The 144,179-nt window shown below is 45.6% G+C and overlaps 1 long non-coding RNA gene across 1 annotated transcript; it reads right to left on the reverse strand.

Annotated features, from left to right (window-relative positions):
• Positions 1–47,670: 47,670 nt before the first annotated feature.
• Positions 47,671–104,227, reverse strand: LOC138525555 (uncharacterized). Its single transcript, XR_011283353.1, has 2 exons — positions 104,007–104,227; positions 47,671–48,019 (listed from the first exon to the last, which is right to left on the reverse strand). It is a non-coding gene; the product is annotated as an uncharacterized lncRNA (long non-coding RNA).
• Positions 104,228–144,179: the final 39,952 nt, after the last annotated feature.

Raw genomic sequence — 144,179 nt, forward strand, 5'->3', positions numbered from 1 at the left:
CCATGCTGCCCAGCTTCCAGGGCCCGGCTCAGGGCGGACATTCTGTATATGAAACTGTCATGGGTGGAGCCAGGGTAGTTTGCATAGACAGAGGTGATGATTCCCTTTGCATCACATACCACCTGTACATTGATGGAATGCCAGTGCTTGCGGTTTCAGTAGATTTGCTCAATGGCCCTAGGTGGACGTAGGGCCACATTGGTGCAATCTATGGCACCGAGCACTTTGGGGAAGTGTGCCACCCTGAAAAAATCCAGGACAACGGCCTGCCTTTCTGCGGGTGTTCTGGGCATGTATATGTGCCTGCGGACTGAGGGGCGCGCTGTCATGATTGCCAGTACCTGGTGTAGGCAGCGTGACTGCGTGGCCTGTGAGACCCCCCCCACTATGGCAGTGGTCCGCTGAAATGACCCAGTGGCCAAAAAATGCAGGACATTGAGCAGCTTCTCCAAGGGGCTCAATGCTTGGGAGCAAAGGGTGGGGGATGTGAGGTCATCTTCCCACTCCCTGACCAGGTCTAGGATGATATGGGGTGGAAACCTATACCTGCCATAGACCTGGTCATCAGGCATCCCAAAAAGGCTTGTCCGTGGTGCGAAAATGCGTGTCTATGGCTATTCTCTTCCTCCTGCAGTGTCCCACGATCAGTGCTGCGACAAATGGGGCATTCATCATAGCTGTATATACGCGTTTGTTGTTTGCGCGCACTTTTATGCTGTGCGCGGGGACGCCTCCGCCTGCCTTCGTGTGGGCGGACGTGTTGACGCCTGTGCACGTCTTTTGCCGTGCGCGGGTTTCCCGTATTCGGATACGTGGTAAGACTGTAGGTCCGAGTGTCATCGCGTGTGATCGGAGGGGAGTGAGCGTACACGCGATTGGCCTGGGTACGTGTGTTTCGGGGTGCGCGGGAAGTTCCACACGCAATTAGCCTGGGTACGTGTGTTCCCGGGTGCCGGGAACTTTCACACGCGATTGGTGGAAATCCACGTGTGTTCTGTCATCACGTGCAATGAGGGAAACACCCGCGCGCGTCACGTCACAGACGCGCTCACGCGCTAAGGGCCTTTGGTCCAATGAAATCGCATATGCGTGCTGCCGTGCATACGCGCTAAGGGCCTTTCCTCGTATTACAGGCAGACGTGCAGTTTTCCACGCGCGCTTACGCGCATGGGCCTTTTCCTCGTATTACATGCGGACGTGCATTTTTTCGCGTGCTGAAATGCCCATGCACGTCTGTACACGTCACGTCACAGGGGCGCTTGCGCTTGAGGGGCCTTCTGTCCAATGAAAATGCGTATGCGTGCAGACGCGCTTACGCGCTAAGGGCCTTTCCTCGAATCACACGCTGACGTGCAGATTGTTCACGTGCCAAATCACTCCGTATCAAGCTGGCCACGCTTAAGCACACGGAAGACCACGCTCCTGCCCAGAAGGCCGAACTACTGCCCCCCAGAGCCCCGAGCACACTCCCACCTGCCATCTGCTGCTGCCTGACTGCCTGCTGCCCACGTGCACTGCCATTTGCTGCCTGCACATCAGCCAGGGGTGCTGTTGCTGTGACCACCCCTGCTGGAACCGAAGACTCCCCACTGGGATTCCATCGCTCCACAGCCCAGCCCCAGGACCCAGTTGCCCACCCACTCCTGCCTCTGGGGTTGTCATGTCGGGGAAAACACCATCTGAGACCACTGACAACCCCCAGCCAGAGAGGCAGAGGGGCACCAGCTTCAGTGCCACCGAAGTTGGTGTCCTGGTGGAGCAAGTCCTGGGGCAGTATGATGCCCTCTTCGGAAGTTCCCGCGCCGACAAGGAAGGACGGACTCGGATCTGGATTGACATCGTGACTGCCATCAACGCGGAGGGGGTGGCAGTCCGCGACTTACAACATATCAAGAAGCGCTGGGAGGACATCAGGTCCAGGACCCTGAACAAGGCCCGGCGCCTCTTGAAGGCAGCGGATGCCAAGGGGCGCCGGGGCCACTTGTCGGAAGAACAGATGAGGGTCCTGGAACGCATATCCCCAGCGCTCCACGTCCAGGTCCTTGAGAAGCAGACCCGTCTGGAGTCGAGCGGTGAGTGTACATGCATCCTGATTGTGAGCAGTGCGTGTGGTGATTATTCAGTAGTGTGCAGGTTGCACATCTGTTTGTATGGGGTCGAGTATGTGTGGGGGTGTACAGGGCCGTGGGGCTGACACATGCGAGGGCTGGAATGTGTGAGACACGGATGGTGCTTGTGTGTGTAGGCTTGCATGCCAAATGCAGTTGTGTGGGAACACATGTTTGGATGAATGTGTATGTAAGTAGACATGTCCGTGATGTCACGCATGTATGTTGTTTTCGGCTGCATGTATCAGCACTGTGTACATGTGCATGTGTGTGTATTTAACAAGGGTGCAACAGCGGTATGTGGAAGCCTGATTGGCAGATGTGACATGGATGCCCGTCTGAACACTGCGACACTTGGCAGAGGTGTACACATGCATGCAAGTGTGGTGGTGTGTGTACATGTGTGGTGCACTTCCTGTGTTGCATGTGATGTCTGGCTCACCTTTGGCTGCTCATGCTGTTGTATGTGTATGGATGGTGGTGGCAGTTGCGATATGGCTGTGGTATGGCTCATGTGTGTGAGTTGTAATGACATGTGTGTTGGGGATTGTGATGACATGTCTGAGGTTTGCCAATGCCACTCATGTACAACTGTCATGTGTGTATGTGTCCATTGTACAGTGCCCTGATGCCGTGTTTTGTTTCTCCCTGTCTGCAGCGTCAACTGATGAAGAGGGCGGAGAAGGTGCTGTGGAGCACAGAGGCGGGGATCCCACCGCCAGCCGGAGACGCAAGGCCCGGCTCCCCTCCCATGTTGTGATCTCGTCGGGGAGTGAGGAGTCCGGTGCCGCGTCCCAGGCCGCAGCTGCCGGGGGGAGGTCCAAGAGGCGGAGGTTGGAGTTGGACTCCTCGGCAGCAGAAGGGGCAGCTGGGACCCCACAGGGCCCAACAGGGGAAGATGGCACGGAGTCATCCAGGTTGGTGGGGGGTTTGGTGGAGGAGGAGGCCGTGCAAGCACCAGAGACGGGGTCTGGAGGTGGGGATCCCACTGGTGCTAGTGGTGCAGTGCAGGACCAGGGAAAGGAGGCAGCACAGGCCGCCGCGGAGGTGCCTGTGTGCAATCCTGTCCCTGATCCTGTCCCTGCATCATCTTGCACCAGCAGGGATGCCTACATCCAGACCCGTTTTCAGGCAGGGGATGAGCTCACGTCAACTGGCCTTCCTCTGCCTGCGGACGTGGCTATCCGGGTCCTGGTTGAGCCTGTCCTGGCTGGTGTGGCGTTGCGTCAACGGGCCATGCGAGGTGACCTGCAGTCTTTTCATGAGGAGACTGCACGTCATCTCAAATGGCTCGTTGACCACGTCAGCCTGCTGGGACAGGTCACCCAGGCCGGATTCCTCCGTCTGATGGGGCTTGCTACGACCCCCTCCTCAACTGGACCCCCTACGCGCCAGTCGTCCGCCGTGCCATCTTCCCACCCATCAGTCACCTGGGTGCCCTGTGGAGCTGCCTCTGACGGTGCGGCCAGGCTGGTGGAGGAGGCATCCCTGCCACAGTCGGGAGTCGGACGTCCAGCAGGGGTGGCCACATCTACGACTGCACCCCAGCCGGCAGCGGATGTGCAGGCAGCAGGAGGCAGTGCACGGGCAGAGGCACAGCAGCAGCAGCAACGTGGTGGGAGCCATGAAGGCTCGGGGCCTTCAACATCGGAGGGGCAGGCATCGGCCGGAGGGCAGGAGGACCCAGGACAGAGAGTGTCTTCCGTGTGGCAGCGGTTGGGCCACGCCATAGATGCGGAGCGGCAGCGGGCGGAAGAGGCACGGCTCACAATGGTCAGGGTGGAGAACTCCATGCGGAGGGCCCTGAGGCGGGCCGAGTGCCTAGAGGCAATCCGCAGGGGTTTGGAGGTAGAGACGTCGACGGCCCTGCGGACCCTCGGGGCCATGGAGGAGGAGTTTGATGATGCCCTGGCCCGGGACATCCACAAGTGAGCCGTGAAACTAGCCCGCTGCCCTTGTACATAGTTATGTAGGTAGTGTTAGGTTTCATTTTTGTTTTGATTTTATTTGGACCTTTCGGACATTGGCCACATTTTTGTATATAGTTTATTTTATTAGTTAGTGTAGTTAGATAGGTTTCCTTTCTTTTGTTGGGATAATGGACCCTGGCTTGTACCCATGTATATAGTTCACTGTTGGATTGTATTTTTTTTTCACATTTTAACCATGGAGCAATGGCTTTCTTTTTTATTTCCCATTGGATTTTGTTTTGTGGACATTGACTTTGGACAACATTACTTTGGAATTTTATTTTTGGTTTTGCTTTTTTTCACGGACATGCTTCTTTTAATTTTTGTACATTCACATTTCTGTTTCTTCATTTTTTATTCTATTTATGTTTCCTTTAATACATATTTTTTTTGGTGAACTTCAATGTGTGGTATCTCATTGGTTTCATGCATTTCATGATATGTGTTTTGAGATTCACTGACACCCATTGGGTGTATGTGAGGGAAATGTGTTTGTTTCGGAACTTGCAATTGGTGTTCTGTGATATAATTGCAAATTATGAGTGGGTGGATGCAATACTCGGGAGGGTGTTTTGCATTTAGAGGCCGACCATAGGGACCAGGGATCTAGATTGTGATGACATGTTGGCTGGGGAACATGAGTTGCACATGGGTGGGGGCCTGCTGGCAGGTGCCCCACAGTGCTGGGGGGTGGGGGTGGTGGGGAACATGAGTTGGACATGGGTGGGGGCCTGCTGGCAGGTGCCCCACAGTGCTGGGGGGTGGGGGTGGTGGGGAACATGAGTTGGACATGGGTGGGGGCCTCCTGGCAGGTGCCCCACAGTGCTGGGTGGTGGGGGTGGTGGGAGACATGGGTGGGGGCCTGGTGGAGGCTGCCCCTGGTGGCTGGGGGGGTGGTGGTGCTGGGAGACATGGGTGGGGGCCTGGTGGAGGCTGCCCCTGCACTGCTGGGGGCGTGGGGGTGGTGGGAGACATGGGTGGGGGCCTGGTGGAGGCTGCCCCTGGTGGCTGGGGGGTGGGGGTGCTGGGAGACATGGGTGGGGGCCTGGTGGAGGCTGCTCCTGCACTGCTAGATGGTGGGGGTGGTGGGAGACATGGGTGGGGGCCTGGTGGAGGCTGTCCTTGGTGGCTGGGGGGTGGGGGTGGTGGGGAACATGAGTTGGACATGGGTGGGGGCCTGCTGGCAGGTGCCCCACAGTGCTGGGGGGTGGGGGTGGTGGGAGACATGGGTGGGGGCCTGGTGGAGGCTGCCCCTGGTGGCTGGGAGGTGGGGGTGCTGGGAGACATGGGTGGGGGCCTGGTGGAGGCTGCCCCTGGTGACTGGGGGTGGGGTGCTGGGAGACATGGGTGGGGGCCTGGTGGAGGCTTCCCCTGCACTGCTGGGGGGTGGGGGTGGTGGGAGACATGGGTGGGGGCCTGGTGGTGGGTGCCCCTGGTGGCTGGGGGGTGGGGGTGCTGGGAGACATGGGTGGGGGCCTGGTGAAGGCTGCTCCTGCACTGCTGGGGGGTGGGGGTGGTGTGAGACATGGGTGGGGGCCTGGTGGAGGCTGCCCCTGGTGGCTGGGGGGTGGGGGTGGTGGGGAACATGAGTTGCACATGGGTGGGGGCCTGCTGGCAGGTGCCCCACAGTGCTGGGGGGTGGGGGTGGTGGGAGACATGGGTGGGGGCCTGGTGGAGGCTACCCCTGGTGGCTGGGGGGTGGGGGTGCTGGGAGACATGGGTGGGGGCCTGGTGGAGGCTGCCCCTGGTGACTGGGGGGTGGAGGTGGTGGGAGACATTGGTGGGGGCCTGGTGGAGGCTTCCCCTGCACTGCTGGGGGGTGGGGGTGGTGGGATACATGGGTGGGGGCCTGGTGGAGGCTGCCCCTGGTGGCTGGGGGGCGGGGGTGCTGGGAGACATGGGTGGGGGCCTGGTGGAGGCTGCCCCTGGTGACTGGGGGGTGGGGGTGGTGGGAGACATGTGTGGGGGCCTGGTGGAGGCTGCCCCACAGTGCTGGGGGGTGGGGGTGGTGGGAGACATGGGTGGGGGCCTGGTGGAGGCTGCCCCTGGTGGCTGGGGGGTGGGGGTGGTGGGGAACATGAGTTGGACATGGGTGGGGGCCTGCTGGCAGGTGCCCCACAGTGCTGGGGGGTGGGGGTGCTGGGAGACAAGGGTGGGGGCCTGGTGGAGGGTGTCCCTGCACTGCTGGGGGGTGGGGGTGCTGGGAGACATGGGTGGGGGCCTGGTGGAGGCTGCCCCTGGTGGCTGGGGGGTGGGGGTGGTGGGAGACATGGGTGGGGGCCTGGTGGGGGATGCCCCTGGGGGGTGGGGGTGGTGGGAGACATTGGTGGGGGCCTGGTGGAGGCTGCCCCTGCACTGCTGGGGGGTGGGGGTGGTGGGAGACATGGGTGGGGGCCTGGTGGTGGGTGCCCCTGGTGGCTGGGGGGTGGGGGTGCTGGGAGACATGGGTGGGGGCCTGGTGGAGGCTGCTCCTGCACTGCTGGGGGGTGGGGGTGGTGGGAGACATGGGTGGGGGCCTGGTGGAGGCTGCCCCTGGTGGCTGGGGGGTGGGGGTGCTGGGAGACATGGGTGGGGGCCTGGTGGTGGGTGCCCCTGCACTGCTGGGGGTGGGGGGGTGGGAGACATGGGTGGGGGCCTGGTGGAGGCTGCCCCTGGTGGCTGGGGGGTGGGGGTGCTGGGAGACATGGGTGGGGGCCTGGTGGAGGCTGCCCCTGCACTGCTGGGGGGTGGGGGTGGTGGGAGACATGGGTGGGGGCCTGGTGGAGGCTGCCCCTGGTGGCTGGGGGGTGGGGGTGGTGGGAGACATGGGTGGGGGCCTGGTGGAGGCTTCCCCTGCACTGCTGGGGGGTGGGGATGGTGGGAGACATGGGTGGGGGCCTGGTGGAGGCTGCCCCTGGTGGCTGGGGGGTGGGGGTGCTGGGAGACATGGGTGGGGGCCTGGTGGAGGCTGCCCCTGGTGACTGGGGGGTGGGGGTGGTGGGAGACAATGGTGGGGGCCTGGTGGAGGCTGCCCCTGGTGGCTGGGGGGTGGGGGTGCTGGGAGACATGGATGGGGGCCTGGTGGTGGGTGCCCCTGGTGGCTGGGGGTGGGGGTGGTGGGAGACATGGGTGGGGGCCTGGTGGAGGCTGCCCCTGGTGACTGGGGGGTGGGGGTGCTGGGAGACATGGGTGGGGGCCTGGTGGAGGCTGCCCCTGGTGGCTGGGGGTGGGGGTGCTGGGAGACATGGGTGGGGGACTGGTGGTGGGTGCCCCTGCACTGCTGGGGGGTGGGGGTGGTGGGAGACATGGGTGGGGGCCTGGTGGAGGGTGCCCCTGGTGGCTGGGGGTGCAGGGGGACATGCGTTGGTGGACAGTGGTGCAAGTTGACAGGTGGGTTGGCTGGTGGGCATGGCCATGGTGGATGGGGCGCCTGCAGGACATGTGCTGGGTAGGCCCCTGTGGTGTGAGCTACCTGCAGGGGCCGTGGAGGGTGTAGAGGGAACACCTGGGAGGACCCACACGTGCAATTCACGTGTGCTGCTCCCCGCGCACCCCTGTAATACACGTACCCTGATGATATCGCGAGTGGAACTTCCCGCGCACCCCTGTAATACACGTACCCTGATGGAATTGCGTGTGGAACTTCCCGCGCACCCCTGGAATACACGTACCCTGCTGATGTTGCGTGGGATACTTCCCCAGACCCCGAAATACACGTACCCTGATGAGATCGCGTGTGTGACTTCCCGCGCACCCCAGAAATACACGTACCCCGCTCAATCGCGTGTGTAACTTCCCGCGCACCCCCGAAATACACGTACCCCGCTCAATCGCGTGTATAACTTCCCGCGCACCCCCGAAATACACGTACCCCGCTCAATCGCGTGTGTAACTTCCCGCGCACCCCCGAAATACACGTACCCCGCTCAATCGCGTGTGTAACTTCCCGCGCACCCCCGAAATACACGTACCCCGCTCAATCGCGTGTGTAACTTCCCACGCACCCCCGAAATACACGTACCTCGCTCAATCGCGTGTGTAACTTCCCGCGCACCCCCGAAATACACGTACCCCGCTGAATCGCGTGTGTAACTTCCCGCGCACCCCCGAAATACACGTACCCCGCTCAATCGCGTATTTAACTTCCCGCGCACCCCCGAAATACACGTACCCCGCTCAATCGCGTGTGTAACTTCCCGCGCACCCCCGAAATACACGTACCCCGCTCAATCGCGTATGTAACTTCCCGCGCGCCCCCGAAATACACGTACCCCGCTCGATCGCGTGTGTTGCTTCCCGCGCACCCCCGCAATACACGTGCCCCGCTCGCACAGGCCCAATTGCTGTATGTTGCCACTTTTGTGATGCGCGGGGACTCTACCGCCTGCCTTCGTGTGGCGGACGTGTTTCAGCTTGTGCGTGCCTTTGGCTGTGCGTTGCTTTGCCCTATTCGATTCCATGAATACGTGTGGTTCGAGTGCGGGTGAGCGTTCCGTCTGCTTCCCTGCAGTACATCCCCAGTTACGCCCTTATTTTCGCGCGTTGTTCCCCATTCCGCGCGTTACGCCCCGTGTCCCGCCCACTTTCTGGTGTATGCGCCGAGGTTGTGCGCTTTCACTGTGCGCGTCGCGCACGCCTTTCGGGATGTTGCAGTGACTTGTGCGCCATGCACGGGTTTGGCCACATCCCGAGGTGAACACGCGCAGGGACTTCCATGAATCGCACGCGTGCGCGTGCTCCTGTTTTTTTCCGCTTGCGCCTGCTTGCGCCTTCTTGCGCCTGCTTGCGCGAAGATTTTCGGCGCACGTTTGTTCCATGAATCGGCCCCTTAATGTGTTGTCAGGATTGTTTGCTGCATTTCTGTGAAGTACTAACATTTGCAAACACAAAGGGTCTGTACTGTGTAAGTAAATGTTGTCAACAATTGGTGGTAATTGAAATAGAATATTCATTGCTACATTTGCATAGCAACTTACACCAACTATATTTGAGAATTTAAATGGTCCAGGTAGTTCTGTATCTAACTACTTTTTTTGGAGTTTGTCTTCCTTCTTTAAAGAAGTACCTGGTTTACTTTCTCTAATTGATTCTTTTTTGTTTGTGGTACTTGATGAAGTATTAGTTTCTTTTACTCCCTTTGGAGGATTTGCAGTGACGTCCTGTTGCATTTCTGTTTGATTTAGTTTTCTTTTACAACGTTTTAGTTTTTGTGGAACAGAATATGTGTTTAGATGGGGAGTGTATAGTGAGCGAAGTCTATTATATTCTAAAATGCAAGGAATATCAGCGTTTACTTTACTTGCATCAAAGTTGATTAGAAATAGACCGTTAAGTGTACGTAAGCGTGATAGTGCTACGTAGCTCATGCCTTCTTTAAAGACTGTGTTACCAATATCTATCATTGCTTTGTCTAGGGTAAGACCTTGTGATTTATGAATCGTGACTGCATATGCAAGAGTTAGAGAAAATTGTTCTCTGCGTACATACATATCTTTGAAGAGAAGGAATCTAGTTGTTGAGCGTCCTATCCGTTTTACTTCTGAAAGTTTGTCAAAGAGTATATTGACAAACTGAATTTTGTTGTCACGTGGGTATGTTTGAAAGCCAACAACTGTACCCAGTGCTCCATTAACTAGTCCTTGGTCCACGTCAAGGTTACGTTTAAGCATTACTCTGCAATTTAAGGATAATTTTAACATCTTTTCTAAGCCTGCTGTGTTTGAGATTGATTTTTCTAAATTATTTAGTCTTGTTGTGGCTTGGTCACACATGGGTAGTGTCATACCATGTACATCTAGTTTGTCTGTGGCGCTAATTTCCATTATTGGTTGCATTTCTTTACTTAACATTATTTCATTGAATTTGAGTCAGCTTGCAAGAGTTGGCATTAAGGCCATACAATTGACATTTTGGTGGGCTAATTGTTCCATAACATCTGTAGCACATGCATTATCGCCATAAAGTGCATCAATGTGCCGGGTTTTCAATATTGCTTCTGCTTCTTTAGAAAGTATACCAACTCTCAAACTTTTTAAAATGTTGGCATAAGTTAGATCTGCAGATTGGCACATGTTTTTTGTTAATTCTCTGTATTGGAAATGTTGCCAAAGGTTGACATTTCCAATGCTGCCAACAGTTTTACGGCAAAGTTTGTGCCCTAATGTTTTAAAAATAGGTTCACCTTTTACTGGTGTTAATTGAAGCAGATCTCCAAAAACAAAAATGTGTTTTCCTGCAAAGAGCTCTTCATAGTCTGTTTTGAGTACTTCTTGTAATCTGAGGTGAATCAAAGCTAACATCGGGTTGGAGACCATGCTCACTTCATCTATTAGTAGCATTTTCATTTGTTTCAATACTCTGCGTAATTCCATTGCAGCTTCGGCAGAAAGTTTGTAATAGTCTAATTTGTTCTGGTGTTCTACTGGTAATAGTAGTAATCGGTGGAATGTAACACCACCTATGTTGTAGGCAGCTAAACATGTGGGGGCAGTGACAACAGCTGACAGTTTGTTGTTTGTCAATTGTTGAAGGAACTTACTAATGATTTTGATTAGGAATGTTTTGCCAGAACCAGCTTCACCACTGACGTACAGTAGTATAGGTTTATAATTATGGCAGGAACCGTCTTTATTTTCATGTTTTACACCATGTGCAATTTGTTTTGTTACTTCTTGAAAAATGCTACTTTGCTCAGTGTTTAGTTTTGATTGTAGTATAGTTAAGTCTTCCTTATCTTCATACTGACACATGGTGTTTTCTACTTCTATCATAGCTAATTCTGCCTCATTTGTTATTAGTGGTTCTCCCAGTGGTTCTTGGCTTCCTGTTACAGAAGGTTGACTACTGTCAGGAGTATCCTTATCTAGTTGGGCTTGGAGTTCTTCTTCATGTTGCTGTTCATTGTGCAACATTGTTTTGTACTGTGTAAAGTTTACATCAGTTATAGTTCTTTCATTTGCTTTGAAAGCATCCTCATATGAGTCATAGTTATCTAGTAATTGTTCTTCTTTTCTCCATGGTTTGAAGAGTTGTAGCAGGGACATGTAATATACTTCTTTATGTTGAGGAGTCTTCAATGACAATTTGATATGATTAATTAAATTTGGTTTAGTGAGTTTAACTAAGCTGCCTTCACAGTCTGTCACTCTATATTTACCTTTTTTTTCATCAGGTTTCATATTATTTTTGTATGTGTAGTTTTGGGCTATTTGGTATAGACACATGTTTTCCAAAGTATTACTTCTGTTTGGGTAGTATGTGTCCAATAAATTGTTTTTTAAATTGTCTTGGCTGTTGGGATCATGTTTGGCTATTGTTTCTATATCTTCATATGATTTTAGAACTCTTTTTCTAGATTTAGCTGGACCAAGACTTAGCCATACTATATTTTCAGATTTACCATACAATGAAGTACCAGTTAAACGATCAGCTGCTTCATAAGATCCACATTCTCTATGGGTGAGCATTTTTATGCCCAAGCTGTATAATTTCTGAGATACTGTTTTATCTGATGACAGATCATTCCAGAGGTCTTGGAGCTCTGTCTTTTCTGCTTTAGCTAAGTATGCTGTGACATATCGTGCAACTGCAGTAGAATTGTCTGCAATGTACTGCACATCTATGTTTGCATTCCATAAGTGGGCAATGATTGTATTATAATCATTGATATATTTTTCTTCTTCTTTTCTTTATGTAATATGTATTTTTAGGTGACTTACCTTTAACACTATGTCTAACTGAAGACATGAGGTTGTTTACTTGACCTGTATTTGTAACTGGTCTAGGGAAACCAAATCGGCATTTGGTGTAGTATTTGCCTTTGTTTTTGTATTTGCGACGACAATATTTTCCACATTTGTGTCTTTGAAATTGTAAAATTTGTGCATGAAGATCACTATTTGTGGCTTCTGATGGAATTTCACAAGTGACATATTTTTCAATAAACTGTAAAACAGTGGCATCACTGTCTTAACCAAATTTAGGAGCATCTTTAATCCATAAAAGCATGTGGATATGTGCTGCTCCTCTGGCTTGGTATTCTTTTCTCCAAAAGAAGTGTTGCACTTCTCCAAGGGGAGGAACAGTTTTATTACAAATAAAATGTAGCATAGCAATGAAGCAACATTCTCCAGGTGTTAGAATATCTATGTTTGTTTTGTTTTTATTTCATATGCGTAGGAAATCATGTAAATCTTCCCATGCATATTCTGCACAACTTAATGTAACAAACCAAGTGGGTGGGCCAAGGTTTCTGATCATACAACGTACATCTCCATGACGTCGAAACCAGTACTCTTTAGTACCACGCATATTTGCTAATAGATTTGTAATATTTGATTGTAAAACCTCATCCTTTTGTTGCACTTTCTCTAATAATTGTGTAGCTGTCATATTTTGAAAGTGTGATCCTGATTTTAATATGTGTGCAACTCCGTAACATAAAGTTGCTAGTTCACTTTCAAAGAGTAGGTGGAATATGTATTCCACATTTTGTCTAAATCTGGGATCTTCAGAATACATCCGTAATGAGCGGTATTCTGAAGCTGATATTTTAATAGGTCTATCATCATACCTTCCTCCTTTGCCAGTAGGAAAGAGTAGAGGAAAAGCACGTGCTTCTATACTTTTTTCCCATATACTGATTGGCGATCCTTTTGTTTGACGCATTTGGTAAATTTCCAGTACATCTTGTACGGTGTCATTAGAGTGCAAAGGATGAATTGAATAATGGTCTAAAGTATTTGATATTGTAGCAGGATCTATTAGCTCAAATTGACCAGCTTCTTGTGTTTCTTGAATTATTTCAGTTGTATCTTTCAAGTTTTCTTCAATATTAATTTCTTTGTAATATTCATTATTCTCTTTAAGATATTGGAAGGCTTGTCTAACTTTATATAAATCTACCAGCTGTTGCCATATTTTTTTGTCTTTTGTAGGTACTCCATTTACTAATATAATTAAAGATTGCTGCATTTGACGTTGCACTCATAGAGTATGCACATTTTCTTTTAGATTTAATGGTAAATAAACTACTTTTCCACGAATGCCTTTTACCAATTCAGAGGGAGCTAATTTTGCTGTTTTTGGTTGAAGGCGTATTATTGCTTGAAATGGGTGTACTGTTTGAATTATGATGCTCTCATATAAATTAAGTTGTTGCAGAGGTTTTGGTACTGGGTATAATTCCAAATTATTTGTGATAGAACGTGAAGGAGTTTGGTTGTTGTCAAGTTTTGTAGTGCAATAACTGCAAAGTATTAAGGGCTCAGTTATTTCATATTTGTTTTCTGCTACAAGGTAGAGAGCTAATTCAAACCATTTAGAATCTTCATTGTCTTCTATTTTGTATGATAGGTCCACAGTTTTTGTGTTACTTTTATAAAAAATTCTACGGCAACATACACATACATGGTTTGGTACTTCAGCTGATGTACTTTTAAATTTTAGTATTTCTTTTTTGTATGTGTTTAGCAAAAGGTTGCCATGTGTAGAATTGTTGCTTAATTGGTTTAAAGCTATTTCATTCTGTAAATGGCTTTCACTTCCAAAATATTTTTTCTGGATATAGTGAATTTCTTCAAGTAGGTCTTTTGCTGTACCATGTAGAAGGATGTTATTTAACTTTGCTAGTGCTAAAGCAGGACTTTTAGCATAGTACAGTTTATAGACTAGATTTCTTATAGTTGAATGATGTGTTGATATCCTTTTGATATCATGGAAAGTGGTTTTACAAGTAGGTCCTGTAATGCAGGCCAATGAATGTCCTTGTAGTCCCGTGTACTTGCGCACTGGACAGGTATCCATATTTTGCAGTAGTTTAGTTTTGATTTTGTCTTTGCTTTTTACATATTTATTGAGGAATTGGCGTAAAGACTTGAAAAATTGTTTGGGAATGTTACACATTGACGTGCATGGCCATTTGTACACTAGACGTTCTGATTCAGTTGAATGGAGGGGTAATTCTAAGTTTTCAGGGCATATTTTTGTAAGGAGTACTTCTTGTTCCATTATGGTATTATTCACCTTTTCATAACCTCGACCACTGCTATGTATGGCAATTGTATTTGTTTGCTTTTGTTTGTACGCTTCTTCATTAAAGTATGGTTCTGTGCTCGCAGTGTTATTCCATTCACCTCTGCATATACTTAAGAAGTTCTTTCTGTTGACATTTTGTTTATTGAGAAGTCTTTTTTGTAATTTAGTTATTAGTTTTGTTAGTGGTTTCATTTTGTTTAACACTAAAATAAATAACTTGCTTTTGAGAAGAATTGCACTGTCTATCAACGCTTCTAAGATTAATTTCCTACGATAGGTTTTAAGCTTTGAACCTGATTTCTCTCCTGTTTTTATAAGATTTTGAAGGACTTTGTGACGGTATATTTTGGTTAAAATACTTTTCTTGGTATGCTTACTTTGCACTATATTAAAATTTGAAGAAGTAGTTTTATCTGTACTGATAGCTGATTTTCTGTTAATTGTTTTTTGGTTTGTTTTACATTTTGATAGAGGAAGAGAAGTTGTTGTACTTGAAACTTCTTGTGTTTCACTAAAAGATTGTATTAGCTGTTTTGTTTCAACTTTTTTTTACAAATTCTGCTAGAGATGGATGCTTATGTTGGACACCTTTATTTTCATTTGCTCTACTTTTGCGTTGCTTTCTACGGACTTGACTTTTGGTAGGCATTCTTTAGGGTCTGTTGAAAAAAATAAAGAAGATATGGGTTGGGGTGTTCTGGAATGTATGTGTGCTGTGTGCATGAGTGTTTGAGTAAGATGATAAAGATGTATGTAATGGTGTGTGATTGTGCATTGGGAACTAAAACTAGTAGGGATAGGTATTCTTGAATTTATGTGTTACTAAACTGGGGTTCAGATGACAAAAAAAAAGTAAGCTAGTGGTGTGGAAAAGTACAAATAGTAAATCTAATGTATACAATTAAAACAGTTGTTTGTTCTATAATATGAAAATTGTAGTGGTTCAGTTGGGTAATTTGTGTGTCCAAAAATAGAAATTTGTGGGCCATTCTGGCTGTAAATCGCTGTTTAAGACATGGAAATTTTTGGACAAAATGGTACAAAATCTCTATTTTTAGAAACCGAAATAGCTCGTATTAACGTTATAGTATATTTGATTAATAATACAAATATTATGGTGATATTTTACTTACTTTTTTTTTAAATTAACAGGTAACTTCTTAGTTTTTCTTTCTTCTTCGAATTCAGCTGCTTCTTTTCAGGAAACTGGTCTTCACTGCAATTGTAAAAGCTTCAAATTAGTAACTTTGTTTGTATATAGCACTGTTTTTAATTTAGATATTGATTTTTTTAATTGAAATCCTCAGTGCCTTCTGTAAAACCATTAAACTAATTCATTTACATAAGATACATTGCATCAGTTCAGTACATATGATATGTTCTTAATGAACAAATTGTATTGAATGACTAACTGTAGCAAAAAAAATATCTTTACTATGTCTTGTGAAATTTATAATATATTAGTGAATACCACTATTTCTGTAAGTAAACTGTTCTAGGTAATAGCGCCTCAATGTCATGTCTAATTTAAAGTAATTAAGTAAATAAATAAATAAAAACAAAAAATATGAAATTGTATAAGTATTTTTATAAAGGTTTAAACATAGATTGTGTTTGCATGCAATTTTGTTTGAATATATGTAGTCTATATATTTCATTTAAAAAATGTTAGTTTAACATGATTTGAGTGTGTGTGTATAATGAAAGTAAATAGTATAAAGGTTTATAAGTGATAGTTGATTTCAGGAAATTGAAAAAAGTACAGTAAATTCATTTTACAGATTTTACAAGGTAAAAGTCTGTTTGAAAATCTGTTCATCTACTATACAGAAAATATGCATACCTGAAGTTTGTGTTCATGCGTATGGATATGCATGGAGCTGCAAGTAGAAATCTTGAAGACTTGTACAGTATTTCTGGTAGATGCTGCTTGCTAATGATATGACACTTGTACTCAGAGAGATTCAGAGTACATTTGCAGTGCTGATCTATGATGATGCAGTTAGATGTAGAGGTCTTAAATATGATTGGTGCATGGTCATGTGATTTTTGAGGTACATCCAATGAGGGAATGGCAGAGAGAGTGTAGTGGAAATGGTAGAAGGGCTGTTCATGTTACGATATGTCCGCGGACATGGCAGTAGTTCGCGGACATCGGGAGTTACATCCGGGGATTTTTGGGTTCAGAAGTCATGCAAATGAGAAACAGCACTGAAAGGGATTGGTCAGGAAAGTTTGGTGGGTGTGTTGTGCCAGGAGAGATTTTCTCAGATACTCTTTTTGCTGAGAGAACAAAAGATAGCTATGGCTGTGTGTTTCAGAAAACAGATTGTTTGGATTTTAGGAGATTCGTGGATACATTGGTTGAAGGTGCATGCAGAAAGCTGTGGAGTAGCTGTAGATCTTGGATTCCCACATGCGGAAGTACACTGGCATGGAGTACGTGGAATGAAGTGGTTGGACTTGCTACCTCTCTGTGCTACTTTGGAGACAGAGCAACATCCAGGCATAATTGTAATTCATTGTGGAAGGAACAGTTTAGGACATGTGACTGGAATTTTTTTGCAATTTGCTATGAAAGAAGGACTTAGGAAGGTTATGGACATGTTTCCTAATTCTCAAGTGATATTTTCACGGATTGTGCAGAGACAAATGTGGCTTCGTTCTTCTTCATTTGGTCCACAAATGGAAAAAGCAAGGCACAATGTTAATAAGGCTGTTTGTGCATTTCTAAGAGATTTTGGCATGTCTTCTTTTCACAATGAAAATATTATATTTTGTAGTACATACATTTTTCGCAGAGATGGAGTCCATCTTACTTATGCTGGCAATCAGATTTTTCTGATAAATGTACAAAATGCATTGCAACCTTTTTTGGAATTACAACGATTTTGAAGTAGATGTTAAGCATTTACAATTTTTGACTTACAAACACCACCCAAAGGCTCTTTTCAGAGCCACTACTTCTTTCCAGAGAAAATTACAATGTTTGTGATGGAGTAGCAACCCAGTTTTTTTAATGTTCGCGAACTGTCCGCGGACTTCTAAAAAATACAAAGAGCCCTGCTTCATTTATTTACACTTCTATTTTTTAACTGGGAAAGGCGGCTCTGAAAAGAGCCTTATTTTTTTTTGATTTTTGTAATTTTGTTTTGTTTTTTGGTTTTTCAGACACGACACACTAGGAGAGGAGGGTAAAGGAGGGTAAAGGGGGGACACCAACCAAAGGGAAAAGAAAGGGCGAGCTGAGAGAGGAAGATGTAGAGTGTGTTTTATTTGGGTAGTGAGCAGGTATTCTCGTGCTCTGAGACGATAGTCTCAAAAGCACTCCGAAGTCGCTCCCCCCTGCAGAGTACTGTGTCACAGTACATACATACAACTGTGACCCTCGAAAGGTAAGGGTCATCAGCATTCTGTATGGCCCGTGAGGCAGCTTGAGAAAGACGCTGTCCCACAGAGGTGGTCCTTGTGGTGACAGGATCAGAAACAGAGGATGAAGTAGAGGAAATCAACCTGCTACGTTCTTCGCACGGTAAAACCCTGCGAATAGCCCCAGAGTGAAATGACCTCAGGTGTCGCTTCATAGTAGTGGTCCCAAAGCTGTACTTACCGTGCTTCCCGCGACTGAGTATCATTTTGCACTCATTGCAGGTAACACGGTTCGCACGAGCCTTAGGAACATTACCATGAATGGTAAATAGCTAGGTGGGGGTGGTGCTGAAGCAGGTGCAGCACAAAGTGGCAGTTCAGCAGCCAAGGATGCCATCTCGATGATGGTGTAGTCTGCAGGTGGCAGCAAAAATCACTGTGTTCTGAAGAATAGCCAGAAACACAATGGGAATAAGCTCTTGGGCGTGGTCTTTTATAGGGGTGCTTGTGCGCGGTTCGCGGACATGCGCACTGTCCGTGGACAGATCGAACACAAAAAAAGAATCGGAAAGTTTCAAAAGGTATATAAAAACTCAAGATTGCTATGTGGGACTTGTGCCATGGTGAGATTTTATTGAAAAATATTATGGATTAACTGAAAATGTACTTTTAAATTGTTCGGGGACACGAACAGTGTCCGCATTTCAGGACACACGATGAGCGTGGGTGCGGTCATATGATCCGTTCGCGAACTAGTCCGTGAAGGAAGCGCCTGTCCGCAGGACACCAAGTGCACGGAGATCGGTTAGCGCATGCGCATTGATGTCCTACGGACACTGTTCGGGTTCTGAAGTAATTAAAAGTGCGTCAGACGTGAAACGAACATTTCAGGACACCGCGTGTGTTCTTAGAACAGTTTAAACTTGGTAGCGAACAGTAAGGACAGATATAGTGTTCTTCAGGACACGTGTAATTTCGTTTATGTACGAACATTTCAGGACACCAATTGTGTTCTTAGAACAGTTTCAATTGGGTAGCGAACAGGTATAGTGTTCTTCAGGACACCTCCATTTTCGTTTACGTACGAACATTTCAGGACACCAATAGCGTTCTTAGAACAGTTTGAACTTGCTAGCAAACAGCACCGGACAGGTATAGTGTTCTTTAGGACACTTTAATTTTTGTTTGTTTACGAACAATTCAGGACACCGCGTGTGTTCCTAGTACAGTTTCATGTGGCTAGCGAACACTACGAACAGTTGTACTGTTGTTCAGGACACATCATTTTCGTTTATTTACGAACATTTCAGGACACCAATTGTGTTCTTAGGACAGTTTTAAGTTGATAGCGAACATTACGGACAGATATAGTGTTCTTTAGAACACTTTAATTTTTGTTTCTTTACGAACATTTCAGGACACCACGTGTGTTCTTAGAACAGTTTCAACTTGCTAGCGAACAGTACGAACAGGTGTGGTGTTCTTCAGGACACCTCCATTTTCGTTTATGTACGAACATTTCAGAACACTCGCACTGTCCGCGGACACTTTTATTGTTTTTTTAAAAAAAACGGAAACTATTCACAATACAATATAAAAATTAAACTTTATTTAACATATATTAATAATTTATGACAGAGAAGGTGAGGCAGAAACAGAAACAAAAACAGGGGAATTTGGGGTTTCAACATGATTGGTATTAGGTGAAGAAGGGATGGAAGTCTCATCAAAACGTTTTGGATTATGGAGAGGGTTTGGGGATAATTGTCTGGGATATGGTGAGGAGGGACAAGTACATGTGGGGCAATGGTACGAGGTTTTTGGTTTGAAATGATTTTCTACAAAAGTTTTTAAATTATTAAAATTAGCCAACAATACATCCATTTTTTCTTCTATATTGTGAAGACTGTTATCCATAACAGGGTTTTCTGAAGTTTTTTCTATTTTGGTATGCTCTGTACAAAAAAATAATATATATGTTAAATGTATATAAAAAAAATAATAAATAAATGGTTTATATTATAAAGTGTTTACCATTAGTTTCACTATCTTGTGACATTTCTTCATGTGGGAAATTGTCCTCTAGCCATTCCAGAGTACTAGACATTTCAGTGAGAAAAAAAAAAGATAATATATTTTTTAATCTAATGCAGAAAGTTTATAAATATATGAGTAAAATGAAGTACACTTACTATTTCTGGTAAGATAAGTCCTATGTATTCAGTGGGTCTGGTCTTGTTCTCAGTTCTGTTGTGTCTGTGAGGTAATTATGTTGGAAGCCAATTTATGTTCTTGTGGTATATTCCATTTCAGAACATATTGTATTTAAATGAATGGTTAGTGTGTTACATATATGGGTTACATTTCTTATGTATTACTATATATAATGTGTTTGTGTGCTGCTTTTTGAATTTGTTAAATGTTCCTGTATTATGATATAACAATCAAACATATCCCACCACCCCCCACCACAGTTTTTAGGTAGTGGTACTGTTCTCCGAACATGTCCGCGAACATTAAATAAGTTCGCGGACATCAAGTTCATAAGAAGAGATCTAGTCAGTTCCATATGACATGTATATAAAGTCAAAGTCATTATTGTTAAGTTGTGCTACTAAAAAACTATGAAATTCAGTGAAAAAACTTTGTTAAAGGGACGTTATGGTTAAGTTGCGCTACTAAAAACCTATGAAATTCAGTGAAAAAAACTTTGTTAAAGGGACGTTATGGTTAAGTTGCGCTACTAAAAACCTATGAAATTCAGTGAAAAAACTTTGTTAAAGGGACGTTATGGTTCCAAGTAAAACCGAAAAACCCTTGAAATTCGACATTTGTGATGTCATCTTTGATGTCCTGGGTGTTAGTCTTAGCAGTGCACGGTGGTGGCGCGAGTTATGGTTGCTTAGCTTACCATAACTGGCAAATTTCAAGGGTTTTTCGGTTTTACTTGGAACCATAACGTCCCTTTAACAAAGTTTTTTCACTGAATTTCATAGGTTTTTAGTAGCGCAACTTAACCATAACATCCCTTTAACAAAGTTGTTTTCACTGAATTTCATAGGTTTTTAGTAGCGCAACTTAACCATAACGTCCCTCTAACAAAGTTGTTTCACTGAATATATATATATATATATATATATCAACTACATTTCTTGTTACTTATCTTCTCAGTGTGTATCATTTCTTTGTATTTGCATGTATGTTCACTTTGTTACTCCAGTCACATTTTAAGTATTCATATATGGTTTCAGTGTGCCCTTGTGTTTTCTCTTCATGATGTCACTTTAAACATGTCAGACTTAACTTATTGTTCTTCTATGTCCAATGGTGTCTTCAGATTTCCTTCTAAAACATTAGTTTGAGGGTACATTCAGTATGGTTCTCTGAGCGCATAACTTCTCTCATATCTTCGGTGTGGTATTGGGATGATACCCAGTGTCAGGCACAATGTCTTCTTGTTGCTTTTCCAATGTGGCGGATGTGAGGGGGTGGGGTCTAATGAGTTATACATCTGCCTCTCTACACTTCTGAGGTCGATAAATGATTACCAACTTCACTTGGGTGATACTGTATGTAAATGTGTTCTCTGTAAAGCGCTATGTAAACAACACATCAATATAATATCACCAGAAACCCATCATGCAGTTCTTAACGCTTAGAAAATGCATTGTTTGAATAGGGCACAAGTGGTGGATGGGGGGCAACAAGCTCATGACAAGATTTTTAAAAAGTCACAGATTGTTGAAAAAACCTACAGCATAGTAAAGGTTCAACATAAAGACTCATAAACCTCTATAAATCACTCTCTTTTTCATAGTACCTTTCAAACCTAGAGAGGATACCAAGTCTTGAATCTACTCTTGAATTTTGTCTTCTTTTCCAACATCTCAGCATCTGCATCTTTGCAATCAACAGGCCCCTGGGCACCCACAGTGTCTTGTATCGATCCATGAGGGGAATCCCTGTGAAGTTGTGAAGTACACTAATCAGAGTGCCTCTGGAGACATACTAACCTAATGCTGGATCCATTCTACAAAGGGTTTCACTCCAGAACTCACACATTCTTACATTTAGTAATTTCAGTTTAAACATTTACGAGGGAATCCAGTACAATCAAAACAGGATTTCATGTTGGATGATTCAGTTTAATGAAAAGAACAGCTACACATCTATCCAATCTCTTCACTGTTATATTCTCCCCTATTTCAAGTTCCCATTTTTCCTGATGCCAGTACCATTTATCCGCAATGTTCATCTCATCATCCTGGCCTCCTAGAAGGTTGGTTTTTGCTATACTTAAAGTATGTGGTATTATTACATCATTTTCATCTCCTATTTGTAAAATTCGACATAACTATTAGTTGGGATCACCTGGTATATTTACTGCTGTGAACAGGGCAAATGATGCATAGGGCAAATAACCCATATTTATCTCATGCAGCACTTTCTAAGTACCCTGCTTTTTATATGCTCCAATGTGTCCCAAATCATAAATAGCTGTTTTTTTTAAACAAGAAGATATTTAAAAAAAACACATTTCTTTACCATTGCTAGGCCCTGCCACTCAGCTGCCCCAACCACCAATAGTATCCCACATTCCCAGTGGCTACAAAATGACTCCTGGCCAGTTCTAGGCAGATTGCATTGTGAAGGTTGCTGATTACATGACTAGGCCCTGCCACTCAGCTGCTCCGCCCACCACATATTTCACCAGCCCCCGTAGGCATCCTCATCATCAGCACCCTCAAGAAAGCATGAACAAAGACAAGAACCTCACTGGTTTGTGCCTGCTCAGGCTTTCTAGGGTGAAGTGCAAGACAGGAGACTCACATATCATCTACAAAATAGTCGCTTAAAACCTACTTGCCAAAAGCCATCACCATGTGTCTCCTCCCTCCACAGCCAATCCCCACGCTCACTAGGGTTGAAATGGACAAGTGCCTTGGGTAGCGCCAGAAAGACATGAAGAAAATCTCATCAGTTACCCCATTACCACATCCAACATCCACGGACCATGCTCACATGCCCCCTCATGCTTATTAATGCTCACTCAGCAATCACCCATATCGCCAAGATCCCCAACTTCATCTCATACAATAACCTTGATGGCCTCTTCATACCGAAACATGGTTTATCCTATTCCCCTATGTTATCAATGCCTTCCTTGCTGCTGGCTACTGTACCAAACATGCCGACTGGCAAGGAAGAGCAGAAGGTGGAGTGGCAACCATCCACAGGAGTGATTGGCCATGCTTCATCATCCTCACCACTAACAAAAACATGTTTGAATCGCTTGCCTGACGGTTCCCTTTATCACACATGGAATACATCACTTTCCACTTCATCTACTGACCTTCATCTACTTCCCTGCCACAGAGACTGCCTCAGTTCTCCTAGACTTATTCAAATACTCAGCTATGAAAACGGTGCACGGTCATGCTCCTCTAAAAACCATCTGCGCTAAGACCAAACCATTCACCTCTTGGTACATCACCAAGCTCGCATTCCAACAATGCTAAATCAGAGCCCTAGAGATAGAGTGGTACAAAAACTGTAACCCCAGAGATCGCCCCATCCTCGTTTTACCAGCCGTGGGATTCTGATCACCTACACCAAAGATGCTTACTACTCCACCACCACTGTGCCAGCCTCTAACAGAAGAAAAGTTATCTTTGGAATAGTAAAGCATTGTACCAAACCCTCACCTGTCCCTGAGGTGCCAGCAACTCAGATAAAATGCAACAAAATAAAGATTTTCTTTCATTGAAAAAAGACAAAATCCAACAGATTATCCAATGAGGTCCCCAGTATTAGCCCAAACATATACTGCAGCATGCTCATTGCCCCTCTGTACAGAATTCTCTGCTCTCTCTCCCCTGGACCTCATTAAAAAGCTCAACTCTCTCAAACATACCTTCTACTCTGATAATATCATCCCTGTCTCCATCATAAAGCAAATGACGGGCCCGACGGTCAACACACTCCTCAGCATAATCAATGCCTACCTAATTAAATGGTCATTCCCAGACACCTTTAAGACTGGTCTCATATTACCTATTTTGAAAAAGAGACCCTACAACCAGACTACCATTCCCACTATTGACCCATTATGAACCTCTGATTTATCAACACATCTTGAAAAATAATTTGCTATTCAACTACTCAAATCAAGCAACTACACCTCCAGGATGAATATCAGTCAGGTTCCGCCCCAAGTGCAGCATTGAGACAGCCAGCAACCGGGTGGTGGATGATGCCCTCCAAATAACATGTATGGGCGACTCATACCTCCTCGTCGTCCATGACCACTCAGCTGCATTCAACATTGTTGACCACCTTATTTGTCCTCCTATTCCTCACTGAAAGGATGGGATACAGTTGTACTCTCCTGAATTGCTTTACCTGCTACCTCTAGGGCAGACACTGAGCCATCCAGATGCAAATGTTGCATTCTAACTGAAGGCCAGCCTCTTGTGCAGTACCCAAAGGTTCCATCCTCTCATCGATCCTCTTTAACCTTTACATATAATGTCTGGGCACCCTTCTCAAAGATCCTGATATAGCCATCCACCAATAAGTGGGCATTACTCAGTTATAATGAGAGAAAAAAGGCCACCGGACATCAGTCATCTCCACAATTACCTAGCCATCATCCACTACTGGAGGTCGATTACCTACTTCAAACTTAATCCCTCTAGTACCAAATTCATCCTCATCGGACAACCTGCTAAACAACAACTTGTCCAACAATGACATGCGACTAAAAGGATTTGATCTACAACTCTTGGATTCAGTAAAATCCTTAGGTTTAAAATCAACAGAAGTCTTTTCCTTCTAGTAAAAGAAAGCCAACAAGGCCCAAACGGCATGGCTCCAAATCTCCACCCTTAGCAAAATGAAACCCTTCATCTCACTGCAGGACTTCCAGACTATAGTGCAGGTCCTTGTGGTCGTGTCCATTGATGGGAGAAACACTCCTCTGATGGGCCTCCCAGCCATACTCCTTGCTCCCCTAAAAGCAGTTCACCACTCTGCAGCATTCCTCCATATGGGTGCTTTTGAAAATTGACCAGATCACCCTGTCCTATGCAAACTACTCTGGATTTCTCTCCAGGCCTGGATACTGTTCAAGAATGCATATATCATCAACCTATATAGATTTCCTGCTGCCTCACAGTGTGTTTGAGGTTTTCCATCATGGCTGCCCAGCCTCCATGTTTGCATGAGGCTGTGTATCTAAAGTGCTTCTCTCCATCGTCTGCAGTTATTGGCTGTTGGCTTTCTTTTCAAGCCATTCGGGGGTCAGCAGGCTGTATCCGGCCCCCCTCTCCATGGCCATGGATTTTCCTGCTTTCTGCCTTCTACATCCTGCGGAGCTTGAGGTCTTCCTGAAGCTCCGACCCTTCCATCTGCTTTAAGTTTCCTGATCTGTTGGGCCCACAGACGCATTGTGTACCAGGTAGGTGCACTGCCATTGTCCCTGCAGCACCAGAAACGAAAAAGAAGCTTTTAAAAAGAAAAACGAAATTTCGGAAAAAAGTAATTTTTTTCACTTGGCAAACCATTTTAATTTCTGAAATTACACTGTGCAAATTGGCAGTGTCTTCTAACCTTCTGCTGCTTTAATTGCACTGACTAATTTCAATGAAATTGATGTTTCCTGCTGCCTCACAGTGTGTTTGAGGTTTTGCATCATGGCTGCCTAGCCTCCTTGTTTGCATGAGGCTGTGTATCTAAAGTGCTTCCTCCATTGTCTGCAGTGATTGGCTGTTGGCTTTGTTTTCAAGCCAATCTGGGGACCGGCAGGCTTCAGCCGGCCCTTGTTTCAAAGGTCTACATTCTAAGGTCCCTGTCAGCTTCTCTGTCTGCTTTACAGGCTGCAATATGAGATTCTGCCACAGCCAAACCCTCATTGTCACTGAGGCTGCTACCCTGGACTATTGGACTGCCATGACTCTCTTACCATATTCTGTTTGGGTTAGTTCCCTCCTTGATTTACCTATACTTCCTTCTCAGAGTGTACTCAACTCTCCCTGTCATGTACTCATTTGAAGCCTTATCTATACTCACCTTTACCATCTGACTACCACTCTACATTCCTTAACTACTTGTCTCCCATTAAACTTTTAAGTCAAACTGAGTCTATTTTTGCTTTTACCTGAAAGTCAGACATGGGTGTATTTTTGCATTTACTTGAAAGTCAAACTGAGTGTGTTTTTGCATTTACTTGAAAGTCAAGCTGAGTGTATTTTAGCATTTACTTGAAAGTCAAACTGAATGTGTTTTTGCATTTACTTGAAAGTCAGACTTGGGTGTATTTTTGCATTTACTTAAAAGTTCAACTTCAGTGTATTTCTGCATCTAACTTTTGGCCATTGATTGTAACCTGCTAGTCCAGTGACTGTTCAATACGGCTTTACTTGCTTACTCCTCCCTCTGCCTCTTCTCTTTTCCACTCATGGCGCTTTCTGTTGCTCCCATCTATTCCAACTGCTTCTCTATCAACTACCCTTCCCTTCTCACTAAGTCTGGAAAAAATAAATTTAAAAAGGATATATTGGCCTCCAACCCTGGACTACCTATCGCTGATACCTATACCAGCGCCTCTTCCAGACAGACCCTCACCGACATCCTCTTTGTTGTTCCTTCGCCAGATCTATGGACCCCCCATATGATCTTTGTGCTTTGTCCTGTCTCCTCCTCTCCCATTAATGGGGGCACTCGCTGGGATGTCCTCATGGCTTCTTTCGACTCCTCCAGAGTCATCCTTAATGTCTACCTAAATGACACTGTCATGGTCCAAGGTCCTCAGGCCAATCACCTCCTCTTCGATATGCGTTTCCCTCGCCTCATCAACTCCCTCTCATCTCCAGCTGTCCCCTCCTCTCCCTCCCTGGCTACCTTGCCCACTTTTTCGTCCTCCTTTGCCACTCTTCAGGCTACCTCCACAACTCTGCAGGGTGTACCTCTGATTTGTACCCCTCCCCGGAAGTTCTTTAAGCCCGGCAACCTTCTTCATCTTGCCACTCTCAACTCTCGCTCTGCTGTCAAACACTCCTCTGACATCTGCCACCTCCTTGAAGAGCTGGACCTTGATGTCCTCGGTCTTATGGAGACATGGTTCACGGCTAGCTCTGTCACAAGCTTTGACACTCTACTCCCAGAGGGCTACAAGATCCTCTCAGCTCCAAGAGCCACTCGACCTGGAGGGGGCATAGCCCTGATCTTTCCTGAGTGGATTCCTGCCACTATCATTCCCATTCAGATTTAGTCCTCTTTTGAATGCCTTGTCTGCAGGATCTCAATCTCTCCTAGCCACTCTCTTACTGTTGCTACTCTCTACCGGCCCCCCTGGGCAAATCACCTCTTTTCTCTCTGAGTGGGCCGACCTCTCCTCCTCCCTCCTGGCCTCAACCACTCAAATCCTCCTCCTTGGTGACCTCAACATACACCTCGATTCTCACTGTCCCTCATCGCTGCTCTTTCGCAACCTCTGCGATTCCCTCTCCCTCTCTATCCTCCCCTCTGGCCCGACGCACTCTGCAGGACACACACTTGATGTCTTGATCTCCCTGGCCTCCCCCTCTCTATTTCTCTGACCACTCCTCTCTCCTGGAGTGACCACTGTCTCCTCTCCTCCCACCTCTCACTCTCTTCCCCCCAAGCCAACCACACCCCAACACTGCCACTTACTTTCTCAGACATCCGACCTATGAAGCGTGTGTCAGCTGAGGCTTTTGCTGCCACCTTCTTTCCCCCTCCTCCTGCTCTGGCTGACTCATACCCCGACACAACCCTGTCCCTTCTCTACTCTTCTATCTCTGATACTCTTGATGCTATTGCCCCTCTCATGAGGATCCGCTTGAAGTCCAAAGCCAAGTGCAATTTCTGGTATGACACTGACCTAGCTACACTTAAACGTAAGTGTAGGGCGGCTGAGAGGAAATGGAGGACTTCTTGCTCATCCTCTGACAAACTGGCCGTTCGCCTGCTCCAAAGGCAATAGCGACTCTCTGTCCACACTAAGAAGAGTGCCCACATTCAAGCCCGTGTCTCTGCGGCATCCGACAACTCGGCCAAACTCTTTAAAATCTGCAAGGAGCTTGCCAACCCTGCAGCAGTCTCCTCCCCTCCTCTTGCCTCCCAGGCTCTCTGCAATGCCCTTGCCTCGCACTTTATCTCTAAAACCCAGGACATCCTGTCCACCCTGCCCTCCCCTCCCCCTCCTATTTCCTCTCAGTCTGTGCTTGCAGACCGCCTTTAACGACCCCCCGTCCTTCTCTTCTTTTCCTAATTTCTCCCCTGATGAGGTTGCTAGACAAGTCCGATCTATGAAAGCCTTGTCAAAACAGGTTAATCCCTGTTCCTCCAAAACCATCAAGGACCACATTGACACCCTCACTCCGGCCCTTGCTGATTTTTGCAACCACTCGTTTGCCTCAGGATCCTTCCCCTCCCCTCTATAGTACTCCCTTGTGCATCCTCTTCTCAAGAAACCCACAGCTGATCCTTCCTGTCCGGCTAACTATCGCCCAATTTCCATTACCCCCTTTCTGGGTAAACTCCTGGAAAAGCAGGCCATCTCTCAGCTTAACCTTCATTCAGATTATGTTGGTTGTCTCCATGACCATCAGTCTGGCTTCAGAGAGGCCAGAAGCACGGAAACTGCTCTCCTCAATATCCGTGAAGATCTGCTCTCCAACCCTGATTCTAACATTCCCTCTGTCCTCATCCTTCTTGATCTCTCTTCTGCCTTCGACACGGTCAAACACACCATTCTGCTCAACCGTCTCCGTGATAACCTGGGTATCACTGATCAGGCTCTGGCCTGGCTGACCTCTTTCCTCTCGGATCGACCGTCCCAGGCCCAACTGGGGTCTTTCCTATCATCTATCTTCCTCTCCACCTGTGGGGTTCCCCAGGGGTCTAACCTCTTACCCTGCTTTTTCAATCAATACCTGGCAACTCTCGCTCACTGCATTGCCATTTTATGCTCAAATTTCCAGTGCTAAGCTGATGACACTCAACTAATTTTCCGGCTGCCCTCAGCCACCTCCTCTCCCTCTCTCATTTCTGACTGCCTAACTGCCATTCAAGATTGGTGTGCCGCCAATGATCTTTGTCTGAATGCCAGCAAGAAGGAGATCCTCCACATCGGCACACCATCTCCATCCTTTTCCCTCACTCTCTGGCCGTATTCCCTTGGCCCTCCTCCTACCCCTACCTGCGAAGCTAAGAACATTGGGGTCATCTTTGACTCCACACTTTCCTTCTCGGCCCATATCTCTGAGGTCTCTAAAAAGTCAATCTTCCTACTGCACTTCCTCAGAGGTATTCTTCATTTCCTCTCCTTCCCTCAGAAGCTCACTGTCACCCAAGCTCTGGTTCTCTCTAGGTTGGACTATTGTAACAGCCTCTTTCTAAATCTTCCTGCCTCTACTATCCGCCCTCTACAACTTATCCAGAACTGGACTGCGAGACTTGTCCTTGGCCTCAAGCCCTAGGATCGTATCTCTCCAGCTCTGAAATCTCTCCATTGGCTCCCAGTGGATGCAAGGATTAAATTCAAATTGTCCACAAGGCTTTCTGGGGCCTGCGTCCAAAATACCTTCAGCTATCCCTCTGCAAATACCTCCCCTCTCGAGCTCTTCGCTCCTCTAGCTCTAACTCCCTCCAGGTCAATCGCTTTTCAAAGAAACGAGCTGGGGGTAGATCTCCATCTCCGGCTGGGGCCTCCCTCTGGAACAGCCTCCCTGCCACTCTATAACTTGAGGCGAACCATCTACGGTTCTGAAAGCACCTCAAAATCTTCCTCTTTGCTTCTGCCTTCGCTCCCCTTCTCCCCTGCTGATCTGCTCTCTCTTGGCACTGTGCACCTGGCCACCCTATGGGCCCAGGTACCTGCTCACCCTGCCACCTTCCTGCACTGCCTCCTGGTCACCCCTTGCACTGGGGACTGTATCTGTACCCATACAGCTCCCCCACCCCATTTTTCTTCTTTTTCGGCACTTATTCAGACTTACCCAGTCTACTGCCTTAAACACAGCACTTGCCACTTGCTGACTGCACTACCACATTTTATTGCCTCCATTTTCTATTTATTTTTATTTATTTTATTTATCTGCGCTCCTCAGCTCCGCACTTTCCACTCTCCCGCTTCCATTCACCTTTTCCCTTTTCCCTTTCCCATGCACTTGCGCGTTCTCAATGTCACTGGGCCTATTAAGATCGTTTTTATGTTGTGCTGTGTTATCCCCTGTTCCCCTGCCTTGCCTAGTCGTGCTCTGAAACACTTGTATGCGAGCGCGATACAAATAAAATATCATATCATATTATATCATACAAAGCATTCAAATTGCCCAATCGGCTTTATTTACAACTCATCCATGAAGAGAGGACCCACAAACAACGATTCTCTTATTATGCACCCTCCCTCTAAAACCAAAAGCCTGTATCAACTTGGAATGCCCCCATAATCCACCAATCATGAAAATCTCTCAAAGCATATCTTTTTCAACAACACCTGACCAAGGACTAATATTGATGGGACTGTGCTACTGTTAAAAGACACTAGCCCAAATGCTGGCTACGCACCCTCAGAACAGCTTCCCACTGCTCACAAGCTAGATCTGTGTTTTAAACAAAAAAAATGAATTAAAATAAAACTACATAAGTAGCATATTCAGTATGAGGCCTGCTTCATCATCGTCTGCTCTGCCAGGGTCACTCTACGAGAGTCAGTCATTGTGTTATCAGGATTTACAGGATTACCTTTTCCTCTCCAACTGTCAGAGTGTAGGCAAGCATGTTATGCAAATTCATAGAGTTTGTTACATTAGAAACAAATCTGACACTGTTGTGGACATGATAACAACAAATGCAACATCATTAGGGGTTGCGTCTTTTTATTCTGAGACAACTAGCATTTAGGTCCTTCACTTCACAACAGGAAGGCCAAATTAGTACTGATCCCCTTGAGGGTGGTGATGGACAACTTGAAATTTATCACAGTGCCTCATATGTCTAACTGGTAAGAATGGTATAATATAAAGCCTAGAATATGTTCTAGAGTCTATAATGGGTCTAGACATTTTCTACTATGGTCAATAGTGGTATATATTGCATGAACGTGAGCAGAGTATCATTTGTTTGGTTGCATCCTAATGATCCTAATCACTACCCATGCAATATCCGCATACTGTCACTCTAAATCAATATTCCTGTGCCCCATGGAAGCATTTAGGACATGTATGCCTGCACAAAACCCTGGATTACTGTTCAGAGCTTGCCTAAACTAGGAATCATGTTGCCAGATATGCATCAATCAAAAGAAAAACATTAGACGATTGGTGAAAAGGAAAGGCAAAGAATGGAGACTGGCTCAAACAGAAAGGGTAAGTTTCACTTCATTGAAACATTCGCCCAGAGCCAGTGAGTGTTTGGGCAGCAGAAACGCAACATTCAAATTAATCGCAGCAAGAAACAGGCCTATCTCAGTTGGTATTGTTTTTCTTCCAAAGTATTCATTTAATTTTATAATTGATAAATGGGCTGTGACCAAATGGAGCCTTAAACACTACATTGTCTTTACTTTTATCATGTATTTCAGCATCATATTGCGTGCAATAGAACAAAAAGGTTGCCTGAGAAAATCTACTAACACAAGTCACATTACCTCAATACAAAATACCACCATCAGCTTCGTAAATAATCACTGCACTCTTTTTGTCTCATTGTCTCAGACTGCAAGACAAACTAAAAATAATATTGCCATAAGAAAGCTATTGCTGTGCCATTTTAAAAGTGAGATGGCATCTCTCAAAGTGATTCCTTTAGTAGTGCAATTTACCAGCATATGACACAACCACGGAACCTCGCTGATGGGAAATTTCCCACATCACAGGAAATAGTCATGCTTGTCAACCCTTGGATAAAGGGTTCAATCAAGCAATGCCCTGCGGCGAGTAAAGTCCCACTTCATTTGTGTTTTACAAACATGACAGTCAGTCCATCTGGCACCATTTTTAATTTTGGCACTCACTCTGCCCACGTGAGAACGGCTGGGAATCTCCACCTATAGCACTTAAGTGGGTGATTGGGACATATTGTTCTTTTTAATGGGACAAAACAGTCTTTTCATCAGCCCAATGTTGTGGATCCAAATGATTCTTGATAATTAGCCGATGCAGGCGTGCAAGAATCTGTCCTCCATTTCACCACTAGGTGATCCATTGTCTTTTCAAAAGGGCTCACACATGTATTTGTTTTATGTATTGTTTTATTTTTTCTTCTATAGCGCCTTACCCAAGGTGCTTTACAAAATTAAAATTGGTACAAAATTTATGAAAGATGACAAAAAAATAACAGGACACAAACAGAATTTTTTTTTAAAAAAACACGACACAAAATGATATGATGGTCCAAAAAACAGTCAGATTCAGAGTCAATTAACATGATATCGTGTTACAAGACACAACCCAGCCATCTCCCAACCAAAAATAAATGTAGGAGGATCAGATATTAAAAAGTCAAAATAGCCAAAATCAACAGACTCACGCAAACAAAAGCATTCTGGGCAATCCAAACACTGACAACGGCCTCCAAGCTCCAGTCCTTTGACCTCCTTTGACATCCTGTGACCACTCCAGCACCAAAAGGAGAGTCAATACCAGCCGCTCACCTTTGAGGATTCATCCAGGCTCCACCAATGACCAGCAGTCAGCCTCCAGCCTCGGTAAGGAGTCAAGTCAGCTACAACCAGCAGCAATGGCTCTGGTTCGACGCCCCCAGCAACACACAGCCAGCTGACACAGCTGCCATAGGTAGTCAAGCCCTCAACAACAGAGCACAAGAACAGCAGGAGACAGTCCCCGATCAATAACCAGCAGCTCCTCACTGCCCAACAACAAGCGAGCAAGAGCACCGGTAGCTCCAGGAGCTCAGATAGCAACAGCGGGCGACGCAGCCCTCTTGATTGCCATGGCCACTTGGAAAACACTGTCAGCCGCCGGACCAAACCGAACTGCCCATGGCTTAGCCTCTCCACTTCGCCACAGCAGCTGCTGTCTGCTGTCCGATGTCCACCAAAATGGCAGACCTGGTCCACCTTGGCAGCCCGAATTGCATGCACTGTCAAAAGGGCAAATGGCTCCTCAAGCTACGGCATCTACCAACACCCACAGCAGCATCCGCCTCAGTCCATGCAGCAGCATCAGTATTGCTAGACAAGAGTTTACAACATTGTTATGGCAAGCAAGGGCATAAGGAATCTATGCATTCTGTGCAACCCACCGATGATCTCATATTAATACCCCCCAATACCCCATTGTTAATCATAACATTTATTTGTGCAAGATAAACACCCATTTGCTTTTTCGGTATTCCACAATCATGTTCTTTTCAGAAGAGAAATAAACATAAAAAAGCACCCATAGAATGCCATCATCACAAAATAAAAAGGAAATACATTTAAATGATAAAGGTTTTTCTTATACTCTAGTTTCGGGATTTAACAAGATATACAATAAGGCCTCCATTACAGGGAATGCTATTTCTTCTCAATAAACACTACTTATAAAGTACACACTGATGCACAATATCAGTAGTTTAGGGGAACTGGTTAAGGCCTGAACATGTCGATTGATTAAGTTACTGGCCAAAAAGTTAATGTAGTTTGTCTATCAGTAAAATCCTTGCCTCTGTCACTGTAAAAAAATATGACACTATTTAATGTTCATCCCCAAAAACGAGTAATGCGTAATTGCTTTGATGATATGTAACACTCTGCCTGCCTGCACGTTAGTACTACTAATAATGATGTGTCTATTTCGGACATTTCCCTCCCACACATGCTCTCCAGCACATGGAAGCAGCATATCCAGATGCGACTTTTCTGCCCATCCCCCTCAGAAACTACCACAAGTACTTTTCTCTGCATTGCACCCCAAACATGCGAGTTGCTTGTTCAATGACCCAGTCTAGTGATCTTTTCTCATGAAAGTCCCTCACCAGCTGGGTCATAATGTATTTAGGGAGGGCGTGAAAGAAGGTATAGATACATTCCCTACTGTCAGTGTGCACCCTCCTGGTGGTTTGCTCAAAGGCACGTTTCAGTTCTTGGACAAATTCTTGTGGGCCTGGTCTTCCCCACATTGAAGGTTGTAGGCTGCCTTGCCGGCCTCTTGAGTGTTTCAATGGATTGAAAAATGCTTTAAGATGGCCGCCCTATAGGTGGACCATCTTGAGTGGTTCTGATCCTCCAGCCCCGGAAAGAGCCTGGAGTATTCAGGTGGAAATTTCCACTTGACATGCTGAATACAGTTTTGAATGTCCTTCAGGTGGAAAGTCTCCATCATTTGCTCAAACAGCTAGAGGTGCTCCCAAACTGAATATTTGGCATTTTTATGGTAGAGCGTGATGACGCTCCTAATAGCCTTGATTTGCTTCAGGGGATCTTTCAGTAAAGCTCTCTTCACTTTGTTGGCCTTTTAGTTCTGGTCACCCTGGTCCACTCATCCTCTGACTCAGAGGCGCTGCTACCTGAGGTGGCTGCCTGATCCTCCAGGCTCTCCCTGATTCTACGAGCTTGGGAATGGCTGGCAGAATGTGGGGGCCTAGTCTCGTGAGACCTGTGGTGCTCAGAAGAGTCTTCTGACTCTCCCTTGCTCCCAGGATTGGCTGAGTACCCCCCCACACCCACTGTCCTAGCTGGGAAGAGGTTTTCAAGATGCTCCTAGTGGGCCTATTTTCATGGAATTCCCCACCAAATTTGACTAACTGATCTCTAGGTAGGTGATATTTCTGAGGATCCAGTTCTCTGATTCTCCCCTCAACATCAGAGAGGCTGTCCCTAATATTTAGGAACCTGTACATAGATGCGCGCCCATCAATTTCTGGGAGGCGTTGATCCATCAGTCCCATATTTCCCACTGTGTTGAAGTCCGCCATCACTGTAGCCCTTGGCTCATATGAGCCAGTGGACATGGAGGTGGCAGTGTCCATGGAACTGAAGGGATTAAAGTCCCTGATGACAGGGTTCCTCAGGTTATGCTCAGGGGTTTCTCTCTCCCATCTTACCTCATCTTTTTCAGCCCCTATTTCCTGATGACATGCCAATATCTGACCTTTTTGCGCCTCTATTAAGGCCTTACTGGCCTCTATGAATTGTTCTTGCATGGCTATCTGTCTATGGAGCCTGTCATTCTTTTCACAGACAGCCTCATTGTCTCTCTGTGCTTCCTGCCTGAATTGGGAGTATTGGGACAATTTTTGCTGCAGGAAACCCACCTCCTGAGTTTGGATCTTACTGGTTTGATTGTTCTTTGCCAGAGCATCCTCAACCCGCCTGGTGTGCTCTAGTAGCTTTTTGTAATCCATTTTGATTTCACCAAGTTCCTGAAGGGCCAGGTGATTTTGTTCTAACTTTGTTTTTAAATGGCTGACTTCCTGGCCTAAGGCGTCCCTTTCCTGACCTGGAGTGTCCTTCTGCTCAGCCAGGTCGCCCCTCTGTTTTTTAAGTGCCCCAGCTTTCTGGTGCTCCTCATCAAACTCTGTTTGGGATTCTGGGTCTTTGATAAGTTATTATTTTCCCCTTTTAAGGATTCTAGGTGGTTTTCTAAGGTGACTGTCTATTCTGCTCATGCTCTGTTAAAAGTTAATTGCTGCGCCAGTTTTTGTTGACTCTGTTTTAAAGAGTCCAACCTTTCCTGACACTCTTTTTGCAGTGTCTGTATCTGGGTGTCTTGCTCTGCATTCTTTTGCAGTAAGAGAGCCAGATCTTCTTGGAGTTTGGCGGCATACTGCCTAGCCTCTGTTTCAGATTCCTTGCTATCCTGAGCCTTTGCTCTGCAGAGTCCAGATTGCTCTTGATTTTCTGCAGTGCTTCCCCTTGCCTCTTTGTGAAGTCTACATGGTCTCCGTACTTTTCCTGTATGACTCCTATGTGGAGGTAAAGGTAGGCCGCTATTTTGGCAATTTTGCATTGCTCTTCTTTTATTTTAGGGGTCATGTACAGCTCACTGAGTGCTTGATGTAATGGACCCTTATCCTGCCAGGTATTATGGTTGATTTCAGTGACTTCTTGTTTTATTCCCTGCAGCCATACCTGTTCGTCCTGTACCAGCCATTCACCCCTGACAAACAATGTATGCAATAGGTGTTCCCTTGCAATATTGATTTCCACTGGGGTCGCCATTCCAGAATTATTAATTTCCTTCTGGCTTATCTCCTTTGAGTATTTCTTTTGATGGGTGCTTATACAGTGTAGCACAGTATGGTACCCCAACAAGGTGTATGTACCCCGTCGCTAGCACGCTGTGTTAGACTGTCATGAGTGGTATGTCTAATTCAGGATCCCGCAACAAGCCCCCAAGCTGTAACTGATTTCAATCCGGCACACACCCTAGTCAAAACCCAGCATGTAGTGCACAACTGAAACCCTTACATATTTTTGTCTATAAGTTCAATATTCTGAACGATATACCACTCATATCACACCCTTCTCCTGAGACCCTCCCGGTCACGCTGAACCAGGAATCAGGCTATCTTGCAAAGGTAAATATTTATTTATGTATTGAAAATGTAATCACAATATGTTTTAATAGATAAACAACAATCACCACTGGGGTGACAGAATACTGAATATTAGCTTTAACACTAGGAATAAGTAATAAGCAAAACAAATACAGCACAGAAATTAATACTTTTGTGTTGGTTCAGATCAGATAGCACTATGGTTAGAGGTTCCCCCTGCAACACCCCTCAAACCCCAATGGGCAATGCAAAGAGATGGGAGGAGAGAGCAGGTATTCAGGAATAGCACACATCAAACAGAACATCAGTCCCACCTTCCCCCCATAAAACACAAGAGAAAAACGGAAATGACTTTTCAGTTGTCAGATTGGCTTTTACAATTGTCTTTAGAATTGACTGGGTAAAAACACCAAATGTGGTCAAAAATACTTAGATTGTTCTAAATTCTTATGGAAGCCACTTTGAATAGGTGCAAACCATCACAAGCAATGATTTAGTCAGCAGAAAACATTTGAAATCTTAAGGTCCAAGTCGGGAGCAGTTTAAAGCTATTTTACACGTGTAAACCTTTCAGATTTTTAAAATCGCAGCAAACTTTTAATTGTGCGATATTCGCGATAACGAGAGAATCGCACTGATTTGCAGTGCGGTTTTGGATTCTATGGATAGCTATGGATGTTAGGTACAAATAGGACTTGGAATTGTGTTTCTATCACAAAAACCGAGGGAGTTATAGAGGTTTTTGTAAAGGTCATATTTGTAAAATAGGTGTGAGAATGGAAAACAGAAATGCACTTTTGAAAATGACAAATGGTTTTCCTTACACTAGAGGATGACTATGAAAAAGCAAATACCACTTACAGTCACGTGATCAGTGCGACCTGTCTGCTGAGGAAACTCGACTTCTTCAGATGAGAAAAGGGTCAGCGCAAAGATAATTCTAACAATACTCATTCTGAAGGAAAAATAGGATGGGTTTGAGATAGGGATAAGATAATGCAAAGATACTCCTAACAATACTGGTCCTGAGTGAAAGATAGGATGGGTTTGAGGTAGGGATAAGACAATGCAAAGATACTCCTAACAATACTGGTTCTGAATGAAAGATCGGATGGGTTGAAAGAGGGATAAGACAATGCAAATATACTATGGACCACAGTTCTTCCTATTAATACTCACAGGATAAGTTTTTTTTGGACCGTCATTTCTGGTCATGGATTGGGTCTGGTCTACGAAAGACAGCACATCAGGCACGGTACTGGATCCACTAGGCCGGTCGCCGGATTGGCACATGATCTGCCCTCCTAGCCTGTGGGTATTTGAATCAGCTGGATGATGAGTTCCTCAGGCAGGCCTAATGATGGCAAGCCAGAGGATTTCAGGATACTGGTTCAAAAGGCCTTCTCACACCACACAGCGCTTCACTGGGTAAAGAGAATACATTTGAGGATAGGGCCTGGCTGGAAATCCATAGTACTCTACTGCTGGCAAGATATTTGGCATCTGGATCTGGAAGAATATTAAAACTGGATGTAGAATGCCGGATCAGTGTGCTTCACCGGAAACAGGAAAGTGGCTGAATCAGTGAGTCCCTATGTGTTGTCAGCTGTCTCTATTTATCCTTTAAAATGACATCACAAAGGGGGTGTATGGGCCGGCTTAGCTAAGCTTTCCCCTGTTAGCTGGGATAGGACCACACTTCATCTCCGCCTTGCAATTTGAGCGATTGGATCAAGGCCGGATGATGTCACATTTTATGATTTGCTTTACAGTCCTCAGAGACCTCCCTTTAGCCACTGGTCTCAAAATCGGACTTGATGCTAAATGTACATTTCTACATTGGTCACCTTTATACATATCACACACAAAGATGCCATATTTTACGTAGCAGCTATTCCTCGAAACCCCGCAGTGGTGGGATCTTGTCTCAACTTTCTACAGAATTTTGCCCTTTTCGCTATGAACACAATTTCCAAATGTTATGCAAATTTCCACAAATGTGCGTGTTTGACATAGGGATATGTGTGTAAATTTTCACAATTCTAACAGTAATACATTTTGCATAAAACCACATATATTGCCATTCCTGTCCAGAACATGTCACACAGTTCTACCACCTCTTCACACGTGCAGCCAGAAATTAAATTAACAACTCTGTCCTTTTTATATTTTTTACCATTTTGAATAGCAAGTTATCAGTCTTTTCAAAATGTGTTCTTTGTTCATGTTTAGAAATAGATGGTCCGCCCCTTTTTGTCTCTGTGCAGTCCAGGGCATCCCCCTCCTTGTTTGTTCCTTCCAGAGGCCATTTACAACCCCCTTCACACTTCCAGTTTCCTGGGCTGAAGCTTTGTCATTGTTCCTTCGCTTTCTGTAGACAAGATTCTGTTCTAACCTGCAATTAACACCTCCCAGTGAGTTTCTGCTGAGAGGAAGGCCCTCCTTCTGGGAGAAAAACCTGCTTTTCCAGTTCTTGCAGCTTCAGCCAGGCTAATTAACTTCTTAAATCCAGCAAAAAACAATTTTTTTACATCAAACATAAATACATTTCTTTCTTTGCCTTAAAATCTCTGGGGAAAAAGCAACTAAAATCTGTAATCCTTTTTGGCAACAATCCTTTTTATGTTTGCTAATCCAGCAGACTTTTTAGTTTTAGGTCATTTTAAAGTTTCCTCAGTACAGTACTGACAGCTGTCATTCAGGTAGGCCCAGGTACTGCACCCAGATTTTGGCCTAGGCTGTCAGTTTTTAGACTTTGTATGTTTCACAATGCTTCATTTGATACATGAATTTTAGCACCAGGTAAGATTTTGAACATGGAGAAGTATTGTGTATCAGCATTTTGGAGTTTTTAGCAACAGAGCAAATGTCATTTGTAGGCACATTTTTGGGTTTCACTTTCAAAGTGCTGCTTCTTTCTTTCCACTCTGTTTGCTGGTCATGGAGCCCACTGGCACATTCTTGCAGGGTTTGCTCTATCCCACCGCACATGCACCATGGGTGGCAGGTTGTGCATCCCTCTTTTTGTGTGGTGAAGCACACGGTTTTTGTAGTTTTTTGTGGGATTTTGGCATGCACAAGGGTTTTGCCCCCACTGTTGCTGTTTCTTTCCCCATAACTGGCAGGGTGATGCTGCATAACATAGCGGAGTGGGTCAATGCATCCCACACTGCATTTGCCTTTAAAGTTGCTGGTGTTGAACAGGAACCTCTCCAACAGTGCCTGATCCCCTGGCAGTCCCCTCATCCCCTCCATCCACATCAAAGGTACTGGCCAGCTTGGAGAAGAGGAATAAATGGCACTTGAAGGGGGTGTCTCCCGTGCAGTCGCAACCACTAGGAGGTTCTATGTTCAACTGTCACTAGCCATGAAAATCCCATTGCATTTGAGATAGGGCAGAGGCCATCAATGACCTTCAATATGTGCTAATAGAAGGACTATTAAACTGGCAGTGCATTTAGTCTTGGGTTTAATTCCTCCAACAAATGAATTTTAGGGCTTGTAGTCTTGGGTCACTTCATTTGAGTACAGTAAACCCAATATTCTAGGGGAAACTCTAGAATATAGCAACATGGAATCAGCCAGTATCCTGACTTCAATATATACGACTGAGAAAACAAATTAACATGGCAATCTCAAACCGTATGGGCACTGGTATAGGCAATCATCATCTGAATATGTAAATGGGATCAGTTGGTCCTCCCAGATTATCAATCCCCTCTACCTACTTATCTTTTACACATCAATATGTAGTCATTCCACTGGTCATATAACAGGCAGACAATGCTCTCAAGGTTTGTATTAAGATTAGGTATTAATAATAAATCATTGTCAGTAGGCAGTGAACATTTTCTTTTCCAAGATATTTCAACAACATCAATACTCTCTGTTAATTGTGTTTTAATTCCGGTAAATTAGCTGATTCTGTCCATATAAGGTCTTCACAATTCAACACACACTATGCAAAAGTACTTAAAATCTTAGGTCCATGTTTGGCCCTCCCCTTATCATTGGCCAAATAGAGGTTGGAATCCTCTCCTGAAAGGTAGCAGCTGCAGGAGATGTAAGTTTGATCTTCCACAACATTAATCTCATATTATGATTTTCCTCGACCATTATCAATTATACTAATTCGTCATACAATTAAACAACCATTTGCTTTCTTTGTGTGCTTGACCAAGAAAACCTGAAAACATCCATAGGCTTGCATCAGACAAAGAAAAGAAGTGTGGATGATAAAAAAATATATATGTTAGCACATGGTGCAAAGACAAAACTAAAGCCTGGAACTTCTTAAGTGGCTGACTGCAATCTCATTAAGAAGTAAAATGTTATTTTGTACACAGTTTTACATATTATGAGAATTACTGTTTTTTCTTTATTGTTATGGGCTTGGAAATGAAACCTTACACAAGTTGATAAATATCAAACACACTACAGACAACACTGAACACATGATAGGTACATTACAGTGGTATAAACCTGTCACAAAAAATCTAAAAAGCCATAAGAATTTATCAACTCGGCGAAATGTAAGATAAGACAATATCCTATTATTTAGACAATCCGAGTCGGCATCATATCAAAAAGCATAATTAAAAATCTACACAACGCTATAAGCAAAGCAATCCGTTTACCCTCCATTAGTCTTGACCATAAAGAGTTACTAGTATCATCAAACTGACTATAAACAAAAAGGATAAAATGATGTTTTTTCAAGTTCCCAGTTGACACACAATATAATAATGAATGTTTAAAGGATTATAAAGAGTCCAACCTCTTACATAATCGACAGAGTATTTCACATTTGTCCAAGCCCAGTCTTGGGCCAGTACATTTCAGAGTGGGAAATTGGTTCAGATTAAATATGATTTAGATTATTCAGACTTGATTACAAGGAAACAGATATATTTATCTAGATAGTTGGTGTTTATTTTTTAGAAACTCAGCGCATTCCCTGTGCATGTTTTCAAGGAAACAGATATATTTATCTAGATAGTTTGTGTTTATTTTTTAGAAACTCAGCGCATTCCCTGTGCATGGAATAATGGCCCAGTTGCTCAAATGTTTCCCTCCAATCCATTTCATACATTTATTTTTTGCCTTTAAAGGGTGGTTAACAATTCACCAAATTAGAATCTATGCTATCCAAGATTTCATCAATCTTTGTATCAGATTTAGTGGGGGAGGCGACTGCCCTGGACTTCAAAACAACATACATATTCATGTATAGAGTATCCTCGGGGGATCAAGTATTTTGGTATAAATCCGAAGTTGGTTGGAAATCACTAACGTCTTTAGTGATATTAGGCCCATTTCGTATCGAATGACAACCTATGGGATAGAAAGGGCTAAACCCAGAGTTTGTTTACAAATATTTCCCTGAAGTGAATTTAAATAGGAACCCATCTCCACAAACAAAATATTCAGACCATAAATTGTGGATGGAACAACTTTGGTTTGATAAAAGTGCAACAGAGGAAAATGTACACATTCTTGAATAAATGTGTATACATTGGGCAAATAAAAGTGTGTCCTTGCTTTAATGAGTTCTTTGATGAATGAGTTCCTCTGCATTGTCCACAAGGCCTTCTGGGGCCTGGGGTCTCAATACCTTCAACTCTCTCTTCCTAAATATCTTCCTTTTCAAGCTCTTCGCTCATCCGCCTCCAACTCCCTCATGGTCAGTCACTTCTCCAAGCAACGAGTTGGTGGTAGATCTCTATCTTGGGCTGGGGCCCCACTCTCGAAAAGCCTCCCTCCCTTCCTGAAACTTGAGGAGAACCATCTCCGGTTCCAGAAGCACCTCAAGACCTTCCTCCTTGCGTCTGCTTTCTCTCATCCACTCCCCTGCTGAACTTCTGACGTAAACTGCACTGGTCACCTGGCTACCCTCTGATCTCGAGCCCAGGTCACCTCCCCCACCAGTTGCACACCTGCACTGCCTCCCGGACAACCCCTGCACTTGGGGGCTGTTTTTGTATCCCTACAGTCCCCTACCGGCTCTTGAGACTTGATGTCTGCACTTACCCCTGCATTTGCCACAAGCTGGCCATACTTTTTACCTATTGTTTTATTTATATTTTTTACTGTCGATCCTATGTATTGCACTGCCCCTCCTCCCTTCCCCCACTTTTCCCCTCCCCTGCACTTGCAAGATTTCAATGTCACCTGGCCTAGTAAGATCGTTGTCTATGTCTTCCCTCTGATCCCCCTCCCTTGCCTCGTCGCGCCTTGAAACACTTGTGTATAGGCACGTTATTAATGCCATATCATATCATATCACATCATATCATTTGACGGCATTGATCGGAATGTTACCTTTTGATAAATGAATGTACATTACCAAAAAGCTGAGAGGTGCTAACCAAGGTTTTTTGGAAAGTTGAGTGCTTGGTTATCTACAGTGCCAATGCTCTGGTTGGAAAGCACATACACGCATTTATAATTTTAGTTAGAGCATGGTGTGCTCCTATCAACCAAGCATGTTCAAGTCTCCAATAACATTTAAGCACATCATTTAGGGGAGGGGTCTGACACCTGCAGCTCTACAGATGCTTTATAGTATGACTCTTGTGATGCTGGAAATGCTTTGGAGGGACTGGGTCTCCTCTGCCTTGCCCCATTAATTCCCTCTTGGTGTTATTCTGAGTGTTTTTCTGCCACAGGAGTCCAGTCTGGACCTCTGGGAGTGCAGCCCTTATTTATTTCATTGTTGGTGAACAAGACCCATCGGATATCACTATGGCACCCATGAGTAGGTGTACATCTTGTTACCCCTAGTGTGTGATTTTCGGCACCTGATTGTTGCCCACAGAGCAGGGTATGGGCTTGTGGCAGCTACATGCTGACTGCAGTGACTCTGCATCTCCTCCGTTTTTGGACACCTAAGCTATGCCAAAGGAATCAATGTAATGCTGAACAAAGGCAAGAAGGCCACTGTAAGCCACATGCTTTCTGCCTTTCCCTCTTGCTTCTCAAAGTCCTGAGAACACCAGGCTCTATTTCCCCTTCCCCTTGATTAGACTTTAGGTGGAAAGGCCATATTGACTGTGCTGCTGCCCCTGCAAGACTGGTACGAGGCTTCCAAGGGACTGCTTATTTTGGGAATATCCTAGGGGTGGGACCTGAATGAATGGAAAGGGACATCATTTCACATTCAGTGGTGTGGGTGTCTGGTTTTGGTTGTCTGTCCTAATGCCTTTGGTCTGCCTGAGCCAGCCCTGTCTGAAACTGGAGTCAATGCAGCGTGTGCTCTGAACGGCTGGTAGTTGCCCCCACTATACATCCACTGTTTTGGGTGTCTGGTTTTCGATATTACCTGAATGCCTATGAGCCTGATTGGGTGCTGCCTAATGAATGCACCACTCTAGCTCAGCCTGAGTGAATGGGGGGATTTGTGTATAACAGAAGACCCCTCAATAACCTCTGTGTCAGAAGTTTGAAATGCTCCTGTGTCAGAAGCTTGACATTTTCCTATAAGCGCATCCTGGATCCAACTGGAGGAAGAAGTCTGCTGCTGCAACTCTTCATCAAATACAAAGGCTGCTGAGCTGATTCAAGGATTGATCAGGAGAGGTTCCGGACAGGCAACCTCTTCCGTAACTATGAGGCGACATTGTGCAACTACTGTTTTTCACCCAAAGTCTCCTGGACACCAGTCCTGTGTGACAGACAGACATATTGAGTGCAAGAGGTCCACCAGCATTATCTTGTGTTGGAGGCTGCCTGTGACCAGAAGAGGAGGTAACCTGGCATAGTGTTACTCGATGTCTGTAGCTTGCCAAGTTCCAACCAAGTGGCACTACAGACCCAACATCTGTCCACTTTTCCCCGGCTGATAAAGTCCAGTGTCACTGCCTGCAGAAACCGCATGGTTGTGGGAGGATAGCTCAAGGGCAATATGCTCATCTTGGAAGCAAGACGACGTGGAGAAATACAGGTTCGATGCCCGCGTCCGCGCTTAGAAACCTGTAGGTACTAAGTACGTTAAAAATAATCAATTACAATTACAAAGAAGTGCCCACCGGTGGGTTTCCCACCACTCTGCATCAAAGAACTAGTCATGAGGGTCCAGACTTGCTCGAGGTCCATAGGCCAATTCAATACTTGGGTCCAAATCACCGGAACCCATCCTGTCATCCATGCTGCGGCTGCAGCCCTGAAGAATCAGCTGCCAACATACAGAGAATAGACAAAACCTGGCACCAAATTCTGCCACTGCAGCCATCAACACCGAAGGTCATCGATGAATATCAAAGGACTCATACTCACCTCCCAAGCCTTATCGATGTCCATAGTGAGATTCAGATTCATGGGATATCCAAAGCCAGAGTAGGAACTGACCAAGCAGACCACTGCCACAGAACTTTACTGCTTGGATCCCTGCTCCTGTTCGACAGCGACAACCCAGTGACTTCTTCTTTCAGAGGGGGTACATCTTCAAGGTCGACGTTGTGTAAGGGTGAGAGACTCTGCCACTTCTCCTTCTAAGTCACCCAAGGTACTGTGACAAGGAAGAGGGGCTTCCTCCCTCTGGGTCCATCCAGGGAACTCGGATTTGTCTTTGGCCCAGCTCCCCTGTTGCTTCCCAGGTACTTTGGGGGTGGTGGAACCTGTAAAGAGAAAAGCAAACAACTAATGAACATTTAGGGATTGGGCATAAATATCAAAGGAAGGTATAACTTACATTGTATTGCAGGTTGTTCATATGCTGGATTGCCACAAATAATTGCATTTTACCCTGAAAAGTATTCAGCCTGTGTTATAGAGTAAACTGCCTGCATTTCTACAACAGTCATTTTAAAGTTAAACAGTGTTTAGTAATTTTGGTGCATTTTATTACAATTACCAGTTGGTGCATTTTTACCGAAATTCACCTAAACCTAATTGTATCTAATAAAAGAACTGCGTTAGCACATAATGTTGTTTGTAGAGATACATTTGTGGGGGCTTGGGGATTCACTGTACCTAAGAACAAGCCTGCATCATTTCCCTTGAGTTTCAGACTTGCTTGCTCATCCATTTCTACCATTTGAGACCCTTGGCTGGGGTTCCTCTCTGCCGCTAGCCAACCATATAGTGGGTAGTACCAGAGACACCACACTCCCGTCTTTACAACTCTTAAAATCCCTCGTGATTGACTCTGCTGGCTAGGGATGATGGTAGTTGTGGTTCATAACAACTGGAGAGCCAATGGTTGCACATCTCTATTTATTGCAATGATTCGAGTCCCCAGTCTTACCACTCTTCTCATTTGCCAATTACCCAATCCTTGTTGCACACATTATACAATTCATGCATTTTAGAGATTGAAAGTAAGAGAGTAAAAGAGAGCTAGATAGTTAAATATTTTGACAGTGGAACTGTGAGTACTTGAAGTGTGAGATGCCTGCTGAGGCCAATGCTGGGCGTGTGGGTTTGAGACCAGCTTTTTGGACCTGGTAGGTATGTTCATGTTTATTGTGACATCTATCTTTTGGTTATGGCTTTCGCATTATGTCATGCCTTTATCATGCCCTTCTAGGCAATGTATTGTTATATGTGTCTTGATTGTATGAGCTCCTAACAACTTGCTCTACATTCTAATTTTTACCTAATACTGTATTGCTTCTAGGTGTCCCACTGTGATGATTCTGTCTGCTAGGAATGGCTCCCAGGTATCCTCTGTAATTTTTGACCTTGTTTGTCTCACTGTACTTTTATCCCACTGTACATTTGCCCCTCTGGGGTTTTTCTCCCACTTTGATTTCACCTGATGGTGACCAATGCAATGAATGGCGTGCCATGGGTTTCCTCCCTGATGCCCAATGAAATTCACATGACTGTCTACTAGATGTCAAACGCTGACATCCTATCAGGTACAGTTGTTCGGAGAGAGCCCACCAGGACTCTGCCCTCTGTGCAATCCCTACACTGGCCACTCCTCAGGGACTATTCTCACCCATGTCTACATGGTCCGTGAGCTGCATGCTCCCTAGGTCTTGTGCCTTTGCTCCCCCACTTTCATCTAGGACCTATTCAAGGAACAATGTCTGCTGTCAGAGATATCAGCCCACACCACGTTGCATCAGGACGCCCCTCACAAATAGCTTACCCAAAGGGCAATACAGCTGAGACATTATCTCAGGGGCACAGCTACCGAGACATTGCTGTGGCCACATGGGATCCCAAGTTGCTCATCGGGCCTTCCACTAACTTCCCTGCACTAAAATTCTCAACGCATATGCTTAAATACACTATACATAGCAACTGATCCACTCACAAAAAGCAATTGAATAACCCTGCCTGCAGAACCGAACTGCAGATGTCAACGCATATCGAATCAATGTACATATTACTGCACATAATACGCAGCTATTAAAACTAGCAAAACTGTTTAACACATTCTGATTTAACAGATCAGTGAATAATCACAGGGATTGCAAAGGAGTCTTCAATGTCTTAAGCAGAGACACATCCGTCAGAATTGTCACACCCAAATATTGCCGATTTTGACTTTATGGTTAAAAGGTCTATAATGTAACCAGTAGATCAAGCCTCGCCTCTCCACAGGTGTTTCTCCAGTATTACATGGTATACATGTTGGTGCACTATAACTGCAGACATTTGCTCAGTTTATTTCTTAGCACTCCCAGTTTTGACAGATGTGGGAAGATCAAGATGATACAGTGAGTTGCACAACATTCTTGCTAATCGTCAACAACCTTTTCATTTTCTTTTACAGTGTTTTTAATGAATGTAGCAGGATATAATGAAGGCTGTTTATTTCCATGAGCTCCCACATTTAGGATACAAGGACACTTGAGAACAGGATGCTGCGGTGTTGTGTCCAAGATTACTCCATGTTGGTAAATGTGGAAGCTCGCATTGGATCCCATATCTTCTGCTTCCGAAGTTGGCAACCTATCCACCAGGCCTCTTGCACCCAACTATTTCCCTTCCCATCCAATCTTAATTTCCCCTCTCCCGTTTCTACCCTCCGACCGCCTCTGTGTTCTCCTCCTCCACCCATGTATCTTTGATCAGAGGGACATGAAAGGCAATGGTGGGAATGGGTCTTTTGAGTCGTGGATGGAACGTGGTAAGAAATCTGTGAAGATTTCAGTTGAAATAGAGGGTGCGGGTATGTCTCTAAGGAATAGATGGGGCATACGTGTGTTTGACAGGGTGGGATTGTGCCTTTAGGGGCGTGGCTAGAAAGTGCTGCTCTGTCTATGTGGGGATTGTGGGTGGGTGAAGAGTGGGGGGCTGTCTGTATGGGAATTTGTAGAATGTAGGAATGTGACTGATTACGTAGATGGGTGGTGGGGCATACCAGTGGGCATGGGAGTGAGAGAGTGGGGTGTTGGAGTGTAGCTGTAGGGGTGATCATGTTCCTAGATTGTAGACATGTCAATGAGGGATTCATGATGATGGATGGAAGTTTCCTTGGCGGCACTCTGGTCACCAGTGGGATATATCTATGGTGGTTTGGGATTGGTAGCATTTCAGAACGTATCTGTGGGGTAAGTGGGTGGGTGGAATATGGAGATGAACATTTAGCACTATTGTTAAATGATGGGAAGGGCAGGTTGTACCTATGTTTGTGAGGAAAATACAGTTTGAAGATGAGCTAGATATTGACAAATCAATGTCTAAGCGGTCTGATTTGCACTAATTGTTAATCCTCCATAATATCATAGTTTAATGAACTTTATTGATAATAACACATCAGAAACTATTAGAGCAAAATATCATTAAGGTACTAGCATTGTGAACTTGATCAAAGCGAGAGATGTTGCAATAAAGTGTACAGTTCTTGTGACGCAGTATGTTCAGAAGGCTACGTATGTAGTATTTTTGGTTGCATCTGCTGCACATTTAAATTATATTAACGCCAATATGTCAATGTGACACTTCTGTGATCTGCAGAATATGTTTCATGTTTTACACCACAGTGTCTTTGTTTGCTCCGCTCATGCGTTGGCTCAACAGGATACATCAGCTCCGGACAAGCTTCCTTTGATTTTCTTGGCTTGTCCGCATCTATTGTGGAAAATGTAACGACACAGAAATATAACTAGGTGATAAAAAAAACAGTTCTCATACCATATACCATTAAGCGTAAAAACATACATCATAAGGAAAACCCCCCCAGAGCATGACTCATTCTGAAAATAAAAACTCAAACTTTTGACTGCAACTAAAACATTTGGCATTTCTATAACCATCGTCGGAATGGCCGGTTTTCATTTAAAATAATTTACTGCAGCCCATTGTTGGCCATATCCACGTCTGGGCATCGGCTGCCGAAACAGTTGATCCAAGTTTGGATTTCCTCTAATGCCCTCCATGATGTAAAGGTTTTATGGACATTTTCATAGCTCCTAGTTAACAGGATTACGCAAGACTTATTTGCTCTGTGAAAATCACTGTCTCCCCCATATCAAATCTGCATCATTTTAGTTTGTATGTTTCAGTGTGTAGAGCTTTCTAACGTCACCCGAAACCTCCCTGAACAAAGGAAATTATTTATTTATTTTTCCATGGGATCAGCGCTCGGTTTTAGTAATACATTATTAGTATGAATGCCGCTAACACATTTATAGTTTTCTCGATGTACTAGCAGTGAACACCCGTTAGTAAACATGGATTGCCAAGTCCATTCCTCGAGGGCTAAATCCACTGCATGATTTCAGCGCGGGCGCAGAAAATACATTAGAATACAGTAAATCTTAATGGGATTCATTGACATAACAACTGTTATTGTCAAATCCGGTGTGGCCACATCTCCTAAGGATTGAACTTGGAAATCACTGCCTTTTTATACACTTATTATATCAAATGTTTTTTCTAAAATCTTTGTCATCTCTTTAGACTCCAGTTCTAATAGGTTCTGGAGAAACACATATCTCTTTATCTCTCCATGATATAAAGAAAAACATGAAATATTTGAGCTAAAGTACCTTCTACCTTACATGGAAAGGACAGTGCACGGTTTTATAGGAAATGTGTGACCAAACAGAAGGCAACACGAAAGACTGGGTACCTCTATCTGGCTCAGAAGTCCAAGTGAATGTGAAATACTCTTTTTACGTATGGTAAGGGGTATTTTATTCCTCACACATGATCGCTCTGTCATCCTCTTTAATATGTGCTGTCTTGTTTCCTCTACTGCAAGTTGTAAAGACTGGAGGGGGTAACTATAGTCCTGCCCTCTATATGGCAGAGTAGAAGCAGAGAGCACCCCAGCCAAGATTCTTTATTGTTGGTAGCAACGGACGAGCAATCAAGGCTTAGCACTTAGGAGGTGATGAAGGCTGGTTCTTAAGTACAGTGTAGTCCCCACCTCCCACAAAGGAATGCCCACACACTATGTTAGTGATAACACAGTTCTTTATATAAATAAGGCTTTGATTATGTACACATCCAATTACACACTTTGTGCTCAGACAATTCTATAATGATAAATATATACCGTCTCTATGTGGTAGTACAATTACTCCTTTGATTCCATTCAAATGCATCAACTGTAGATAGTTTCAAATAGCATACAAATCAATTGGCTGAATACTTTGTGTTGTTACCTAGACACAGTTCTGTGTGTGGACCACCCCCCCCCCACCTGGGAAACCTGTAAGTAATATAATAAACAAGCCCAGTCCATATATTGCTTTTCAGAGTCTTATCTCCTTCTAAAATTGTTCTTCCACCCCAATGTACCTTGTTTAGTAGAGTTCGATGTCGGGTCGTCGGTGGATCCTTCTTGAGTGAACTCCCTTTAAGGCAGGAGCCAAGGATCGTAGAGATCCCTCAAAAAAAAGGGTGAACAATACCATTGAGGCAGCAGCTTCGGTCCTGGTGGTGCTTGTCGACAATCAGTCGTGGACGGCCTGCTAAGATGAGGTATGCAGTGCATCTCAGCAATGATAGTTAGTTGCCGCAAAGAGTCAATGAAGAACTTTGGCCCTGCAAGGGCGTCAGGTCGTCGGCGTCTTTGTGGTCTTTGGGTCGCGGGAAATCCACCGGTGGATTCTCCTTGGTTCGTCGGCGACATTCTCGGGCGGGACAAAGCAGTTGACGGTGATGAGCAAGGGAGTCCTTGATTCAAAGTGTTCTTAAGCAATGGAGCGTTTTGGATCCGGTCGTCGGCGGCACAGCGTCAAGCTGTCCCCGCTTCTGGGCAACACAGCTTTGACGGCCTCCAGCAGTTACGGCGATCCTCCGAACCCTGGTCCACGGCAGAGGACTTCAATGGCCTCGATGTCCGGGTGCTTCTCTTCAGTTTCCTCGGAGGTCCCCATCTCCGGTCGACAGTCTTTTGAACGCTGGCTTCCAGGGAGCCTTGGTGAAGGTTAGCTGGTGCACGATGTTCCCTCATAGCTCAGGAAGAGATCTCCTAGCCAGGTCCTCTCTTGGGTCAGTTCTTGGATACACGATAGCTTTCGGATTGCGTCGAAGGAAAGCAACAGCAAAGCATTCTTCTTCCAGCTGTGCTTCAAAGTAAGCATCAAGTTTCGACTTCAGCTTCAGAACAATTTCCATCAGTGAGAGGTCCCCAGATATACTGGTTGGTCTCTCATTCATTCTGTTGGGTCACACTCAGGCAACACATCATCGAGAAGGGCATTCATGCAGGCAGGCAGCCAATCAGGCTCACAGTGCATTCTGGCCATCCTTCTCCATCCAGACACTCACAACAAGGAATGTGGATTGATATGATATGAAATGATATGATATGATATGATATGATATGATATATGATATGATATGGCATTCATAACACGCCTATACACAAGTGTTTCAAGGCGCGACGAGGCAAGGGAGGGGGAATAAGGGGAAACAGACAACGATCCTACTAGGTCAGATCGTGCAAGTGCATGGGAAGGGGAAGGAGGAGAAGTGCGGGGGGAGGGGGATGAGGACAGTGCAGTACAAGGGATAAGAGCAATAAATAAATAACAATAAATAGAGGAACGGCCAGCAGGTGGCAAGTGAAAGGGTAAGTGCAGACATCCAGTGGTAAGTGCAGAAGGGGGAATGTAGGGATACCGAAACAGTCACCAGGAAGGCAGTGCAGGAGTGTGACTGGCGGGGGAGTGGACCTGGTCCCGAGGTCAGAGGGTGGTCCAGTAACCAGTGCCATTTCCGTGTCAGCCAGGAAATCACCAAGGGAGAGGAGGAGAAAAGGCAGATGCGAAGAGAAAGGTTTTGAGGTGTTTACGGAACCAAAGATGGTTCTCCTCAAGTGTTAGGGAAGCAGGGAGGCTGTTCCAGAGGGAGGCCCCTGCCGAAGAGTGAGATCTAACACCAACTTGTTGCTTGGATAAGCGACTGACCCTGAGGGAATTGGAGGCAGATGAGCAAAGAGCTTGAGAAGGAAGGTATTTAGGAAGAGAGAGTTGAAGGTATTAAGGCCCCAGGCCCCAGAAGGACTTGTGGATGATGCAGAGGGTTTTGAACATAATCCTCGCAGCCACTGGGAGCCAGTGCAGAGATTTCAGTCCTGGAGAGATACGATCCCTGGGCTTGAGGCCAAGGACAAGTCTCGCAGTTCTGTTCTGGATAAGTTGCAGTGGTCGGAGAGTAGAAGCAGGCAGATTTAGAAAGAGGCTGTTGCAGTAGTCCAGCATCGAGAGAACCATAGCTCTAAAGACAGTGAGCTTCTGGGGGAAGGAGAGGAAAGGAAGAATACCTCTGAGGAGGTGCAGCTGGTAGTGTGACTTCTTAGAGATGTCAGAGATGTGCGGAGAGAAGGAGAGTGTAGAGTTGAAGATTGGGACAAGTACCCAGCCATTCAGCACTCCACACTACATTCATACCAGTTTCGGGCAGGGCTGTCTCAGTCTTTGTGTCACATACCAGAAACCAGACACCCATAACATGAAATGCATATTGGTCACACACTCCATTCACCCAGGTCCCACCCCATGGGTGGACACACAACATACAGTCATTGGGAAGGCTCCAGCTAGTCTGGCCTGGAATTCTCCACAATACCATCTGTGGAACTCCCACCCAACAGCAAGTCAGGGGAAGGGACAGAGTCCAGGCTTCCCTGGACTTTGGAAAAACAAGGTAACAGGCAATAGAAAGCAAGAGGCCACAGGGGCCATCTTGTCCTCTATCAGGAATCAACTGATTCCAATGGCAGGGCCTGGATATCCCAAAAGGGAGGATACTGAGAGCACCTGTCAAATTCAGCATGGGGCTGCCACCAGCTCATACCCTGCTCTGTGGGCCACACACAGGTGCCCAAAAACATACACTAGGGGTACAGGGTTGTACCCCCACCCATGGGTGCCATAAGGCTATCCCAAAGGTCTGTTCACCAAACCAAAAAGAGGAAGAGCTGCACTGCCAGGAGTCCCACATGGACTCCTGTGCAGAAAATAACACAGAACACACATGATAAAAGGACTACAGGACAAGAACATGGAGGCCCTGTCCCTCCAATGCATTTCCATCATCACAGTCGCCCCCTCCAGACTGAGGTGAGGGTGGTCTAATCTCCCACAAGATTGACACACTCATCCAGACGGTCAACATACATTCTGGAAAGGCCTTCCACATTATCATGACTCTTCCCTGGCCTATGCTCAATGGTGAAGTCTAGCCCTTGAAGGCTAATTGACCACCTGAGCAGTTTCGGGTTTTCACTCTTCATCTGCATAAGCCATTTTAAGGGCTTATGGTTGTTTGGACCTTGAAGGTAGACCTCGTAAGGTAGGGCCTAAAACACCTAAGGCTCCAAACGATGCTGAAACATTCCTTTTAAGCAGTGTGCCACCTAAGTTCTCGACCCTTGAGTTGTCTCCTGATGAATATTGTCATCTAACTGGGACAAGACAGCTCCAATTCCGGTGTCTCAGGCATCAGTCTGAACAATAAAGGGTTTGCTATAGTCAGGCGGACACAACACAGGTGCCCTACATGACTTTCTTTCACGCCAACAGAGGCCCTCTGACAGTTTTCTGTCAAATTAACCTTCCTCTGTTGTTTTGGCAAAGTCAGAGCTGCCAGAGGGGCTGCTATGGTTCCATAGTCTGCCATGAAGTTACGGTAATAGCCAGTGAGGCCCAAAAAGGCTCTCACTAGGGTTTGAGCAGTGGGAGTCTCCCAGTCATGTACATCCTGTACCTTAATGGCGAGGGGTTGGATTAGACCCCCTCCTACCTCATGACCAAGATAAGTGACTTTCCTGTGAGCTATGTGGCACTTGGTGGTATTGATAGTGTGGTTAGCCCTTTTTAAGGCCTGCAACACCTTATCCAAATGAGACAAATGTTCTTCCCAGTTGGAACTGTAGACAGCAATGTTGTCTAAGTAGGCCACACAAAAGGTCTCCAGCCCACTGAGTGCATGGTTGACTAATCTTTGGAAGGTGGCAGGTGCCTTTTTCAACTCAAAAGGCATGACTCTAAACAGGTAGAGTCCCTCAGGTTTTGAAAACGCAGTCTATTCCTTGGCATGGTCCATCAGAGCTATTTGCCAATAGCCTGAGGTTAGGTCAAAGGTGCACACAAATTTCGCAGCACCTATGGTGTCCACAAGCTCATCAGCCCTGGGCAATGGGTGCGCATCTGTTTTGGTGATGGCATTGACCCCTTGGTAGTCCTGACAGAACCACCAATCCCTGGTACCTGCCTGGGAACTTGCCTTAGGGACAAGGACCACTGGACTTGACCAGGCACTGGTTGAGGGTTCAATAACACCCAGATCCAACATCTCGGGGACCTCAGCCTGGATGTAGTTCTTCACAGTGTCTGACATCCTGAAGCATCTGCTTTTGACAGGTACGCTGTCACCAGTGTCAATTTCGTGCCTGCACCATGGGGTGAGGCCTGGTGTCAGCGAGAACAGAGGGGCATGCTGCCGGAGCAAAGCCCTGCAGGCCCTCTGCTGCTCTGGTGTCAGATCTGAAGAGAGATGCCCTCCCTCCACTGAGCCATCCTGAGTGTTGATCTGCAGCAAATCAGGAATGGGCTCACTCTCATCCTCTTCTTGCTCTGAATCTAGCAAGAGGCATGAGACTTCTGCTTGCCTATGGACAAGCTTGAGCCTGTTGACGTGGAATACCTGAGGGGCTAACCCCAGGGACACCCATGTCTGCCAGATAATTGACTTTGCCTATTTGGAGATGTTCCTGAAAGGTCCAGTCCACTTATCTGCCAAGGCTCGAGGCTTGGTAGGCTCCATCACAAGGATCTCCTGTCCTGGAGTCCAATCCACTTGTGATGCTTTAAGATCATGCCAGTATTTGTTCAATTCCTGGCTTGCCTTAAGGTTCACTGTCGCTTGGTCCATCATCTGTGTCATTCTCTGTCCGAGGTGTAACACAAAGTCCCTTACTTGCTTGGCAGGACCTGGATGGGTGGCTTCCAAACCTTCTCTTATCAATGTTTGGGGCCCTTTCCGGGATGTCCAAAGAGTAACTCAAAGGGGCTGAAACCAACACCCTCTTGAGGTACCTCTCTCTAAGGGAACAGCAGGAATGGTAGGAGGAGATTCCATTTCCTCCCTAGGGACTGTTCCAAAGCACCCAGCATGCCCTTGAGCGTTTTGTTAAATCTCCCAAACAGACCATTAGTCTGGGGATAATAGGAACTGGAGAACATGTAGGTTACTCCGCACTCTTTCCACATCATTTTCATATAACTTGACATGATGCTGGATACTCAAATGCATATTGGTATCACACTCCATTCACCCAGGTCCCACCCCAAGGGCATACCCACAACATACAGTCATTGTGAAGGCTCCAGCCAGTCTGGCCTGGACTTCCCCACAATACCATATATGGAATTTCCACCCAACAGCCAGTAAGGGGAAGGGACAGAGTCAGGGCTTCCCAGGACTTTGGGAAAACAAGGTAATAGGCAATAGAAAGCAAGAGACCACAGGGGCCATCTTGTCTCCTATTAGGAATCAACTGATTCCAATGTCAGGGCCTGGGTATCCCAAAATGGAGGATACTCAGAGCCCCTGTCAAATTCAGCATGGGGCTGCCACCAGCCCATACCCTGCTCTGTGGGCCACACACAGGTACCCAAAAACATACACTAGGGGTACAGAGCTGTACCCCCACCCATGGGTGCCATAAGGGTATCCCCAGGGTATGTTCACCAAAGCAAAAAGAGGAAGAGCTGCACTGCCAGGAGTCCCACGTGGACTCCTGTGCAGAAAATAACACAGAACACACATGATAAAAGGTCTACAGGACAAGGACATGGAGGCCCTGTCCCCTCATTGCATTTTTAGCATCACACAAGTGATATTGTCTTTGTTGCTACTTATAATCAATGTAGAATCTATTCACTAATATGCATCTTACAATGTGTTAGAAACATGTTTAAGTCATTTAATTTAAGGGCATGTTGTGTTTTAAAATAAGGGATAACTAGATTCTGGGCCTCCTGTGCTAAAAGGCAGCAATGCACAAAGGAAGTATACTCCATTAATAGTTCCTTTTCAATGAATGGCTTCAAAGTGTCACAGAAAAGTGGTTAAGAAAAAAAGTGATCGGAAAGTAATGGGCTACATTGTATTCTCCTCTGGCAGCTGGAATTCTGCTTTATGCTGACTCAAGCAGTAGGCATTTCAGTAGTGATGTAATTTTCTTATTGCATTTGAGTATGTTTTCTGTATTATAACTTAATCCAGAAATAATTTACTGGCTTTATTAGACCATGGAAGGCTGTCAAGTATTATAAATAAATATGTGCATACACACCTGCATACATAAATACACATGTATGGAATAATTAGGCCCCATGTTTACATTCACCAGACAAAGCCATTACATTATGACCTGCGTCAATTAATCTTTCTGCCGAGGTAATCCCTGGGCCTCTCAAGTAATGAAAGAACTGCATTTGAACTGTCATCCGGCTATATCAGAAGGGCCTGAGCTGAATATGAAACCCTACTAGGAATTGGTGTGCAATTACCCTTTATCATCCGAACATGAATTCTGCACGAATTTTGCTGATTTTGCAGAATCTGACAACAACAGAAAGGCAGAAATTACTGCATTGTATTTTTGCATACTAATACCATGTCAGCCAAACTGGAGAAAGGTCTGCTGGTTGTATTAAAGGAAACACAATTTTGCAATATTCCGGCAAGAATTGCGCTATGTGGACATTGACGATACATTCAGAACATTTTGCCACACTTATACAATTGCATTTTCAGGAAACACATCATTCAATTATGAAAAAAGCAATCTATAATAACTAGGTCATGATCTGACCAGAATTTATGAATATATCCTTACAGACCGGGGGAGGATTTATTATCGCAGGATAGTTACCCGGTCCCAAATTATGGCAAGATTCAAAGCTGATAAACTGATAAAACTGATAAAGATGACGCTGCGAATGGGTCATTATTCCAAGTGGTAATGACCCCTCTGGAGTTTTATAAAGCTACTAATATATATTTCTAGTAGTGATTAAGATGTTGGCATTGGGGTGGGGAAGTAAAACATGTTAGTTTAATTATTAAGTAAAGTACAGAAAGCGTGCTAGAAAATTAAATGTGGCTTAATTTTGTATATTTAAATAACGATGCTGTTTGGGGCTCATTACGAATATCGCTATAAGTGGTAACATTGGAGGTAACTGAGTTACCTCCAATTTTACCACTATGCCAAATTATGAGTTTTGTCTTTGAGTGGAAGATTTACCTCCAGCAAAATCCTGGCAGTAAATCTTGGCACTCAACGCCAACAAATCATCAGAATTATCGAAATTACTGCAGTGGTAATTCTGTCACGGTATGTCATGAGCCCCCTTTTCACGAAGCATTGGTATCGATGGAGGCTCGGCTGCCATTGAGTTGTTTCGCCACGTTTGAGCCGTAACGCTAGGCTGCGCGCTAGTCTTTGCCAAGATGGCCAACTCCAGGGTTATCAGGGCTCCGACTCTGCGGGCAACTCGCGTTGCAACTTTGCTCTACTCTGCTGGTTAATACGCTGTGTTTCTCTCTTGGCTCTGCTGAGCCCCCCTGTCCTGCCTTGGGCCTCTGCCCATCCTTTTTGTTCCTTATGTTTCTTCCGTCCTGTTTCTTGCTGCGGACGGCCCCTTTTTGCCAGGCTTTTCGTCTCTTGTTCTCTCTTGCTCCTCTGGGTCCGTTCTGTTTTCACAGATCCCGGCGCTCTGCCTCCCTCTGCACTTACCTTTGGCTTCTCTCTGGGTTTCTGGACCCCTTATCCACTCTTGTCCGCGTTCCCCTCATATGCAGGTATCTTCCGTTCCACGGCGGAGGAAATCCGTTCTAACTCCACCTGGTCCTCGTGGATGCTTGAAGACCAATCTCTTCCTCTGAAAGTCATCAGGGCTCCCTTCTCCGGTATCGAGGAAGTTTGTTTTTTTTTGCCTAGCTGGCTTTTTCCCCTCTGGTTATCGTGGATCCGGGGCCACTGGTTTCCGGAATTTTCCGACAACCATTGTGGCGTTGTTTCGCCGGTAGACCATATCTACTAAAAAAGAAATCCTACAGTAAAGAAAGAAAGAAGAAGGTTAAGAAGGTAATTTCTTCACGTGAGGAGGAGGGGGAGGAGACCGAATTGGAAAGTGACCTAGACATTGCGGACAGACCAGAGATTTGTGACAGTTTGCAACGCCCAACACACACCAATATGGCGACCCCGGAACAGATCCAGGAACTGGTCGCCACAGTCCAGTCTCTTAATGTAGAAGTTCGGAAACTGAACCAGGAAGTGCAGAATTTAAAGATAGAGAACAATGTACTCCGTCAATTGGTGGCTAATAGGGAGCCACGCAACTCCGACCTACCATCTCTGCCACTGGCTTCAGGAAAGTTTGATGGTACGCCAAAGGCTCTCAAAGAATTAATTGAAGCTTGCAATGTGCACTTTGCCTTCCGTCCCATCACTTTCGCTACCGTACTTAGCAAGGTGGGCTTTGTCATTTCCAACCTCACAGGTAACGCACTTGCATGGGCCAGTCCCCTGGTTACCACCGACGATCCAGTCTTACGAGACTGGGATGCCTTCCTTGCCCAATTTAAGCAAACCTTTGAAAGGCCAGAAATGAAATACATGGCTTGTGAAGAAATGTTGGAAGTACACCAAGGACAGATGGACCTCTTGACCTACATTACAAGGTTCAAACGATTAGCAATAGAATCTACCTGGTCCGAACAAGCCAAGTTCACTCTTTTCCTTTGGGGGCTTAAAGAGGAACTAAAGGATTAATTGGCCCGGGTCCCCCGCCCGGTCTCTTTCTCTGAACTTGTTTCAGTCACTCTGCAGATTGAACATCAAATTAATGAACGCAGACAAGAGAAGAAAAAGGGAATAATCTCTTTCGGTTTCCCAGCCCCCTCACAGACCCCTGCACCTTCTTCCGGAACCTCCGTAAAGGAAGAACCCATGCATATTGGATCCATCAGGTCCCTGTTAACTTTAGAGGAACGGAAGAGACACCGAGAAGTGGCCCTCTGCATGTACTGCGGATCATCAACACATCTCCTGCGGAACTGTCCAGATGTCCCACCAAGGCGTTCGGGGAACGGATCGCCTCGAACCTAGGGGGGACCATGGTTCGAGGAGTTTCAGAAAGTCCCTACGTATCTCTCTCGATAACACCCTCCAGTCAGACAGAAGACACACGCCTGATGGTACTTACCCTACAGTTGTCCTGGAGAGAGCGTTCTGTGGAAACCATGGCACTGATTGATTGTGGGGCTGCGGGTAATTTTGTGGACACTATGTGGGCTGAAAGAATGGGCATCAGTCGTCTACCCAACAAAGAAAACATGAAGGTTGAAGGGGTTGACGGCACCCCGTTATGCTCCGGTCCCCTTACTCACTCCACAGAACTCATTCAAGTTACCATTCAAAATCATAATGAGAATATCTCTTTTAAGATTATCCGAGCTGCACACTTTCCCAATATTTTGGGAATACATTGGTTGCGTCAACACAACCCTACAATTGACTGGACCAAGAACTCTCTCAGCTTCCTTTCTATACATTGCCATCAATTCTGTTTGGAATCCTCCCATTACCAAACAGCAGTTGTACAGTCGGCTGACTTGCAATCTCGGAAAATCCACTTGATTCTACCATAATTCCAAAGTTATTACTGAGTCTTCATGGAAAAGACTGAACATGATCTGCCTCCCCACCGTCCAGAGGACTGCACCATAGACCTAATCCCAGACGCATTAGTGCCCTTTGGCAGGATGTTTTCCCTTTCTTCCAGAGAGAAGGTAGTTCTTAGGGAATATTTGGACGCCAATCTCAAAAACGGCCTGATTCAACCATCGAAATCTCCTGCAGGGGCCTCTCTGTTTTTCATAGCCAGAAGGGATTCCACAGAGCTTCAGCCCTGAATAGATTATCGGGGACTCAAGAAAGTGACCATTCAGGACTGTTATCCGATGCCACTTATATTCAACATCCTGGAGCCTGTAAGAGGTGCTACTATATTTTCAAAGCTCGATCTGAGAAATGCATACCATCTCTTGCGCATCAAGACAGGGGATGAGTGGAAAACAACGTTCAGGACACCGTATGGTTTATACGAGTATAGAGTAATGCCTTTCAGCCTGGTGAATGCCCCCGCTGTATTCCAGAGATTTATGGACCGCATTTTCTCGGATTTGTTGTTTCATTTAGTGATCATCTATTTAGATGACATCCTAGTCTTCTCAAAGAATCAGCAAGATCATTTAGTTCATCTCCGCGAGGTACTGGACCGACTTCAAGAAAATCATCTACTTGTGAAACCCAGTAAGTGCAAGTTTCAGACTTCTTCGATTCCCTATTTGGGGTTTATTCTCTCCCAAGATGGAATCAGAATGGATCCAAGGAAAGTTTCTGTCATTATGGATTGGCCGTCTCCCGCTAACATAAAGGAGGTTCAGAGATTCTTGGGGTTTACCAATTTCTACCGAAAATTCATTTGAAACTTCTCTTCTATGGTGTTTCCTCTAACCTCTCTTTTAAAGAAAGAGAACCAACCTTTCTCCTGGACCTCGAAGGCGGAAACAGCATTCCAAAGCTTGAAGTAAGGTTTTTGTTCGGCTCCTGTTCTTGTCCAGCCCGACCAAACTAAAAGGTTTATTTTGGAAGCGGACGCCTCTGCCAACGCAGTGGGAGCAGTGCTCCTGCAAGAAAGCAAAGGAGAAGAACACCCCATTGCATATCTCTCTAAAACGCTCACCGTCAGTCAAAAGAATTACTTGGTGATCGAGAGAGAGCTGTTGGTGATCAAGCTTGCATGTGAAGAGTGGAGACATCTACTGCAGGGTGGGGGTAATCCATTTCTCACCAGGACAGATCATAAAAATCTCAAAGATTTACAGAATATGGAATGCCCCAATTCCCGTCAGGCTAGATGGGCACACTTCTTTGCCCAATATGACTTTGAGATTACGTACATTCCAGGCAGTCAGAATATTATCGCCAATGACCTGTCCCGTCACTATACTGCCGCAGATTCTTCTGTTTCCAACAAGGAAAGACTGTTGCCTCAACAGGTGTTCATTGCCTCCGCTGCATCATTCCTCTCGCAAGTGAAGTCTGCTACAGCCTGAGTTTCTCTATCTGTCCTTACTTCACCCCGCAATCAGATTGAAATGAAAGAGAAGGGTTATGTTTTGTAAACACAAAACTGTTTGTGCCTCAACTCGATCTACAGCACAAGGTCATGTGTTGGTGTCACGATCACTTAACCGCAGGTCATAGGGGGAGAAAGACCACAGAAGAACTGGTTCGGAGATCGTTCTTTTGGCCTAACATGTCCTCTGACATCAAGAGATACATTCAAGTATGTTCCCAGTCTGCCCGCAGTAAGAATCGATATCAAAAGCCCATTGGCCTCTTGGAACAAATTCATTTGTCCAAGACCCCCTGGGAACAGATCTCCACTGATTTCATTGTAGACCTTCCCACTTCTCGGGGGCACACGTGTATCATGGTTACAGTGGACTCTTTTACCAAATTGGCCAATTTTTCCCCATTTCCAGGATTGCCATCTGCCTCTCAGATGGCCTCAGTGTTCATGCGTGAAATCTTCCGTTTGCACGGATTACCCTTGAAAATAATCTCGGATCGTGGAAGCCAGTTTACCTCCAAATTCTGGACCGCCTTGTGTCAGAAACTGAACTGGGTATTGAAAGGGCATTGTCCTCGGGATTCCACCCACAAACTAATGGACAGACTGAGAGATTGAATGGGACTCTTGAGCAATATCTTCGCTGTTACATCAACTATACCCAAGACAACTGGTACTATTTGTTGCCTACGGCTGAATTTGCCTATAATAATGCTACTCATTCAGCCACAGGTCTAAGTCCTTTCTTTTGCACATTTGGGCTAAACCCGAGGACCATTTTGCCTGTCTCGACATCGGATACCGTCTGCCCTACCATTAATGATCGATTACAGCAAATTGTGGCAGCTCATCGTACTGCCAAGGAAACTTTGACTCAAGCTCCCAGTCACTACAAGCAGTATGCTGATCGGAAACGCACTGCAGTACCCCTAATCGAGGTGGGTTCACGAGTTTGGTTGTCTACTAAGTACTTACCCAGATGGGACCACCAGACCAAATTGTCTCCCAGATTCGTAGGTCCTTATACTGTGATCTCCAGGATCAATCCGGTGGCTTTTTGCTTCAAGTTACCCAAATGTTTGAGGAGGGTTCACCCGGTGTTCCATTATTCTTTGCTACGCCTGGCTCAGGAAAAGATCCCCAACTCCTCTCTGGTTCGCCCCCGGGGTTAAGGAGTTCAGAGGAGGACGTTTATGAGGTTGAGGAGATCAAGGACTCTCGATATCGCCATGGGAGATTGGAATTCTTGTTGTCCTGGAAGGGGTATCCTTCCTCGGAAAATTCTTGGGAGGCCAGCTCTGATGTACGCGCTCCACGCCTGGTGAAGATGTTTTTTTGGGCTCATCCTGGAAAGCCGGGTTTTGCCTGTATTGGGGGGGCATACTGTCATGCGCCCCCTTTTCACAAAGCATTGGTATCGATGGAGGCTCAGCCACCATTGAGTTGTTCCGCCACGTTTGAGCCGTAACGCTAGCTGCGCGCTAGTCTTTCCCAAGATGGCCGCCGCCAGGGTTATCAGGGCTCTGAATCCACGAGCAACTCGCGTTGCAACTTTGCTCTACTCTGCTGGTTAATACGCTGTGTTTCTCTCTTGGCTCTGCTGAGCCCCCCTGTCCTGCCTAGGGCCTCTGCCGTCCTTTTCGTTCCTTCTGTTTCTTCCATCCTGTTTCTCACTGCGGACGGACCCTTTTTGCCTGGCTTTTTGACGCTTGTTCTCTCTTACTCCTCTGGGTCCGTTCTGTTTTCACGGATCCCGGCGCTCTGCCTCCCTCTCCCTCGGCACTAACCTTTGGCTTCTCTCTGGGTTTCCGGACCCCTTATCCACTCTTTTCCTGGTTCACCTCATATGCAGGCATCTTCCGTTCCACGGCGGAGGAAATATGTACTAACTCCACCTGGTCCTCGTGGATGCTTGAGGACAAATCTCTTCCTCTGAAAGTCATCAGGGCTCCCTTTTCCGGTATCGAGGAAGTTCGTTTTTTTTTGCCTACCTGGCTTTTTCCCCTCCGGTTATCGCGGATTCGGGGCCACTGGTCTCCGGGATTTTCCAACAACCATTGTGGCATCGTTTCGCTGTAGACTATATCTACTAAAAAAGAAATCCTACAGTAAAGAATGAAAGAAGAAGGTTAAGAAGGTCACTTCTTCAGGTGAGGAGGAGGGGGAGGAGACCGAATTGGAAAGTGACCTAGACATTGCGGACAGACCAGAGATTTGTGACATGGTACTACTGCAAAAAATGTCCCATTGGGTCCAATGGACCCAAAATGAATGGGGATTTACACCACTACCACCACTTGATCAAGCAGAAATTCTGCCTAAGTGGCAGTAACGCTAAATCCGTTTTGTGGTATTTCAGAGGATTTTCCTCTGAAATACCTCCAAACTCGTAATGAGGCCCTTATATGATAAGGATTGCCATTGCAAACATGACTGAACTGGGACAGATTTAGATTGAGCTTGCTTTTGCTGCTGCTATATTAAAGTCGTTTTTTTTGTTTTACAAACAAAGCAGTTTCATAGTTTATCTTTTACTTAGTTGTGAAAAATTAGATTGGTGTGTCATGTTGAAAGAAATGCTTGGGAATGAAATTTCTGTTTCTTGACTGCAAATAAAAGTTTTCAGTTATTTCACTGTCTACTTCTGACATTTAAATGTCTGCAATGCAGTCAAAGACAGCAGTTATTGTCTGAATTCCGATTATTCTGATTGGTTGAGAGGAGGCTAATAATGACCACCATGAATTAATATTGTGTACATGGTAGATAAAGCCCCATGCACACTTCTGTTTATTTTTAGATTCACAAGAGTCAGATTTGTGAAACATCAGCAGTGAATTGGGTATTATTACTATGAAGTAGTTTGACCATCAATATTTGCATATACAATACATTGACGCATCAAATAAGGCATGCGAAAAGGTGTTGATAAATCTTTGAAACAATTTAATAGGAATCCGTGTTTAAATAATTCTCAGCCGTATATATGCAGGTATGTATTTATTTGTATACATTTTCTCTGTTTGCATGTATCGTGGAGTTCTCTTTCTGCTAAGGAGACCGGTGATGGCTATAGATCCCTGAGAGTACCATGTTGCCATTCTTTGGGTTGATTGACGTGGGTACTTTGACAATGCTGTGATTATCTATGGCCAGCCTTCCTTTCTTGGGCTTTGGGGACAAGCGAGGCAGTAGAATCGTGCCTGGTAGAAATTACGAGCGGGATGGTGAGTGAGCAAGGACTAGTGCAACGTACTTGCTGGCACCCAGGTAGGCACTTTTTCCTGCAGTAAGCGAGTCAGAAAATTAAATGTGGCTTAATTGTGTATATTGAAATAACTATGCTGTCTTCATATGGTAAGAATTGCAATTGTAAACATGACTGAACTGGAACAGTTTTAGATTGAGCTTGCTTTTGGTGCCATATTAAAGTGATTGTTTTTTTTTAGTTTTTTTTTTTACAAAGAAAGCAATTTATCTTTTGCTTAGTTGTGATAAATTAGATTGGAATGTTGAAATATCACGTTGAAAGAAATCACGCTGGGGAATGACATTTCTTTTTCTTGACTGCAAAGAAAAGATTTCTATTGTTTCCCTGACTACTTCTGAAATTAAAATGTCTGCAATGCAGTCAAAGACAGCAGTTATTGACTGAATTCCAAACATTCTGATTGGCTGAGAGGAGACTAATAATGACGTCCATGTATTAATATTGAGTTCATGGTAGGTAAACCCCCATGCACACTTCCGGTTAATTTTAGATTCAAAAATAGTTAGATTTGTGAAACATCAGCACTGAATTGGGTATTATTTCTATGAAGTAGTTTGACCATCAAGATTTGCGCATAGAATACATTAACACATCAAATAAGACATGCAAAAAGGTGTTGATAAATTCTTTGACACAATTTAATAGGAATCCATTTCAAAATAATTCTCAGGTGTATATATGCAGTTATGTATTTGTTTGTTGCAAACTGGTGCCTTGCTGATAGGACCATTTAGTTAATGGGGAGGCTCCAGAAATCAGACTGTCACTGGGAAGATATCCCCACAACAGGGTTGCAGTTCTCAGGAAGTTCCCTTGCCCACATGGTAACGTCCACAAACTGTGCCTAGTCCTTTCTCCAGTAGAATACCTGTTTAGTTAACGCTTTTTCTCTCAGACCCTGGATCTGCCAGCACTATAGGGAGAAAGAGGATTACCCATAAAAGAGGCCCTCAGGGTGTATGGAAGACAGAAAGTATAATAATAATGGGAAGAGGGCAGGTTAAAAGTGCTAAAAAAATTAAAGTGAGGAGGAAGAGTGCTAAATGAAGGTGGAGAAGACACTGGAGAGGAGATATAGAGTAGCCGCAGTGCAAGGCAAATAACACATCTGACCCTAGGAGGAGCCAAGAAGGCAGGAACTATAGTTACAAATTCATCTATCAGGCTCTTGTAGTCTGTGCAGCAGCATAAGTAGGTAACTATTCAGTTATGGCGAAGGGTCATTTAGGCAGGAAAGTTGTTCACATGGTTGGGTTTTTAGTTGTTGCCTGAATCTTCATAGAGAATCTTCGTGCTGCACAATGGGGGGGAGGAGGTTGCCTAGGCAGGTGCCTTCTGCACAACTAGAGTGTTGACGCAGGCACTTTATTCTGAAAGTGGTAGGTGGCAGTTTTTTACAGTTATCGTAAGTTCTGGAAGGGTGGTATCCACTGATGTGGGCAGACGTCTAACGACAAGGACTTAAAAACAAATTTTTTTTTTCAGTAGAAGCCTCGGAAAGGCTTTCGGCACTGGTTTTCATGTTATCAGAAATGCTCATGTTTAGAATAAGCCCAACCGTTTATTTCAGATCAATTGAAAGATGAGGATCAGGTTTGGGGTGAAGCCCAGGTATAAGCTATTCGATCTGGCTGCCATTACCCCTACATTTGGTCCATCTCCTGTAGACCTACTCATGTGTCACCAAATGTATCCCACTCTTCGTCATACCTGAGGCCAACAGGCAGAGGGCCTTCTTATATGGGTATACTGGACAAAGCACACTTATATTATACAAATAATAAAAATAAATAAGTAAAAAAACTGTCAGAAGGGAAGTTCATTCAGTGAATACGTTTCACATGATCTGCCCGGAAATGCAAGGTAGAGAGTGCAAGGCAGATGGATGGAGGATGGGTCAGCATGCCTTTAATGGATGAACAAGCTCAACTGACTGGTCCTTGCAAATTGCACTATATAACTAAATAGTGTAATATAAAAATTAAATAACCTGCAGAGAAATTTAAAGAGACAACAATAAACTAATAACAATCATATCTATATTAATACAAGTCCAAATGTGTGGCTTTGTGGCTTTGCAAAGCGTCGTTCCTTATACAATTCCACACCGTTTCACCAATGTGCACAACATTTTTCATAGTTTCCTGTTAGGAGCCTCTGGACATTACTGGCTAAATGACATTTGGACACCCCACCCCTTTCCCCGGATTTCAGCACATTCATACATGAGACGGTTGCCTGAAATCAGTGAAACATCAGTGTGGTCGTAGAAGGACCGGCCGCAACATGAGGAACAAAACCTGAGGTCCCTGTACATGGTAGATATACCCCCATGCACACGTCTGGTTAATTTTAGATTCAAAACCACGTTTCAAGGCCCTAGGACTCACAGTTTCTGAAATATTTACACCGGAATGCACTGCAACAAACGCCACCATGCCAGGGTGAGGCGACAGGTGGGGAGAGACCACAGAATGTCCTAGTATGCAGCAGCACACCAACTATCGCCTCCCACCAACATCTGCGCCGGGGTATGTCAGCCAGCCACATGCACCCATTATCACTGCAGTTTACTTCAGGGTGCAAAGCGCATCAAGCAATAAGTAAATCGGATTAGTGACCTACAGGACCAATGATTTTCAACAGTTGATGAGAGTGTTATCATGACAGTTTACAGAACCCGTTCGACAGAATGGGTACTTTTGCTAGTGAAATATAGAAAATGATAAGCAGACAATCATAACACAGAGTCTTAACAGGTATCCTGAATGCGTAGAGGATAAAGCTTGTTGGGTAATAGTCACTGAATTAGTCTACTTTCTATGAGAGTATATTTACAAACCTTGCAACGTTAGAACTAATTGGAACAGAATGCACATGTTTGTCACTATTAACAAGACCTGTAGACATGATTGCATAGTGCTCGTACAAAGACAGCATCAAGGAAGGTGCTGAATGCCCTGTTGCTTCACAATTTCACAATATCAAACCCAAGGGAACAAAAGAAAATGAAGAAATCATTTCTAAGATATGCATGCATGCAATACAGGCTATTCTATATGGTGTACATGTTGCTTTCAGAAACTGTAGGACATAAACATACTCATACTGGATTCAAATTAGGAATATTTCCCAGAAGACATCTATTGCAATTAAAATAAACTTTCAAACAGACATTTTCCCAGGGAATAAAAGCCCTTCAAACTTGCATCCCCGAGGAAATGGTCTTAACTGAACAACATTTAACAGGTCACCATTTCCTTGAAAAATACATTCCTGCTGCTCGATGTACTGCCTTATGCAACACATTCCAAAGCGGGCATCAATGGACAGAAAGATGATCTGATTTGGATCAGTGAACATTGGTATCTGTGAGGTTGACACTTTCTGGTCAAGCCACGTAACAATACTTTGGAGGTGAGAATCCGTCTCAATGCAAATGACCATGCAATGTTTTAGCTGTGGTGAAGCAGCAAGCATGTTCCTTTCGTCATTTCTCACAAGGAAAGTCCTATGAGTGGCCATCTTATTTTGTGAAATCAATGGTGAAGTATTATGTAGTGTTGCAAGGTAGAGTTCTTCAGAACTTTCAACATTTTTGGGAGAGGGCATGTTTGAAGGGCCTCTATCCTGGTAGGATAAACTCCAATCAGAATTTAGATTGTTCACTGTGATCCACAGACATACTGTTTGTGGGTAGGCATATCAGATGCATCCTCCCATACTTCCCTAGGCTTCATAAACAGTACCCTGGCCATATTCTCACGTATAATGTCAAGAATAAACTACACAAACAGCCTATACCTAATTATGTCAGACTACCTAAAGTATTACAACACAACCATAACACAATGGCAAGACTCCTATTGAGAATAAACAGGAGGGAACACATCATCCCCAACCTTCAGAAGCCTACAGTGGTTACCAGTGGAGAGAAAAATCAAATTCAGAGCAGTCTGCATCTCTCACAGAGCACAGCATGAACAGGGAGCGGAAATCCTCCTGTAACAAATCACACCCACGCACCAAAGAAGGACATTAAGATAAATCAGCAACACAAATACAAAATCAAGTGACTATGAGAAAAATAGGTACAGAGGTACTGCCTTCTCTATCCTCATAGGAAAACTATGAATTTCAGTCCAAAAAGAAATACGAAGAACAGAAGACCATCTGACATTTCCGAAACTGTTCAAAACGTGGCTATTCAATACACCAGGAAATCCTACAGCTATAAAATAGGAAGAAACCAACTAGTACAGGACACCAAAGCGATACCACTACTGCACAACCTACGTTTTTAACAAGTGACACATCAAAATGAACACAATGACCAAAACACGCTTTAAGGAACAAAACAACATGACTTAACAACTCGTCAACGGAAGACACATCAAAATGAACACAACAATGAAAACATCCAATAAGAAGCAAAACAACAAACCTCAAAACACAGGAACACCACCTGAGCAAACCTTCGCAAGCGTATACATTTTTCCTCTTAAGCTACCACCAGAAAATACAAGACTCACACGGGGAATGAAAATACAATCAGAAACAAAGTTACAAGACAAAAATAAACACACAAACAAAACCTTGTCCAGGATATCTGTCCAAAGTATCCAACTAACTAACAATCTCACTTTTCTAACAGTTCACACAGCACACCTCAACTATTGAGCAACACAAAATACGACTAAATTGAATACTTCGACCTATCACAAATTAGTACAAAATCTACACCTCTATAACCAATTGATAAAAGCCACCCACAGAGCACAGATTCCCCTGCCATCTCAGAACCCCTATGTGGAAAAATAGACCTCAGGGGACAAACACCACAAACTACCCAGAGAACTCACTCAGACAGACACCAGTTGCTCCTGGCTCTCTGGCACCAACCATTGAGCAGAGTGCCTTGTCTTTCCCTGCTATACCTCTAACTCCTCGCCCCCCACACTTCTTCTTTTAGTTCCACAGGTCTGCTGGAGACCATAAAAATTGCATTGGTGGGTGTTACAAATCTGAATAACTTAACATAAAATGACATAACAAATATCAGCCCAAAACAAGGATTTTGTTGATTTTCAGTGTTTATATTTCACTGAGGGATTTCTCAATTAGAAGTGCACCGTAAGTGCTGTTTTGCTGGTCCTTCTGCTGGTTGTGGTACTGCAGAACTCGAGTAAACTACTTGCGGAGCACTAACGTGGTTGGCCCCTCCCACCCCAGCTACATAAAGGACAGCCGATTGCCTCAGCATGCGCGCATCTAGAAGTGCACCGTAAGTGCTGTTTTGCTGTTTGCTGGGCATGGGGCTTGGGGTGAGAAGGTGAGAAGGGTAAGCCAGCGTACTCGTATACATTGTAAGCTCTTTAGAATAAGCTCTTTAGAGTATGCAGCCTTGAGCACAATGGAGAAACAACTTGTCCCTGGCTAGCATTTGCGAGAAGTACAGAAAACAGAAGCGTACTTGTATTCCGAAGTGCGTCTGAAGCTTATTGTTGCTGTTGGCATTACTCGATGTAGAACCCCTAGTAGAAATGGATATGCCAGAAGTAAGTGTAGGTGAAAGTGTAAACAATACCGTAAGCACCAACACTAGCACTACCCAAACCTACACTAACCTATCCTCCGATTTGGTGCCTCTGCAGCTGGCAAATAAGGAAAATTAGCTTGCGCTAGCTTCTAAACTGAAATCCCCCATGCAGGCTTATTCCCCCCGGGGCAACCGCACTTGCATACCCAAAACCATAACTAAATGTGGTACTTAGAGTGGTAGTGAGAAAAAACTTGCTATCATGACTATTATCCTAAAGAAGATATCACAAAGGTTTTTAATGCTTTAAATGTTGGAGAAACGATGGATAAATATTAAGGATGTTACTGATGTTATTGATGTCACTGATGTCACTGAAACATTTGATGTCAGTAACACCATTGATAAAGAGATTGCGGCACAAGAGATCTTGTGTGAGTTAAACACGCTTCTACCTTGTCTTGGTACTAAACTAACTCAAAAGGTTATTTGTCTTAGCCGCAGATCAAGCAGAAGTGAGGGTCACCTAGATCAGCTAATAGAAATTGGTCCAGTTGGTGATGGGACCATAAAAACTGGATTGCTGCAAGTAGCAAGCACCAATGTAATCTGTACTAACCTGAACAGGGAAGCAGTAAAAGCCAACTCTTGTCCATTCATTACATGTAAGCACAACCAACTCCAGGCTGACTGGTTGTTAGATCAGACATCAGCCGTGTCCCCTGTGGTGTGACTGTCCATACTACCAACTGTTTTACCAACTGTTGAAGACAAGATGGTAGTGGATACAAGAGTAAGCCTCGGTTGCAGAACAGGCACAGAAATAGGAGTCGACATATTGCTCACGCCAGCAATTGGATGCAATACACAACATGATAAGAGTATATCAATTGAGGGGCGTGGCCTGGAGCTCATGGTGGAAGGAGGCTGAGGCGCTGAGCTCTGGACGAGACGCCGCATTTTAATCCTTTCCCGACCGCATACAGGAAGTTTGCAGGCGACAAACTTAATCAAACAGTGGCGGAACCCATTGCCGACCAGTGACAGCAGTCCTGAGGAAAATTGGGGCTGGGAACATGAGAATCTAGCCCAACACGGACCCTTCCCCCCCTCCGCCCTCCTTGCATCCAAGATGGTGGCCTCCAAACAGCACTGACGCCGCCTGGGACCCCGTGACGGAATGCCGCCTCTACGCCTATCGCTCGGGGGAGAGGGAGAGAAGTGATCCAATGGAGCACGAACCCCGGAGGCTCCGGGGAAGAGCGCTCGGAACCCATAACCCCAACGTCACACGGGGTGTTGTGGCCTGCCCGAGTGCGCTGATAAGTTGGAGCGGACTCAGACCCTGCATCGATACTAAGGCCTCGCGGCCTGATCGGGCGGAGCGTGGCTTTCCATCCACCCGCTCCGCCGAACATAATCGGACCATCATTGGAGAGGGCCACAGAAGGGAGAAGACCTAGACCTGGACCCCAGACTGGCCGGAGGCACTCCGCGGGGCTGAGCGAGGCCCCCCCCCGCACAGACACCTGGCCCCAATGGATGTACATGGAGTGCCGCAAGAGGGAGTGGACCTGTGCCTGGCCCCAACGGAGGCGCACGGATCACGCATCAACAAGAAAGCACTACCGAAGGGGAGACAGAAGTACGCCACTGGCTTGGGGTGAGAAGGCACTCGATCCCCCGCAGGCGGACCATGCTGGCACACCAGTGGCGTGGAACGACCGTTTACAAGGTGAGGAGTCTGGGGGGCCCAGCAATCATTGCAAAGACATCAGCAGCCACCTCCACGCCTCCGTGCCTTGCACTGTTTAACCACCCACCCAACACACCCTCCCCAGATCCTACCACGGGAAGGAGACCCAGACTCCAACGGGGAGATAAAGCTTCCAGCTCCCCCCAAGACCAGTGCCTGGGGTATGTCTAAAAAGTATCAAACACCCTGGTAAAAACCTACAGGACATCGGCACCCGACGCACTACCCCTCTACAGAGCGCACCCCTGCCACTTTCTAGTGGGGCACCATCACCTAGTACTTACCCGATCCAACCAAAAGCAGCAAGCATTATTACCACCCCCCAAGACAGGCCCGGCACTGTATATCCAAGAACTTGCCATGTCCTCCAGAAACAAACCAAAGCCCGCTACAATGGACAATTATGTCTCCACCAAACCCAAAAGCACGGCTGACCCGCATCCCTCCACCCCTGAAACTACTCAACCAAGAAACGTGGAACCCACAGAAAACCAGGCCCAAGTGCTGGAAGCCATAGCGTCTCTGCGCACATTTATAGACTCTAAAATAGATGAATTCAGGACGGACATTCAACTTGTGCGACAGGACGCCAGGAATTTAACGGATAGGGTCGCCACCTCTGAAACAACCATAAAAGAAACAACAGAAAGCACAGCTGTACTGAAAGCCAAGGTAGTGGATCTTGAATGGAAAGTGGCTATCCTCGAAGCTAGGGCAGAAGAGGCTGAGGGGTGTGCCAGAAGGGGCAACATTAGGATACTGGGAATTCCGGAAGGCGATGAATTCCCAAACCCCACTGCATATCTAGAGTCCCTCCTGCAACAGGAAATCGGAGCCGGTAAATTCACGCAAGCCTTCGCAGTCGAAAGGGTGCACAGATCCCTCCAAAAGAAACCTCCGCCGGGCTCGCAACCTCGCCAAATAATCGCAAAAATACTCAATTTCCAAGACAGGGAAGTCATCCTGAGGCACTCCAGGGAAGGAGGACCAATAGAATACGGCAATTCAAAGATATCCATCTACCCTTATTACACCCCAAAAGTACAGAGGGAGAGGAACTCATTTGTTCCAATTATGACCAGGTTGCGGCAACTAAATATAAAATACATGTTGCTTTATCCGTCCAGTTTGAAGGTCATCTTCAAGGGCAGATCGATCTTCCTGGAGTCTCCAGCGGCCGCCAACATGTGGATGGATGACAATAACCTAGCTCTAGACGAGGATACCCATACCAGAGACAAATGAGAGAATCCACCGATCGAGACGTATGAATCATGCATGCTCGCCAAAACAAGAATCCACCACAAACGCATGCACCCTGCATCGAGGAAGTAACCTACACTACAGATAGCTAGTTAAATGCGGCCCTCGCTTGGCCCCACACCGGACACAGGACTTTGCCCCCGCGAACAGACCAGGACAGGCCAGTTGCCTGACCGACCCCTCTCGAGCCAGACGCCCGGATGGGCTCCGACGGCGCGAGAGCGCCTGAGCACAGCAACAGGAATGCAGTCGCTGGGCGCACCAGTTATAGGTATGTTAATTGTTATGTTGGCTGCACAGTCTTCACTCTACCACATCCTAAAAGACAGCGGATGAGACCTCTACAACACCTGACCATAAGCAGAATTGAGGGAGGATCGCCGAGCCCTGCTTGTGGTAGCCTGATTCCACTGGTCAGACCCATCACGGTGGGGACTGAAACAAGCACCTATACACCCAAATGGCATCACAACTTAAAATAATGATGTGGAACGTGCGTGGGCTGAACTCGTACCTGAGAAGAAACCGGATTCAAACCTATCTCCACACAAAGAAGATCTCCATTGCAATGCTTCAAGAAACCCACCTGATGGCGGAATCCTCATCCAAGCTAGCTGAATGGTGGGGAGGCATTGGAAAGGGAGCACCTTACTCCAAATATGCAAGAGGAGTCTTCACATGGGTGAACCCAAACGTTCCGGTTTGCCTACAGGGCGTTGAAGCCGACAAGGACGGCAGATATCTAATAATGTGGGGGACCATAGAACACACCACGATATGCCTGGTCAACTCTTACTTCCCACAGCATGGAATTCCATCACACATTGCAATGCTGTGCTCCAACATTGCTCATCACAGAGTGGGCACCTTCATTTGGGGTGGCGACTTTAACTGTATTAGAAACAGTGCAATGGACAGGTCTGAGCCCCCCCTACATCCCCACAATGCTGCTACCACGGCTCTCAACAATGCCTTGGAACACCTAGATCTAGTAGACATCTGGAGAGCACAGCACCCGGATGAAAGAAGCTTCTCACACTACTCTGCCCTGCACAATATCCACACTAGGATTGACTACCTGTTCGTAGACAGGGAACAAATGGCATCGGTTGATTCCGCCGCATGCTTGGGCAGATCGATATCCGAACATTCACCACTAGTCATGATGTGGAAATTGAGAGGCCCCAGGCCCCCGATACCGACTTGGAGATTGCCCCCCTCAGCACTTACTGATTAAGACTTCAGGGAGGATCTAGGCACCAAGCTTGAAGACTACATCGACAACAACAAGGGATCTGTATCGAGCTGGAGTACGCTATGGGAGGCGATGAAAGTGGTGACACGAGGAGAAGCGATCTCTGGAGCGGGTGGCATTCGTAGACACCTGAAGGAGATGCTGAAAGAACGTGAATCGGAAATAACACGTCTCGAGGCCGACTTGGTCGCCACTCCGGAGACGGAGGAGACCATGTGGGACCACCGAGAAGAATGCCAAACAGCCTGGGACAGACTGGCTAAATTTGACTTTGTGGCTAATACTACCAGGGCCCATAAAGAAGCCGATAAACCTGGCAGACTACTGGCATGGCTGTGCAAGCGTGAACCTCCGAGACACCTCCCCACAGAGATCAAAGACGCACGTGGAATAATACATAAGTCACAACTAGATATCAACGCCACATTTGCAGAGTTCTACTCTCAACTCTACTCCCACGACGAACTAATACCCAGAGAGGAAATCAGAGCCACTCTCGACGAGATTGGGCTCCCAAGACTGACTGTAGAACAGAGAGAAGCCCTAGACGCCGAGATCACCACAGAGGATATCACTGATGCAATCAGATCCCTAGCCACTAGCAAGACCCCAGGGAGCGATGGCCTCCCACCAGAATTTTACAAAGCCTATGAAGCAACTATTACCCCGATACTATATGGGGTCTACACGGAAGCATACGAGGATGGAATTCTCCCCTGCACCATGAAGGAAACCATCATAATCCCCATGCTCAAACCAAACAAGTCACCTGAATGCTGCGACTCTTATCGCCCATTACCGATGCTAAATTATGACAACAAGATTCTGACCACCATCCTGGCTAAGAGACTCGCGAGGGTGGTAAGGACCATAATACACAAAGACCAGAATGGGTTTGTCCCAGGGCGCCACACCACGGCCAATCTTCGGAGACTGCAACATGTCATAGCGGAAACTTCTGAAAGAAATAAGGACCTAGCAGTGCTGTCACTGGACGCCATCAAGGCCTTCGATTCCATATTCTGGGAATGGTTGATCGGAGTGCTGAGAGAGTTTGGATTTGGAGATGGCTTCGTGAGATGGGTCAAGGTCCTGTATAACTCACCCATGGCCAGAGTGAAAACCGGCGGAATAATATCTGAAGCCTGGCCGATACAGCGTGGCACCAGGCAGGGATGCCCACTGTCGCCCATGTTGTACATCTTGGGCCTGGAACCGATTGCCATCTATTGCAGGAAACAGTTCTTTGATGCGGGCATTAAAATGGGTAGTCGCCACTTCATCATCTCCTTGTACGCCGATGACGTACTCTTATACATAAAAGACCCACACGTAAACGCGCAGGTCTTGCTCGACGTCCTTGATAAATACGCTCGCTATTCCGGGATCCAATTCAGCAGATCCAAGTCTTGTGCGTTCCCGTTGGCCAGACTTAACAAGGTGAGAGAAGCAGATTTGTCTGAGGTGGGAATAAAGTGGCGACCAAGTATGTTTCGTTATCTGGGAATTAACATAAATCATACTCCTCAGCTTACACACGACCACAACACCGAAATAGCAACAAAAGCACTCCGCAACTCCATGAAGTTCTGGTCAAGACTACCACTTGCCATGATGGGCAGAGCGGCAATCGTGAAAATGATTATCCTTCCGAGACTCCTGTATTACTTCATGAACGTCTGCTACTTTATTCCCCTACCCTTCTTCAGAAAACTGGAATCTCTAATCAGAGACTTTCTATGGGGCCCATCCAGGCACAAACTACCCCTAGCGATCCTCACGTTGTGATACAAAGAGGGAGGGGTGCACTGCCAGATCTACACATGTACTATTTAGCTGCGCAGCTTAGCCATGTGACTAAATGGCTCCAGGACGATCCGAACGCAGAATCCGAACTACTACGACTAACACCCTCTAATCTGTTCCCCAAAGAGGAACTCTGGAACCCGCTGAAACAAGCACAAGATGTCCCCATGATCGTGCAACTGGGCAGACAGATCTGGACCAGAACCTGTTCCACCCTCCGACTGACTCATCCTTACTCTCCCAGCACTCCCATCCTTGTGGATGCATGCAACACCATACCAGACCTCAGGGTAGCGAGATGCTGGGAAAGCACTGGGATCTATGCTTGGGGCGACATGTTTGAGGATGGCAAATTTAGAGAATTTGAATCGATCCTTGAGTCGGAGGGGCTCAGAAGAGGACAATTCCTATGGTACCATCGCCTCAGACAGGTCGCAAAAAAGAAATGGCGACAATGGCCAGAAGAACCCAATCCAGACCCCTTGCTTCAAGAGATGCATGAGCTCTCGGACGGCTGGAAACCAGTAACCCGCCTCTATGGACAACTGATGGATAGGCCCAACCCCAAAAGTACAACACTGAAGGAAAAGTGGGAGATCGACTTGGAGTCCACTCTGACGGACGGCGAATGGGAAAGAATACTACTTTATCCCAAGGAGGTCTCTAGGAACACTCGATTCCGACAAATCCAACTCAACGTTCTCTATAGAACATACATGACTTCGAAGAGGGTGGCCGGCTTCAACAAAAAAAATCCCCAAACTGCCCTTGGTGTGGCAGCGACGCTGCAGATCTCCTGCACATGTTCTGGACCTGCAACAAGGCGATGCACCTCTGGTCTAAAGTAAAGCAAACTTGCATAAATGCCGGCATCACCAGATACAAATGGGAACCGAAAGAATGTCTACTGGGAGCCCACCCCAGAACAAGCAAGATCAAACATGTGGTCAAACTGATGGACATTTCCTGCATCTTGGCCAAAAGGACCATAGCCATGGCTTGGAAGTCGAAAGGGGGTCCGAGGTATGAACACTGGATCAAAGAACTAGATCGGTGGACCGCAGCGGAGACCAGAGCCTGGCAGGATGGAGCCAACACCTTTGCGGACGACATAAATAACAGCCTTGAAGCGTGGAAGGCTCTCCTCCGTGATATACCCTTCTCAGCAGATCACAAACCCCCCTGAAGCCCCTGCCCGTTCCGACATAAATAAGACAAGAAATCACTCAATGCCTCGATTTGGACTTCTGGTGAGGCCTGGAACATCATCTTCCTACTCCTCCGTGTCGGAACCTAAGCTGAATGCAACACCTTGATTGACGAAGACTGTGCTGCCTATTGTTACTATGTTGTTATCTGTTAAATGTTTTTTTTTTTTTTTCCGTTTGGCTATTCAGAACCATTACCTGAACTAACCTGCAATGTGTAACTTAACCAAATGCCAATAAAATATGTTTAAAAAAAAAGAGTATATAAATTGAGGCCGAAACTGAGAGGAGAAATGGCACTCAATTGCATAATGATACAAAGAAAACAAGGGAAGGTAGACTATTTGCTGAGCTAATTGACGAAGTAACACAGTCCTGTGAAGTGACATGCACACAGACGGCAAATCTAGATAATCCAGATACTCAAGGCAATCTAGATGAATCAAATGTCAGTAGGACAAGCATCTCATCCATTGCTGTGTTTGAGATATTAAAAACCTTGCTGACTAATTTAGTCATTAAATGCAAACGAATGGAAATAAAACTGGAAATTCAGTCAACATTACTTCACAACAGATTAAACCGTACTAGAAGAGTGTACAAAGATAGTGACATGAACACTGAAAAGGTAACAATAGATACACAAATGGATATAATTACGTCAGGTTTACTAAAGGAAAGCGCACAATTAGAATTGCAAGGCAACCAAGAAAATATTGTTCATACAATAGGATCTGTAACACCAGTGAACCTAGCAACTTAGCTGAGGATAACAGTGATGAATATAATATTGCAGAAACCAGTAAAGATCACACGCAACACATACTACCTAAAAAGAAAGGGAAAACTAAAGAGAAAACAAAAAAGAAAGTAATATCTCAGTCCGCAGGGTATAGTTTGAAAGAAAAAACTAGAAGAGGGTACAGATGCGTCACTAACAACGAGGTAATCTAACACAATATCGTAAGGGATTCATGGAGTGATAAGTCTAGACAAACAATGGCACCATCTGTACATGGTTCCTACAGTGCTAAGCAATCCCAAGTAGTTAGCGCTGCATACCCAGCGATACAGGTACACCACGATGGATGTTCCCCTGGCACTAATTACATCAAAAGAATAATCTCATCCTAATAATATTCACAAATACCTATGTAACCCCATAAGTGAGCCTCAAGGAAAAAGAGTAAGAAATCCACTAGTAGTCTCGATGACAGGTCTAAATCACGTAAAAAGAAAAAAGTAAATCAGACCATTGGGGTGAACGATTGTGTCTTAGAAGCTGTTAAGTGCATGTTTTTAGAGACAGAAGTCCAAGGGAAAGGTGTTACTAATACACTTGATCGAGACCCAGACATTGCCACGGGATTGACTTAAAATGCTCCTCAATTTAAGGAGAAACAAGACACAAAGCCATCTCTTCAGCTAAGCTCAAGTGTCACATGTATACATCGTGGCAGCTATGGAACAGAAAAGTATACACAACCTAAACGTAGAAGTCAACTATGATAAGACACTGCAGATGAGGTCTGTTTCTGGAATTGATTGACATCCACCATTAAATAAAGCAATATTGTTACATATCTTGCATGATATTGTTCCACTCAGAGTGATAACAACGAAGACATTGTTATAGTTAATCAGTTGGAGGACAAGATACATGTAACATCTAAAAAATGTCCTAAATCCGTCCAATTTTATCATGGACTACATATTTCAATATGAAGACGAGCTATTCAAACTAGGTTACTGTTGTAAAGAAATAAGCATGAGAAAAGTAAAATCTGCTACTAGCACGGATAAGATAAGCATCAGAGTTCCCACTATTGAAGTAACCACAGGAATTGGAAATAGCCTCCTGACTAGGAGCGCTCTGACGATCAAGAGTGCCCCCCACCATGCCCTCCAGTAGAGCAGTAAACGTGTCACAATATGATGAAGAGAGCAACAATGCAGGGTACTTGCAATGGCTGCCCAAAGTCTTTAAGGTTCACTTCTCTGAAATACCACAATAGCATTAGTGTGGTCTGTTCCTGGAACACCAGAGGCATCACCCATCTATCTGCAATATATTGTCTACTGGCAAATATTTATATATTTGGAATAGTGGCTTTGCAGGAGACCTGGATGACTGAATGCTGCGAGATAGATGGTCGAAGTACATTACAATTCTTGGCAACTAAGGGCCCCGTTGGTAGACCCTGAGGTGGTATGCTGGTCACTGTTCGATACCCATGGCACCTAGTAGCAACCCATTGGCCTACTTCCATGATAAAAGTGGTAAGAATTAACTGTAACCTGCAAGGACACGATGAACTCCTCTTGATTAATGTATATGACTTGCCTAATGCAGTGGCCACCAAATCCAATATTGCAACAGATAGAACCATCCTGCAAATGTGCAACCTTGAGATGCCCATATTTGTCATGGGCGATTATAATGCTAGAATGAGTGTAAATAATGACTGCCCGTTAAATCAGAGTGAATCTGGCCCATATAATGTGGCTGACACAAATAAAGAGGGCAGAGGATGGCTGGAGTTCACTATGCTTAACGGGTATTGTGAGGGCGATGCAGCTAAGGCACATCTCTTGACTATGTATTTGTTAATCAGGTGGGACTTAATATTGTGAAACACATGGCCATACTAAGTCCAGAAGAAAGTGACAATTTTGCGGCTTGTGTATTATTGAATGCATGTGAGAGTGGCAACTGTATTGAATTGAATGGCGAAATTCGTTTGAATCCTGTTGCAAATCGAATATGTTGGAACCCTGTAAACTTGGAGAAATCAAAAGTGGTAGCGGAAAAAGCTTTGCCTGCTTTACAAATAGATGGCACAACAAGTGAAACTAATGCTGTAGCAATGTTACTAGATTTCACAAAAGTGATTAACTCAATTAAAGCAGTCACACAGAAAAAAGGTAGCTTTAAGAACCCCAGTGAGTGTTGGAATAGAACCCAAAATAGCAGTCGACATTAAGACTCCACAATACAAGCAGCAAAAAAAACAACTGCGGCAAACATTGCACAAGTATTGAAGAATGGTGCTGGTGAAATGCTGAGTGTCGACATCCCAAAACATATTAAAGCCCTTAAAACAAAATGTAGTGGATGGTTGAGAAGGCACAAAGCAAAGAACAAGTGTGAGTTGTGGATGCACCTAGCCCATCATGCCAGGACCAACAATAACACAGGGATCTGGTCCACCACAAGAGGGGTCACAAAGAAAATTCTACTCATCAATTGTGACCTAGAAGAGAGCTGGAGTATCTATATTTAGAACATGCTGGGGGCTAAGACACTCAACGATGAGTGCCACCCACAGACCAACAAGAGCTGGGCCTCTAAATCTACGATCACCAACATCACGCAGATGATCGCTAAATTACCCACATCCCAAGATATTGGTCCTAATGGTACGTGCAACGGCCTATTGCAGTTATCTCCAAGTATATGGGGCAACGCACTTTACCCCCTTTTTGTAGTTATTGGGTCCCATGGTGACCTACCTGATTCCTGGAAAGAGAGCAGTATCCTCCCTGTCAACAAAAAATGCTGTTGTAAAACCCCCTCCAATTACCGCATGTTGGCCATGTTATATATACCAGCGAAATCGTTTGCAAGGGGAGTACTGGGAAACAAACTGTACCAGTGGATAACTGATAATAATATCTTACCCCCTAATCAGACTGGCTTTCGAGCCAAATCGAGCACAACTCACAAACTTCTATGCCTGACCACCTCCATCGAATACACTTAGTATAGTTGACAACTGCAAATTTATGGTGCATTTATTGACTTTAGTGTAGCATTTTACACGGTTCGAGGAATAGACTATGGAACAAACTGGTCTCGTGGAACATTCCTCATGGCCTGTTAGACTGCTATACACAGACGCTAAAGTCAGAGTGAGATTGAATGGTGAGGGACAGGTGTTTGACTCTTTCCCGATAATGCGTGGACTTAAACAGGGTTGTATCCTGGCTGCCACACTGCTTAATCTCTACCCTGCCGATCTAGCAGAGGCTTTGAAGCTGATGGAAGCATGCCCACTGAAAATTGTGGCACTCATAATTGGCTTCGTGGGTATACAGACAATCTCTTGCTCCTTGATTATACGCCAAAGGGGCTGCAACTTATGTTGGCCGCCTTAGGAAAGTATGCCAGTGCAAATGGCCTTCGCATTAACAATGAAAAAACTTAGATTGTGGCATTTAGAGGTGAAACCAAGTGCAAAAAGATAACTAAGTAACTATGGAAGCTTGATGGGAAAGTAGTTGAATGTGTACAGTGCTGTAAATATTTGATTGCATTTATCGATGACAAGTTGAGTTGGTCATATCAATGGACAGCGAATAATGCTTACTGCATGAGAATCGCACATGCACTGAGTTATTTTATTGGTAAACAGGTGGGATGCTCCATCAAAACCATACTAGTATTATACTCATCCTCAACTGTCCCTTGCATGATCTATGGAGTGGAGCTGCGAGGTACCAAATTGTGTTCCAAGCAAAATACATTTGAGCCAAAAATCCTGCCTATATTATTCAGAATGCCTAAATCCCTGTCTATTGAATATATTCTGTTAGAGTTTGAGCTAATGAAAATAACTTGCGTAATTGTCCACAAACTTGCCATGGGCTATGAAAACCTCTAGATCGGTACAATAAGGATGATGTAATGTCGGCATATTTGAACATTCATGTGTTGGGGTCCTTCTCCCAGGCATACCAAAGGTCATCTGGGGGTCCACCCGACTCTCAAGGGCCCAACACCCTTCCCCAGAATAAATGAAGGACTCATCCAATGACAAGTTAGAACTGCATTTTATTACAAAAAATCAAAAGGGATCATACAAGGCAATCAAGAGTCTCCAGCACTTCTCAGTATTCCATGGTGTGCGTCCCAGTTTTGTGGACAAATTACGTCCTCCCTGGGCCCTTCCCTGTAAAAACCTATCACCACAAATGATTGGGTATTAAGAGTGGTATTCCCTATAAAAGTACCCTATGGAGGTTATTCTACTGGTCCTTGCATGTCAGGTGGCTGGCCTGTCCCATCCCCAAGAAACTACGTATTACATTGTTGCATAGTAGTGGGTTTACCATTGGTCCTTTGCCAATCACCCTTGATGTTCTATTCTGTGGTAGGCTAGAGCTGATCTCCCCAGGCCTGGGACTTGAGTCAGTTCTCAGCTCTCTGTGCACCTCTACATGGTGATGTGGAACGTCTATATGTCTGTATTGTATCTGGTAGTGTACCACCTTTACCTGAGAGTGCATACCCACATTTCAAACACTTGTTTAATTCCTCGTTTGGTATTCTGGGATCGGCTCTTCTTTCCCACCACGGGTGAATGCCCATTGTCTGGCTCAGCTGCATCACATGCTTGTAGACCACAAAATTGAGCTCTTGAGCCTGCATTTATGAGGATGTATTCTATTTCTCTGCAGCTTGTTCCTTGTTGTCTAAAGTTTGGAAAGTGATTGTGTATCTCTGACCTTGACTGTGAACCTGTGTTGCACTCCATGCAGCCTGAATTAGATCTTCTCGTTTCATGCTATGTGGCTTGAGGCCTTTGTAATTTTCCTTAGCTTCATAATATGATTTGTACATGCTGCTGTAACACTAAGTAACCTATAAGTTAGTCACACATGGTCCTACCAGGCTCCATATATACTCCTGTATTTCCATAGGGTTAGTTTGCCATACGCATCTGAAAGCTTGCTCTAGATCTCTTGTTGCCATGTATTTCTGTGTTACTGCATTTAGCTACTGATAAAAATAATAAAAGCTTTGACAGTATGCATATGTGTCCGCCCTCTATATATGTGTTATCATGTTCTTCATTTATGCAAATGTGTGTTTGTGTAATGCGGTGCAGGGCTCTGAGTGTGCTTTGTGAATAACGGTGCTATGTCGTAGTGTCACTAACAACTTCAGCATCGTGGCTTCTTGGTGCTCAATCGAGACTGTCCATCAGGGTATTCCCATCCATAATCTCTGTTGACTGCTGTATACCTGTAAGAATATGCACTGGATTGGGTCTGTATGGTTGATTGTGGGGTTACCTTTCCATGTACCTGTCAGGAACCGGTGCACTTGGGATTCATCCGAAATAAGATGGATGACTTTGAGCGTTCCTGGCTCTCCATCCTGTCATGTTCCTGGGGGTGAGGAGGGGCATTCCTGGAAACCTCTCTTCACATGAGTATGAGAATTTTGGTATGCTTGATAGTTTACACAAAAAATATGACACCTTCCCCTCCCTTCCTGTGCTGCTCTCGCTTGTGGCCCGAGGGGGAGGTGGGGGAGAGGGGAATGGTTGGGGAAATGTTTTTCATGTTGTAAAATCAATAAAAATAGAAGAAAAAAATAGAAGAAAAAAAAAAATGACACCTGGCCAAAAAACAATGACTCACGATAACAGTATTTATATACAGACTAAGCTAAAAGGATTCATCAAAGAAAAAATATAAAACCTGGACCAAGAAAATTATCTTGTAAGCCTAGCATTTCATGTTAATAGTGGGCCCCTTATAGAATACTGGATCGATTGAATATGTATTCCAAAATACATTGAAGCATATCCCAACAGTGCCACTGCAAGAAACTACCTTATGCTGAAATTTAATAGCTCACAGGTATTTGAAATACAGGGAATGATCAATGTACCTGTCTGGTGGGACCGCAATAGAAACAGCAGAACACATCATGTGCTACTGCAGCAGCTTGAATGCCATAAGAGTAAAACATCTAAAAGCATATTCCAATGTGATAAATTGTGTAAATATGTCCTCCTTTTAGTCCGGCTACTAGAAGGCAAAGATGCTAACCGCATCTATCACATGACGACATTTTATGGAATATGTATAATTATTCTGGAAGAAATAACAGTGGGGACATGGTGGGGACATTATGCTTGGAGATAATGTTGCAAAAACGATACATGCTGTATTTAAACAAAGAACAATTCTGTAGTTGATACGCTTTAAGAGATTGTTTTATTAATTGATGTTGTCTTAATTGTGTTATATACAAAATCAATGATGGCTGTATGTATATTAAATTTGAAAAAAATACTAAAAATCTCAATTAGTTAGTGAAAAACACAACAGCCAATGTTCTGGGCAAGCCTGGGAATTGTAATACTGTCATTTCAAGGTCCTTCTTGATCAGCAACTGCTAAAAGGCACTCTACAGGTCCAATTCTAAAATAAATGTCAGCTTTCAACTATAATATGTAGCTCATCATTAACCAGGGGCATAATGTGGTTGTCAGGGATTTGAGATGTGTTTGATGAGTGATAATCTATAATTATCACCTCACCAAAACTGTCTTAATTCATGCCATAATCAGCAAGGAATATGTTTGAACATTATTAAATGATCCAAAATGCTTTCCCATCTTTGTCGTTCCATCTCACATCATCAGCATCATTTTAGATGGACTGCAATGTTCTATGATGCGGAATGCCTACCACCTAGATTTGTCTCCGCAATAAGACATTAACTCAATGGTTTACTTAACCTTTTCTGACAAAAAGGAATTCTATTTAACTAGATGACTTTATATTGTGCATGATAGTAGTGATCCCCACTTCCAAAATGGCTCACAGCTGGTCAATATGGTTCACGAAAGGTGCCATTGTGAGGTTGACCATGGTCTTATTTTCAATGGATGATTCAATTTTACCATTATGTTTCCTGCTACCATGACCTTATGCCTTTAGATGTAATCGAAACAGAACTCATACAGGCTTTCGAATTAATCATGTATAGAGCTTTCCTCACAATTGTGTAAACCACTGTCATTTTGTTGAATCACTATCCCTTGTATTAATTCCTATGTTTCTCATGTAGTGTACACCTGCCATACACCTACAGGGCTGGATAGCAAAGCTTCCATACAAGGCTGCTTTCTTTCTAATATGGCACAATACTCATTCCTTACATTGAATAGATAGGGTCCAAATCATTTTCAGAATTGATGATAAAGAAATTGCCATTGAGGTGGACCGTGGATCAATGTGAACACAGCTGTCTTTAAGGAAACCTATAACTATGCTGAAAGAGAGACTAAGGGCCTCATTACACGGAAGGCGGTGAGCCATGGCGCTATTAGCGCCATGGCTCATGCCGGTAAAATACCGGCACCGCCTTGGCGGAAAGGGGATTTACCGCCCCATTCCAAGGTCGGCGGGGCGGTAAATCCCCCTTCCGCCATTGCCCTTCCCCATTCCCATTTCTGCCCCATAGGGCTCTATGGGAATGGGGAAGGCGCTAATTACGGCACCGCAATTTTGCGGTGCCGTAATTAGCTCCGAGGTCCCTTAGCGGGTTGGTTATTAACGCCTGCAAAAAGCAGGCGTTAAATCACCAACCCGCTAAGGGACCTCGTAGTAAGGCGGTACTGGTTAACGGTCACCGTTACCATTAACGGTGGCCGTTAACCATTACCGCCTTCCGTGTAATGATGCCCTAAGAAGAGCTACTAACACCTTGCATTGATCAAGTTGTACATGGAGATAATAAAAGATTTCAGACCAATATTTCTTAAAAGGAAAGGCATGCATTGCTTGGATGTATCTAGCAGAAAGGATTCTTCTTTCTTGGGATGGTAAGAACAGGAGACACTTCACATTCATATAAAGGCTTGTGCGCCTAAGCCAGTATCAGTATCCAAGCTGAGTGATGTGTGGTCTGAGCGTTATCCTGAAGTGTTTTCCAAGAACCTGGGGAAATTGCTGGATTATGAACATGCATTTTACTTAACTTAAAGTACATATGGTCTGCCCAACACCACACACAATGTATCAAAGCCTGAGGGAAGAACTAGACCTCAGGATTCAATGAGGAAAATGAAAGTTCAGAATGGCTTGCTCCTGTAGTACTGGTGTCCAAATTAACTGGCATGCTACGTGTCTGTGTGGGCTTATGGACCTGAATAATTTAATATGGGTGGTCAGGCATAACCATCCACAGATATCAGAGGTTCTAGCTATGTTAGGGTCAGGTAAAATGTTCAATGTGTTGGAATTGTCATCAGCCTACCATCAAGTGAGATTGGATGAGACCCAACATCCTACTTTCTTTGTCCCCTATCGGGGCTTTAATGTTTTGCTGCATGCCATTTAGTCATGGAATCTGCGATGGTAGTGATACAAAAAATCATGCAGAGGGTGCTCAGAGATTTACTCAATGTGCCGATGTACAGAGACACCAGAGAAGAACATGATCATGAAGAATTCTTGAACATTTGAAAGCAGCAGGGTTGACTATTCAGCAGAGCAAATACAAGTTGAAAGGGATGGAAGTTGAATAGTTAGGGCATTAGCTGTCTGCAGTAGGGGTATGGCCCCACACCAGGATAGTGGAAGCTATCAAGGAAGCACCTGCCACAAGCCCGAAGGACGATTTACATCCTTTCCTGTGTCAAGCAGATCATTATCAGAAATGTGTAAAGGACTTTGCCACAAGGTCAATTCCACTCAGATCCCTTTTGAAGAAGGGATTACGCTTTAGCTGGTTGGATGAGTGTTCTCCCGTGTTTCAAGACATTAAAGAGGATATAACTAATGCACCCACTCTGGACGTTTCTTGCTCGGTCTACGCACAGTGTTGACTGTTGAGAATGGACTACCAGTCGATGGCCGAGTAAAGCCACATTAGAGAGTGCTGGACATCATAGAAAGTGAACAATGAGTATCATAGATTGTAAATTGAGAAGGGGACTAAAGGGGAGTAAGATTATCCCTCCAGATGGGTTATGTGAATGTATCATAGGCATGGCACACAAAGGGCATTTCAGATGCAGTCTTAAAAAAAGAATCTTTCATGAGCATTTCGGTGGCATGGCATGGATATCATAGTGGCAAGGCAGTTGAGAGGATGCCCTGAGTGTGTTGCAAGTGACAAGGAGACGTTTACAGGGAAATTCCGAGACCCTTTGGCTGGTCCCTGTGCTCTCAAAACACTGGATTAAAGTAGCTGTATATTTCCAATCCAAGGGTTCAGGTGGGGCACTACGTTTATTTTTGTTCAGGTAGATTGTGACTGTTAATAGATTGAGTGCAAGGCCACGGGGAAGCTACCATGGCTGAAATGATTACATTTCTGCAAGTAATAGTAATGGAAAATGGGGTGCATTGGATATAAGCAGCAATGCAAGATTCCTAAAGAGAAAAGGCATTAAACATTCTAGGGAAGCCTTATATCATCCCTGAACAAATGGACTGGTAAAAACTGTGAATTGGAGTGGTATCCAGTTTGCTTGAAAAGCAAGTTTGCCTTGGAGGGACATTTTGAGATAGATCATATGGGGTATTGTACCACACCTCACTCAGGTACTAAAGTATCACCATTTGACTCACTCACGGGAGGAATTCCAGGCACTAACTTGTGTCTGAGTTAGGTTGGCCAATTCTGTATTTATTGACATCCAGGAAAAAGAGAAGATGATAGAAGCTGCTAAGATGTATTATAAGGAATGATTTGATCACAAAGTTGCTGAACAGCAGTGTCAGGTTGGGGATTGGGTCTTAATACACAATCCGAGGTTGAGTGCCAAACGTCCAGGGTGAGAAATCCCTCGGGCCCACGAACATGCTTGTGGTGAGAGGTGGTGCAGTGGTTCTAAAAGAGGGGAAGTCTGGTTGCATGGATATTTGGTGAAGTGCATGAAGGAATGGGGTACTCCATGCTCAGAGGAGCAATTGATCACAACATTTTCAGTGGTTTTGGTGACTCCTAATGAAGGGGCCAGCAAAAAAGGTGTTTGCCAGACACAGTAACAGATGTTCTCATCCACCGAAAAGGTGGGGTGACTACGTGTAATAAGGCAGCTTTTTTTTGATGTTTAACATTTGAAATGATGCAATCGTTTTGAGGTCTTGTTTGGGGTTGGAATGGTGTACTCAAGAATTTTGGGCTTGGGATGAGCAGGGGTACAAGAGGGTTGGGAGGAAGGGAACCGAGTGTGTGGAGTTAGAGCTGCTATGAGTATGACAGTACAGTAAAGAGACACTTATCTAATTTATGTGTAGAGTCACTTACCTGGAACAGCAGGACTGAGTGCAACAGTAGTCAAACTCAAAACTTCACACTAGGCATGTCTTCTTCAGCATGCATGTCTTCTAAACCATACGTGCTAAAACCTGCAAGTCCTCTACTCGCAGCTAGTTCAGTCAATTGTCTCAGGATGGTTTGTAGATGATATCCATCTGTTATCCACTATTCAAGATGGATATCTATTGCTGACATTTTTGATGTACTGTTCTGCACACCTTTGGATCCACCAAGTACGATGGTATGCGTTTCATATCAGAAGGTTTATTCTGTAATTCTGCAGCCATTTATGCTTGTGTTTTGTGCTTAGGGATCTCTTCCTTGGTGTGGCTTGGTTTCCGTAGAGCTCTTATTGTTCAGTGGTTATGTTTTCTCCACAATGATGCATAGTAGTACTCAGACTTCTCACATAACCACCTATAACTAACTGAATGTGAGCCTCTTGTCAACTTCTCAGTTATCTGGTTCAAGAGTCAGTAAGAAAGTGGATTATACCTTGGGGTGAGGAGAATTAGCTGTGTGGTGGTTGAGCCCAGTAAGAGGGTGATGTTTAGGTGCATTGTCTATGAACAAAGAGAATGTCGAAACGTTGATTTCCTTATGTCGTGATTAATACCTGTGATTTTAGGGTCTGTAAATGCATCCCTCATGTCAGAGGTCGACAATACATGGGTATCAATTACAAAACACGCTGGGAGCATCAGACAAAAACATAGTCTGAAATGGGCACATGACAGTACACAAGAGACAACAGCTGTACATCGTACAGCTATAACATGAACGAGAGAGTGGCGAAGAAGACATGTTGACTGGTGTACTATGAGATGTGTGTTTGTACATACTGGGCCTCATTACGACCCTGGCGCTAACGGGTTAACGGCGCCGTGAAAGGCTGTGGCGCCGTTAACCCATCAGCGCCTAATTACAAGGTCCTTTTGCGGGACCCGACCTTAATGGCTGGTTTTACCAGCCGTTAAAGTAGGTACCCGCAAAGGGACCTTGGTGCTAAGTACGGTGCCGCAATTTGCGGCACCGTACTTACCGCCTTCCCCATTTCCATTAAGCCCTATGGGGCAAAAATGGGAATGGGGAAGGGCCATGGAGGAAGGGGTAATTACCACCCCGCCAACCTTGTAATAGGGTGGTAATTCCCCCTTTCTCCATGGCGGAGTCGGTAAGTTATTGGCATGGACCATGATGCTAATAGCACCATGGTTTTCCGCCAGGGTCGTAATGAGGCCCACTGTCTGTATATAGTTCAGGATCAATCCCGCCATTAGATGCAGTGTAACCAAAATCAAAGATTGTGTTCATTAATATTTCACCCTTCCCAGGTAAGTTTTAAAGTACAAATTAATTTCACATCAAAGAACAGGATAGAGGAGTGATTGATTTGTTTATTTGTATAGCGCCTACACACAATGTGCTTCAAAGCACTTCAAGGAGGGAGGGAACATGGGAGAATACAGTTGCATTCTTACAGGTCTTTGAAACAATTCACAATGCGAAAAATAACTATCTTAATCAGCCTGGGGACATTTAAGATAGTGCAAGTGCAAGGAACAATAAGGGAGGGGGGGGGGTGAGACAGAACAAGCGAATACATTACTATGCCTCATGTAGTGCTGGACAATTAACAAGAGGAGGGGGAGGGGGGTATAGAGTGAGGGAGAAGGAGAGGAGCAACACAAGCAACTAACATACTAGGTCTTTTGATGATTCAGAGCAGCGCTGGAGGGGGAAGTGGCAGGAGAAACAAGGAGGGAAGGGGGAGAGACAAACAAGCTGCTATCACAAAGGTCAAATGTTAGAGTAAGTGCTAGTGAACAGTAATAGGAGGGGAAGAGGAGAGTGGATGAAAAAGAGAGGCGGCGATAATTACTATGCCTGACGGCATTTGAGGTAGTGCCAGAATTTAACAAGACTAGGGGAGGGGAGGCCGGATGAGTGGTGTCGGGGCATCCAACGAGTTCTGCGGGCCTGTGCCGTTCCACCCGCCAGGTCAGACCTGGCAGGTTGAAAGGCACTGGCTCGCAGAACTCGTAGTTTGCCGGTCTGGAAACAAAAGCACCGGCAAGTTTACTGGTACTGTTGTTTCCCGACCGGCAAACTCATAATGAGTCCCACTGTTTCTTTTTGAAGTCATAGGGCTTCCCCACCACATGACATGGAGGCCTCCAGCCTAGGGTCTGCCCTTGCATGGGGCTGGGGATCCCTCGGACTTCAAAAAGTTTCCTTTTGTAGTCACACTGCCTTCATAAAGACATTATTCCTGTTACAGAAATAATTTCTTTATGAATGCAAAGTGAATTCAAAAAGAAAAAAAAAATAGTTTTGAAAATAAAATAGTTTTTTTTTTTTTTTCTCCTAGTGGGGCCCCCTCCCAGAACATGTGCCGGTGGGGCCCCCCGCACCGTGGGGGTTGCGAGGCCCCCCTTACACCAGTGCACAGAATCGATTCTCCTTCCGGTGACCTTAGACAAATGGTTTTACATACCTAAACCAAAACTCCAAGTGCCTCAGCAAAATAATATGGTGCCCTTAGAAGCTTTTGTTGTGAAGGAGGGTGCAGGACTTTACAGAGCGAGTGGACCTTGCAGTAATACAATGGTATGCAATGTAATTCTACATTCGCTACTCTTGTGGGCATACCGCATTCACAAGAACGACAAATAGATGTGGCAGCAAATGCAGATGTGGGCACTGCTCAAATGACCAGGTTGCCATCACTGGCAGGACAATACGTGTCATCAGCAGGAAACCTACTAACCTCAACAGCCCATCCCCGCTATGCGGCCTTAGACACAACATTATTGAATCATAGCCCACGAAAATTATCCCTTTTTTAAACTGCACGGCATTATTGGATGTATTCCACTACATTAGGAATTGAGGATTATATCTACAAGTGACATATTGAACGACTGGAACTTCCGGAGTATCACAGTACAACTGATTGGGTTTTGGCCACCTTTGTTTCCCCGAATGTTGTAATTATAATTATTATTTTATAACACGGTCAATACCAGAGACCAGTATCTAAGCGCAAAATTGGGATTCGAACCTGTGTTGCAGTGCAATGTCTTGCTTCCAGACAAACGCATTGCCCCTGAGCTATTCTTCCAGGCCCTGGTAAAAAGAATATGTATGTGTTCTTTGGCCCTACAGATACTGGGTCTTGATATTTTATTCTGACAGTCAAAACCTCAAATGGACAAGTCTTTTGTCCCATTATATACATGGAAGGGAAATACGAGGAGAAGAAGTCAAGTGGTATGGCCATACTAGAAAGGGCCTATTTAGTCAAACATATCCCAGAATCCAGAAGTCTGCACAGTCAGTGCAGAGGCTGGATGGTAACTGGGTGTCTCCTATGGTGGTCTCGCCCTGACCGGTGAGGCAAGAACACAAACTGGCATTGTCTGTTCTCTCTTGGAATACTCAGGGCTATTGCTCCTTTTTGCAACATCCTATGGGTATAGAATCATTACAGAAAGTACATTTGCTCCTTTTACAATAGACTTGGCTCATAGTTTGACTTGTATGTTTTTTCTTTGGTCTTCCGTTAGGCACCGCCCTACCAGAGGGGGCGGCAAAAGGGGGGACGGTGCATCACAGCTAAATCTACTCACTCTTTCTGTGTGCAATGCTGCCAAACTACCTGGTTATTTGAACATATGCTGTAGTGGAAACCCTTTATAATCGCCCCAGGGGGGAATTATGGTGGTCTCAGAGGCATTAATGTTACGGTCTATCCAGTGCACCAGGGGCGGCATAATATTGTCTGAGTATTTCAACACTGATTGTTCACAGGGCGGGATGGCTGACAAGGATGGGAGAGACATCCCAGACGAAGTGGATGAAGAGGTGCCCAAGTCTAAAAAATTGGAGGTTTATGGCTGAATTTATTGTCTGAGTTTGTCTTGTACCCTCTTAATCCCAAGGGCTTGACTCCCTCCATAACGTGGAATAATGGCAGCTCGAGAAGTTGCATTGATTTTGTATTTGTTAAAGACCAGATTTCTGGAGGATTCTTCTAATTGGAAGCTAATCCAGACTTTAATTAGAACACACAACACCAAAAGGTTTTGGTAAATGCTCCATTTTCAGAAGACAGGAGATGCTGCAAGTTAACTATGCAGTATCACGGAGGAGGCATGGGCATACCCATTTCAGGGATGTACTGAGATACATTGCGTCCCCAAGTGGAAATTGTATTGTCGCAATCATCGGGTAACTCAATTTGACCTTGTATCAAGGAAGATGACATGGCCAAGATTATATAAAAAGTAAAGACCTTGAGGGCCCCTTGCCCGGATGTCATTTCTAATGCTGTTGTTAAAAATGATCCCCAATTGTGGTCCGCTATCCTACATGAGCTCTTGCTTGTCATAATTAAGACCAGTAAGGTTCCCATAAATTGGCAACAATCAATTCTTATCCCATAAAAGAAGTTTGAGACTTTATCCTAATATCTATAGGTTGCTAGCAATGCTAGGCACGGGTGCAACAATATTTTCTTCCTTGTTATTGGAAATGTTAAACACATAGTCAAACGCAAATAACCTCTTGAATTGTCAACAGACTGAGTTTGAAAGGGTTGTAGAACAACCCATACCATCTGGGTTCTTCAATCTCTAATATCCAATACATATCAGAATGCAGAGTCTTGTCTACATCTTTGTTATGTAGACTATTGTGCTGCATTCAACAGTGCCTTGCGGGTAACACTTTGGTCTAAGCTGGAAGCATGGGGGATTGATCCCTCTCTCCTGTATTTTATTAAACTATTATTCAGTGATAAATTGGTTGGGGTGGGGCTGACTCAGGAGGGGTAAATTTCAAAGTCTTATTGTACCAACACTGGTCTTAAACAAGGCTGCATGCTTGCACCCCTTTTCAACCTATATATGGGTGATTTACATCTGGCACTGAAATCCATCCATAATTTTCCACCTACGTTTGACGGGGAGAGCATAGCATGGCTCGCCTACGCAGACACTGTCATTCTTGATCAGACAACTCTGGGATTACAGAATTCCCTAGATGCTCTACATCTGTATGCTCAATCAAATGGCCTCAAAATCAGTTTGCTTAAAACAATAATCATGCCAATTGGAAGAAGGGTGTATTGTGGTACATTTTTTCCTGGGCCATGGTTGGTAAGCAATTGGAGCAGGTAACCAAATATAACTATCTAGGACTCCTTGTTAGGAAAGATTTCGTAATTGTAGGTAATTTTCCTTCCATGTGGCAACCCCTAAACTTTTGGATGTTGTTTTTCACCTTGTTCTTGACTTTGCCAGAGAAGTGCAGCCTTCTGCCGCACTCCTCTGGGCTTTCGCTCCTTTCTTACGGGGAAACTGACATGCCCTTAAGACAGTCAGTACCGGGGAACGCTGTTTCCCGTAGTTTCTTTTATCATGTTGCGGCTTTAGTGCAACATGACACAAGAGGGCACTGTAAGCTAAGTTACAGCTCTCTTGGGTCTCTAGCCTTCTACAGGCCCTAGATACTCGTTTAGGATTGTATTTGATCGGTGCAAGTGATTCAGGGACGGGAATGGTGGCAGTGATCGTTTCTTTATATTTTGAGCTCCTTTTGGCGTTCTAAGCACGTTTTCTGCGCTTAACCCAAAATGGTGGCCTGGCTCCCAAAATGGCCAGACCACGAGGCTCCTTTGTCTTCTCCGCTGACCGTCTTGCTCCCTTCACCTTCCCCAGGTCGAGCCGACCCGGGGCCTTCCTTATTTGGGTATGTACTTTCCCGCGAAACACGAATGCTTTCGCGGGCTTCTACATGTCTTTTGTGTGCCTCCAGGGTGTGGGCTGGGATGTCTGGTCCCAATACACATCCTGGGAGCCAGAGAGTCTAGGGTGGTGTGAATGCCTGGGACCACCGTGGTCCGTGATTGGTCCACGAATGGTGTGAGTGTTGATGAGCGGATCTCCCATTGGGTCCCCTCCGTTTTGGCGCAAAGGGAACTGTGGATTAGAGGGGGCTGGAAACACCACTACCATGTCGATCTCCTGAGTTCTCACGAACGAAGGAATACAGGAGCCAAGTATCCTGCAACCAAGAGGCTGGACCGAGGAATCGCTGGTGACCCGCTGAAGAACTCCTCCTCTGCACTGCTGTCGCCTTGTGAAACCCTTTTCACCTTTGATCGAACCAGAAGGCCTGTACTAGTACTTCGACCTTTGGAATAGCGGGAACAGCTATTCTCGGCATCTTCATCATCTCCTGCCAGTAAGCCTTCGGAAGCGTCTCTGGGCCATCCAGTTGACTGACCAGCTTACACGGGAGTCTTGCTCTGTAACCGCCGCCAGGTTGTGTAGTATTTCGAGTCCTTGTCACTCTCACACACTTCGTACACTTGGCGTTCCCAGGTCGGAAGTGAGTAGTGTACATTTGGCTCAGATACACACGGCCGCTCCGTTGCCCTGCTGTGGTGACAAAACTGTGCAGGTTTCTTCGATTGGGACGTCTTTTTACTCAACACGACGACGAGGCGTTCCCTGCTCTTCTGAACCTGCCAGCTGCTGAAACTGACGCAGAGAAGCCTGGGTCTGCTTGCATCGGGGACCGGTGAGTAGTTTAGCTAGGATCTGGTCGCCCTCCTGCAGGAGCCCATTGCTTTTCCCCGCTGTGTAAAACAGCACCCTTTTGCCGTACTCGCGCTCTGCTCCTGCCCACTGTGGAGGCTGCGCTTGAGTCGCGGAACTTGTTCTCCTTCATTTGTGCACTGAACTGAACTGCCTGATTTCCTTAGAAGAGACTCTCCTTTTGCCCGTTGGCACCAGCGTGTGCAGGTACTTTTGAGCACAAGGCTCCACTCTTCGCAGGGCTCGGACTTCCATCTAGTTAGGTGCCTCTGAAGGCGAACTGAGTCTAAAGCATTGTATCGCACTGCCTGTTTTCCTTCCCTTGTAGGTGGACTACACATTTCGTGCATATAACGCTTGCGACTGTCGTATTTGTATATATATTGTGTTGATATGGTATGTGTTGGTTTAATATTGTTATATTGTGATTTTCTCGCTACGGTCATTGTTTTAAAGGCCTTGAAATAAATGTGTATATATTTTTAATATAACAACTGATTGGAGTAGTTTGTAAGTGATCTTGCTTTGTGTGCTCATTGCGGGCTTTCAGTCACCCTCACCCCTCTTGAGACCTAGTCTTGACCGCCGCGATCGCTACCTTGATTGGTCTGGCTCGTCCAGAGGTTACCCTGTTCCAAGTAATTAGGTTGGCCTTCTGAACTTCTGCGCCACCAGGACAGAGTTCAGAAATCTGTCTTAACACTCCTTATAAGGGCCTCTCATTTGCTTGCACACTATTCAGAGGGTCTTCCACCCAAGGCATGGCATAGATGGCTGGCCATCAAGAGTGTGATTGATAGGTGTTGAGGCCACTCTATTGATGCTAAGCTAGAGGACTATAAGAAATGTATTATACTGGGCATTTTATATGTGCTAGAGGTTCTTCCAGATAAAGCAGTGGACTGGTTAAACAAGTTAAACACAAACATACTGTGTTCTCTGCTGGGCCTTCTTGGGGTGATCCCTGTTGAAGTGTTAAGATTAGTGTTGTGACCTGGTCAAGGACTACACACAATCTTGTTTGCGTGGTACAGATATTTATTCTCTTTATAGACACACATGTTCTGCATTTCACTTTATCAATGCTATGTTACTTTCACAAGCATGCTTTTATCAAGTCTTTGGGGTAATCATCTGTGTGATGCTAAGGTTGTTAAGGCACAACCAAGTTCAGGGACTTTACAGGGAGTGCTGTGCAGCCGTGTTGCTCTGTGGCTTGCTCGCTCAGAATGTCATGAGTGAGAGCTGCTGCTCCTAATCTCATGGCTCTTCCCGGGGACTCCCCTCGGGGCATGCTTAGGGTCCTTTATTCTACATACCTCCTTTTGTTGGACAGAGTTTGTATTACTCCATCACATAGTCGATGTACCTTCGTGGTCTTCTTCTTTCTCTCTATGGTCAGCTGCTCTCTGATTTCTCTTCTCATGGTTTTGCAGTCCTTTCACTGGTTCTCTCTTGTCTCATTGCATTCCTCTTGGAACTGGCTTTGGCTTGAGACGGTGTCCCTGGTCCTCCATCTCTGCATGTCCTGATTGTTTCCCCATGGTCGCATTCCCTTTGGCCAAGCTCTCCTCTTGACTTACGTGCTCTTGTATTACGGGGCTGAGTGCTACTTCTGTCCCCCGCTGCACCACTCTCAATGGTCTCCTGTACTTGGACCCCATCTCGGGATCTCTGTGCACCATTTTAATCTTTATAAGATCTCCTTCTCTGACTGTGCTTTGTTGAGGCTTTCTCCTTCCATCGCTATATCTTTTCATGTTTTCTTTGCTCTTCTTAACTCGCCATACCAATTCTTCCATGTCCACCTTTTCATCCTCTCTCACACTTGCCAACCATGGCGGGACCAGGGTGGAGGTTACCCTGTGTTCACTGAGGTGGTAGAACAGCAATATATGTGTGACCCCATTGGGGGTGAGGCGATGAGCAGCTATAGCTTCTTTGACTGTGCAGAGCGGGTTGTGTCTTGCTGCTGTGGCTAACTGCAATGCTTGTTACGTTCCACCAACCCATTTGCTTGTGGGTGATATAAAGCTGATTTAATTTGCTTGATATTGTTCTCCTTCAAGAAATTGTCCATCTCTCTGGATATGTGTTGCACTCCATTGTCGGTGACCAGTTATCTGGGCAATCCTTCTCTCTGAAAGATGTTTTTGGGAACTGAATCACTGTGGCGGTGGTTATGTTGGGTACAAATTCAACTTCTACCCATTTGGATAAATAGTCCACTAACACTATGCCATACTTGCTTTCTTGTTCCATGAGTTGTAGCGAGCCTATGAAGCCCATGCCCAATTTTTGCCACACTCCTTCTGGCACTTCTTTGGGGTGTAGTGGCACTTGTCTTACTTTGAGTCGCTTGTCACTATTTACACACTCATGACACCTCTCTGTCATTTTCCTTATCTCCAAGTCCATACCTGGCCACCAATATGCTTCACTCACTCTCCTGTTTGTCATGTTGTTTCCAAGATGACCGGCGTAAACCTCTGCATATGACGGTTTGTCTGATAGCTATGGGTGGTATCAATTGGTCGCCTCTCATGAGCATCCCCTCATTTTCAAAAATGTCATCCGACACCTTCCAATAAGGACGCAACCCTTCTGGAATGGACCTCTGGTTGTGTCACCTTTTCCTGAACCATTCCGTGATTTTTTTGGTGGTGTCATCTTTGGCTGTTTTTTTTTCCCAGTGTGTTTCACTCATTTCAAGGAATTCTGTACTCCTGAAGCCTGTGAGTGATGCAACAACACATTAATTCTGTAGAAAATGGGTTTCTTTATCTTTGGGCTGCAGGAGCCTGGACATACAGTTCGCCTGGACATTTTTCCATCCTGCAATGTGCTGTATCTCATACGGATATTCTTGCAGATTGGCAGCGATGCGAGCAAAGCGAGGTGTCACTGTGCAGGTCCCTCCCGGGCTCAGTAGGTGCACTAGGGGTTTGTGATCGGTAACCAGCTGAAATGTTGTACCACATATGTATGTGCGGAAGTAATCCACAGCCCATGCACATAACATCTCCTTTTCAATGGTTTAGTAATTTCTTTCTGCTTGTGAGAGGGCGTTGGACGCAAACGCGACCATGTGTTCTTCATCTCCCTTCTTTTGTGTGAGCGTTGCTCCTATACCGTATGCACTGGCATCCATGGTAATCATGGTCTTCCATTGAGGATTGAAGGGTTGCAGGCAGGCTGCATGCATTATTCCCTCTTTGACATCTTCAAATGCTTTAGCTTGTTCTGCCTCCCAATGGTACTCCGTGCCTTTCTTGAGTAATTCTCTCATTGGAGCATTGGTCTCTGAGAAATTTGGATTGAATTTTGCATAGTATTCAGATAGTCCTAAAAATGATCTCAGCTCTTCTTTGCTGGTTGGGGGTGGCACATTCACGATTGCTTGCAGTAAATCCTTCTTGGGACTGATACCTGCCTTGGATATGGTGTATCCCAGATATTCTGCTTCATCTGCCTGCACTACGCATTTGTTGTAGCGTAGCCGCACTCCTGCTTCCTGCAATGTTGCCAACACTTTGCAGAGAGCTGCATCATGTGTCTCCATATCTTCTGCGTATATTAATATGTCATCCTGGAAGTAAGACAACAAAGAAAGAAGGTCCTAAATTGGAACCCTCCCATCCCCTACACAGTGTAAGCTACCGTCAAAGGCAGTTAGAGAAGCATTTGTAAGTTTGAAAACATGAATATCAAGGCAATTCAAGTATAAGTGTAGGTACAATAAGCATTCCTTTAAGTCAGTTTTCATAAAAAGGAGATTAATGTAATGAAAACACAATCATTTTAAATCACGTGTCCAGTATCTGTGGCTGACGCGTTTCGAGAATTTCGCTCTTCTTCTTGAGCCTAACTTGACGGAGGACAAACAATATAGAAAAAATACTGTCAGGCTGCATGTTTACCTCAAAGTGAAACATGAAATAAGAGACTAGTGATTCAAATACATTAAATTATTGTACTCGAATTCCCTTGATATTCATGTTTTCAAACTTACAAATGCTTCTCTAACCACCTATTGATGGTAACTCACAGTGTGCAGGGGACGGGAGGGTTCCAAACTAGGACCTTCTTTCTTTGTTGTTTTCCATATTGGTGGTTCTGTGCCAGGACCATTATACCTCCCCCGCACCTTAAGAAAATCAATATATTTATAGTATCCCTCTCTAAAGATTGGTTTGTATATTAGGAGTGCACCTGCATTCCCTTTATCCTGGAAGTAAGAGAAATTACCAATGTTTTTCAAGAGGGAGTCCATCATGCGTTGGAATGCAGAGGCTGCCAAGGACAACCCAAATGGCATTCTTGTGAATTGATACGTTGCAAATGGGGTTATGAACATTGTCAGGGGTCTGGATGCTCGATGTAAGGTGATCTGGTGGTAGGTATCCCTCATGTCTAATTTTGAAAATATTTTTGCCTCCTTCATGAGCAAGATCAGTTCATTTATGCTTGGTAAGGGGTAACTGTCCGCCACCAACCCGAGATTTAGGCTGCGTAAGTCAATGCAAATATGAAAGTCGCTGGTATGCTGTTTCTTTATGAGAACCTGTTGGCTGACCCATTCTGAAGACTCCGCTGTCTCTATGGGTCCTTCCGATAGCATCTTGTTGAGCTTTTCTTGTAGTGCAACTCTCGCCATCGCTGGCACAGAACTCACCCTATGCTTGACTGGTACTGCTCCCTGTTTATTTGTATCTTGTGCACATAGTTTTTGATGCAACCAGGCATGTCTGAAAATCATTTTGGGAACTCTTCTTTGCTGATTGAGGCGCCATTATTGTTTATGGACAGGACTTGTCCCTCCATGTTGCAATTTGGCCTTGTCATCCCAGCCTAATGCTGGTGGTTCTTTTTCTGCAAGATACACTTTGGTTTTGGTGACCCTGTTCTTGAATTCCACTGTCGCTCTGATGTACCCCAAAAGATTAACACTGGCACCTCCGTACACCATGGGACTAATGTTTGTTTTGTAGGCTTCTACTCTTTTTCTTCCCACCATGCTTTTATATAAGTTTAAATGTAGTATGGAGAGGTCAGAACCCAAGTCTGCCATCACTCTTGTTTCGTGGCCATTGACTTTAATGATACACTGCGGTTTTTCCCTCTGAATCGTCCCGCTGTTCACCATGAGAACTGTGGTGCCTGCTAATTCATCTGAGGAGGCCTCATCTCTGCCCTTTTCGCTCCGGATTGTTGCCACAGTTTTCCTTGCTTTCCACATGCATACCGACACAAAATGTCCATACCTTCTGCATTTTCAACATTCTTTATTCCTTGCCAGGGATTCTCTGCTGTTGGCTAGGTGGCTTGTACTGGGGCACCTGTGTACCTGTTTACCTGTGTACCTGTGGCACTTCAATGGTTCACGTTTCACTGCTGCGTCATCTCTGTCCTCTGTCCCTTCTGCCTCTGGATTGCACCCACTGTACTTTGGGTGATTGCAAAGTGATTCCCCACTCTTTGTGCCTGCAGGACGTCTCGTCTAGGGCCCTCGCAGTCTGGATTGCTTTATCCAACACTATTTCCTTTTCAAGAATACATTTATCTTGTACCTTTCTATTGTTCATGGGGACTATGAGCATATTGCAGATTCTTTCCTCCGACGTTGCTCCAAATGCACACAATGCAGCCAATTCTCTTAGCTTGACTACGTACTCATCCACAGGTTCTGCTGCGTCTTGCTTCCTGCCAAAGAATCTGATTCTGTGTAGGACCACATTTTCTTTACATGGTAATCTATTGGCTATTCTCCTTTTTGCTTCTTGATAGACATCATCACCTTCTCCTGTGAGGGCTTCTGGGTTCAGGCCTGCAAAAGTTATTTGTCCTTACACGCACAGCGTATTTAGTAGCATGGACTTCTTGTGTGCCGCTGGATAGCCTATTGCACCCATCACTTCCAGATAAGTTTGAAACAAAGGCTCCCATTGGAGCCATGGAATGGCTGGCTTGCCTAGGACTTGCAGGAACAGTGGTGGTGGTGTTGCTCCTTGCATCCTAGGGCAGCTGGGCCAATCCGATCCTCGTCGCCAATTATGTTGTGGTCTGGTCAAGGACTAAACACAATCTTGTTTGCGTAATACAGATATTTATTCTCTTTATAGACACACAGGTTCCGCATTCCACTTTGTCAATGCTATGTTACTTTCACAAGCATTTGTTTATCAAGTCCTTGGGGAAATCATCTGTGTGATGCTAGGGTTGTTAAGGCACAACCAAGTTCAGGGTCTTTACAGGGAGCGCTGTGCAGCCGTGTTGCTCCGTGGCTTGCTCGCTCAGAATGTCATGAGTGGGAGCTGCCGCTCGTAATCTTGCAGCTCTTCCTGCGGGACTCCCCTCGGGGCATGCTTAGGGTCCTTTACTATACAATTAGAACTAATGCTGCAGTCTCTCATGTCACAACCTCTACCTCCTCTCACTCCGCCACTACCACTCCTGGCCCATCTGAGGCCGTCTCCCCTCCTCCTTTCTCCTCCTTTCCCCTGCTCATCCCAGATGATGTTTCTAGACAAGTCCGATCTATGAACGTCTCATCAAAGCAGGTTCTCCTCTGCTCATCCAGAACAATCAAGGACCACATCGACACCCTTTTTATCCAGCCTTAGCTGATTTCTGCAATCACTCCTTTGTGACTGGAACTTTCCCCTCCCCCTTAATCACTCTCTTGTGCACCCCCTTCTAAAGAAGCCCTCTGCCAATCCTTCCTCTCCAGCTAACTATCCCCAGGTCTCCATCACTCCTGTCCTAGACAAACTCTTGGAAAAGCTGGCCATCTACCAACTTGATCTATAAGCCTCCATGACCACCAGTCTGGCTTCTGAGCTGCCAGAAGCATGGAAACTGCCCTCCTGAACACACATGAAGATGTGCTCTCCAATCTTGACTCTAATCTCCCTTCTGTCCTCATTTTCCTTGATATATCCCCTGCTTTTGACATGGCCAACCATGCCATCCTACTCAATCATCCCTGTGACAACCTTGGTATTACTGATCAGGCCCTGGCCTGGTTGACCTCCTTTCTCACTGACCGACCCTGCCAGGTATTTCCTCTCTTCTATCTCTCTCTCTACTTGTGGTGTTCCCCAGGACTCTAACCTCTGTCCCTGTCTCTTCAACCACTACCTGGCAACTCTTGCCCACTTCATCCCTACCTTCTGCTCCAATTGTCAATGTCTTGCGGATGACACTCATCTCTCTTTCAGGCTCCCCTCAGCCACCTATGATTCTTCCCTCATACCAGACTGTTTGGCTGCAAATCAGGAATGGTGTGCTGCAAATGATCTCTGTCTTAATGCCAGTAATACTGAGATCCTCCTCATTGGGATACCCTCTCACTCCTTTCCTCCCTCTCTCTCTCTCTGGCTGCCCACTCTAGGCCCTCTTCGTCCTTCTTCCTGTGAGGCTAAGAACCTTGGTGTCATCTTTGACCCCATCCTCTCCTGCTCTCCTCACATCTCTGATGTCTCTAAGAAGTCAAATTATCAGCTGCACCTCCTCAGAGGTATTTTTCATTTTCTCCCTTTCCCCCAGAAACTCACTGTCTCCAGAGCCCTGGTCCTCTCTAGGGTGGACTATTGCAACTTCCGCTTTTTAAATCTTTCTGCCTCTACTCTTCGACCTTTACAACGTATCCAGAACAGGTCTGCAAGACTTGTCTTTGGCCTCAAGCCCAGGGATCATATCCCTCGAGCTCTGAAATCTCTTCACTGGCTCCCTGTGGCTGCAAGGATCAAATTCAAGACCCTCTGCATTGTCCACAAGGCTTTCTGAGGCCTGGGACTGCTCTACCTCCAATGTTCTCTTCCAAAACATCTTCCTTCTCGAGCTCTCTGCTCATCCACATCCAACTCTCTGAGGGTTAGAGGCTTCTCCAAGCAGAGAGCCTGGGGCAGATCTATCTCCTCAGCTGGGGCCTCCCTCTGGAACAGCCACCCTGCCTCTCTCCAACTTGAGCAGTACCACCTTTGGTACCGGAAGCAACTCAAGACCTTCCTTTTCGCTTCCTGCTTTCACTCTTCCTGTCCCCTGCTGATGCACCTGATGGCTCCGTGCACAGGTCACCTGGTCACCCTCTGAACTCGGGCCCAGGCTCCTGCATGTTCAGTTGCCGTTGCACTGCCTCCAGGCTCCCCAGTACTTAAGGGCCTGTATCTGCAACCCTACATTCCCTTCTCTCTGCACTTATGAGCCAGCCGCTGGCTGCACTTGTGAGTTAACTGCACTTCCCTCTTCCCCTCCCTTCTGGCACTTCTACCCTTCCCTCTTCCCAGCGCTTGTGTGATCTGAATGACACAAGGCCTAGCAAGATCATTATTTTGTTCTCCCTTGTTTCCCCCTCCTTATCTTGTCGCACCTAGAAACAGTTGTGTACAGGCGCTTTATAAATGCCACATCATATCATACCATATCATATGGAAAATGGTAAAATGTATGTTCCTGCTAAAAATCATCATGGTGGAGGGTGTTAACGAATCTCTATTGGGTCTAAAAGTAGGCCATGCTAAGTTGAAGTCGTCTAACATAACGCATAAGGAATTGGTGGTTATGGTAACAGCTCATTTGGATGAGATCGATTTGTCCTTCCCCATTGAACATGAACTTGAGCTGTTTCCACAAAAACTCAAAGTGAAAATTATTTAATGGGGCCGTGCTCAGTCCCTTTCGAGACTTGCTAAAAAAAAGGTACAATGTTTATACACACCAGGGCCTGTTCACAGGAATTCCACAAAGTTATTTGACGAAACTGCATATTCTGTTATGCCCTTTATGATGTATTTGTGCATGAGTATTCTTCCAGTATTAGAATATGTGGGAGCCTGAAATGGTGTCCCTCTAGGGGTGTGTATATGCTGGCTTTGTAACCAGACTATTGAATCCACAAGGCTTGGCAGGCGAAGAACAATGGTCTGGAGGTTTGCCCAGAGAAATGCCAGTGGTTAAGATTCATTCTAAACCTTTCAGCCATCACCTCTTTGTTTTTGCTTTGTCAACCCGAGTGGGACAGTTATGCACAGACGTGGGTCCCGTGCCTGCTGGGCCTAAAGACACGAGCTGCGCCTCTCTGATGAGGCCCAACAAGGCCAAAACATGTTTGGCTGAACTTCCCCTTTTGGGGTGGGACCAAGTCTGATTTGCATATGTCTTTCCCCTTCTGTAATGGCTTGGCAGGTGAAGAACAATGGTCTGAAGGGTTGCCCAGAGCAATGCCAGTGGTTAAGATTCATTCTAAACCTGCCAGCCATCACCTCTTTGTTTTTACATTTTCAATGAGATCATCCATTTCTCCATCAAAAAAATCTGTGCTGTTTTCACTTTTCTTTTGAATTTGCAAGATGACATGGCATGCTGATCGGTTTGAAGATGCTGCTTAAGAAAATGTACAGAAATTCCCTATGAGCAAAATATTGATGAGATGTTTTCAAATTTGATTTGGAACAGGTAAAAGCACTTAACAGACACAAATGGTTGCACCAAAAGCCCAAAACATCAATATTAACTGGATGACCTACATCTTCATGGTTCGATGTGTTCTTTCAATCAAAATAACAGTTCAATGGTATACTGGTGAATTTTTACATGAGATAGAGACATTTTTAGATAACGTCGATATTTGCAAATGTTTTCTCTCAAAACACAATACAACTCACATGATCTGTTGGTACAGGCTTTTGGAGTCCTCCACCAGGCTCTCTCAAGTTTGAAATGGTTCCCTCGTTAACTATCAGTGTCTGCAACAATATAATCATATCTTCCACCATTTTCTATCTATATAGGGGAGAGGAAATTACCCTTATATTATTTGTGACATGTCTAACAGGAATTGTAGTCTATTGAATGAAATACCATTGAGGCAGAGTATACTTTCTAAAACCACCTGCATGATAGAGGAAAACCCAATTTCACACAAATGCGACACAAAAAAATAAAAGACATTCAATCTGCAGTGGGAAGAAACAGTGTCCACATTAAAATTGCAATGCTGGAGAAACCTAATGTATTTAGATAACCATTGAATAACAGTTATATATAGTGACTTAACATTTTCAATTGGAATTTTAAAAAAGAACAATGAAAAAGACCCTAAGATCTCCTGCAACCTCAATGTATATCATCAGAGAAGAAAAAACAGGACTTTAAGAAGGCTGTTGTCTTTGTTTGTTTAAATTGTATTGTGTTTTATAGATGTGCTGAGCTTTATTAAAAGGTTATATAAATATTCAGGCATGGATGGCCACACATGGTCTCTGCCTGAATGACGAGAAGACTGAACTGCTCATTGTTGGCTCATCGAACAACCTACAAATAAAATAAACAAACAAACAAACTCTGAGCTGGTGGGCAGAAGTTTAGGAGGCCACCCTAGTGCAACAGGGGACCCTTCTGGACAAACCAGACCAATCTACGGTAGCTTGGCAGGTGGTCAAGACTAAGTCTCAGGGTGGTATTTGCAAAGGGGTTTGGGTTTGTTTGTGTGCCAGCTATACTGTGCTCTGCACCTTGAAAATGCTCCTGTTTTGCACCTATTCTAGTGTCGCAGGTGTGTGAGGAAAGAAAAGAGGCTCAAACCCCTGCCTCTTGTAAGAACATGAAATTTGGATGTTTCTCACACTCTGAAAAAACTGCACCATGCAATGTTTTGAAGTTTATAATTTGCCAATTTTTAGTCGTGAAATATTTTTAGTTGTGAAATATTTTCTTTGTATAACAAACAAAATGCCCTCTTGGACAACACGTGTTTCGACACTACAAGTGTCTTTATCAAATCAGGGCCAATTTGTGAACTTCAAGATCATCCAGAAAAACCCAGCAACAAATCGGAGTGATGGTCATATGTGTGCATGTTACATTGAATCAAAAATGGAAAACCATATATATTATGCACATTGGGTGAGTGAGACATAAACAAGCAAAATAAGGTAGAAGTTCAAATACATTTTTAAACAAAACACAGACAAAAACAGGAGGGGTGTTGGGTGGGTGATCCAAGGGATTGCGAAAAACACAAGGAGAAATAAATGAACATATAGTCAGTATCTCAAGAAACTTGTACTCTAAATACCCAAGTGTACATTTTGCAAAGACTTGCTGTTATTTTCACAAAAAGCACCATTTTCTATTTGACATATATGATCTGTTTATAGATTAGTAGTATAGTTTACTACTGGTAGAAGTATTTGTGTTACTATACTGCGCAAGAACATAAGTCGGGTCACAGCGACCTAAGTTATATGTAGTGAATGCATATGCCTTACCTAGATGTTGATTCCAATTGGATTTCGGATTTACCGTATTTTAAACAGTGGGTTAAATCCCACCTGTAAATAAAATCTATTGTGGTCGATCAGTTTGTCAAAAAACGTAGATAAATATTACAGCGACTCCGAATTTGGTTTGATATATCTGTAATGCTATACTGATACTGTGCCGCATTTTCCCTATATATGAAATCAGTGTGTTGCTTGTTCATGTATTATGGGGAGCGTAACGGACATGAAACGTGTTGTGTTGTTATGTTTTGCTTTCTTTGCATGAATCGTTCATACATTAGGTTGTAGTTATTAGTATATATGATTCCCCCGATGCGAGCCGCAGCTTAGAGGCTGTTAAAAAGATGCTGCCGCCTGTGTCAAAATCTATTTGGCAGTTAGGGCTTACCTCCAAAGAGTGTAACTCGTCTACTCGCGTCGGCTCCGTGCACTTTTGCAAAAGCTGTGGTTACACGGCGGTCCTATAGTAACGGTTGGACCTTCTACTAAGTCTCAGGAGTGATGAGAGTGATCGGAAACCCACAATGAGCACACATCATAAAACTACACAGAATACGCTTAGACAAGTGTATATAAAAAATACATATACATTTTTTATAGGCCTTAATAAGTAAACACTAATACATTAAAGTAATATCAAACGGTTACCACACACGGCTTTCCCTATTTACCATATATACAATTGTGTTTTGCCTAATGCGGTGAAGGGGAAAACACAACCACAACCTACAACAGAAGGGTAAGTTAACACAAATATTGCATTAGGCAGTTCTTCAGAGTCGATCCCTAACTTAAGCAGTCCAGCCCTATGGAGTGGGGAGTCTTATGCTCAAAAGTACAGTAGTGCGTTGGAAACACGTGGTTGTGCATTATGAGCGAGGGTCCTCTTCGGGGAGCTGTAGCAGTTCAGCAAGGGCCTTGAGGCGATGAAGAACAGTGTTGTACTGTTCAAAGAGAGTCTACCCTTGCAGAATATTGTTTTGCCTCCTGTAAAATGTGCGTTAGCTCATTTTCAAAGACAAGAGCATGAATACTTGAGGGAAGTAAGTATTGTATCCTATGATTTCTTAAAACGTTGTTTGACAATATATCACCTTCATTTCGAAATAGGTGGTGCATCAATGGAAGCTTAAAATCAAGGCATATTGGTTTTACTCATCCATATAATGGTCCAGCCATCATCAGGCAAAGACCGAGCAGAAATATGATCTCCACTCTAGTGGATTTGTACCATTGTATTCAGGGACTCCAACAGCAGGTAAGTACTAACATAGTTGGCCCTTTGGGGGTGGTGTATAGTAGTCTATTACTATAGAATCTGTCTGGTCTTAACTAGGTGCAAAATAGAGGCAAATTCCAGAGAAATCCATTCGGTGTACACAATGAAAAGCTAATGCGGGTATGCAATGAAAGGCACTGGAAAGATGGAGAATGGATACACGGCAGAGATCATGGCTCCCCTTCGTGCCCCTCTTCCACATGGTCACTGTTGGAAAATGTGCCTGAGCATTAAATAGAGGTTTAAAAACAATACAAATTGCATGTATACCTCTGTTCAATGCACCAACCATTTCAAATTGTGGCAGTCAGTGTGTGTCTTCAAAACTGTTGCTGTTGGTGTGAGATAAGATTGGAAGTGCAGTCACGTTTTGTGACATTCATAAAACCATGCTTAGTGGGCATTCCACAACACACTCTCAAATGTTCATGTGCAACTACTACTTCTGTCCTAAACAACCCTATTTTGTACCTTTGTGGAACCACACAGGATTGGTGAGAGGGTTTAGAATGTGTGTGCCCCATGGTCACAAAGAATCATCTGTCCTTGAGGAATGAGGTCAGCCAAATTAGTGCCCATTGCATCTGACGTACGAAGCGGTGTAGGAGATGTTTTGTCATAAGCCATGGCTAGGTCTAGTAGAATGAGTGTGGCCGATGGTTGCAGGTTCTTATTTGAATACTGCCTCATGTCGAGAGTTTAGTCTTGCTACATCTGTAAGTGTGATAAAATACCTTCTGCTCTTCAGGAGTGCAAGGATGGGTAGTGGCTAAACTGCCCACTCAGCCCGCCAATCTTCTTCAACCAACAGTGATCCAGATCGTAAAGGAACAACAGGTGCATACAAGAGATATACATCCTTCACCATTTTTGGTAACATGGGCAGCAGGAAGTCTATACTCTCATAAGGGGTGTGAATGCGAGATATCAGCAACCCAAACAGAAATATTTCCAAAGTTCCAAAATACAATGGTTTCTAATCAAGTTTCTATAAAAAAAAGTATACTTTAATTAAACAAATCAATGATACAACTATTGAAAACACCATCACTACCCTTGTAACATCAGGAAACATGATTAGGAGACTTCTCAGTCTCTGCTCTCCCAGCCTAGGTAGGTTTGCTAGCATATTGATGAGTCTTGGTCCTCAGCAATAACCACCCCAATGTGCCCTGTGAGTGATTAGGGACCAGAGTCTGCTTCTACTTTAGAGCACTCTGTTAGGTGTGAGCTTTTGGTTTTAGGTGTGTGCCTTTGGTGCCCATGGAACCTGGAACATCTGACTGGTTGGGGAGTGTGGTAAAGTTCCATATTCCACCTGGGGCAGTTGGATAATAATAATAATAATATTAATAATTTAGCATTTGTATAGCGCTACGAACACTCAGGCATCTGAGCGCTGCTTATTATTACCCACAGTGTGTGGTGCTCATTTATCGACCTCGGAAGGATGAAAGGCTGAGTTTGGACCTGTCAGGATTCGAACCTGTGTCGGTAGGCACTGCACGGATGTCAAAGCAAGCACTCTACTCGCTGTGCTATCTGACCAGATGGTGATGTCAAGTTTGGCAGTCACTGCTGGCTGTAGCTTATTCAATGCAGGCAAAGTAAACGGACTCATGGTGTCAGAGTGCTTTCTTTCCTTCACCTACAACGGCTGGTGACAAGCTGGATGGGCAGCAACCTCCAGCAGCTGCATTGTGAGGTCAGCAGTGCATGCCTGTTGTGCCCCGCAGCAGTGCTGTTCTGGCTGGTGGGCTTCAGGCCGTGATCGGCGGGCATCCTGAGTTCGCCCGGCGCCCCTGTGAATTCGGCAGATCGTGGAGTTGGGTTGGATGCCCCTACCCTGAGTATCTCACACGCGCTGCAGCATACAAGATAGCAAGCAGGCCGCTGGCATTTCTCGAGAATGCACCCCTCACGCAGCTCCTGAGGCAGTGTATTGGTTGCCAAGCATTGTTTGAACTGGTTGTGCACGTCTGGGTTTGGAGGAAGCCTCTGACACATATGCCATATTACAAGAAAGGACCCTGCAACACACACTAGCGTATAGCCATCTTGCTGGGAGACTGGACTTTATGGATTACTCCCCTGTGTTCTTCCTCATTCCGGTACTTTTCTTTGGATTACTCGCCAACATTCTTCTTTATCCCAGTACTTGGCTTCGTCTAGTGTGTCTGTGGCTGACCAGTGGGTGCACCAGGAGTTGGAAAGTCATGGCGAATGTGCCTTGTCCTGTACCATTTTTGCCGTCATCTGGGGATCCCAAGGTAAGATGGGCAGACTGGAAAGAGGAATTTATGAAATGCGTTCTTGCTGTGTTTGGTGCAAATCATTCCAATGCCAGAAAGGAGGCCTTCTTGTTCTACTACCTAGGGACTGCGGGCCAGGAGGTGTTGTAGAGATTACCTGAGCTGCTGGGCTTTGGTGATGTGGGACTATTTGAAAGGAGCTTAGCGAATTTGGATAAAAATTACGAGGTTGAGGAAAACTGAATGTTATCTCACTATCACTTTGGCACCCATGGCCAAAGGCGTGGTGAGTTCATTGAAGAATGTTTTACGGTGCTGAGTGGTATGGCAACGAAGTGTCACTTTACTCATTGCCAGGATGAACATATACGTAACCAGCTCATGATCAAATGCATCAATGATTAATTTATAGACGAGATGTGGAAGGAGAGGGACCCAACTCTTGATAGAGCAATGGAAATTCCTAAGAACATCGAGCACACATAAATGTGCATTAAGCAGTTACACTGATAGTTACACTGAGAGAAGAGTGGTGTTGGGCACAAAATGCTGGTGGAGGAAGGCACCGTCAGCAAAATGTCAAGGGGGGGGCAAAGTCAATGGTCTTGAGGTGCACAATATAATGAACAGAGAGGCAAGGATGGCTACAAAGAGAGTGGAACAATGCCTCGCAGTGGCAAGAGCAACACCCGTGCTTGGGGGCCGCCCAAGGTGGAGACAAGGAACATGTCAAGGAAGAAGTGCTATTGATGTGGAAGTGCCAACCACTTTGTGAAATGTAAAGAATGTGTGGCAATACTCATTGTGTGCTGTGCCTGTGGCTGTAAAGGGCATCTCGCCCATTGCTGTAAGAATTTCAGATCCTTTGGTCAAATAAGGGAAGTGTATGAGGAGGAGGACCTAGAAGAGGTAGAAGAGTTGTGGAGACAAGTCGTTTCTTCTGTTCAGACTGTGTCTGGTAAGCTGAAGCTGAAGAAACCACATGCCATGATATCAGTGAACAAGGTTCAGATACCCATGTTGACTGATAATGTGGCAGACTATACCTTGATAAGTCTACAGCTGTGGAGAGACAAGATTTATTGTTGCTCCCTAGAGGACCCAAGGATCAAGACGAATGTTAATGGGGATGTTCCAATTGATATTGTGGGACAGCTTGAAGCTATTTTGCAATTCGAAGGGAGCAAAGCAAATTGAGTGATATGTGTTGCAAGAAAAGGGGGTGAATCGCTCTGCAGGGATGATTAATTGATTTGATTTGTGCCTTCCCAAAATGTTTGTTCAGGACAGTGGAGAGAAATCGGGTGATAGGAAGAAGGTGGACGTGTCATCTTGGTTTCCTGAAGTGTTTGAAAAGAATGTGGGGTGCCTTAAAGGCTTTGACCACCAAAAAAGGCTTAAGCATGGTGAAGTACCAGTATCAGCTATGGCAGCGGTATTCAAACTGTGGGGTGTGCCACCGCAGGGGCCGAGGCCGTATCCCTGGGGGGCCGTGAGAGGCCAGCATGAAATTTTGGAAGAAATGGGCTGGGGCGGCTCACATGGTCGGGCAAACGCATGAAACTGTCTCAGGCACCAATGAAAAAGTGGGCTACAGTTGTAAATGGATATTCATTCCTTTAGTCACAGACTGTTTGAATAGTACCCAAGGGGGTGCTTTGTGTTGAAATGTAAGTAAATTGTGATATTTATAGAATATTTATTCAGCAACAATGGTCAGAATTACTAATTGCATAGTGAAGTAACTCATCAAACTGGCCCACATTGGCCAAAATGGTGGCTCATTTTGACTGGCCCACACTAGCATTTTGTATTTTTGGTACAGGCATTGCCCTATTGCCCTATAGGCCAGTCCGAGCCTGGCGGCTCATCCATAATGGCGAGGGGGCGCCCACCCAGTGGCCCCCTGACCCATTATGGAGGAGCTAAGGAGCCAACCCAGTGAAACAATGAGCACTCCCTCAGCTGCTTTTTCCAGCTGAGGGAGTGCTCCTGGGCTGGCTGAACTGTCAAAGGGTAACACTTTTTCCCTTTGACAGTTCAGTTCAGTTCACCAGCCGCACATGCTCACTGAGCCATGCAAGGCTGGGGCGTGTTGCTTTGCCAGCATTGCATAGCTCATTGGAAATGCTGGCTGGGGCACTGCATGTATGTGTGTGCAAGGGGGAGCTCCTGCGTCTCCTCACACATACGGATAGAGCAGCATGGAGCAGGGCGTTTCAGCACCCACACGCAGGCCCAATGCAGAAGGTACGTTTATGTTCATTTTTTTAAAATGTAATCATGGGTATGAATGCGTGTATGCTTGTGTTATGAGTGAGTGTATGGTGAAGGATGCTCCTTTGAATGATAGAGTGATTGCTGTATGAATGTGTGTGTGTGTGTGTTAGTTTGTTTTGGTCTGGTGAGCTGATTTTGGCAAGTGGTGGATCGAGGGGGGAAGGAGGGTTGTACAACAAAGGCATTTTAAAAATGCCTAAATGCCTTTGTTGCACAATCCCCCCTACCCACCTGCCAAAATCAGCTCTCCTTCTCAGGCGCTGTGGAGCCCAGGGGACAGGGATGGTATTTTGTTACTGGATTTCTATCATAGATGTCCAGTCAAAAATACCATGCTTTCCCCCTTGGCACCCCAGCGCCTTGTATACACACATAATCATGTTGATTGTGTTAGGCCCAGTGGGGCCCAGGGAACAGGTATGGTATCTTTCTACTGGACATCTATCATAGATGTCCAGTAAAAAATGATGATGCCTGCCCCCTGTCCACCCCAGCACCAATTGCAAACTGTTTGGCTGTTTACCCATTTTATTTTAAAGTATGCTCTACAATGCAACATTTTAATCCATTATTTAAAAAAATGCAGGGGGGACCCCTGAACCTCACTTGATTGGTTTGGGCTTGCTCATTGCTCTCGGTTACTATGGCATTTTTGGGGGAAATAGTTATACCCCTCCACTTAAAAAATTCACCAACCGCCACTGGCTCTTAGACTGTGTTGGGAATGGGATGGGGGGAGCCCAGGGACTGTGGTGGATGCAGGGTGGACGGGAACCATGGGATAGTGGTGGGTGCAAGGTGGGAAGAGCCCAGGGTGTGTGATGGGGTGAGGAGAGCCCAGGGAATAGGTAGGAGTGGGATGAGGGGGCCCTGAGACTGTGATGGGAGCAGGTGGGGGAGCCCAGGGACTATACTGGGAGCAGGATGCAGTGACGACGCTATACAAACTGTCCATTTGGCATTTTTGGTGGGGCCGGCCTGCCCAAATTTTACTCAGGGGGGGCCCAGGCCAAAAAAGTTTGAAGACCACTGAGCTAGGTGAGGGTGGTGCCACTTGCTCTGAGAAAAGAAGTGGAAGTGAAACTAAAGAAAATGGAAGCAGAAGTGATTATTGGAAAGGTGGAGACCTCTGAATGGGTCAGTCCAATTGTTGTTGTACAGAAATCCAGTGAGGCTGTGAGACTATACATTGTTCTTAGGATCTTGTATGGCAATGTGGTGGCAGAGAAATGTCTGCTTTCAAGGATTGATGACTTTTTAGTGAGAGTTGCTGGCGCATAAGTATTTTCGATGAATTTGACAGCCTTCATCACTCCATTTGGCTTATTCACATGCAGGAGGATGCTGTTTGGCCTTGTTTTGGTGGCCAGCGTCTTTCAGAAAGTCATGCATAAACTGTTGGGGAACGAAGTTGGGGTGATTTTTTATCGGATAACGTGTTGGTGTGTAGTGCATCCATATCTGAACATGATGTATGACGGAGAGAGTGCTAGGGATCTTGAAAGAATCTAGTTTGACAATTTCCATGGAGAAATGTACATTTAGGGCCAAAAAAGCTACTTAACTGGACCATGAGGATACACGTGAAGGGGGTCAAGCCGAAGAACAACATGGTTGAGGCAATTAGGCACATGCCTGAGCTGATGTTGATGTGGCAGCTTTCCTAGGATTGGAGGAATTTTACAGCAAGTGTGTTTGTGGTCTTGCCTCCATGATGAAGAATATGAGGACACTCATGAAGAAAGGCATGGTGTTTGTCTTGGATAAGGAGTGTGCAAGGGAGTTTATGTTTCTCAAAGGGAGTGTTATCCAAGCACCACTGTTGGCTGGTTTCTTGAATGAGCGAAAGACAGTGGTGTATACAGATGCAGTGATTGTGGTCTGGGGCGGTACTTATGTAGTAGGAAGGAGGAGAATTACATACCATTGCTTTTTCATCAAAGACCCTTAAAGAGGCAGAGAGGAGGTACTCAGTGGTAGAACACAGATCACTTGTGTGTGCATGGGTGATCAACAAGCTCAGGATGTATCTGTGGGGCCGGGATTTCTGGGTAAGGATGGATCATAAACCTCTTGTGAGCATTTTCAATAAAGGTGGCTTGTAAGGTGCCTCACAGAGGATCATGAAGTGGGTCTGTAGCTTGCAAGGCTTGCAATTTGGGGTGAAGAGGAAAAAGACATTGATGAGTAGATTGTGGGAATTTTCCAGGTACAGGAGAGTTTGAAGTAAGTGGAGTGGTATAAGGTGTTTTACCGGGTGAGGTTTACCAGCTGTGCTCAGGTTGGTACAAATGAATTTGGGATGTGATGGTGATGAGAAAGTTAGTTGTTACAAGTGAGTTTGGGTGGGTTGTGTGCGTGAAGGTTATTTATGTATGGGGACATTGGCTGGTGGTCCTGAAGGACATGAGAAACACTGTGATGTGCCTAAGCACAGAGGACATTAGGGTCTAGGATGGACCAAGTCATTAATTAGGGCTGATTTCTAGTGACCCGGTTTGGATGATGAGGTAGGCAATATGGGGAATGAGTGCAAAGAGTGTGTAAGAGGTGACAACGAACTCCAGGTGTGTAGGCCACCCATGAGGATTAGGGAGGTGCCCAAGGTCCCGTCAGATAAAATAGCACTGGATTTACTTGGGTCGTTCAATATTGGAGGGACAAAGGATACCTATCTTTTGGAATTGATGTATATGTTGTCGAAATGGCTGAAGATCTGTGTTTTGAGGGATGTGAGCTCAAGTAGTATTATCAAGTTTTTGAAGCCTTTGTTTTAGAGAGAGGGTTTTCTGCTGAAGTCTCTGTCGGATAATGGTCCCCAGCTGGTGTCAAGGGAGTTTAAACAGCTTTTGGAGAAGTATGGCATAGATCAGGTGACCACTGCTCTATATCATCCACAAGCGAATGGGTGCATATGGCTTAGAGCACGTAACCAGTGCTCTATATCACCCATAAGCAAATGGGTGCATAGAAATATTCAATTGCACCCTTATGGATGTCAAAAGAATTGCAGTGCCACAAGTGGGGACTGGATTAGTGCAGTAATGGAAAGGATGTTACAGTATAGGTATGCACCACTCAGGAGATGTGATCAAATAGAAGTTGCCGGGTAAGGTGAGGAAAGGAGAGTCAAGATTGTCTAAGGAGCATGGAGGTTGTCACGGATTTGGGTGTGTCAGTCATGGTGTCATGGTCAAAGGTGTAGGTCTTTAGAGCAAAGAGAGAATGGTGGTTGTAAGGAGAGGGGATGTAGGGTGTGTGTGGTGTAAGGAAGGAAGGTGTTAGGTGTGCGCCTTTGATGTTAGGTGTGGGCCTTTGGTGCCCACGGAACCTGGAATCTCTGAGTGGTTGTGAAGTGTGGTAAGGTTCCAGGTTCCATTTGGGGTAGTTGGGCGGTGATGTTGAGTTGGGAGGTCGCTGCTTGCTGTAGCTCATTCAATAAAGGCAAAGTAAACAGACTCCTGCTGTTGGAGTGCTTTATTACCTCCACCTACAACACAATCCTACATCACCTCAATGGCTTGGGACTTTGAAAAGATCAACTCTCCAAAAGAGGTACAAATTAATTCTTTCTTAAGTCCTTGAAGGTCCAAATTCGAATCAAAGAAGGAGTGGAAGAGCCCCAATTTTATAGGCCACATAGGAATGGAGAAAAACATGCTTTCTTTAGTACTGTCCCCGTGACATATACCCCTTGTGATCTGATGTCACACCCAGAATGCGTTGTTCCACAGGAAGTGGATGGGACAGGAAGGAGTTAAAAGCCTGAAGAAAAGTAAGGTAGAGGAATTCTTCATCAAACACACTTGTGCTCCTTGGCTGTCCTACCACTGCCCTTTTCCTAGTCTGAAGCTTTGAAACTCTCCGATGAGCAGCCCCCTAGAGTAAGGTAAACCTTTGTTGTGGATTTGGTTTTTTGAAGCAAGGCTCTCTGGGCATCTTTTCTTGAGCTAGCAAAGGAGGAGTTACCATTCCTCACTAACAATCAACAGATGCATACATCCTGCCTGTTGTCTCATTCACTGGAATGCAGACAGGCAGGTGCCTGAAATCCACAGAGCCTCACACAGTTGTTAGGGTCCAGAGGGATGGTACTGGTGTGCTAAAAATCAGAAGTGGCTTTAATAATTATGTGAACTACCAACCACCATGACAAAATTGGTGTGGCGTATATTTTCAGATTATCCTGCCACAAGGTGGGTAGTTTATCATAGTTATGAACATTATGGGGAGGTGTAGGCTTACTTGCAACCTCTGCACTGCTGTGATTTTGCTATCACAACAGCTGTCAGAGGTCAGTTGTGAACATTCTCTTTGCCACATGAAAGCAGGAACTGCCGATAAGGATACAGATGCAGCGGGGCACAAGTGCACACTATGCTTTTGGCAAGGAGTTTACTGAAGGGGGATCTTGTAAGCACCCTTTCTAAGATGGATTACCCACAGAATGTTATTATGAATAAAAATCAAAAAAGCTATGGCTTGTATACCCTTGCCAAAAGGCACTCCTTCACAGGTCCACATCTAAATGCGGTAAATGTGACATTGCTCTGTAGCATTGTTTTTAAATGGTTTACACCTGGATGGTAAGCATATCAATTGGGCTGCAACGGTCAAGATATTGAGGGTCAGCATGGAGGTGTTTCATTAAGTTAGATGTTCTGGCCTTTTTGTCGATGGTTTGGAATCAGCCCTACAGAAATGTAGTTGCTTACGAGAGCAGGCAGTGAGGGAGCTGGGGTTGCAATGTGTAATTTGATCATGGTTGGTGATCTGGGCTCTGTAGACTTGAATGCATCCTCTGCACTTCTGTGATTTTGCTATCACAGAAGCTGTCAAAGAGGGCAGCTCTGTTTTACAGAGATTGTGTTTTATCTTAGTTACTAACGTTCTTATCTGCTCCGAAGATGTGGATGAGAATGACGTGACTGAGCAGCTTATGGTGTTTGGATTGTGGGGGAATGGAGGACATCATACACTTGTCGACAGTTCATGGAAATTCAACAAGACCAGTATGGAAGAAATTACGCAGAATCTTCTCTCAGTAACTGCAGCCTACGCCAACCCCAAGATAGAGGCAACGGAAACGGAAAACGTAGCAAAAATAAATGGTTCTAAATAAATAAAAACACTTGGTAGTGACCACCTGGTCTACAAGGAAATTAAATTTTGCCTGCAAGAAACAAAATAGCAAGAGTTGATGTCAAAATACTAATTAAACGAGGGTGTCTAGCATTTTGGCGCTGGCCTGCCTGTGGGTCCCACCAGACTGATGTGCATTTTTTTTTTTTTTTTTCAAGAAAAACATTACATTTATTGTTAGCATTTTATCAAACATTTGAGAATAAAACCGACACACAAAAAAGAGCAATTATAAAAGATCCACACATATAAAATGAACGTCTCTTTCTCCCTCAAGGTCTATGTAAACATAGCGGGCCCTACCGTTGATTAAACGGGTACAATAGTCAACACCATTATTTCTGAAAAACCATGCTGGCACTGTCTCCTAAGAGGCATGCTACAAAAAAGCGTACAACACTGTTCTCCAGACTGATGGGCATTTGAATATTGATCTCCTCTGTAAAATCTACAGTGAGCTAAAACGTGGTTGTAGACCCTCCAGAGTGGGCACCTTACCAGAGAACAGGTTATTTGGCCTTGCTCGTTCTCGGTAGAAGGGCTCCCAGAGCTGTTTTTTTTTTATTTAAAATACGAACCACAGATTGCATTTCCTCGACGCTGGTATTCAAAAACTTACAACTCCCTTTCCAGCAGACGGCACACGGATATGAAACTCAATATGGTTTCGAATTAGCAGACACTTCGCTGTACAGCGCTCAACATGCTTCTGTGAAGTGTTCTTGGGTTAGGAGAGCATACTCTGACAAGCACTTGCAGCTGTTCATCGTTTCAATAGATCATACAGCTGTATTGGCTAGCAACAGAAACGCCTTAAGATGCTGGGGAAAGTGGCGGCACAGTCCTGTCACTTGAAACACCAAGTGTACTGAATGTACCAGGCATACCTTGAAGAGGCAAGCTCATTGTCAACACTGTGGGTAACTTCGTCCCGTGTTGTTGTACGCCTCTGGAGCACAGCTGTGTTCTGCCTTCGTTTGCATTCGGCGAGGTGGCGGCCATCATTTCGGTTGCTACATAAGAACAGTGCATGATGTATTTCCTGAAGGCTCGCGGATCATGCTGCCAATTTTCATGTTGATGTTATGCAGGCCATGGCAGATGAAAGCAGCGCTTGTTTAATTCTGAAGCTGGGATGAATTCCGGTGACGAAAGCTTGCCTTCTACGACCATCAAACACGTCGTCGTCAACAGATGCAGTGCTTGGTCTGACCATATGTCTTAATGTTGAGAAGTGGACCGTGTATCACTGTCAGCCAGGAGCAGGAGAGCAACGCGTGCGTGCCTTAAAGCCGTTGCTTTGAGCTCTTGCAGTTCAATGGATCTTATTTTACTAATTTAGGATTAATTCCAGAGGGCTGTTATTATCCACGAATCTGGGTAACACGACATTTCAAGTTTCTGCTTTGCTCAGTATCAACTCCCTTCTACTTCTCGCACAGAAGAGTTTTAACGTGAAAAAGAAAAAGCCATTTTAAATGTCATCTGTTTTCTTTCTGAGTGCGGGCAGTTTTTTATTTAAAAAAATGCATACAATGTACTTTGGAATGGTCACTCCATTTCCATTATTGATTTCGTAAGCCAGTTTGTGAGTGACTAAGGCTGCCCTCACTTCCGTGACTGAACATATGACGTCGTCGTTTGATTTCCATTGCAGAATGTATGTACGTCAACATGGACGCTGCCCCTTGATAAAATGTAATGTCTGGTGAAACGCACGCGCAAGGCGCTCTGCTTGGACAGTGCTTGAGCAAGCACAGGAGAATCCTGCAGAATTGCTCTTAACTGATATTATAATGTCCAAAAATCGTCCCCTATTGCTTGTTGTACAATTAAGCAAAAAAAACTGCTATTTTCCAGGGAACGTTGTGTTCGTGTGAGATTTTTCACGGATGTGTCTCCTTCCTGCATGTTTCCCTACGAAGTAGAACGTACTGTAGACGTTATTTGATCGAATCTATCCATACAGCCGAGCAGACAACATTATGGCTCACCAGGAGTGTGCAGTCAAACCAAAAATACATGATAACCTAGTTCATTACACAAACGTAGTCTCATTAAATGTTATCCCACGACAAGTGGGCATGGTTTTCAAACATGTGGGATCATCTAAACATGTTTATTTATTTATATTTAATAAAAAAGACTGTGCCTGATTTACAAAAGCGCTTTTCAATGGGAAAACCCAATTGAATAACGCTTTGTAAATCAGGCCTGATGTGTTTATGTGCATTCTGTTGTGTTTTGCATGGACCCTACATATGTGTGAGATGACAGGCTTAGTGTGTTCTTTAGTTTGTGGAGAGCTGTTTTGCAGTTGTTGTTGTCACTGATTAGGATTTTTGAGTCTGACCTTGTGTGTGGTTACATGCAATTCTTCCTTCGCATCGTAGATGCATAGAATGCACCTGAATTGGATGGAGTGCAGCAAGCTGAGTGTGGAGTCTGACGGAATTGAATTGTGTCAGTGGGTCTCTATTTCCCAACTGGTGTTGTGGGAGGAATCTTTTGCTGCGTGCACTTGGCCGCCATAAAGAGGCCTGCAGCACAGAGCACGCTACGTGGAGTGCAGCAAGCTGAGTGTGGAGTCTGCCCGACTCGAATTATGTCAGTGGATCTCTGTTCCCAGACTGGTGTTGTGAGGGGGAGCCTTTTGCCGTGTGCACTTGGCTGCCATAAAGAGGCCGGCAGCATGGCGCACGCTGCGTGGAGTGCAGCAAGCTGAGTGTGGAGTCTGCCCGACTCGAATTATGGGCAATGCTGCAGGGCCTCACAAAGCGAGGCAGGGTAACCAGTGCCCCATGGCTGGCTAGGCAGGGGAGAGGGGGAGCAGCAGCCCAACAAATGGGCCAGCACTTCCCCCTCTCCCCCATATTACTACAAAGGCGAGCACAGTCGCTGCACCAGGAAACACAGAGGGAGGGGCAGGGTGTGGGGCAGGGTGTTAATCAACACCCTGCCCCACCCACACAGGGATGCGAAACATCAGGGCCCACCAAAGGCAGGAAGTGGGCGGCAGATTACCAACAAACAAAACAGTTTCTCCTCCAACTAAAAGCAGCTACCCAAAATGGAGCGGGTCAAATATTTCTGTATACGCAGAATAAACATGGAACCCTGAAACAGGGTCAGCTTGAAACAAAGGCCACAAGAAGGAGAACCTGTTGAAAGGGATTACTAGCTAAATACAGCTATCCAAAAATGGAGCTGGCCAAATATTTCTGTATACGCAGAATAAACACAGAACCCTGAAACAGGGTCAGCCTGAAACAAAGGTCACAAGAAAGAGAACCCGACGAAAGGGATCTCCAACTAAATACGGCTATCCAAAAAATGGAGCTTGCCAAATATTTCTGTATACGCAGAATAAACACAGAACCCTGAAACGGGGTCCAAAAACAACACACAACTAAGGAAAACCTGTACTCCGGAGACCCAGTTGCAACAACACTACTGAAGTGGTGCAACAGATCCAGAACACAGGCACGGAAGGGGGCAACGACAATACAACAAAAGAACACAGAAGCATCCAGGACATCGGGGGCCAGCGGTGAGATGCCAGGTGAAGAAGGGGCGACGACACCAAAGCCACACGGCAAGGTAAGTAAGATAGCACCCACACAGGGCACCATATGACACAGATCCCACGCACCTTCCAATGGCCAAATCAGCCAGGGCCCCGAAAGTCACACACATGCAGGCAGACAAACGTCGAGCCAGCCCCACAAACAGTTCAAAGAACTGAAACAAACAGCTAGGACAGGACAGACAACCTAACAGTCAGGTATCACAGCAAGCAGCCACAACTCGCATAGAGGGTGGTCCCAGAGTCCAGTCCAGTTCATACCAAACACAGCCCAACAGACCCCAAACATCGAAAGATGTATGGTCTAACATGGAAAACCCACACAGAAAAGCAGAGCCGGGCCAGTTAGCACAACCACCGGCACACCTCAGGGGCAATAATAAATACGCAGAGCCATAGTGAGAGCCGAACGATTATGCCGAAACCCAGAAACCAAGGCAACAACAAGCGAGAAGTGTTCTAGACCATCAAGACCCTCCACAACATGCAGGTAGTACCCAAGCGCATGACCAGTTTCGCCAGTGGTTCGAGGTGGCCGAGGTTGGAACAGAGCAGCATCAACACAGGTGACAGAACAGACAAACACAAATCAGGGGCCAGAATAAAAACCCTGGGCTTGCTGCTAAGGGCAGCCTAAGTAACAGAAGAGATATCCCCTAAACATAGCCGCACCCTCCAACACGGTACAGCGAGTCAGATAGCACAACAAGTAGAGCGTGCACCCTGACATCAGGGCTGGGCCTGCTGAAACAGGGTCGAACCCTGCAGGGCCGAACTCAGCCTCCCAATTTTCTCTCAGGTCGAGAAAAGAGCACCACACACCATGGGAAAGTAGCAGCTCTCAGATACCTGAGGGTCTGTAGGGCCGCATAAGTAACAAAAACAAAACATGTGATGCACATGTGTCCAGAACAGAATAGAGAAGGAAATCAAAAGAGGTAGCGGGATATATAAAAAATATGGTATATTTGGTAAAAGAAAGGCCATTAACACATGGCAAGTCAGTTTGACAGTACACCAAGATGTTTGAGAACTCGGTCACAGCCTACCAGGCAGCAAAAATAAGCGGAGGAAAATACAAGCAAGAAACAGAAGAAGACAAACAACCAACAACCAAAGCCGCGGGCCTGGTAAATGCAAGTAGCACTGAACCCAAAAACGGGGTCTACAAAAATAATAAGCAGCAAGGTTTAAACACCGCACAACACAACTGGCCAACGCCAGAAGGCTGGGGCCAGGGTGTTACAAACAGCACCGAACCTGAAACCAGGTTCAACAAAAAGTTAAGATGCAGTGGGGAACAAACACCACATAGCACAACAGGCCAACGTCAGAAGGCCGGGGCCAGGGTGCTACAAATAGCACCGAACCTGAATCCAGGTTCAACATATTTAATAAGCAGTGCAGAATAATCACAGTTCAGCACAACAGGCCAATGCCAGAAGGCCGGGGCCAGGGTGTTACAAACAGCACCGAACCCGCTAACAGGTTCAACATAATTAATAAGCAGTGTGGAATAAACACTGCACAGCACAACAGGCCAAACGCCCGGAGCGGGGGCCACTGTGCTACAATGTAGCATGGAACCGGAAAACAGGTTCAACAAAAATTAATAAGCAGTGGGGGGAAAAGGTGCCTGGGAGGACAAACACCACACAGCACAGACAAGCAGGCCAACCCCGCAAAGGGCCAAGGCCTGCGCTTCTAAAAAGTATAAATAACTCAATAATGTTCTAAGATCAATAATCAGGCCAACGCCACAAAGGGCCGGGGCCACACTTCTAGAAGCCTCAAACTAAAGTTTGTTAAAAATATAAAAACAGGCCAATGCCACAAGGGCCAGAATGCAGCTAAACTACAGATTAATTTAAACTGTTATATTTTATGAACAAACACTGGAAAACAGGGGGACCTAGCCTTGATTGTTCCACCAAAAAGAGAAACAAACTTAGAGCAGCCGTACAAAGGGAATCCAGAGGCCAGCACGCGATGCCGGCCCACACAAGCCAAAACCCCTACAGGGGTCAGGGCCAGGCGCACCAAAAGAAATAGCCTAAACTAAATGGGAACAGAAAAGGCAGCTAGGGAAAAAACAACCAACAACTTTTGAGGGAAACCTGGACAGCCGTTAACCCATCCAGGTTGTGGCGGCACGAGCCAGAGGGGGTAACCTCGGGACCCAATGCCCAAAAGTACTACATATTATGGTTACTGTAATTATGTTTTGTTATGACCATAACTAGGCAATAAAATCCCACTGCCTTTTATTGCCAACACCTACCCAATGGCTTGCTTACTACCTGGGGGGCAGTGAATAAGCATGGGGACCGGGCTCAGTGTCACCCAGGACATTACCTTCCTGAAGGCACATGGGTCCACTGGTTATGGGCAATGCTGCAGGGCCTCACAAAGCGAGGCAGGGTATCCAGTGCCCCATGGCTGGCTAGGCAGGGGAGAGGGGGAGCAGCAGCCCAACAAATGGGCCAGCACTTTCCCCTCTCCCCCATAATACTACAAAGGTGAGCACAGTCGCTGCACCAGGAAACACAGAGGGAGTGTCAGGTTGTCAATCAACACCCTGCCCCACCAACACAGGGATGCGGAACATCAGGGCACATCAAAGGCAGGAAGTGGGCGGGGGAGCTAGGTTCTGGCACCATAAGGTGCAATTAGCTGTCAGCAGATGGTGGCCGGGGGCTGGCACCACAGCCCCCACCACACAGAATGACCCAAGGGACAGCCCCTGGGTCCTATATAATGGCTGCTGCAGCCAAAGACAAATCAGTTTGTGGACCCTGCACGGGGACCCAAACCAAAGAGTACTCTGTTCACTCAGAGTCTCTTCTTCTTTTTCCCAGAACCCTCCCACCCTAAGAGAAAGGATGAGAAGAAGTAGAAAGAAGACAGGTCACCGTACGGTGACCACACTGTCGTGGGACACGAATAGCGGCACGGGCCAGAGGGGGTAACCTCGGGACCCGATGCCCAAAAGTTCTACATATTATGGTTACTGTAATTAAAATTATGTTTTGTTATGACCATAATTGCAATAAAATCCCTCGGCCTTTTATTGCCAACACCTACCCAATGTCTTGCGTACTACGTGGGGGGCAGGGAATAAGCATGGGGACCGTTCTCAGTGTCACCCAGCACATGTTTCCTTCCTGAAGGCATATGGGTCCATTGGTTATGTCAGTGGATCTCTGTTCCCAGACTGGTGTTGTGAGGGGGAACCTTTTGCTGTGTGCACTTGGCTGCCATAAAGAGGCCTGCAGCACGCAGCACGCTGCATCGAGTGCAGCAAGCTGAGTGTGGAGTCTGCCAGACTCCACGGGAGGAAGCAGCCAGCTACTTTGTCGATATGTGGTGAGAGCGGTGAGAACGCGGAAAGGTGTTTTATCAATTTTTTCTCCTTACCGAATCATAGGCCTCATTACGAGTTGGAAATGCCTGCCAACTGAATTACTGTTACTGCCACTTAGTCTGGCAGAATTACCGCCGGATTATAAGTGGTGGTGGCGGTGTAAATCCCCATTGTTTTTTTAGTCCATAGGACTCGATATGCCTTTTTTGGTGGAATTACTGTGACAGTAATTCCACCACAGTAATTCAGACGTTTCTGCCAATTTTTAGGTGGAGAGTTGGAGGATTTATCTCCAGCATGATGCTGGAGGTTACTCCTCCACTTCAGGGCCATACTCGTAGTATGGTGGTGCGGGAATGTTGGTGGTAATTCTTTTACCGCCAATTTTTTCCCACTCTGCCATACTTGTGATGAGGCCCCATGTATGTTCTTTGAAGTAAACAGGCTAAGGTTTTCCACAGAATTACAACCAGTAGTAATTCTGCCGGTAGTAATTCAGATGAAATTGCAATCTGTTTGGCAGTAAGGTGGCTAAATTACCTACAATATTTTTCTCGAGTTTTTTTCTCCACCTTACCTCCAAACCCATCGTTCGGCAGTGTAGTAATGCAATGGTATGCTTTGATAACACTGCATTACCACCATTTTTGGTGAAACCACTGAACTCATAATGAGGCCCAATGTGTATTCAACATGATGGGAGCGAAATACATCAAACTACCACTGAGTTGCATGTCAATATTAACTGGGCTGAATAAAACAAAAGACAAATATGTTAGATTATAAAGAGGATGTGACGTGATTTTAAAATCAAGATGGGCTGTAAGACTGCGTGAACATCAAATGTATACAATTCTGTGAATTTGTCACCCTTTCATTGATGACCTGGATTTTCTGGAGCATTTAAGAAAGCAATTGTTAGATGCCTGCAATTTTGCAAAAAAAAAAACACAAGAAAGAGGTTCATGCCGTAGAACATAAAAATTCACCACAGCAATTTGGCACAGTTGCAACTTAAAAGATTCTGACTTTCATGCTCTCCTGCATCAGGGACTGCAGTTGCTATAAATTCTAATTATTGCAGCTCCCATTTCATAGTCCATGTGCATGTTGGCTTTCATAGCCAACAGTGAAGGATGAGGGATCCACCGGCCAGGTATGCCTTGAGAAGTGTGACAACCAAGACCCAAGGTCTGGTGGATATGGTCTGGTGTGAACATTTTTTCTAGTCTTTTATTTCAAGCTGTAGGAAGCAGCTGTGGGAAGACCTTAGCTCCATGGGCCTAGAGTGCTTACTCAATCCCACACTTTATCACATGGTCTCCTATAGGGCTTGTCGGAATGAGCTACAAAGTAAGCAACTTGAAACAGCAAGAGGAGGAGTTAGCCCAACTGTTCCACACTGAGTGGGTGGATATTATACATCACGCGGTAGTCACTAAACCTATCTAGAAATGTTTGCTAATTCCCAAATAAGACACATATGTTCTCTTTCGAGAGCAGACACCTTATCACTGACAAGCAATATGAAAAGGTAGAAAATCGCAACAAATTCCAAATGGAAAAAGCGTGAGGTGGACAAGGAATATTTTTGTATCATATCTCAATTTCTGCCCACCCTATGAACCTTTGAGGCTCAGGTGTATTACTCTATCTTAACAAGGAAGGTCTTAGCGATAACTTGGATGAAGTATTTCCATTTATTTGACAAAATGTTGATGTAGCCACCATGAAAATCAAGTGCTGGGTTAATTTATGTTGCATGGAAAGAGAGATCTAGTATGGATTGGAGTAGTTTACTCTAATTGAAATAGGGATTTATACAACAGGGGCTGCAAGTGGCGAAGTTTACAATTATTTTTACCATCTTTACCTCTCTCCTGGCATAGTAGTTTTATGTGACGTTAGTTTTCACTGAATAATGTGAGTCATAAATTTATTTCTGATGTTTTTTTATATATTATCTGGATGAATTTATCATGTAAACCCTTCTTTTAGATTACTGTATTTTGTAGTTATGTATCTTGTTGTAGTTTTTGTTATTGTGTATTTTTGATGTGTATTTTTGATGATCTGATTAACTTGGTCACAAAAGGCCTAATCATTTGAAAGTGTAATAACTCTCTCTCTCTCTCTCTCTCTCTCTCTCTCTCTCTCTCTCTCTCTCTCTCTCTCTCTCTCTCTCTCCCTGTCTCTCTCTCTCAATCTTGCTCTCTCAATCTCCCTCTCCTGTTTCATTGGAAAAACTGAAAACAATTGCCAGGTGTACTACTGTGCCCTGTTGGAAGGTGGTTCTCTGTGGATTGTGCCGTATACCTGGAGCGTTCCAAGTGGCAGATGGAATTACCAAAAAACTATCTCAGACCCAAATAACTGGACAGACTCAAAGAATATGGCAAAATACTACTTTATTTTCAGCTCAATAAAGTACAGAAATCTGGTGAACAAACAGATTGCAACTCACTCACTTTCAAATGCATTCCAGTTACACAAAATGTTTTATACCTCAATATACATCATCTATGATGTAATCCTACATGGAAAATAATAAAAACCTGTCGAAAGGAGGGCTTGGTTTGGGGAACATATATACCAATACTTCATTTGAGTGTTAGTAACACAATTGGCTGCCCCTTATATGGTAGGCACGCCTTTAACTACCTCTAACTACTTATAAAACAGATTGATAGCAGAATAACAGCAGCAGATTGGCTTCTGCAACAAAGTATAGTCCTTGGCTACACAGGCCCTCATGATTGGTTGGCATTCTCTCCCAGCCTTGGACATTCGGCTCTTTAGCAGCACGTAAGCAAAACGAAACCCAGGTGCAGGGAACAACGTCAGACCACTGCCCACTTGGCCAATTAGCCTACCATCTCTCATCAGTTAGGCCCTAACCCAAGGCTTTTTCTTTGTAGTTGACCTTGCTGACTGTTTTCTTCCTGGGGACTTTTAAGGGAGTGAGGGCACATCACTATTTTCATCTTGAGCTTAATGAATAGGCCTTTTCCAGTCTTGCATAACATATGAGGAGACCACAATTTTGTCCATTATGACCTTTTATTTGGTGCTATTATATGATTCAATTATACTGGGTGCTATTACTCCTCTTGGCCTCTGGAGACTTGGTTGCACCATCTTGCATATGCTTTCTGCATCTTTGTTTGTTCAATACTTGGCACTTGCAAATGTTCACTCCTTTAGCTGATCTAAGAGAAATATGTCATGCATATGTAGATTATCTTCTCCAGCTCCTCTTCTGCCTTGCAATTATTTCTTGATGTGGCATCCTTGATCCCAAGCCAAACAAATATTCTTTGCTCTCTCCACAAAGCTATTTTCCAGCGCCTGTCAGCTTCTGCAGCCTCAGTCTCTATCCTGAATGCTTCTTGCTTATTATTTATAAAGAGTCGATGCAAATCTTTTAATCATGACCGCTTGTCCTGTGTAATATTTTCTTCAGCAGCAAGCTTCTGTATGTCTTATTTTTTTTTTAATATTTCATTGGTTACAAGTTAATCATACAGTTAAAAAACACACATGTCAACTAAACAAACCTTTAACATTCACTTCATTAAATTAAATTTCCCTCATAAAATCTCACATCCTCAAAATAATCTATAATCCTCTACCTTCACAAATCTTTATGTATGAGCAAGACTGTAGCCAACATTTTCATAACAGCAATGATCAACCTAGTCTGATCGCCAATCATCACCCAATCCCACCATTCACTTTTAGTCAAGGTTTTCCCCAAATGACAAAATTCCTCTAAAAAGAAGGATCTAATCGCTGATAGGGCTTCACAATGCATTATTAAATCCTCCGGGGTTTTGATTGAAAGAGACAATCTGCAGTGCCTACAGGCTGCAGAATCCACCCCAGGCATTTTCCTTCTGCATTGTACTTCTCTGGTCTTTAAAATATTTAGGCGACATCTAAGCAGGATTTCCCGGTATTTTGATGAGGGAAATTTTTTCAAATACATTGGCAGTACATTAACCATCCCCGTATCCACCTGCACAAATTTTCTCGATTTCATATCATTACATTACTCAGCCGTAGATGTCCAGTACCTAATAAGCAGTTTCTTCTTAACCACCATGGGATTGTGCAGAAGCGTCTTTATCTGCAGCAGCTTATCCTGCAAAGAGGCATTCACTTTCATCCTCCACCTTTCTAACGGCCCCTTTATGATGCCTTTGTCCAGAGCCAGAATCTGGAAGGGCTTCAAGTCCTCCGACTTGAAGCATTTCCTGTATAAGGACACAATTTTCCAAGCCACCATCGATTCCAATGATTGTAACTTTAATTCCAACCTTATTACACACGCAGGCAGACTATTGGGGAGATTTAGGACCTTACGCCAAAAATGTCCCTCCATTTTCTCCCAGAAATCACACGATAGGTGGAGTACCGCCTCAGCCCCATACGTGAGTATCTGTGCAACCTTTTGTTATAAAAGGTTGTTATAGGTATGAGGGTGAATTTCCCATATCGACGATGAAAGACTCTACCCTGATTTACCAAAGAGATCATTCTCGACCACAAATAGGCTGTTTTGATTCTTACTTAATGTAACTCCCAGGTATACTATTGATTCAACCCTTTCTAGGGTGGAACCTCCAACTTTCCACACAAAATTGCCCTTCTTAATTTTCCCGCCTTTTCAATGGCAAGAATTTGGGATTTCTTTTGCATTGATCTTCATGCCATTCGTATTTAGGTAAGCTTCGAAGGCCACTAGACGATGCTGAAGTCCAATCGGGGTGAGATCAAGAAAAACTAGAGCATCAGCAAATAAAATCCAGGGAACCACACTTCCATTAATTTTAGGCAGGAAAGCTTGCACAGCTACCTGAGAAGATGCCAGATCCGCCATATACCGGCAAAAAAGCAACGGGGCCAAGGCACACCCCTGCTTTAACCCCATAAATGTAAGGATTTAATGAGTTAATGTTCCCTTCCCAGACAATCTAATACGTACTGAGGTACCTGTATATAGGGCCTCAATGGCATCCACTAAGTCCCCTGGACAGCCCCATGCTCTGAGTTTAGACCAAAGTCGCCCCCTGAAGACCCCATCAAAAGCTTGTTCAAGATCCATAAATTCCAAGGATAGTTTAGATCCCGCCTCTAGTCTTTCTTCCTTTAACATGTTAATTATGAATAGATTAAGGGCCGTGCCCACTCCCCTAACAAACCCGGTTTGTCTTGGGTCTAGAATCCCCGCCTTCACAGCCCACGTTCTCAGGTCCTGCAAGAGTACGGAGGCAAATAGCTTACCAATAGAGTTCAATAGGGCGATCAGGCGGTAATTCCTAGGATCTGCCCTATTGCCCTTTTTGAAGATTGGCACAATCAATGCCTCTCTCCATGAACGGTGGATCGCCTTATTTTTCATAATCTGCTCGAACATGATCACAAGGATTTACCACCAGATATCTTTATTTTTTTATATTCTTGATTTGAGATGCCATCGGGTCTGGCCGCTCTCGAGGCACTCAAATTACCGATCATAGAACTTGCATCATGTCCGTCAAATAAGAAATTCCACCTGGGCACATTCTCTAACTTGTTCTTACTCAGATCTCCTTCACTCTCTGCTACCATGGCTAGCATATTAACCTCCCTAAACACTCCACCATTATTGAACAACTCCCAGGTGTTTTTTGAATTTTTCTCACTCACTGCATGCAGGGTGCACTCAGCATCCTTTTGGCCCCTCAAAGATCTTGAGCTCCTACACCAATTTGTATACACTTGCCAGAGTTTCCTGATCCTTCCAGGTTTATCTGGTTTAGCATCCCCTCTGATCAAATTAACAGCCTTTCTCAGGCCTTTTCGTCTCTTTACCAATTCCAAAGCATACACATGATGTTGTGACCATTGGGTCTTTTGACCCCTACCCATTGGTCTGGAGAATTCTTTTAGGAGACCCCCATAATCAGTGCTGGAAGGGTCTTCCCTTAACTGAGCCCTAAATCCTTCATCAATCCATTTTACCTCTCATTCTCTTAAGCATAGCCGAATGCCACAATTCCCCAAGGCCACATCACTCATCCTCTCTTGCTTCACCCACTCCCCTTCCCATCTGAGACAGATGTCTAACAAATCGTGGTCACTCACAATCTGAGGTCTAATAACAAATCTCACCATCTTTTCCTTCAAATTTTCTGAGATGAAACAGTAATCAGTACATGACACCCTGCTTCCACTTTGCCACGTTGGGCGGCCAGGAATATCACCTTCAGTTTGCCCATTGACCATATGCATATGTCTAGGCTTCATACTCATCATCCATTCCCTCGCCCTTTCATTCCACTGACTTTTCACCAGGACACATCCCCCTTTATCCAACAACCTGATATTCAAATCCCCACAACCAAGATCTTCAACTCTCCCATTTACCTGACCATTTACCTGACCAATACCCACAGACTCCCTTTCAAAGAAGGGATGGAATGGCCCCATGGGGCAGATTCTGCGGCTCCAGTGTGGGGCCATGAATGAAGCTGAGTTGGAGTTTGTGGCTGGTGGGATGGGCTCCAGCACGGTGATACCTGCACCTCCTAAAGAACTGGATGTGGGAGGAATTGAAATGGAAAGATTGGGGGACAATGAGGTTCTAGCAAATAAGTTAGCAAAGGATGTGATTGAATTGACAATCAAAATTGCTAAACAAAAACGTTTAAGAATGTCCAGGGTGACTGAATGCCTGAGGCTGCTTGACCAATCCCTCCTTAAGGCTGATGAAATGGTGGAGAGTGAAGCCAATTCTATATCGGCCCAAACAGTGGTCGATAGTCAAGTGGCTGCGGGAAGCGCACCGACGGTAAGAGAAGGGGTCCCAATAGGGGGGCCAGGCACGGAAGAAGCTCTGGAATTAGTGGAAAGTCCGGCATAATCTCCCTTGAGTAGTGGCAATAGGGGGGAGCAAGAAGGAAGTGAAGAGTTATTCAACTCATCATCCTCCTCTGGCACTTCAGTGCCCATGTGTCCCCCAAGACCGCCAATTCGGGTCAAGTAGTTGGCTCCTACTTGATCCAGAGATCTATTTTTTTGTGGGGGCCTGTGGTTCCATGTCCAAGCCACCGCTCCACCCCAGTGAGTCAGTTAAGAGGCCCCCCTCACGTCTGGGCTTCGTCCCTGCAGCCTTCCTCCAGCTGTGATCCCTCCCCCTCCATTCCTTTGGGAAGGGCTTCCCCTGATTGGGATACGCTGGCTTCTTGGGGCACTCCACTCCCCCGCTCACCCTTCCTTACCTGCTGCCTTGTTCTTACGCTGGTCACTTTAGGCGGTTTCAGCTTATCTGGCATCATCCTCTGTACCACACTGCCGCACCCACCAGCAAACTCCAGCCAACTCCACTTGCCTCCACTACTTCGTCCTACTTCCTTCATGTGCTGGTACCATATGTTGTTTCCGAGGTGGGCTGTGCTGTCCAGGTAATCGTTGAGTTCATTGTTATCTTCATGCTGGCTTCTCTTGATTCTCAGCGTTCTTCTGTAGTTTGCTTTTATTATGTCTTTAAAAGCATCTGTGTTGCTTTTCCATTCTGTGCGTCTTGGTAGGGCAGGCTGCCTTGGCTGTATCTCAGTGGTAGGAGAAGGTTTTTCGTTCTTTTCCTTCCCTCTTGTAGTCTTCCATAGAGGTTCTCTAACCGCCGTTGGCTCACCAACTCCCCCACGCGTGGCTGTGTTGTAGGTCTGGTGTTTGTTAGCAGTGTTCGAGCTGACGTGCTTGCCGTTATAGTCTCTGTAGTTCTATTTTTTAGCTCCTCGTGCAGTTTATTTGCTCTGACTATAAATGGGAACAAATAATCTATCAGTATTTGTGTTTTCTCTGTGAGTTCCTTTGCGGATATTCTGTTCTGTTGAGGGATTTTGCTATTGGTTTCTTACTTGGTTCTCCTTGGTTACTTTCACTATTTTCTGGAACTGATTGTTCGGCAGGCAGTCTCCTCTTCTCTGCTGCCTTTGTTGGAGGCCCTGTAACCATTGACACTTGCCCTTGTCTGTGTGCATCCTGTGTGTGGGTGCGTGCAGTGGTCAGTGCCGTGTTTTCATTCATTCCGTGCTTACCCTGTCTCCAGCTTGTCTCATCATTTGTTACCTCAAGTGTGTCTGAATCAACCGCTAATTATATTTAATTTTAGTTTGTTAACTTTACCATCAGGTTTCCTTGGGACTGGGATGACTATATAGGTTCTGGGTGTTTTCGTAGGCCCCAGACGCTCATTATCTGGTGGGTGCACTGAGATTGGGACACTTTGTGCACCAATAAAGAAAGCAGTTCTGATTGTCAACGATAGAAAGACAATGATAAATACTACGCATATACACATAATAGACTTGAAGGACATCTGGCAGCATTTCCTTCCAGGGAAGCGGGGGCGCCCCTGTGCTGGTGGTGAAACCACGTTACTGTTCTGTGCCCCCATTTCAAACAAGTCCATAGTCAGTTATTTATTCCTCTTCTTGCTCTGATCTCGTAGTTCAAGAGTTCATTACTACTAAAGTGACGAGTGCTTTTTCATGTGTCCCCCCTCTTGCGGGTGCTGTCGGTAATCTCTGGGTATGCAGTACAGTTCCTGTGCTAGACTATGGAAAAAGGGTTAGGCTAACAACTTTGGTATTTCACATTCATAATGCATATTTACAGTAGGTAAAAACCCAGCGCATTCCTCGACTTTGCCTTGGTCCTGAGGACATGCTGGAACCTGTTCAATGCGAAGGAATGAAAAGATGAAACTGCTAAAAAATCACACAAAAATAAAATGTTGTAAAAATAAAAATAAAAATGAAAGTGAACATGAAAAATAAAAAGAAAAAGAAAAATAAGGAAAAATAGAGGAAAAGTAAAAAGAAAAAATAGAATGGTGTAGTTCTTGTCTCTGCTCTCCTTGATCTGTCCTGTGGCGGAAAATTGAAGAACTGTGTCTCTGTCCTCGGTTTGTTCCACAGCGAAAGATAAAACACTGTCTCTCTGTCTCCACGATCTGTCTCACGGTGGAAAGTCTCACTGGAACCTCCTAAGGTATTCTCGCTGGAAGTTAGACAGCTCCACCTGAAGCATTATGCCGTGGAGGAGTGTACCCATGTGTGGGGCGTTGGCCGGATCTCAAAGGAAGGTGTTGACGTTAACATCTGCAGGCCTCCCCACCATTTCCGGATAGTCTGTGACTAGTCTAAGCAGGACGTTGTGCGCCAGCCGGGTGTCTTCGGGTGATAGGGACATTTGTCCTGTTTGGCAGTGTCCTTGTCATGAGCTTTTCTTTTGATTCGCACAGTCTCTGCACCTTCCTGTTGCGTGGACTACCACGAGGTGATTTAGCTTAGTCCACAGTTGGTTCAACTGAGCTAGATTTCTTGGGTCTCTGATGAAAGTACATGTGTCAGTTGTTCTCCCGATGAGTCCTGGGCATTTCTCGATTATTTGTTAAATGTTAAATGTTAAAGGTATTTGTATCGCGCACCGTCACCAACAGAATTGGTCCCCAGGCGCTCAGGCGGATCTGTAAACGATAAAGGTGGGATGGGTTAGTAAGGTGAAGGAGGGAGTAGGATAGTGAGAGGAGTGGTGTTCTGTTGGCAGCTTCAACTCGGTATACACTGGGTGCTGAGCTTTGGTGCGGGTACTGGATCGGAGTCAGTCTGCGTGTGCTGTTGTTCAGGATTATGTGTTGTTGCAGTGTTGTGAAGTGCGTGCGGCTTGTTGTGCGAGAGATGGTTGTGTGAGTTTTTGAGTGGGATAAGTATGCAGAAGTTGAGCTTTTATTGGTTAGTGGGTTACCTGACCTTTACCATGCTAACATTCACAGGTCTGTCTGAGTGTGGCACTTGCCGGCCCTCACATTCCCATCCAGACGTGGCACAGACCAGAGCTCAGGACTCCATCCAGGTGTGGTCATGCCAACACTCACACCCCCACCCAGATGCGGCGCAGGCTAGTGTCTGGAGACCCGTCCAGGTGTGGGCATGCTAACATTCGCAACTCCATCTGAGCGCCACGCAGGCTGGTGTTCACAACTCTAGCTGTGGCCCATGTTAGCATTCACGTTTTTCTAGGTGCGGGCATATTATCCTTCAATCGATCCTATCTGTCTATCTAGAAGCGTCTGCCGGTCTGGATATGTTTGTCCGGTACGTGCGAGTCGGAGAGTCGATTGGGCTTTCGTGTGGGTCTAAGTGTGTGGTCAGTCTCTGCAGCCTTCCTTTGTGGCTATTTTCCATGAGGTCTTATGCTCTGTCGAGTGGTTGGTTCTTTGGTTTAAGTGTTTGTCCAATTTGAGAGTGGTCGGGTTGGAGTTATTTTCGTCATTGTTTTAATGTCTGGGCATTCTAGTGCGTCTCCGTTGTGGTTATGCTTTGAAGAGCCATGATTTGAGGAGTTTCCTGAATGCTAGGTGGTTTGTTGTATTCCGTATATTCTTAGATAGGTCATTCCAGGTTTTAGGTGCCTGGTGAGAGAAAAACAATCCTCCAAGTATTTTTCTGTTGTAGGGTTTTGGTTCCAGGCGTATGTCGGTGCTTGATCTTAGTGTTCTTGTCGGTTGGTGTAGGCGTAGTTTGTCACTTAGGAATTCTGCACCTTGTTTGTGTATTGCTCTGTGCGTGATGCACATGGCCTTGAACTTTATTCGCTGTTTCAGTGGTAGCCAGTGTAGTATTTTTAGCGCAGGTGTGATGTGTTCTCTTCTGGGTAGCTTGAGAAGGAGTCTGGCTGCTGCATTTTGTATCCGTTGCAGTTTTTTTTAGAAGACGTTCGGGCATGCCCAGGTATAGGCTATTGGCATAGTCCACTGTGGACATGATCAGAGCGATGATGGTGAGTGTTTTGTTGGCGAATGACAGGAACGGTAGGATCCTTTTTCCTGCTCGCAGGAGGAAGAAACATTTCTTGATTACCGAGTTTACTTGTGGCTCCAGAGTGAGGTTGTTATCCATTAGGACCCCTAGGTTTTTTACAGTTTATGATGGTTCTGGTGTGGTGCCGAGCTCTCTTGGCCAGGCAATGTAGTTGATGTCTCCTCCCTTTTTTGAAACAATCATTTTCTCTGTTTTGCCTGGGATGATTTTGAGATGGTTGAGGTTCATCCAGTTGAATATGTCACGGAGGCAATTTTCTAGTGTGGTGTTTTCTTCTCAGGTGTCTTGTATGTTGAAGATTATTTGAGTATCGTCGGCGTAGTTGTAGCATGTGAGGCCGTGCTTTTTGATGAGTTTGATTAATAGGTGCATGTAGATGTTGAATAGAAGCGGGGAGAAGGATGATCCTTGTGGTACTCTGCACGTGGAGACTCTGGGTTTGGATTTACAAGGTTTCATCCATATTGTTTCTGTTCTGTTTGTTAGGAAGGATTTGATCCATAGTAGGGCAGTGTCTGTTATCCCTAGTCCTTCTAATCTCTTTATGAGGATGGCGTGGTTGACAGTGTCGAAGGCTGCAGACAGATCAAGGAGGATCAGGGCGGTGCTGTTGTCTGAGTCTGCGTTTGTTTTTAGGTCGTCCCATATTGACAGGAGAGCCGATTCTGTTCCTCTCATAGGTTTGAAGCCAACTTGTGCCTGGTCTAGTAGGCAATGCTCTTCTGCAAATTCTTGGGTTATTTGGTAGACATACATTTCTAGCAGTTTGGCTATGTAGGGTATGTTGGAGATGGGTCTGTAGTTAGATAAATCCTCTACGTTTCCTGTTGTGTCTTTGAGTAGTGACTTGATGTAAGCCGATTTGAAGGCCTGCGGTACTTTACCTGTTGAGATTGAGAGGTTGAGGAGGTTCCTGTGGTATTCCATGGGGGTTCCTTGTTTGAGAATTGTTTTGTATATGTCCGGGGGGCAAGGGTCTTCAGGAGAGCCCGATTTGTTGCTTTGGTTTACCAGTTTGACGAAAGCCTCAACTGATATTTCTGGGAAGTTTCGTAGCTTGTTTGCGTGTTCCTCGTCTGTGTTGGTGGGGTTTGAGCTGTGAACGTTTGGTCTGTTTTGTATGGTGTTTTGGATGGAGGTTATTTTGTTTTTGAAGAGGTCTCCGTGGTCCTTGCAGAGTTTTTTCGATGGGATTGGCGTGTTGTTGCAGGCAGGTGGGTTTTTTATTTCGTTTATGATTTTGAATAATTCTTTTTGAGTGTTTGGTGCTCTGAAGATTCGGTTGTCGTAATGTTTCCTCTTCGCTTTTTGTATTTCCTTTTTATATGCGCAGATCTGTTGTAGGTATTTCAGTTTGTTTGCGGTGTTGTTGTTGTCCCTCCATTGAGATTCTAGTTTTCGGTTTTTCCTTTTCATGGCGTTGAGTAGTGGGGTGAACCATTTTGCTGTAGTTTTCTTGCGTGATGGGGTGAAGGGCTTTTCTTTGGCTATGTCGTCAAGGGCTGTTGCGATCCAGGTATGAAGTAGGTCCACTTTTTTGTCTAGGTCTGCTTCTTCCATGGTGGATGCTTGTGGTTTGCTGAGTTCTAGGAGCTCGGTTAGATTTGAGTTTTTTATGGTTCTCCAATTTCTTTTCATCCTGATAGGTTGTTTTTCTTGTTGCTTTTTTGTCAGAGCGGCCGTTGTGATTATGAACGGAATAATGAGGTGGTCGCTCCAGAGTATTTGAATTGGGGGTGCCATGGTGGTGAGATCCTTGTTGGCGAAGATTGCGTCAAGTGTGTGCCCTGCTGAGTGGGTTGCTCCTTTGACTAGTTGTTGTAGGTTCATGGCTGCTAGTTGGGCGGTTAAGGATTTTTGTGTGGTTGTGGTTTCTTCGTCGAACCAGATGTTGAAATCTCCAAGGATGATCAGATGATTGTACTTGATGGCTAGGGTAGTGATTGCTTCCGTGAAAGCGTCTACGAAAGTCGCATCGTAGGTTGGTGGTCTGTATGTCAGTATGAATTTCAGGTTGGTTTTGGGGTTTACTGAAAGACGTAGTATTAAGGATTTGCATTTGTCGATGTTTAGTGGATCTTCCATTTTGATGGCCAGTTGTTCCTTGTGGATGATCGCTAGTCCCCCCCCCTCTTTTGGATTTTCTGTTTGTTTGGATGCATTTGAAGTCTTCAGGCAGGCAGTTGTTGAGGGTGATCTTGTAGTTGTCGTCTAGCCATGTTTCGGTTACAAATAGGATGTCTATACCTCCTTCTGACAGGAGGTTGTATATTTCCGTTGAGTGTTTGGACATTGACCTTGCATTTATTAGATTACAGTGGATTCTCTGGGTGAGATTTTGTTTTGAGGTTATTGTTCGAGTTTATAATTGTCTGTTGGTGGAGTTTCCGCATTGATGTCGGTAGGATGAAGAACGGCGACAGCTGCTTCTTCATTGAAACGGTCTAGTAAGTTGATAACAGGGCTGATTATTCTTGGTGTTTCTGCTGTGATGCTACTCGGATGAAGATCAGCGGTGGTTTCTTCATTGGGTCCGGTTGTTGGGTGGGGGGTGGCATTGCTGGTTGTTGGTACTTCGCCTTATTGTGCGGGATGTAGTGGAAATCGATGTTTCCCCTCTGTTCTTGTAATGTAAGGGGTAATGGGGTTGGAGTCCTCCCACTCTCTTGTTGAGTGCCCCTGTCTATTTTCCGCGTGTATCAGGAACTTCTTTGCATGTTTCGGGGTTTCCGTGTTGGGGTGTCGGTGTACCGTGGTTGTTGCGAGGTAAGGTGTGAGGTATAAGGATTTTTCTCTTGTTGATTTTAATCCTGTTGTGGCTCTTTTAGGCGTGTTTTCTTCCAATGGGGCTGTTTCTTGTGGGTTCTGTCGGTGTTGTGTGTTCGCGTCTCTTCTTGCATGATCTTGTTCTCTTTCTCGCCGTCCTTTTCTGGTATGGGCCATTTTACACTCTAGGTGCAGGTGTGGTATGGTAGTTGGTCCTTTATGCTGTGCTGTGCCGTCGCAGTGACCTCGGTTTTCCTTCTCTGGATATGCTGGGGTGTTCTCTGGCTCAGTGTTGTTTTCTGTCGGTGGGTAGGGTATGTTTCCTAAGGGTGCACTGTCGGTGGGGGGGTTAGGGTGTTAGCTGTCTGCTAGTGTGGGATTTAGTTGGGTTAGGTAGTGGTGGGTTTCCGGGATTGGTAGAGTATTGAACTAAGCGCAGTTAGATTATTTGAGAGATCTGTATATTTGGTGAGAGTCCTATCAGTGCAATCTAAACATCACACAGTTCCGTTCGGAGACAAGGCCCCTGCTAAGTTTGAGAGACCTGCACAGTGGGAAAGACGTCCACCAGCGCAGTCTAAACACCACACAGTGCAGTTTGGAGACGGAGCCCCTGCTAAATTTGAGAGACCTGTATAGTGGGAGAGAGGCCTATCAGTGCAGCCTAAACATCATGCAATGCAGTTTGGGGGGCGGAGCCCCTGCTAGATTTGAGAGACCTGTATAGTGGGAGAGAGGCCTATGAGTGCAACCTAGACATCATACAATGCAATTAGGAGACAGAACCCCTGCTAAATTTGAGAGACCTGTATAGTGGGAGATAGGCCTATCAGTGCAGCCTAAACATAATGCAATGCAGTTTGGGGGGCGGAGCCCCTGCTAGATTTGAGAGACCTGTATAGTGGGAGAGAGGCCTATCAGTGCAACCCAGACATCATACAATGCAATTAGGAGACAGACCCCTGCTAAATTTGAGAGACCTGTATAGTGGGAGAGAGGCCTATCAGTGCAACCTAGACATCATACAAATGCAATTAGGAGACAGAACCCCCGCTAAATTTGAGAGACCTGTACAGTGGGAGAGAGGCCTATCAGTGCGACCTGGATATCATACAATGCAATTAGGACACATAACCCCTGCTAGATTTGGGAGACCCGCACAGTGAGAGAGAGGCCTGTCAGTGCAATCTAAACATCATACAGTGCAGTTTGGGGACGGAGCCCCTGCTAGATTTGAGAGACCTGTATAGTGGGAGAGAGGCCTATCAGTGCAACCTAAACATCATACAATGCAGTTGGGAGACAGAACCTCTGCTAAATTTGAGAGATCCGCACAGTAGGGGAGAGGCCTATCAGTGCAACCTAGACATCATACAATGCAATTAGGAGACAGAACCCCTGCTAGATTTGAGAGACCCGCACAGTGAGAGAGAGGCCTGTCAGTGCAATCTAAACATCATACAATGCAGTTTGGGGACAGAGCCCCTGCTAGATTTGAGAGACCTGTATAGTGGGAGAGAGGCCTATCAGTGCAACCTAGACATCATACAATGCAATTAGGAGACAGAACCCCTGCTAAATTTGAGAGACCTGTATAGTGGGAGAGAGGCCTATCAGTGTGACCTAGACATCATACAATGCAATTAGGAGACAGAACCCCTGCTAGATTTCAGAGACCTGTATAGTGGGAGAGAGGCCTATCAGTGCAACCTAAACATCATACAATGCAGTTGGGAGACAAAACCCCTGCTAAATTTGAGAGATCCGCACAGTGGGGGGAGAGGCCTATCAGTGCAACCTAGACATCATACAATGCAGTTTGGGGACGGAGCCCCTGCTAGATTTGAGGGACCTCTATAGTGGGAGAGAGGCCTATCAGTGCAACCTAAACATCATACAATGCAGTTTGGGGGGCGGGGCCCCTGATAGGTTTGAGAGACCTGTATAGTGGGAGAGAGGCCTATAAAGTGCGACCTAGACATCATACAATGCAATTAGAAGACAGAACCGCTGCTAGATTCGAGAGACCCGTACACTGAGAGAGAGGCCTGTCAGTGCAATCTAAACATCATACAATGCAGTTTGGGGGAAGAGCCCCTGCTAAATTTGAGAGACCTCTATAGTGGGAGAGAGGCCTGTCGGTGCAGTCTGGGGTAACACAATGCAATTTGGGTGCAGAGGCCCTACTATCAATGCTATTTGCGGCAGTTGGCAGTGATTACATTGATCAGTATTGGTTTTGTCTAGTGGGCCGGAAACTGGGGTAGAGTTGTACCCCTCCCCCACCCAAGCCACCCTACCTTGCGGGTCCTTGTAGTTGCTGTTTGACGTCTGGCCCCTGGCTTCTCCTGCGGACACCTGCTGACACTTCCTGGAGCCGCCCTTCGGCCCTTAGCCGTAGGGCTGCACGGGCAGTGGGCTGCCCAGTGAGGACCGGAGATAGAGGGTGAGAGGGCCAATGAGAGCAGGGGGCGGGGCGGGAGGTGGGAGGGACGGGGAAACAGGAAGAGGGAGCGGGTGGGAATCGGGTTGCAACGGGGTTCTTTAAGGGCCTTGGGGCCTAGACAATTTTACTAAAACAGCCTCACAAACGGGGGCAACACTCACCGTGCTCTAGGACACTAGGACACAAATGGAGCCGGTGGAGGCTAGCGAGCCAGGCCACTCCAGGAACACGGTCTAGGGGCCAATGAGAGCAGGGGATGGGTCGGGAGGCGGGAGTTACGGGGAAACAGGAAGAGGGACCGGGGTGGGAATCGGGCTGTAACAGGGTTCTTTAAGGGCCTTGGGGCCTAGACAATTTTACTAAAACGGCCTCACAAACGGGGGCAACACTCACCGTGCTCTGGGACACAAATGGCGCCGGTGGAGGTTAGCGAGCCAGGCCACTCCAGGCACTCGGTCTAGGGACCAATGAGAGCAGGGGGCGGGTCGGGAGGAGGGAAGGACGGGGAAACAGGAAGAGGCAGCAGGATGGGAATCGGGCTGCAACGGGTTCTTTAAGGGCCTTGGGGCCTAGACAATTTTACTAAAACGGCCTCACAAACGGGAGCAACACACACTGTGCTCTAGGACACAAATGGAGCCGGTGGAGGCTAGCGAGCCAGGCCACTCCAGGCACACAGTCTAGGGACCAATGAGAGCAGGGGGCGGGTCGGGCGGCGGGAGGGACGGGGAAACAGGAAGAGGGAGCGGTGTGGGAATCGGGCTGCAACGGGGTTCTTTAAGGGCCTTGGGGCCTAGACAATTTTATTAAAATGGCCTCACAAACGGGAGCAACACTCACCGTGCTCTGGGACACAAATGGAGACGGTGGAGGCTAGCGAGCCAGGCCACTCCAGGCACACGGTCTGGGAACCAATGAGAGAGGGGGCGGGTAAACAGGAAGAGGGAGCAGGGTGGGAATCGGGCTGCAACGGGGTTCTTTAAGGGCCTAGGGGCCTAGACAATTTTACTAAAACGGCCTCACAAACGGGGGCAACACTCACCGTGCTCTGGGACACAAATAGAGCCGGTGGAGGCTAGCGAGCAAGGCCACTCCAGGCACACGGTCTAGGGACCAATGAGAGCAGGGGGCGGGTTCGGAGGCTGGAGGGACGGGGAAACAGGAAGAGGGAGCGGGGTGGGAATCGGGCTGCAACGGGGTTCTTTAAGGGCCTTGGGGCCTAGACAATTTTACTAAAACGGCCTCAGAAACGGGGGCAACACTCACCGTGCTCTGGGACACAAATGGAGCCGGTGGAGGCTAGCGAGCCAGGCCACTCCAGGCACATGGTCTAGGGACCAATGAGAGCAGGGGGCGGGGCGGGAGGCGGCAGGGACGGGGAAACAGGAAGAGGGAGCGGGGTGGGAATCGGGCTGCAACGGGGTTCTTTAAGGGCCTTGGGGCCTAGAGAATTTTACTAAAATAGCCTCACAAACGGGGGCAACACTCACCGTGCTCTGGGACACAAATGGAGCCGGTGGAGGCTAGAGAGCCAGGCCACTCCAGACACACGGTCTAGGGACCAATGAGAGCAGGGGGTGGGTTGGGAGGCGGGAGTGACGGGGAAACAGGAAGAGGGAGCGGGGTGGGAATCAGGCTGCAACAGGGTTCGTTAAGGGCCTTGGGGCCTAGACAATTTTACTAAAACGGCCTAACAAACAGGGACAACACTCACCGTGCTCTGGGACACAAATGGAGCCGGTGGAGGCTAGCGAGCCAGGCCACTCCAGGCACACAATCTAGGGACCAATGAGAGCAGGGGGCGGGTCAGAGGCGGGAGGGACGGGAAAACAGGAAGAGGGAGCGGGGTGGGAATCGGGCTGCAAAAGGGTTCTTTAGGGGGCTTGGAGCCTAGACAATTTTACTAAAACGGCCTCACAAACAGGGGCAACACTCACCGTGCTCTGGGACACAAATGGAGCCCGTGGAGGCTAGCGAGCCCGGCCACTCCAGGCACATGGTCTAGGGACCAATGATAGCAGGGGGCGGGTCGGCAGGCGGGAGGGACGGGGATAACAGGAAGAGGGAGCGGGGTGGGAATCGGGCTGCAACGGGGTTCTTTAAGGGCCTTGGGGCCTAGACAATTTTACTAAAACGGCCTCACAAACGGGGGCAACACTCACCGTGCTCTGGGACACAAATGGTGCCGGTGGAGGCTAGCGAGCCAGGCCACTCCAGGCACACGGTCTAGGGACCAATTAGAGCAGGGGGCGGGTCGGGAGGCGGGAGGGACGAGGAAACAGGAAGAGGGAGCGGGGTGGGAATCGGGCTGCAATGGGGTACTTTAGGGGCCTTGGGGCCTAGACAATTTTACTAAAACGGAATCACAAACGGGGGCAACACTCATCGTGCTCTGGGACACAAATGGAGCCGGTGGAGGCTAGCGAGCCAGGCCACTCCAGGCACACGGTCTAGGGACCAATGAGAGCAGGGGGCGGATCGGGTGGCGGGAGGGACGGGGAAACAGGAAGAGGCAGCGGGGTGGGAATCGGGCTGCAACGGGGTTCTTTAAGTGCCTTGGGGCCTAGACAATTTTACTTAAACAGCCTCACAAACGGGGGCAACACTCACCGTGCTCTGGGACACAAATGGAGCTGGTGGAGGCTAGCGAGCCAGGCCACTCCAGTCACACGGTCTAGGGACCAATGAGAGCAGGGGGCAGGGCAGGAGGCCTGAGGGACGGGGAAACAGGAAGTGGGAGCGGGGTGGGAATCGGACTGCAATGGGGTTCTTTAAGGGCCTTGGGGCCTAGACAATTTTACTAAAACGGCCTCACAAACGGGTGCAACACTCACCGTGCTCTGGTACACAAATGGAGCCGGTGGAGGCTAGCGAGCCAGGCCACTCCTGGCACACGGTCTAGGGGCCAATGAGAGCAGGGGGCGGGTCGGGAGGTGGGAGGGACAGGGAAATAGGAAGAGGGAGTGGGCTGGGAATCGGGCTGCAACGGGGTTCTTTAAGGGCCTTGGGGCCTAGACAATTTTACTAAAACGGCCTCACAAACAGGGGCAACACTCACAGTGCTCTGGTACACAAATGGAGCCGGTGGAGGCTAGCGAGCCAGGCCACTCCAGGCACACGGTCTAGGGACCAATGAGAGCAGGGGGCAGGTCATGAGGCGGGAGGGACGGGGAAACAGGAAGAGGGAGCGGGGTGGGAATCGGGCTGCAACGGGGTTCTTTAAGGGCCTTGGGGCCTAGACAATTTTACTAAAGCTGCCTCACAAACGGGGGAACACTCACCATGCTCTGGGACACAAATGGAGCCGGTGGAGGCTAGCGAGCCAGGCCACTCCAGGCACACGGTCTAGGGACCAATGAGAGCAGGGGGCGGGTCGGGAGGCGGGAGGGACGAGGAAACAGGAAGAGGGAGCGGGGTGGGAATCGGGCTGCAACGGGGTTCTTTAGGGGCCTTGGGGCCTAGACAATTTTACTAAAACGGCCTCACAAACGGGGGCAACACTCACCGTGTTCTGGGACACAAATGGAGCCGGTGGAGGCTAGCGAGCCAGGCCACTCCAGGCACACGGTCTAGGGACCAATGAGAGCAGGTGGCGGGTCGGGAGGCGGGAGGGATGGGGAAACAGGAAGAGGGAGTGTGGTGGGAATCGGGCTGCAATGGGGTTGTTTAAGGGCCTTGGGGCCTAGACAATTTTACTAAAATGGCCTCACAAATGGGGGCAACACTCACCGTGCTCTGGGACATGAACAAAGAACAAAGTAAACGTGAGTTCATCAATGTCCACTGGCGGTGGAAGCATTTGTTTCCTCTTCACTGTGCTCGGGTAGCTTGGCGAAGGCTTCCACGATGACAGTCAGTAGTTGCCAGATTATTTTCTTGTTCGCTGGGTCTTGAATGAAGTCTGTGACACTGGTTTCTCTCCCTATGAGTGACGGGTATGATATTACCACCAGTTGAAAGTAGGTTAACACATCCCACTTGAGGTTTCTGCTGGGAGATACCATACGTTCTGTAAACAAAGTCTTGATAGTGGTTGCTTCAGGATACTGTGTTATGCTCTCAGAAAATATTTTATTTGCAGTCTATCAGCGTCTTTATTATTTGTCCTACTTGGGCATGACATGCCTTCAAAAGTTCGTTTTATCAACGTTGTTGCGGCTTTGGATGTGCTTCTCTTTACCCTGCAAATAGGATGCACAGAGTGTTCGTTTTATGTCCTTTATCATCTTTCACTGGTTTGAGAAAATGTTTTGTTTAAAAGCCACACTTTAAAAAAGAGTTATTTTTGCCTTCATTTTGCTGCTCATGCGTCCTTCTTCCTCGCCATGGATCTCGTCTGCACATGCTGAGGTTCTTCCCCGTTGTCTGTAGTTTCTTCGTGATTGGATGCAGCTGGAGGGCTTTCTCCTATATAAGGTTTAATGTCATTCAGGAAGAGCCATGCCCTTCTGCCCTGGACCTTGACGGCTGAAGGAGTGCAGTCCTCTACGATGAAAGGGCCATTGAATCGTGGCTCATCCCACTTCTTCCTTGTAAAGTTCCTTATGAGAACAGCGTCACCGGGGAA

The sequence above is a fragment of the Ambystoma mexicanum genome, chromosome 7p (genome assembly GCF_040938575.1).
Source record: "Ambystoma mexicanum isolate Mex_15411 chromosome 7p, UKY_AmexF1_1, whole genome shotgun sequence".
In the NCBI taxonomy this organism is placed as follows: domain Eukaryota; kingdom Metazoa; phylum Chordata; class Amphibia; order Caudata; family Ambystomatidae; genus Ambystoma; species Ambystoma mexicanum.